This window comes from Osmerus eperlanus, chromosome 14, assembly GCF_963692335.1.
Source record: "Osmerus eperlanus chromosome 14, fOsmEpe2.1, whole genome shotgun sequence".
NCBI lineage: Eukaryota > Metazoa > Chordata > Actinopteri > Osmeriformes > Osmeridae > Osmerus > Osmerus eperlanus.
Window position 1 is genome coordinate 7,757,475 of NC_085031.1, and position 126,217 is coordinate 7,883,691.

General features: G+C 41.3%; 11 protein-coding genes across 17 annotated transcripts; 5 read left to right on the forward strand and 6 right to left on the reverse strand.

The window, feature by feature from the left end:
- Positions 1 to 933: 933 nt before the first annotated feature.
- Positions 934 to 8,756, reverse strand: hmgcs1 (3-hydroxy-3-methylglutaryl-CoA synthase 1 (soluble)). 3 transcript variants are annotated; one of them, XM_062477769.1, is made up of 10 exons: positions 8,629 to 8,756; positions 6,826 to 7,283; positions 6,538 to 6,663; positions 6,088 to 6,252; positions 5,574 to 5,742; positions 4,739 to 4,909; positions 4,443 to 4,549; positions 4,010 to 4,135; positions 3,544 to 3,701; positions 934 to 3,319 (listed from the first exon to the last, which is right to left on the reverse strand). In XM_062477769.1, exons 2-10 carry the CDS (start codon positions 7,271 to 7,273, stop codon positions 3,227 to 3,229), a joined length of 1,563 nt encoding a protein of 520 aa, XP_062333753.1. In that variant the 5' UTR covers positions 7,274 to 7,283; positions 8,629 to 8,756; the 3' UTR covers positions 934 to 3,226. The 3 variants fall into 3 exon arrangements, with proteins under 3 accessions (XP_062333753.1, XP_062333754.1, XP_062333752.1); XM_062477770.1 differs by lacking the exon at positions 8,629 to 8,756 and adding an exon at positions 8,079 to 8,210 and having other exon boundaries at positions 934 to 3,316; XM_062477768.1 differs by lacking the exon at positions 8,629 to 8,756 and adding an exon at positions 8,079 to 8,210.
- Positions 8,757 to 9,755: 999 nt separating this feature from the next.
- On the reverse strand, positions 9,756 to 40,020 carry map3k1 (mitogen-activated protein kinase kinase kinase 1, E3 ubiquitin protein ligase). Its single transcript, XM_062477652.1, has 20 exons — positions 39,516 to 40,020; positions 24,651 to 24,801; positions 24,279 to 24,500; positions 23,361 to 23,561; positions 22,317 to 22,433; positions 21,964 to 22,112; positions 21,513 to 21,634; positions 21,134 to 21,215; positions 19,680 to 19,869; positions 19,256 to 19,525; positions 17,572 to 17,693; positions 17,219 to 17,310; positions 16,746 to 16,947; positions 14,833 to 16,183; positions 14,444 to 14,596; positions 14,117 to 14,279; positions 13,754 to 13,885; positions 13,507 to 13,649; positions 12,089 to 12,220; positions 9,756 to 11,968 (listed from the first exon to the last, which is right to left on the reverse strand). The coding sequence occupies exons 1-20, from the start codon at positions 40,004 to 40,006 to the stop codon at positions 11,819 to 11,821; spliced, it is 4,635 nt and encodes a 1,544-aa protein (XP_062333636.1). The 5' UTR covers positions 40,007 to 40,020; the 3' UTR covers positions 9,756 to 11,818.
- Positions 40,021 to 54,545: 14,525 nt separating this feature from the next.
- ankrd55 (ankyrin repeat domain 55) lies at positions 54,546 to 62,350 on the forward strand. The gene is made up of 11 exons (XM_062478556.1): positions 54,546 to 54,708; positions 55,467 to 55,586; positions 55,858 to 55,988; positions 56,330 to 56,439; positions 57,459 to 57,519; positions 57,797 to 57,925; positions 58,701 to 58,885; positions 59,547 to 59,714; positions 59,964 to 60,643; positions 61,043 to 61,144; positions 61,302 to 62,350. Exons 1-11 carry the CDS (start codon positions 54,669 to 54,671, stop codon positions 61,586 to 61,588), a joined length of 2,013 nt encoding a protein of 670 aa, XP_062334540.1. The 5' UTR covers positions 54,546 to 54,668; the 3' UTR covers positions 61,589 to 62,350.
- A 779-nt stretch (positions 62,351 to 63,129) lies between these two features.
- On the forward strand, positions 63,130 to 75,142 carry il6st (interleukin 6 cytokine family signal transduce). Its single transcript, XM_062478555.1, has 16 exons — positions 63,130 to 63,360; positions 67,500 to 67,550; positions 67,664 to 67,948; positions 68,097 to 68,235; positions 68,361 to 68,521; positions 68,616 to 68,770; positions 68,934 to 69,093; positions 69,250 to 69,332; positions 69,444 to 69,681; positions 69,841 to 70,020; positions 71,815 to 71,916; positions 72,101 to 72,244; positions 72,421 to 72,564; positions 73,067 to 73,163; positions 73,450 to 73,531; positions 73,793 to 75,142. The coding sequence occupies exons 2-16, from the start codon at positions 67,505 to 67,507 to the stop codon at positions 74,456 to 74,458; spliced, it is 2,682 nt and encodes an 893-aa protein (XP_062334539.1). The 5' UTR covers positions 63,130 to 63,360; positions 67,500 to 67,504; the 3' UTR covers positions 74,459 to 75,142.
- Positions 75,143 to 76,598: 1,456 nt separating this feature from the next.
- LOC134034179 (interleukin-31 receptor subunit alpha-like) lies at positions 76,599 to 82,127 on the reverse strand (the record flags this gene model as incomplete). The annotated part of the gene is made up of 14 exons (XM_062478562.1): positions 76,599 to 77,201; positions 77,456 to 77,537; positions 77,681 to 77,765; positions 77,890 to 78,030; positions 78,120 to 78,260; positions 78,353 to 78,451; positions 78,739 to 78,903; positions 79,752 to 79,959; positions 80,061 to 80,143; positions 80,799 to 80,961; positions 81,135 to 81,268; positions 81,377 to 81,531; positions 81,617 to 81,725; positions 81,842 to 82,127. Coding segments are annotated over 14 exons (2,277 nt in total), but the record flags the coding sequence as incomplete, so codon positions are not given.
- Positions 82,128 to 82,174: 47 nt separating this feature from the next.
- On the reverse strand, positions 82,175 to 88,370 carry ddx4 (DEAD (Asp-Glu-Ala-Asp) box polypeptide 4). 5 transcript variants are annotated; one of them, XM_062478561.1, is made up of 21 exons: positions 88,233 to 88,370; positions 87,460 to 87,494; positions 87,327 to 87,367; positions 87,096 to 87,161; positions 86,973 to 87,005; positions 86,865 to 86,888; positions 86,392 to 86,460; positions 86,265 to 86,306; positions 86,062 to 86,103; positions 85,932 to 85,967; positions 85,808 to 85,846; positions 85,570 to 85,715; positions 84,976 to 85,128; positions 84,740 to 84,894; positions 84,396 to 84,525; positions 84,108 to 84,274; positions 83,809 to 83,954; positions 83,636 to 83,735; positions 83,278 to 83,548; positions 83,084 to 83,191; positions 82,175 to 82,999 (listed from the first exon to the last, which is right to left on the reverse strand). In XM_062478561.1, exons 2-21 carry the CDS (start codon positions 87,474 to 87,476, stop codon positions 82,919 to 82,921), a joined length of 1,866 nt encoding a protein of 621 aa, XP_062334545.1. In that variant the 5' UTR covers positions 87,477 to 87,494; positions 88,233 to 88,370; the 3' UTR covers positions 82,175 to 82,918. The 5 variants fall into 5 exon arrangements, with proteins under 5 accessions (XP_062334545.1, XP_062334542.1, XP_062334543.1 ...); XM_062478558.1 differs by having other exon boundaries at positions 86,865 to 86,885; positions 88,233 to 88,360; XM_062478559.1 differs by having other exon boundaries at positions 86,392 to 86,444; positions 86,861 to 86,888; positions 88,233 to 88,360.
- A 657-nt stretch (positions 88,371 to 89,027) lies between these two features.
- On the forward strand, positions 89,028 to 91,022 carry rad1 (RAD1 homolog (S. pombe)). The gene is made up of 6 exons (XM_062477870.1): positions 89,028 to 89,176; positions 89,351 to 89,570; positions 89,656 to 89,764; positions 89,872 to 90,130; positions 90,313 to 90,411; positions 90,516 to 91,022. The coding sequence occupies exons 2-6, from the start codon at positions 89,376 to 89,378 to the stop codon at positions 90,691 to 90,693; spliced, it is 840 nt and encodes a 279-aa protein (XP_062333854.1). The 5' UTR covers positions 89,028 to 89,176; positions 89,351 to 89,375; the 3' UTR covers positions 90,694 to 91,022.
- A 476-nt stretch (positions 91,023 to 91,498) lies between these two features.
- On the forward strand, positions 91,499 to 94,129 carry bxdc2 (brix domain containing 2). Its single transcript, XM_062478598.1, has 9 exons — positions 91,499 to 91,727; positions 91,873 to 91,984; positions 92,111 to 92,225; positions 92,314 to 92,363; positions 92,490 to 92,563; positions 92,655 to 92,705; positions 92,812 to 92,913; positions 93,274 to 93,402; positions 93,571 to 94,129. The coding sequence occupies exons 1-9, from the start codon at positions 91,578 to 91,580 to the stop codon at positions 93,805 to 93,807; spliced, it is 1,020 nt and encodes a 339-aa protein (XP_062334582.1). The 5' UTR covers positions 91,499 to 91,577; the 3' UTR covers positions 93,808 to 94,129.
- A 398-nt stretch (positions 94,130 to 94,527) lies between these two features.
- dnajc21 (DnaJ heat shock protein family (Hsp40) member C21) lies at positions 94,528 to 102,095 on the forward strand. Its single transcript, XM_062477890.1, has 12 exons — positions 94,528 to 94,993; positions 95,596 to 95,689; positions 96,010 to 96,133; positions 98,185 to 98,313; positions 98,702 to 99,006; positions 99,361 to 99,518; positions 99,813 to 99,906; positions 100,173 to 100,337; positions 100,514 to 100,562; positions 100,659 to 100,846; positions 101,277 to 101,364; positions 101,542 to 102,095. Exons 1-12 carry the CDS (start codon positions 94,897 to 94,899, stop codon positions 101,698 to 101,700), a joined length of 1,650 nt encoding a protein of 549 aa, XP_062333874.1. The 5' UTR covers positions 94,528 to 94,896; the 3' UTR covers positions 101,701 to 102,095.
- Positions 102,096 to 102,408: 313 nt separating this feature from the next.
- Positions 102,409 to 111,051, reverse strand: agxt2 (alanine--glyoxylate aminotransferase 2). Its single transcript, XM_062477891.1, has 14 exons — positions 110,815 to 111,051; positions 110,055 to 110,143; positions 109,444 to 109,634; positions 108,752 to 108,875; positions 108,539 to 108,633; positions 107,674 to 107,767; positions 107,485 to 107,578; positions 106,222 to 106,322; positions 105,889 to 105,981; positions 105,568 to 105,700; positions 104,907 to 104,995; positions 104,256 to 104,405; positions 103,637 to 103,735; positions 102,409 to 103,211 (listed from the first exon to the last, which is right to left on the reverse strand). Exons 1-14 carry the CDS (start codon positions 110,912 to 110,914, stop codon positions 103,110 to 103,112), a joined length of 1,554 nt encoding a protein of 517 aa, XP_062333875.1. The 5' UTR covers positions 110,915 to 111,051; the 3' UTR covers positions 102,409 to 103,109.
- A 1,269-nt stretch (positions 111,052 to 112,320) lies between these two features.
- Positions 112,321 to 122,571, reverse strand: prlra (prolactin receptor a). Its single transcript, XM_062477626.1, has 9 exons — positions 122,363 to 122,571; positions 117,453 to 117,552; positions 117,057 to 117,189; positions 116,270 to 116,439; positions 115,416 to 115,582; positions 114,696 to 114,837; positions 114,333 to 114,429; positions 114,157 to 114,226; positions 112,321 to 114,024 (listed from the first exon to the last, which is right to left on the reverse strand). Exons 2-9 carry the CDS (start codon positions 117,517 to 117,519, stop codon positions 112,999 to 113,001), a joined length of 1,872 nt encoding a protein of 623 aa, XP_062333610.1. The 5' UTR covers positions 117,520 to 117,552; positions 122,363 to 122,571; the 3' UTR covers positions 112,321 to 112,998.
- Positions 122,572 to 126,217: the final 3,646 nt, after the last annotated feature.

Below are 126,217 nucleotides of genomic sequence, written 5' to 3' on the forward strand. Positions count from 1 at the left end.
ATAAGAAGACTAACTGCCTTTGACATAGACTCGGAAAAGGGGGATCGGATAAAGATGGATTAGAAACCTAAGATGAACATGCTTGATGAGACAAGAACCATGCTTGCCCTCCAATTCGTAACAATGTTTTGTGCCCTGAAATGTGTTTGATCCTCAATCTGCATACCATTTGACTGGCAAGTTAATGTCACTTCTTAAATGCAGAACCACTGACATCATGTGTCTAGCTGGTGTTACTACAAATCCAGTGGGGGGGGGGGGGGGGGGGGGAGGGATTTTGTGTAGCAGTAGCAGCTGACAGCCGATGTCAACAATTGTCAATTATGACCAGATATCCTACAGCTAAAGTAAGATTTAGGAGCGCAATCTTCTTCACGCGTCACAATTTAAAACAATGATTTGTTCCAATCTACTTTAATTTTGATAAAAACCACCGCATTTTTACTAGCCTAAACCTGATCTCTGCTGTTTCTCCTCATCCCAAATATACCACATCCTCCGGGTAAGCCTCCCCGAAGCAGGGGCGTTGTTTCAGCAAAAGCGAATGACAAATTGGCAATTGAACATGACGTCGGGATATTCCAGAAAGCAGGTTATGCGACATAACCTGCTTTTTTAATTTACCCGGGTATACCCGTGTAAATTAACTCCCCAGCTGACAACCAGCTTTGTAGCAACATTGCCGGTAGGTTGCTGCAACATTGTGGATCAGCTGGTGGGTTAATTTACCCGGTTATGTTGCATAACCTGCTTTCTGGAATACCACCGTCAAGTGTAGCCTAGCCGATGTGAATTGGTTTAACTTAACTGGCTCATGTAGCCTAAAGCGTTTTAAAGACGACATAATTTGCCGTCTTAACACGGCCGTTGAGATGTTGGGTCTACTTTTGTTTTTGTTTGGAAATGTAATACAATAGAGGAATTGAAAGCACATTGAATAAAGAGATATTTATTTATCAGTCAATCTCTAGATGGTTATAACATGTTGTCTATACAGATTGTTTCTATAAAAAAAGACACTTGATCAGACACCAATTTATTTATATCTATAAATATAAACCTTAGTTATTACTGTACATTACTCACCAAAAAATGGTAAAAATTATCAGATCTCAGAGAAACATTATGTAAACATCAGCCATATACAGATATAACCTCAGATGCAACTTATCTTGGCTGTATTAATTAAAAAGAGTAATATCTATACAGTATTATGAGTATAGCTTTGTCATTTAGTACATGCTTACTGTAAGGCTTCTGAAAACTTGAGCAATCTGTCATCTAACAACAAGTTATTTTTTCCTCAGAGCCTTTTGTTCAATACCAGTAGCTTGACAGCTAAAGTCACTGAGGTAATCCACAACAGTCAAAAAAGAATAACATATGTCCCACTCTAGACCCTTAAGGCTGATGTTTGCAGATTTTTCTGGCTGAGCACTTTCTGCCTGTGTCAATAGTTGGTAGCTAGTACAGTCTTTTCCTTACCCGCCAATGTTATAATAAAAACTACGTTTTGAGAGAGACCTTTCTGGGAACACAACCCTTTCAGGACCGCATCTGGTCACTCAAGTCTTTCAGAAAAGACATGTTGGAAGGACACTGAACATTACTTTCTTCTGTATATCGCACAACATGGAACAATTTTTTTTTTTTCAAAGCACACACCCCTTTAGATAAACCAGAACTCACCATAAGCCCTTGAGTTGAGGCCCTTAAAATGACGGCTAAAGTGTGATGCTTGCCCTGTCCTCTCCTCGTCCATCCTTTCAGTCTTCTGTAGAAAGGCAACTCCCCAATGTATATTTGGATTACTGCAGCTCACAGAGGCACAATGGGCATCGGTGTCATCCTGCCCATAATACACCTGCAGGTGAGACCAACCCTAGCAGTGCTTCTCTCTTACCATAGCGATTTGGCACAACTAATGACAAGTGAATCACTAACACAAAACAGACAGGCGTGGAAAGTTCTAAAGCCAGTCTGGCAGAGCAAAGAACCGGATGTAATGCATGAACAAGTTAACAAGATTGCATATGGGTTTTTGCCTACTGACATTTCCTTTTTTTCTACCTTCAAAAGCTTCTCCTAAGTAATTATTCCCCAATACACATTGGAAATGGAATTAGAAACAGGTAATTTAATTACAATGTCTCTAAACTATGTAAAAAAAAAAAGTTTTGTTTATGCCATCTGTATAGTTGTTAAGAGCTTGGCCCAGATTAGTTGTTAAATAATTGAATTTAATCCATTTAATGAGTTTCAATCAATTTCCCGATCAAGTCAGGTGATTGCATTCCTCCTTGTAATGCTGCAGCATCCACTGTCAAAATAAACATTGATTGCATGACTGAAGCTGTGGCAGAAAAAAAACAAATACCTCTGACCTCCCTGTCACTCTGCTTGTTGTCTCTGTGTCACAAGAGGAAGACGTCAGGCCATTTTGTTTTACATTTACTTACACAGTCAACTGAAGTATTCTTCTGTGCAGTTACACATTAACAGGTCAGACACATTGTAGCAGGTTGCATTAGTAGCAGCATTTGATAAATCAACACACAGATAAGGCTAACTTCCCTTTATGCCCACTAGGGCTACATTCCTGTTTATGATCTTTCTTGGCAGAGAGGGAAGATAAGCTAAATAGTTAAATACAACAGAAGCATGGGTCATAGAAGACGTTCACTCCTTTTAGGTTTCCTCTTATCGTTGTGTAATTAGGTCAAATTAATTAACTACTGGTTCCACAGCAGTTTGTGCAACACTACCATTTTAATATATATTAGGGTATATATATATGTTTTCTTTATAAATGACCATAAATGTAAGTACATTACCATACAAAAAAGGAAGATTTGTTAAAGTCCATATAACAGAACTAATTACAATTGTTCTTCCTTTCTCTTTTTAGCTGAACAGAAAGTTGAGGAATAAAATGTGAGGAGTGTCTGCAACCTTGACAAAGCCAATGTCTTTTTCCTGGGCCTCCCATGAAAAAAAAATATAACCTACTTAAGTGTACAATCCCGCAATTAATTTTCTTTTAAATAAACCAAGTTCAGAGAGGGATAGATGATGTGGTGATTCACAGTCAGTGATATATCACTGAAGAGGTGAATGGACATAGCTCTTCATTTACCATTCTTTCAGTTTGTTTGTTTGTTTGTTTTAGTTGATCCGTCTCCACATGTCGGTCAGCCTAAAAATATACCTCACAGAGGATAGGAGCTTAATGGTCCCCGTTGCTGATGGCCACCGCCTCAGGCCCACCTGTGGTGCCAGGGAATCGGGGCATCTTCTTTGCAGGGCTGGGGATGTGCTGCTAAGGGAGGAAAAGAGAAGAACTCTAGGTCAATGCATCCCTCAGTTACACATCTAGAATGTTGGATCAAATAGACTTGTAACTTGTCCAACGTTTCATGGACAAACATTTTTATTTACCCTTGGTTGTCTCATCCATATGATTTATAATGTTGAGACAGATGAATGGTATATCACTATGATGTTCTGCAGTGTGAAATAAAAAGGAAAAATGGCCACCATTACCTCTGTGGTTGTGGTGGAGTTCACCCGGCCAGCCTCCAGGGGTAGGTCGTCGTTGAGGGAGCGTTTGGCATACTCCCTGCGGTGCTTCTCGTCCACACGGCTCAGGTACCATGTCCCCGGGAACAGCTCATCAACAGAACCCTGAGGAATGTAGTTTGCTGAAATTGGCCAGGAAAGAAGGAAGGAGAAATATTTTATTGTGGCCGAATAAGAACAGTATACGTTAGTATTTCATATAATGTGGAGTTATGTTAGACTAGAATAGACTCAATTGTGGTCTAATTCCTTTGAATAAGCACCTGACTGTTTGATCAAATGTAAAAGAAACAGTTCCTGAGAAGATTGAGGTTATACAGTATGTGCATGTGCATGAGAGTGAGTGAGTGAGTGAGTGAGTGAGTGAGTGAGTGAGTGAGTGAGTGAGAGAGAGAGAGAGAGAGAGAGAGAGAGAGAGAGTAAAGCTTACCTAGGTGGTGAGTCTCCTCCCTCAGCTTCATGTTCTCAGCAAACACAGCAGGAGACACCTTTCTCCTGGAGTCAAGTCTGGCCTTCAGGTCACACAGACTGGACAACAGCTTGTCCAATACAGAACCTGGGGAAAACCAATTAAAGGGACAGGAGCTTTCAAGACAAGTCAGAACACATTAAGTAAGAAGACTAAATGATGAGGTGTCTACCCAACTGCTGACTACGTTAATTCTACTGACATATCCATCATGCATCGTGTGAGTGGGATATCGTGTGAGTGGGATATTGTGAGTGGGATATTGTGAGTGGGATATTGTAGGAGAAACTATGTTGGCAGCGTTTCCTGACAAAATACAGGAGCATGGAGGACATTTCTTATTGGACGGGACAGCAGGGAGCAAAGGGATCAGTCCAATTGTGAACAAGCAGACCTGGAGTTGAGTCCTGTGAAACTCTGAGGGAGTAGAGTGTGGCGGCGAAGCCTGAGCCGTAGGAGAACAATCCTATTCTCTGACCCGCCAGCTGTTCAGATGTATATCTGCAGAGGGACAAACATGGTCACACATAGTATAGGGATAGTTGTATGGGTATGTATTTTAATTGAAATACTGGTTTCAATAAATTACTAGAACTACAACATAGCACGAGCACTACCGTTAACTTTGATTAAACGTGACACAAGAAAAATGCAAGTAATCCAGTCCTGATGATTGTAAGGCAGACTTACTGTGCGAGGACTGACGCCAGGCAGCCGTACACTGAGGGCGTGTACATGTTGCCGTTCTGGTTGGAGACCAGGAGGGAAGCCTTGGTCTTATCCTCAAACAGCTGTGTGCTGGCCTTCATGAAGGCCTTCTCCACATCACGGTCAAAGTAGGTTTCTTCTGGCTTTATCTGCCTATGGGTCAGATTTAATTCTTACATCAACTAAGTATGAAACTTTGTATGAAAATTATGTTCTTTAAATATGTATTTAAAATAAAAAAAATAGGCATAAAGTCACGAGGACAGGCAATATAGCTACATCGTAAGATAATCGCTAGCTACACAGCTTAAAAGTAATATACCTAACCTAACTAGAAGCTCAATGTCTGAGGCACTGTCATAAAAGTTGTAAACACTTGTGACAGTGCCTAGCTGAGACTGTCAACAAAAGGGGGAGGGGCATTGATGATCAGCCTGCTCAGGAACACATGGCCACACTACACACATGGATGGGGCGGGTGGGTCTGTGGAGCATGCTGTATGACAGAGGCCACAAGTTCACTCTCAAAGACCGAGGGACAACTACACAAAAAAAAATCTAAGAATCTGTTTTGTCAATTATTTTCTTTCAAGTAGAACTGAATTTAAATTGATTGGTGTAGGTGTTTACCAAATGTATGTCCATACTGCAATGTGTATTTAGAGCATCTAAGCTTGTTTGCAAAGCAAATGTTTTAGAAACAATGGGTTTCCTTGTTATTACCATGAAGTTTCAAGTGTGGGCTTTGAGGTCATTTACACCAACAAATAAAATACAATTCTATGAAATTCCATAAGACATAATGTGTTATTCTAACCTGAAGGCTTCCAGACCGCTGAATAGTCCAGTCTCGGTGTTGGGGTTGGGGTGACTCAGGAAATCGTTGAGCATGAGACGGGCCAGTGACTTCTGCACCAGTTTGCAGTAAGGAGAGTGAAAGACCATATAGCCAAAGTCTTCTAGGCTAAAACGCTTCTCCACACCCTCTGTGAACAAAAGGTGGAATTATTATATTTTGTTTATTATGAGTACATTATGAATACACTTACAGTTAACCCAGAGTTGACCACAAGCCAATCTGATTAAACCAATTTTCTGCAACGCTGCACGTGTGGTGAGGCCAATGTCATGAACTCATATAAACTTCTTAAAACATGCCTAGTTTCCCAGGGTACATTCTAAACCCACTTAACGACTTAAGCATCATCCCTAAGGGATGTGTGTGTGAGAGGGACTCCAAGATATAGGAAGGCACTGAACATTAGTTTCTGTCCACACTGAGCACAAAGATAAACAAAATCCCCCATTAATACTTTGAAACCATTCCTTACCCCTTTGCCACTGTGCATGGATCTTGTTGCGGTACACAGAGTAACAGCGGTCCAACGCACTCAGGTAGCACTCGATAGACAACTTGCCATCCACAACAGGGTACTCTGACACCATATCTGGCTTGTAAAAGTCATAAGCGTGCTGCATGTGTGTTCCCCGAAGACCTATGAGGTCAAACACGCACAATTAGCATCTAACCCACTAAAACATAGAGAAAGAGAAACTTGTTGGCTACATCATGGAAAGTAGGCCTAGGTTCATTGACACACAGCACCTTGTTTACAATTTGACCAGTCAAAGTGCACGTCAAGTCACGTTCTACTGAGCTGACATTGATCTAAAAACAACAAACGAGGCATCTCATCTGTAAGTGTTCATGTCACACAGCAGTGCTTACAGATCAGTGTTAGCATTTCTAACACTGATCACTGAGTGGTGGATTGATTTACCTCTGTCAAAAACCAATGGAGCATTGGGTCCAACCAACATGGCGACTGCACCAGCACCACCCGTTGGCCTGGCACCTCCAGTAGCATAAACAGCAATATCTCCTGCCACCACCACTGCATAGCGACCTGGGTGACAGAGAATTGAGTATGAACACAGATAAACAGAAGACTGAATATTCTGTACGGATATAAAGCATTACATAAGTGTAAAACCTGAGGCTGAAACAATAAAAAGCCATTAAGACAGTTCATTTACATCAGAACATTGTCAAGCACAACGTCTCTTACCGTCCCAGGAACTGGACTCCACCCAGTTGACAGCATTGAAGAGGGCGGCTGTGCCACCATAGCAGGCGTTGGTCGTATCAATTCCCTCTACGTCTGTGTTGCCCGACTCCTCAAACAGCTGCATGATAACCGTCTTGACAGACTTGGACTTGTCAATGATGGTTTCGGTACCAACCTCCAGGCGCCCAACGCTGTCGTAGGACAGGCAGTTCCTCTCCATCAGCCTCTGGACCACAGTCAGGCACAGGGAGTTGATGTCCTCGCGGTCTGAGCAGAAGCCCATACGTGCCTGGCCCAGACCCACCGTGTACTTTCCCGCTGACACACCATCAAACTGTTCCAGCTCTGCTTGATCCACGTACTGGGAGGGGAAGTAGATCTCCATGGCAATGATGCCCACATCTTTGGGCCATGTGGCCTCACCACTGGCTGGGACTGATCCAGGCATTTTGTAAGGGCTGGAAGAATTGTGCAAAAGTATTGCATTATTGTATTGAATGACTGCTTAAACTGGTTTCATACTGTCGTGAGTAAATTCCCCTAACTACAGCTAAAAGTTGACACCCAAACTTTAACTGTTAGGTCAGTTTGCTAGTTCAGCCTCCTTTCAAATGATCCCACTTGCTCAAGCAAACCAACTCACACGGAGCGATCGTCTGTAATCCAATTATGTTAAAGTAGGGTAAAGGGCATTGAGGTTATTAACTGATGACCTTTCACCCAGTTACAAAACGATCAGATCAGAGTCCCCCTTTGTAATCTGGTCAAAAAGTGTGATGTTAATGCAAGATCGTCAAATACAAATGTGTTACAGTTAGCACTGCGTAAATCAGCATGCTGTACATCATAGGACTCGAACATATTATGGGAACTACAGGCTGTAAAAAACCTAGCATGGGTTTGCTGTCTGTCAAACCTCAATGCAAAACAGATGATCGACCAAACTCAAATATCAGTCACTAATGTTGCGCTTGCTTATGTGGCTAAAAGCCAGGAGTAGTATGACCGAAAACGACAGGTTTAGCGGATGACCTAAGATTGTCACAAATGAATTGTACATAACAGTACTTGTCTATCACATACTGAAGAGCTAGCTAGCTAGCAGCCAGACTAGCTTGCGCACTGCTACTGTCCTGTTCTAGTAGCAGGATTTTTAAATTTTAGCTGCCCGTTCGTAGCTAGCTTCTAATTGCATTAGAAGTAACGCCAATAAACAATAGAGAAGTACACATCAATAATAGGTCTCATCTCACCTGAAGTATTTACAGTGTGAATGACAGGATTACTGCCTAACCGTGACTAGATAGATCGTAAGGTCAGAATTCGAGATGCGACCACCCGCAGCCGGACGAAAAAGGCGACGGACCAGCTTCCGCCTAAACTTAAGTTATTAGTCGTGTTAGAACGATGCGCTCAAGTTTCCTGCGCAAAATTACATCGATTTTCGTTGTGGCACACACGATAACAAAAAAGTTTACTAAAACTATCGGTGACACGCCAAATGGTAAACTGCAGATGTAACAGTTCAGGACTAATGTTGATATTTATTTTCTAGATAACTATTATGAGGCACTTAACTTCAAATTATATATTTTAAAGCAATATGCAACTAAAAATGTATTCATTTATAATTAGAACAAAATACACGATGTTATAGCAATATTTTTTTTTCAATTGTTTCCAATGAATACATACATTGATATAGTCCAATAAGCCTCCCAAACTTCCAAAATAGCTTATCACTTCATTCACATTAAGCATTTAGAAAAACAATTATATTTTAATAAAGTAGGCTGTACTCACATTCAAAATAAGAAGTTGACACACAAACCTCAGCACACTAAATGATAGCTTGAGCCTTCCAACTGCACATTTATATAATGATGATAGGAGGACTGTACCTGTCGACTACACCCCGTTTTACAAGTGACGGCTTTATGTCCAATCACAACGGATATCAACATTTCTGAAGTTTCAGCGTTGCCCAGCCCTTTAAGTTTCAAACCAATCAGTGATCATTATAGAGAGACCATGCGTTCCAGGAATCTGAGCCGTTCAATGGTGTGAGAGCGACGGTATGTGGCGAGAGAGAAGAGACCAATCAGGGAGGACTTCTGATTCCTGGCGAGGTAGGAAGGCTCTCGGATGGTGACTAATTCGCGCTCCTGTCTGCGAGGAAGTTGAATGGTGTCGCCTAGACAACGAGCAACCGGGTGTACTTTGTAATGGGTACATAACATTAACATTTCAAATAACTAAACTTGTGCATGTTTGAGGGTGTAACGCACTATTGAATATAACTTGGATGATCAAAACCTTTCTAAGCAGTTGTTTGCTTTTAACTAAACTCGAAAAACATACTGTCCTAACAACCCTCCATGTTCCAAGATGTGTCGAAGATCATGGCCCAGAAAGTTGAAAGCTTTAGGGCACTACACACTGCATATCTGTTAGATATCAGACATGCTGAAAAGAGAACCTTCAGCATGCAATCAACATTAGTACTATCTTAAACACATGCAGCACATATTGTATAGGCCTACACCTTTTTGTGGACCCCTTCCACGTTAAAACCAAACATGGTCATATGGAATAAAGCAATGACCAAGATGTTCTTCTGACAGTTAGAAAAGCTCCTTTGTAGGAGTCTTTTCAGTGTAATAAAATGACAGGAGAAATTGTTTCCCAATTTTCAGTTTATTTACTATAAAGACAAACACCAAAATAAGTCAAGTTTATGCTATAAAATGCTTCAAAGGGGGTAAAAAAATCATAATTAAAATATCTTGATATATTTTAATTTACAGAATATATCTTAAGCCAATTTCAATGGTCTTAACCCAGAGATTTTATGAGTTTATTTGCACGATAAAGGTGCTAATATGTTTGCCCTTAAGCCCTGGAAATCTTTGAAAAATAAACAAATAGTCAAAAAAAGAATATATATTTATATATATTGAGAAAGTGAACTTTGGTAAAAGAGACTATAGGACACCTGAGGTAGTAGAGACTGGAATAAAACAGCAATAGATGTGTTTTACAAAAAAAGTACCACCAAGTGACACATGAAACTGCATACAATTTCATACAACAATTCAGTCCAGCTCAGATCCAAAAAGGACATAAGATCACATCAGCATAAAATAAGAAAATAAAATACATGAAAACCAGCAAGCTGGATGAGACACAGGTGGACAACTGTATGATTCAGAAGGCATTGAGATTGGTAAGAATTTTCAACATGACAAATTGAAGTAATACTGATTTGCATTTATGAATAACAGAATCTGATTTATCTTCCAGTATATAAAAAGACAAGAGTGCATAATCTTAAAGCTTTTAAAAATACATTTAGAAGTAAGATAAGAAAAATAACCCGAAGCAGGAACAAAACAAAATGTATTTTATGGAAAATATTGTAGTATAAAAAGACAGTCAAGTACAATAAATTTAGCTACCAAACTTCACATTTATTTACATTTAACTCTTCAAGCTCAACCAGCTTGTACTCCACATAAAGAAATAGGATTTTAATTAAATAAAGACATTTTCTAAGTAAGTATTTATAAATGGCAAAAACCATTGCATGATTTTTTTCTCAAGAAATTTCAAATAAGTAGCATAAACGCATGTTTCCCATTTTATAAGGTTAAATTTGGATTTGAATCGTAATAATCATCCTTTAACTTTCTTAACTGATTACAATCAGAATGGCAACACTTGAAGAGTTACAGTTTAGACAAGCAAAACGATTTCAGAACATGCTTGTAAATTCTAATGAAAAAAAGAGATGTTTAAAAATTTACAAGCAGAAAGCTATGATTTCAGAATCATCCCTCCACCTGAAACGCTGTACAGTAGTTATCAGTATCATATAGAATATCCATGTTGGAAAATCCATAATAGAAAAGAGTTTTAAAAAACCTCAGATGAACACACATTCTTATAACATACTGTATATGAAAAAAATTATGATCAGATCACAAGTTAAATTGGAGCATAACATTCTACAAGGAACAGCACCAAAACAATGGTAGATCAGTAATGAACTTTGCGTTTTTGAATGAAAGGACACAGCTTAATTTTGAGGGCTCATTGGTGACATGGCTCAACGTAACAGTGAGGGTTATGAGGCCAGGATAACGGCAGGGCATGACATTAACAAAGTTAGGAAACGCTCATACTCAGCAAACATCTTAAACTGGGGATAGCTTTGAAACACAATTACACCCAATAAGATGAGAAACAAACTTTATATAGTCAGAACTTCATAAAGTGGGATTTTTTAGATAAAAAAGGAAAAACAAGAGACAAATACCGCCATCATAAGCATTCACATTCAGCATTATGCTAGCCAAACTAGCAAAGTTTCAATTAGATATATCATCGTTCCCTGATACACTTAATGACAACATCTTAATGATTATTCAAATAAGCTTTATGGCCCAACAGTAAAATGCACATCTTCAAAAGGCATCTGTGTAGAAACGCAGAATGCACCCCCCAAAAATGTAAATGTTACAATTACAAGCACATTTGATTCCACTTTCCTTTTACACATACGTAGGTTAAAAGAAAAAATTCTGAAATTTAGGGCAAGACTTAAAAACATAACAAGGACTAAAAACAAAGATTCTCCTGTTTTAAGGACTTCTATATTTTTTACTTCAAATTAACAGAACTTCTCCAAATCTTTATGACAGTGAAAAAATGGCTGCCTAAGTGCAACAGGAACCATTTTCTAATTGAAACAGAGCTTCAATAAACAAAGCAATAACCAAATAACAGTATCCCAACATGGCACTCCAAAGAAGGCACCGTTTTTGTAGTAGAACTTTTGCAACTTGCTTTTTTTGCATTTTGTGCTAGGGTACAGCAGTTTGACACCATGGGGGGAGGGGTGGTCAGTGAGGGTGACTGGTCGGTAGCAGTAAGGAGGGCAGGCTGGCAGGGTCTTCAGTAGTATTTCCGTGTGGACGTTGTGGGGAGGGGGCTACCAGTTGAGGCGAAACACAGGGTGTTTGAGAAGTTCCCTGGAGGGGGGCCTGTCTGTGGGCTGCAGCTCCAAGCAGCGCAGGGTGACATCCCTCAGGCCCGGGGTCAGCTGAGGGGGGATGGAGGGAGCTGTTGTGGCACTTGCAATCTGGAGGATGGAGAAGTGTGGTCATGTTAAAACAGTGATACTACAGTAAAAACAAAAGCTATTTATATGGCGTATGAATTTGGAAGATGCATACATTTAATGCGTCTAACAGCAACATACCTTGAAGATCAATGCCAGGTGGTTTGAGTGTTTCTCAGCATTCCAGGGGGGCTTTGCGCAGGACATTTCGATGATGGCACATCCCACGCTCCACACGTCACAGCTACGCCCATACTGCTGGCCCCTCAACACCTACGCAATAAATGTGACGCAGTCAACATCATTACAGTCCCCTGACATCAACCGAGATGGTTTTATTTGTGTGCCTCAACTACAGTAAACATAAAAAGTAATGACAAAAACAATACTATTCCAATACTTCATATACTTATAAAGAAGACAAATACTGAAAGAGACGGACAGAGGCGGTGAGTGAAAGAGCTGAAAGATTCCATTATTCATTTTATAGTTTGCCTTGTTGCCCATAACACGTAACTATCAGCTCATTGCTCATATTGTAGTAGTCTCAATAATAGCGCAGAATAGTTAACCCGAACCCTCCACAATCCTTAAATTGAAGCTAGAGAACAAGACTGTGGTATGCTGATTCATCCATTTCCCTTGCTGCAAGTTCAGCAGTGCGACAAATGATGAAAAAACAAAAAGCGGGGTTTCGATCTGAAAGTGGCATGTGAGTGTGAAATTTAAGAAGCATGCATCCAGTGTTTGCTACCAATCAGCTATACACTTTTATACATTATTTATAATCATGTTAATTCATTTCATATAAAGTTGTCTGAAAGAGAGGGGGGTGTTGGAGATGTGTTTAAATATAAATACTATCAAGTAGGCCTCGCCTAGTTCTTAAAACGTATTCTATTGTAATGTAATTGTTTTCACAAACAAAAAAAAGTACTGTAGTTGCACAACAACTAACATCTCTGACTGCTTAGGGAGAGAGAAAGAAACAGCCAGGGAGTGAGCTCTGATAATGAACTGGTCCACTGCTGCTTGAGGCCCCTGGCCAGCTGAACTCCCTCCCAATTAAACAAGGTTGGGCACCACAATGATAACAAGGCATTAAGGGGGCAGCAGCCATTGTGGTGCCTCTCAAAAGGGATTACAATTTTCTTTCATTCTGAGTTACTAAGAAATCCAAATCCACTTTAGCCAGTTACCAAAGCGGCACACGTGACTGAATGGCATCACATAATGGCAACTGGATGTCACTACAAAAAAAGCTTTGTCTGAAGCCATTGACATTTAAATGGACACCCCCAGAGCAAAGAAGGAAGAGCAAGATTTTGGCCTGGGGAAGTGAATTCTGGACTGCCGTCCTGTGATGAGTAGCTCAAATACAAATGCACACTAAGCCTTACAGGAAACAAAGTCTTTTTCTTTCGGAGTGTACCTTTGGATCACCTTTCTATGTTCAATCTCATTGTACATAAGTCCCCCCCACCCCCTTGGTCTTACGTCCACCAAGAGACTGAATGGTACACAGGTATTGGAGGTAATCTCCCCTGTCTCATGCTTACCTCAGGGGCCATGAAGGCAATGGTTCCCAAGAGCTGGCCCTGGAACTCGCCTGCACCCGTGCCCTTGAATGCCAACCTAGCAGCTGCCCCGAAGTCAGCAATGCGCAGCCTGTGCCCTGTGCTGTCAATGAGCAGGTTGGCACCTAGGTGGGTGTGGAAAGAATGAGGGGGGGGGGGGTTGTTTGTTATAGTGTAACACAGCTGTGCTGTGTGTGAACAAGTTGAGCGTGGGCCTCTGAGCACTCACCTTTGATGTCTCTGTGAATGATCTGGTTCTCGTGGAGGTAGGCCAGGCCACGCAGCAGCTGCTCTGTGTAGTTGATGATCACAGCCTCCTTGAAGGCCCCATACTTGTTCAGCAGGTGAGACACACTGCCGCCTGGACAGGGAGAAAGAAACGAGGACAACTTGATGTGACGGTTGCTCACAACCTTCCTGCAGAGAGTGAGAGCGTTGCAACTGAAGTGTCAAAAAGTTCAAGGGTTGCCCTTGTGTGTTGACATCAAAGGGCATCTTTGAACTCCTTTAAGACAGTGCATGTAATCAGGGTTTGAATTAAAAAAAAAAGTGATCTGATGCAATACGCAGGGGAGTGGGCCCAAAGTCTTACCTGCCATCCACTCCACAAAAAGGTTGTAATTGTTCTTCTCGCAGGTGGCCCCTAGCATGCGAATGATGTTGGGGTGGTTAAGGTGGGCCATCATCCGGATCTCCTCTCTCAGGGCCTCTACCACCTCCTCTTGCTCTGAGGAGGTGTTGCGCACATACGTCACCTTCAGGAGAAGGAGGTTACAGTCAGACATGGTGCAAAATGACTGCAGATGGGGACATGGAGGGAGGATCTTTCATCTATTGTATAGTAGGCCATTTTCAATCAGAAGTGCAAAACCATACGATACTTCTAGGACTCCTGAGGGGTAGTCCATGTTCCCCTCACCTGTTTGACCGCCATCAGGGTGCCGGTGCCCACGTCCTGAGCCTGGTAGCAGGAGGAGAAGGCCCCAAGACCGATCTGCTGACCCTTCAGCCACTCTGCCCCCTCCCTGTATGGCTGCTTTGCTTTGGTGTGGCCAGGAAGGGTCTCTGGGGTCTTGGGGCCAAACAATACATCAAATCAGTAACAGGCTGTTCAAATGTGACATTGTTACCAATTGGCAATTGTGTACATTTCAACAGATTTGATCTAAATGTGTTGACATTTGGGGATTTCATTGGTTCTATAGCCACTCTCAGATATCAAGCTATATTGATTTACATTAACAGACACTAGTTGGTGATCCCAGTTTCACACTTGAAAATAGACCTGCAGTTGTGTGTTTTACTCACATCCACCTGGATGATTATGACGTCTTCATTTTTATCCACCTGAAGCTGGGGGACGACGGGCAGCGCATCCTGCGACTCTGACATGGCCATTACCACCGCCAGCGCCTCCTCCTCCTCTGCCTCCATCTTCTCCTTGCACTTCTGGTGCTGCGTCACGTCCTCGCTGTACGTGCCCTCACCTGGCCTGCCGACCCGCTCCGGTGACAAGACAGCCACCTCCGACTGGAAGGTAACTGTAGCGTCGCCAGTGGTGGGCATGGAAGCTTCCAGGAGGTCCTCCATGGAGGAGTTGAGCTCAGCTGAGGCATCCAGGAAGCGGAACTTCTCCTCAACGGGGGTGAAGCAGGTGTCCTCGCTGGGGATGAGGGTGGTGGCAACCCCTATGGTCTCTGCCCCCCCGTGGAGGTCCAGCTTTAAGCTTTGCTTGGAGGCAGTGGGGGTGGGAGGGGCACAGATTCCCGTAGCACACACAGAGGAGGTGCAGGCAGCAGGGTTGGGGGTGGGTCGGGAGGGCTTTGGTCTATGGATCTGGCTGGAGGGGAGAGGCCGTGCCTGGGTGAAGACAGGGGAGGGAAGTTGCTTATCTGGGTCCTTGACTAAGCTCTTCTGTGGGGGAAACCGGCGCTGGGCGCCTGGGGAAGAGGAGCAAGAGGTGCTAGAGGGGGAAGCTAGCTTGCTAGGGATGAAGCTCTGAGGCCGGGCCTTGGGGCTGGAGTCCGGGCCAGGGAAGCTGGTGGGAGGATGGGAGGCTGAAGGCGAAGGGAGGGTGGGTGTCTGATTGCAGGGCGGGGAGGAGGATGAAGGGGAGTGCAGGCACTGGCTGAGAGGCCTGTTGCGGGCCTGAACAGGGGGCTTTGGGTGCTCGGCTGGGACTGCACCCATATTTGGATGCCCCGTCACGGATATTGCTGCCAGCCGCTCGGTTATATCTTCCGGGCTCGCTCCTGCCCTCCCACCATGGGCCTTGACAGACGTTAGCTGGACCGTGTGAGTGGGCGTGTTGCTCTCGGTGGCGCTGGGCGAGTTCTGTGGCACTGTAGGTTCCAAAAAGGCAGCGGAAGGCCGTTCCTGCGCCTCGGCCCCATTAGCCATGCTGCTCTCCAGGCCCAGGTTAATGGCGTCCAGGATGTCCATTTCCTCAGCAATGGCCAGGAGGCGGCGGCGCATGCGGGCATAGTGGGTGGAGCTGGTGACGCTGAGCATGTCCAGGAGCTTGACGAAGATGTGCGGCACGCGGGCCACCATGCGAGCAGCGCTGAGGAAGACACGGCGGGACAGCTTGCCCACCATGGAGTGGGAGTTGTCTATGGACTGGAGGGCAAAGCTAAGCAGAGGCAGAAGCTTCTGGTACCTGGAGGGAGGGAGGGAGGGAGGATGGATAAGATGCCTGCCCAAACATTGTGAATTTCTATCTTTTTCAACAACTAAAATAAATATTCTTCATGTTTTACTCGGTTGATGTTTTTGTTTACACAGAAAACGGTGCCATCTGTTGAGTAACCAGTATGTTAGAGGGAAACCATATCAATACATGTCTATGTTGTGCTTACACAATACGGTACAGGACACTCTGATCTAGTAACATGCTTATCTTTAACACCATTTTACGGTTATGTGGACGGGACATGGCTTTCAGCTCAAAGTAACAGTGTGAACAAACTCACGGACTGTGCCTATGGGCTTGTAGCTCAAGGTCAATGTATCGGGTCAAAGGTACCAAATGCACAATCTATCCCTATGAGCTTAAGACAGTCTACTTCCTACTGCAATGACACAGATAAAACCAAACACTGTCCTTGGTATAAATGACAAGTACATCTTTAGAACATTCCTTTCCAAAAGATACCCGCCACCTCCCAAATATCCGCCAATATAAATCTCCCACCGAAACCCTCCCTTCCCCTGTAGCATACCTCTCCACCAGGGTCTGGGACTGGTGGTAGTCACCTCCGCCTCCAGAAGAGACGATGTGAGGGTAGAAGTCGCCAGGGAACTCTAGCAGGAGCCGGTCGATCAGGCACAGGCGGCCCAGCAAGGCCTGCCAGTTGTTGGCTTCGGTCTGGGGCCCCAGGATGCAGTTGAGGACGTAGTCCACACCTTCAATGCCAATAGACCCTGGAGCAGCGGAGGCGGGCGGAAGGGGAGAACAAAAGGCAGCATGACTTGAAGCGATCATTAATCGTTAACCGCCCAAAATCTTTTAATGGATGAATGTCTGTGACCCATAAATAAATATACCAATGCAACAAATGTTTTTTCCCCCCCCATAAGGGATTGATTTGTAAATCAGCAAAAAAGCAGGTGGAGTGCCATCTTGTTGAGATGTTGGTGCATAGCATGCTGCACCTGCTGTTGTGGTGGTGACCTTTTATGGTCATTTTCTTACCTGCTTTGAGGATCTCTCTTCCTACAGCCAGCTCTCCCACCTGGCCCTTACAAAGCTCCAGCAGGGTGGACACAGACAGCTGGCTGGTACGACTAAGGACACAGACACACATATCAGCCTCCATATAGAAGTGCTTCATTGTAGGTTGCACAGCATTAGACAACATGTTTTGTGTATATTTGAAGGTGCCACACTACAATTTGTGACAGCTATACTTGAACTGACATACTTGACTGCCGCATGCGGTTTTCCGTCTCTACCTCTCCCCACAAGAGGGCAGCAGCTAACAAGCAGAATATTGTCTTCTGTAGAACCGTAAGTGAAGTTTTTCTTCTTTGAGAAGTGTGTCTTACCTGTTGGCATCAGCACACTTGACCAGGATGGTCTCCACTACAGGTCGAAGCAACTGCTGCAGCCGCGAGCGCTCCGACACAGAGTGGCAAGGCGTGTACACCAGCATGGCCCGCAACGTTTTCTATAAACACGAAGGGAAACGGACAGATCGTCACTTTTTGTTGTCCCAACAATCATATTGTTACAACATACAAGGGGGATATTATCCCCATGTGTTTAGAGGACAGTGAAACAACCCTGTTTCAAAGTCAACTCTGGTTTGACACACCCAAAGAAAGCTGTACTTCAACTTAATAAGAGTTCCAACTAAGGAAACTGTGTTGGCACGTTGTGTAAAACCCTGACGGCTCTCGATGACATGACTGGAAAAGTAAAGTCCGACAACAAACCCAGGGGGAGGGGGTGGCATAGCAGGAAGTGCTGTTCCCAGGAGAAGGGTGGAGGTGCTGCTAGCATATTGGTTCAGTCTGACCCCCCCCCCACACACACACACACAGAGAAAGACAGAGGGAGAGAGATGGAAAACAGAGAGGGTGAGAAGAGATAGAGAAAGAAAGAGGGAAGGAAGAGAGGGAGAGAGAGAGAGAAGAGGGGAGTGGTGCATGAGTGTTGCACTGGAATACTGCCCAGACAGCTAGACTTGAGGATCAGTGTTCTCCCTCACACAAACACCCTCTCTCTCTCTCGAACTTTTCAACATCCTATCTTTTTTCTCTCTCATGTAAACCAGTCAGGGATACTCCTTTACTGACTACTCCCTCCCACTTCTCTCTCTCATTATCTATCCCTCCATCTCTTACCGCCTCACTGTTACCCCCAAGTCCCACTCTCTTTGTTTCTTTCTGTCTCACTCCACCCACATAACAGCATGCTCCATAGCCTACACAGTCCCAGCAGAGACAACCCATGAACAAGAACAAACAAACCTTTCTTCGGGACAAACAGAACTTTCAAACAAGTCAAGATGGTCGAGGTGCAAGAATTCAATAACACAAGAACCGCGAGTCCTCACCGACAAAAAGACTGCTTTGGTATGACACCTTCTGAAAAAGTCATCGGTATGGAGTCTTTACGACTTTGATTAAAAAGAAAGTGCTCACTAAGAACCATCGTTCAGTCTTAGAGAAGAATAAATAGGTAAAAAGACCTGGGGTTGTTCCCTGCCGCTTTTCAGACCTTCTGCTCTTCAATGGACTTTAAAACTATAAGCCTATCCCAGCATGTTTATAAAATTGAACTTTAGCCTGCTTTGGAGATAACTTCAACATAGGGGGGAGGGGGGGGGGCAAAGGGTGAAAGCTCGATTCTGGCGAAGCTAACAAATCAATCGCTGGACAGCTTGGTGAATGGTGGCAACCGGTCTCTTTCTGTGGTTGCTGGGTGTAAACCCTGGAAACATCCTTGCATGCGTAGCGTTCAAGATGAAGGGACACTTGGAAAAATAAAAAGGTAAATGTTGTGGAAACTGGGAATGCATGGAATTATGTAAGAACACACAGTTTCTCTTGGGGGTTGTTCAAACATTTTCAAAACAACACCTTTAAATGGTTGCTTTAAAGTGGTAGTGAAACACCGATTGCTGAATGAACCGGCTCCTTATTGACCCCTCTGATTATCAGGCAACAGCGATCAATAACAACCTTCTAATTATAACAGTGGGTGCCAACAGTGAAAGGTTCTCACCAGTGCGGCCACGTAGACTTTGTAGACGGGGTCGGCACACACCATGGAGAGCACGCTGCAGCACGACTCCACCACCACGTCTCCCGACACCTCACCGCAGCTCGCCCCACCTCCAGACGCAGCCATCGCCGCCCCCGCCCCCAGGCAGGAGCGCTCGCCATTGGCTAGGAGGAGGGCGCCGCTGACGTCGTGGGAGAGCCGACGCAGCGCCATCTCCCGGATGTTCCAGTTTCTGGAGAAGAGGCAGCCCACCAGCTCAATGCCAAACACCTTGGCAGGACAGGAGACACACAGGGAGACTACTTGTAAATTAGTCGTATCACAATAGGAACGTTTACAAGGTGAAAAGGGCATACATCTCTAAGACCCAAGGGGACTTTGTGGATATCACCCCCCCCCCCCCCCCCCCCCCACAGACCCACACCTTGATCCAGGGCTCAGCCAGCTCTTTGTAGGTTTGGGGGATCTGCTGGACACCATATTGAGGAAGCGCAAAGTCAGCCTCCTGGGACAACGCTCTGGAGCTCTCGCTGTGAGGCGTTGATGATGACGTGGACGCTGCCGCCTGCGCATGCCCAGATGACGTCTCCATGGAGATGGAGGAAGGGTCGTGGCTGTGGAGATAACCACAGTTAGTTTCGGGCTAGATGTGCTACACCAACATAGCATTGTACAATTAAAATAAAAAATAACCATAAATAACCACAAGAATTAGATTTTCCATCAAATAGGATTTCTAAAACTGCAGATCATGAAAAATGTAATTTTTTAAAAATTGGTCCACTCTGGAGTATGCGCATAAGGGTCATGTGACACCACATGACCCTAAAAACAACTGGGTCCAGTTTCAGAATTGCGTGTTTTATAGTTATGGAGGAGTGTTTGTACAGTATGCCTGAATGTTTTAATGTGTTTATGATGTTGGGGGGGAGGGGGGGGGTGCTCGGTGCACACAAAAAACAAGGCCTGGTGCCTGTCTGTCTAGCTTACCTAACCACCGCATGGAGTGGATCCAGCTAGGGACAAACCTCAGTTCACTCACACCGATATACAATGCTAAGGCAGCAACACAAGCCACTAATTATCTTTAGTGGCGTGTTTCTTCAAGTTCAGAAAGCAAGACAATCAAATTGTGGAGAGGTTTTGTTTTCTTGTCCCTTGATGTCTGACAAACTCAGTGTCTGTCCTCTAACTATTCAATTATTTCTGTCCTCTAACTATTCAATTATTTCTAACAAGATCTGTGTTTCATTTCTGATTTGGATTAATCTGCTCCAATGAGTGTGTACAATCCAGCATGTCTCTCTAAAACCACAAGTGTGTGCTTAATTTTGGAACGCTATGGTGGCTAGCTGCTGGTCGCAGTGCATATGTGTGTATATCTGTAGCTCTATGGGATCCTTGAAAGGCTGGCTTGAATATGTACCCCATGCTTAGCTTTTGCCTATTTTTAAAACCTGATGTTTGACAGGGTGGGAGCTGGTTGTGGCACACTGTGTTAGCTAGCTATCTTTGAAAATCAAAGTTGCATTTGAAACAAAATCCACAGAGCTCCCTTAGCACTTTCTGAGAGGACAAACATGTCTTTCACTTCCAGTTATCTACACTCATCACGGGTCTTTGATGAATACTGATTAATTTGCACAAAAAGTAAATGTACCCTGTTTCCTAAATTGCATATAGTATTGTCTGACTGTTGGTGGCGTTGGTGCATCTGTGTATGGGACCTGTACTGGGGCAGGTGTTTTTTCTCCACCCAACAGAGAAGCTTGTGCCACTTCCCCAGTCTTTTCCACAACAATAACACATAGCTAGTGTAGACAAAATAGTGTTCCCTCCCCCTCACGTAAGCTGTGTTGAGGCATTGTAATGAATCACCTGTAGAAATCATGGGACTTCCACTTGGCTCTGCAGAGTGGGCAGATGAGAGTCTCATGGTTACGCCTGCATTCCTCTGCCCCTGTGGTTTGGACAAGGGAGAGAACTATATGATTCATCGTCGGAACAGGGCGCAGACGTGTGTGCGCTCACGCACCAGCCTGTAGGTTGGAGTTTGTAACACACTTATGTACACGTGCTCACATGTAAATGACACAGTCATGTTTCCCCTCCAACACATACTTGACACATGCACGCAAACTCACAGAAACAGGAGCAATGCCTTCTGACTTTCAGGGATGGTCGAGGCTATGGACCAGATCTGACACTTGTATGTAGTACTTTACTGATTAGTATGATGTACTATTGCAGTACTCACAAATAGACATGCAGTGGTGGTGCAGCTTGTTCCGGCAGCCCTCCTCGCACACGGTCAGACTCTCCTCATCCAGCATGTCAAGCAGACAGATCGGACACATCTGCTCCTCCTCATCCTTCAGACTGATGAGAGACAGAGATGGAGAAAGATGGGGAGGGGGAGAGAGACACGATTGAGTAAAGAAGGGGGCACATTTGGTTGAGGTGTGGCGAGAGGTGAGATGTCACATCAATAGGAACAAAGTGACTTCATTAGTGCCTTTTCGAAACATCTTTCTTACATGTTTCAAAGTAGACTTCTACAAATCTTTATATTTTACAGTTTGCCTTTGGTCTCTAGCAGCAGAGACAATTGGTTGTGTACATCTGTGTGCTACTTTGCAGCATTTAAACAGGGTTCTTGCATATGTTGTACTACTAAGGGTGTACTGTGTGTGTGTGTGTTCATTCACCTGTTCTCGTTGCTAGAGGTGGAGGTGCTGGAAGTGCAGGTGGTGTGGGAGTTGGACATGCGTGACACAAACTTCTGGATGGTGTTGCGGGAGGGAGCCTTGATGCGCGAGCTGCGTCGATTGTGGTATTTTTGGAACAAGCTCTCGACCTGAATGACAAGCCACCAGGTGTTTTAGCCAATAAGAATGATTTGGAATCATGGACAATGATGATTGTCCTCCAAGAAACTACCTGGCAATCACAAATTATTTCTGGTTCCATTGCACTTTTAAAATGTATTTGTTGTCACTTAGCTAGATAAAGCTGTTGGCTTGGTAACAGGATATGTGGGGGGTTGGCTGTTTGAGGTTACCTCAAAGTTTTTCAGAGTTTTCCTCCAGAGCAGTGGGTCTGAGGGCTCCAGTTGAAAGACCCTGAGCATGACAAAGAGGACGTGGATGCAGAAAGCCCCCCGGCCACAGCTGCATGTCTGCAGGGTCAGACAGAAAAAGTTGGAAGACACATTAGACGGGGCAGACAGATTAGATGGACCACACTAAATGCAATCACTCCCACACAACTTCTGACAAACACACACGTGTGGACACACTTTCACACACACAGTTTTACTGACTCACAACAAGATCACATTATAACAAGTCATTAAAAACAAGACTATTCACAATTGTGTTGTAAGATCTAATGAGGCCTATACCATTCCAGCATTGTACTAAATGAGTGTAAAAAAGAAAATAAAAGAGCCATGAAATGCCATATGCAGAATTTCTCTGACACTTCCATTTAAGGTTTATCCAGGACGGTTAAAAAGGTGAGTTACAGGGGCCTGGTGGATGACCTTGTTGGGTGGTGAGACAGGAACTACCTGCAGCTCTATATCCAAGACGAAGGAGATGGTTGTGAACTCCCAGAGGACAATGGAAAATGCCTCTCACCCCCTTCATGACATGGTTGTGTTGAAGCTGAACACTTTTAGCGCAAGACTGATCACACCCCAGTGTCACAAGGAGCATTATAAAAAGTCCTTCTTGCTAGCGGCCATTATGCGTTAAATGCCTCACTGTGAGCCGGAAAAATGGCAGTATGTCTTTGTCCAAGCCTGGATGTATTCAAGGTAGGTATTCAAGTCCCTTAATTTTACGGTACTGCAAAAAGCTAGCTACACAGCCGTTTCATTAAACAGGTATTTTCAATCATGCCGTGCCAGCATAAGAGGGATGTTAATGTCTAGTCTTGATTACAAACCCCTAAAGAAATGGGAGAACTGTTCGAAAAGGACTTTTGGTGCCAACTATATGTCTAAAGCAGACAGTGAAGGTCAAGTTTGACATTATCTTGAAGGCAAGAGTCTGCTGAGTCAGTTTGAAAAGTCTTGATTGCTCATGTGTGCCTTTCCTACCTGTGGCCCAATGAAGACCCGGTATTTGTTGTCAGGGCTGTCTCCTCCTATCAGGAAGGAGTTGGGTCCTATTTGCTGTAGAAGGTAGAGGCGGGCCCTCATGACCTTGTTTACCCGGCGACTGGTCTCCTCTGGGCTGTAGGGGGAGAAGCCATCTGGGGAGGGAGCTCTCCTGGGAGGGGTGACTCTTCCACTCTGAAACTACACAACACAATATTACACCCAAAGCAAGACAAGCCAAATTCATGATACTTGATATCACCACCACTACTACTACTACTACGCCACTACTACTACTACTGTTTATTTGGCTGTAGCTATGTAGATCAATAGCATTGAACTTCCAACCTTCGTGAACACTTTACAAAATGGTTACATTAAGAATCTTTGCATTACCTTTTGTAACAACATTGTAGTTCCATATAAACTGCTGAAGTATGTAGTTGCACTTCATTACTTCAAGTCATTACACAAATGAAAGTTGGTATGGGTGAGGTCGGGTTTTCCAGAGGTAAGGGGATGTCAACCTTGATCTTGTTTTGGTAACAAATTTCAACTGCCCCTTTACAACATCCAGTTACCCATTTAATCCTGCCTTGGTCCTCTGCATACACCCCTTCCCTGCTATGCCTTGTTACACTTTCATAACAACCTATATTGCTAACACATTTTATTACATAAAGTATGTAATAAATTGCAGTATGAATAACAATGTACAAGTGTAAATTACAACCTATTATTACTTTACTATAGGTATTGTCATGGTAGTTAAGGTAACCTTAATGCAAAGTGTTGCCTAACCTAAGTAGACTAAGTTACATTTGAACAGTTAAACAATGGTTAGAGGGGAAAGCAGGTGCGAACTGTGTTCAAACATCAATGGGGTTGGCGGGGGAGGAACAAAGGGCAGCTACTCACTGGCACAGGGGACACTCTCTTCCTGCGCACCCCGGGCGACTCAGGCTTCCCACAGGTCTTGCTGTAGGAAGAGGAAGAGGAGGAGGACAAGGAGGGGCCGGGGGAGGGGCTGCGGCGGCCTCTGCTCTGGGAGGAAGAGCTTGTTTGTGAACTGCTTCCAGCCTCCGCTCCCTGACGGCCAGCCTCACTCCCGTCTGGTCGCAGAGGAATGGGCTTCACCACCTGATTTGGTTTTGTGGGAGGGGGGCATACAGGATGAGGTTAGGGTCAGAGTTGACAGGACAGAACATCCTGTATATTGTGTGTGGTGTGTGTGCGTACATGCATTGTGTGTGTGTGTGTGTGTGTGTGTGTGGATACAGGTCTGCTCACCACTGGGCCCCTCCTACTGCGTCTCTCTAACCACTCGTGCCTCCAGGTGGGCATGCAGGTGGCTTTGAGCTTCTCTCTGATCATGCGTTCCTCCGGCCGGTCCTCCATCTTCTGCAGCCCCCGCAGGGTGTCCTTGCTCTCCATGTCACGACTGCACAAGTACGGTGGAAAAAGACAATTAGACATGAAGCCGTGAACACACTTTCCATAATGGTGGCGGACGTGAGGACAGAGCACTATGGGAGGAAGTTACCCAATACAAATAAAGCTGACGCTGCATCTGACGAGTACTTTTGGCACAAATATGACTTTAAAAGAAAAGTACTGCCTTTTAGTTATGCCTGGTAAAGGTACCCATGCTTCATTAACTGCAAAGATGTGCCCACACATGGGATCTCCGTAAAACTTTTAACCTTTTATCCATTTTTCACAAGCTTTGGAGTTTCACTTTACAGTACAGGCGTCTTACAAGTTTGCCTTTTAGTTTGTCAAAACAGCATAGGACCATTAGAGGCCCTGTATGGCCTGTGGACAGTGGCATTATACAGGGCTATACATAACCCGTCACCCTGCCTAACTGACCCCTCGTCCCCCGACCCTGAAGAAACCAACCCCGTCCTCTTCTGCTGCTGGTCTGTAGAGGAGGGTGTTGGGATGCTTCTGAACAAATATTCCACCTCCCGTGAGAGGATGTTACGATACAGAACAGCAGCGGTCTGAGCCTGAGATTTACAGTGCATCGTACAAATGAGGCCTGTCAGCTTGGTTCACGGTGCTTCCCTCATGACCCATGGTAAATAAGACTCTCTCTCTCCCCCTCTTTAGAAGGTTATAAGAGAGTAGGTACAGAATGCAGGCAAGCCCCCTGGGTTGTGGTCACATTCGTCTCTGGGACTGAAAATAACTCTAGGTCGACTCTGGGGTGAGGGGTGGTCAAAAGTCCATGATGTTAAAGGTCCATAGCCAGTACAAGTCATGGACAACAAAAATGGTATGTCACATGGATCACAGGCTAATTGAGAGAGAACAAGCCTTAAACCACAGAACAACAGTAAAAATTCAACACCTCCTGATCCAAAACTCCAAGATTCCAAGACAAAACCCAATAATCTAGCCTAAATTTCCTAGTTTATCAACAGACCTTGATAACTGCAATTACTCCGTGGAAATAAAATGTAATTCAACTCTCATTAAAGCAAACATATCAGCCTTTACCCCAAGAATCCCTCCACAGGGTATTGTTATGGCAGGCCCATCAACTTAACAATGGGTTGAAAAACTCAGCAAGGTTGATCTCCTCCTGAAAAGAAACGTACCGATAAGGCCTAGCATCTCCACATGGGGAGTCACACGCAGGGAAAGGCCAGCTGCAGCCTCCTTCTATACTCTCCCCTTCAGTCTGTTCCGTTAGTCAACTGAATAGCAAAGGGAAGCTCTCCCACCACGACTAACGAACATCGTTCCGAGAAAAACAAGTAAAGCATAGCTGGTGGAGGGACAGGAAGACAGAGACTTCCTGTTCTGTGCAGACTCGTTTGAACAGATTTAAGATGTACCAACAAGGAAGTGGACTGGCCCTGAGGCAATAGTTGCTGTGAGCTTAATTTTGTAAATGGGAAAATGTTCTAGTGTGCAAGTTTCCTAATGTTAGATGTTTGTTAGATTCAGTATTAAAACTGTTGGTGGGGTTATCCAAGTAGGCCAGAGATATTGGATGGGCCTAAAATGAGCCCTGTAATTCTTACAAACATGGTTCTGAAAACAATGTTTACTGGGTTTGAAGATTTGGGTTACAGTGTTGAGAAAGGAAATGACAAACAGAGCAAAGAAGCCTGAAGAACACCTGTTGCAGTGCGTACACAACATGCTGTAAGGTAGAGCCAAAGCCCAGACAACCAGTATCAAAAGAATCTGTGGAAAGACCTAAAGATTGCATTTCACCAAAGCTTCTAGTGAAATCCAAGTTTGAGAGGATCTGCAGGGAAGAATGGGATAAACTGTCCAAATCCAGGTGTGCAAAGCTGGTGCTGCATACGAGACAGAAGGGTCTGATTACTTGTGTAAATTAGATATTTTGATATGATCAAAATGTAATGTTTTGGAAACAGTGAAAGTTTAATTTGAAATTAGTCATTGTGGGGTATCGTGTCTAGGTAATGGAAAGAGTCATAAAATGAAGTCTGTATAAAAGTGAAGAGGTGTGTGTATTCACCTCGTCATGGAAATATGATCTTAGCTCCCAAAAATGCTCAGAAGAATCACAATAAGGGCCATTAAAGTTGTGTAAGCCATTCTTTGATAGCAGCATGTCAACACATGGAGAGAACTCCAAACCAGAGGCGGCATGTGCATATGGCAGTCACCATACCCTGGCATTCAGTCGCCATTCAGACAGACAACACCGGACACAAACCGCTCACGACGCTGCTTGTTAAAGAAAATCCAAATATAACGAGGTCTCACGATGAGCGCTGCTGTTACGGTCTTAATGACGACTTCTCTGATTGGATCCCCCTTCAGGATTGTTCTTTTTCTTTTGTGCTGATGTTGTCTGTGTATGTCCGTGGATTCTTTCATGGTGGATTTTTGTACATTCTGTTTAGATATAATGTGTTTTTATGGTTCTGTTACTCGGGAATGCCGTTGTTGTATGGCCAGAGCGAATTATGCCATACCCTTAGGTTTTAGTGAAACGCCACCACTGAGCCAAACCCTTTCTCACAGAACAAAACCAAAATGGTAAATAGTGAAAAAAAAACGTCATCTAGGTAATGAAGTGATAAACAGGGCCTTGCAGGCAGGGACTAGGTAGCTCCTCTGAGTGACATAAAGTATGGGGACAGTGCAACCAGATAGTTCCCCATCTTTACTCTGAATAACAACTGGTGGAGAGGCCATCCTCCGCCTCTCAAATAACAGCTATCCCACAGTGGCTGGGAACAATGGGGCATTGTGGGGCCGTGCAGGTGGGACGTGGAAGGGCCAGCAGGCTGGAGGTCCATTTTCAAACATCCACGTAAACTGAGACTGCGTCACACACACACACGCACGGTTTCTGGGCACACACGCTTTCTCATGGGCCATGGTGATTGTAAAACTCAGGTTACAGGTTCTCACAATCCCGGCCTCTGCTGTGGGGGGGGGGGGGGGGGGGGGGGGGCTGTGGAGACAGGGCATACAAAAGATAATGGTCGATTCTGCCTGTTGTGTCTTTTGAAAACAACAAACCCAGCAGACACTGTAAATAGGACTATAAACAGACAGGGAAAGTTGTCATTTTAAATGAGTGAAAAGGCTAATGAATGAAAGGAAAATAATAAATCTGTGGTTTAAAATAATAAGTAAATGAACATGAAACCCAGCAGGATAAAGCTCAAACAGGACATATCAAATAGCCTCAACGTCACATTAAGGGTGCTACTAAATACTGAGTGAACTGGTGCCGACATCACCCAACCACTATTACTTATGCTGTTAGAACAATAGGACTGAGCACTGTGAACAGGGTGCCAAATTCTAAATAGGATCCTTACCTGACACAGGGTTCCACACTCAAAGACAACACACACACACACACACACAATGCAGGATGCAGGTTTGAGGAAATTCTGCAATACTGAGACCAGCACATCTTAAAAGGCTTGATACAGCACAAATTAAATGGACTGAGGTGACAGTCAGCTCTTGCAGCTTTACCCATTAGCCTAATCAGACTGCAATCTTAAGGAGAGATTCTCATTAAAACCCATTTGCAGAGGTTTCTGTTGACTATTGTCCTATAAGTGAATTGTTACATGGTGGAATACCTTTTTCAGAACGTGCTGCAATGTTCCTTAAAAGATTAAGCCATGGGAGTGTATCACCCAAGCAAACACTTTAGAGGAATTCATATGCACTGAATGTTATTTTCAGTAAAGGTAGAGAGCATCTCTGGAGCAGGGGATGGGGGGAGAGAGAAACAGAAAAAGAGAGAGAGAACATGAACTAGTCTTCTGTACTAGGTTTGCAGGAACAGTTCTTACTTTTTTCTAAATAGAGTTTATGAGAGTAGGCAAAAAAAATTGTAGTTTGGGTAGGTTAGGGAAACTGGAATCGGAGCAGATGCCACATAACACATACCTAACATACCAAAGAACAGTTAACCAGTAACAGAGGACCATTTCCCAATTTGTCTCAGATCATGAGGACGACTTAGAAAAACAACTGTGTGACCTGTTAGTTTCACAATATTCAAACAAGGATTTTTTGAAATGTGTTTATTTAAAACACACCACTACCCTGACAGTCTGGTACATGTAACTTTAGTAGGACCAACCTAGTTGAGGTCCTTGCCTACAGTCTCAAGGCAAAGAAGAAAATCAAGTTTCCTTGCCTCTGGGCACTGGGCTCTTTCAGATGATACAGGAAAGGAATAGAGGAAATGGAGTGTTTAATGTAGTGTTAATTTTACAGTGGTGGTGAGGACATAACTGTACTCAGTGGGTAAAAATGTGATAGCCAAAAGCCAAGAAGACAAAATTAGAATATCAACGCTTGTCACAATGGTACGATAGAAGGTTTAAAAGTACAAAAACAAAACACTCGGTGGACCATTTCATATGAAAGAATGTCATTTTTTATGTTGTGCAACACCCGAAACTGAGCAGTGGTATACTTTTCAGGTGCCCCTCTGGCTTTACAGAATGTACACCAGAGACGAACCCAATCACTGTAACAATACTCACATTACTACAAGATTGACATTTTGAGCACAAAGGGTTAGCCTCTAGAACTTTTTCAGTGTGGTGAAATCCTCAGAATAAAAAAAAGATGTAATTTGTCCTTGACTCAAAAACAAATAAACATATGTCATCTTTTATTTTAGCAGCTTTCTTAAACAGACTTCCGATAGAAGCTTGTTTCAAAACATCTCCAACAGCATCCAGGTATCAAATAAAAAAAATATTTGCTGACTGAAGGTGCGCAAGTCAGACATAAATAAGCCTACTTCGTCATTTTGGTCCATCAATGAAAAATAGACGTGACCTCTAAAGGCATGCGACTGGACTCTTCCTGGTATACATCTCACAAAACAGGACAGTCTGAATATAGATTATATTTTGGGAGGTAATCTGAAGCTTTGATTTTAGGAGTTACTAACAGTGTTACGCCGTCTGAACGATATATGGTTGCCAAGCTAGCTTCACAAGTCTGTAAAACACAGGACAAAAACAGGTTGTTTTATACCAGATTCAAGCGGCAAGTGGGAGTTTGTGTGAATGTGTGGCTGTGTGTGTTGAAAGAGCTGTGATGTCTCGCTCAGTTCAGTGCCCACTGCTGGGATCTGGAATGTTGCTGGAATGCAGAGAAGTTCCTCCCACCCGGAGCTGTTCAGTGCGCTTGGCTACCACTGGGGGGGTCACAACCCCAGCATCTTCCCACCTTCCCTCTCACAGCGGGGGAAGCCTACTAACCCCTCCCCCAAACCCTCCACACTTACAAATAAGACCCAACAGGCCCGCTGGCTCACATTCACACGCTTCCTCATAATCCTGACCTTTTTCTGTGCCGAAATCAACATTTAAACTCCCCAAACTTTCAGAATTACGGGAAACTCTTCGGTTTCGCACTGGAGAAGAGTGCATCAGGGGAGAAGTGGAAATTGGTGGGTGTGATGTTCCTGACACACATTAGGCCTATACACAGCCTGAACACACCAACACCCCTCATCCCCGGGGCTCTCATCCCCAAGCGTGTCAAGTGCGATTGTGCGCAGTGCCCTGACAAGCAGAAAGTCCATTAATGGCCCACTGGCCAGTGCTCGGGAAGTGGAGCATTGCCTCAGGGGAGCAGGGAGGGTGGGAGGGAGCTGGGGAACACAGGGTCTCATGAGGTAGGATGAACACTGGTTTTAGGAAGGGAGGGGAAGATTTCTCTTGTTGAGGCTTATACAATTCCCTTCCACGTGTCACCAGCATTTAGAGGACCAACCAATATGGCTTTTGATAATATTGAGAAGCATTTGCTCTGGTTCTTGTAACTCTTGTTCATTCCAAAAATCTGACCATTCTGAACCATGCTCACCTCAGGCACTGACAATGTCAAGGTCCCATTTAAATCTTTCTGGACAGAGATAGACAACTACCAGATGTACTTGAGGGTCGAGTGATCTGCAGTTCAAAAACACCCCAAACTTTCAAAACAGGAGTCAAGTTCTCTTTAGTCAATTCAATACTTTGTTGTCCAGATCTCATTAAAGTGTCTGTTGATGCTAATGCTAATTCTGAAGACAAACCAAGCCATAGGGTTGGACAAAAGATATAACCATCATCAGTGCTTACTCATCATACTAGAGGCAAGGAAGACAGATACTGATATCTTATTTAACCTGCAAACATGGTAGGCGTTAAATACTCACTTTGCAGAAATAAATAATCAGTGGGATACATCAGTAGCCTCGTCCAAATACACCAAACCATGTAGAGGGTTATGTGATTATCAAGTTTGTTTGTATGTTCTGTATTGTTATGGAAGCCTTCATAAACTGGCCCTGACTGTCTCTCACTAGCAGTTGGACAGGCTGGAAATGGTGTTCTTCAATTTTGTGAACCCAGAATATAACTCACAATTAGTTTCTTCATAATAGGCAGCTCAGGCCTTCAACATTCCTCATAAAACATCCCAGCACCACTGGTTTGTGAGAGTGGAGAGCATTCTCACAGTACTGAGCATGTGAAGCTCCACCCATGGAACTCTTCAATAGGATATCGCTACCTCTTACCTCCCTCATGTTCACTTAGATAGGCTCCAGTCTTAGAGATGAGTTACAGTCCTCGTGCACATTAGGATCCTCACTGGTGATGCAGGTTGACGGGGAAAACAAAGAGACGCAAAGGCCCACATGATAAAGCGCAAAGCATCTTTTTCTCCCCCTCTAAAGAAGAAAATGTCAGAAACACAAAAATGGCAGACTCCCAAGTACAGTATACGCAGATGCAACAGCAGCTTCAAAGGGTCACATCTTCTATCCAGTCACATGTAAAAGACACTCAATGCATTGGGAAATCTGGGCCAAATCTGCCCAAAGTCACATGCATGGCCTCTTCCCCTACACTACACAGACAAAGAGACAGAGAGACAGAGAGACAGAGAGACAGAGAGACAGAGAGACAGAGAGACAGAGAGACAGAGAGAGAGGTGAGTGGGAGAGTGATATGAAGAATTGGCACTGAAGGGGAAGTCTTTTCACTATGCCTGAATTAGTTGGCTAAGCTCTGACATTAGAAAGTAGATCTATTTCTTTTCCAGGCATGGATATTTTTATAGGTCAACATTTAGCTCATACTTATGTATAGCTACATGTAGCGAGGCAGTGTCTTTTTTCAGGTGATCAAATCCCCCTTTAGACTTTGAGAGTGCCACGGCAGAATATCAGTTGAACGTCACCCTCCAGCATGAGCATTTCCACAGCTCGTAAACGTTCCATAAAAGGCTGGTTTTGGCACAGCAAGATCCTTCAACTGGGGATCAAACCGGAGCAATTGAGACACTTGTAAACTTAACCAGGCTCCTTTAAAGTGCCCAAAGACGGTTAAAAAGAAGTGTTGCAAAGGCACGACACTCAAGCAGGAGAAACAAAGTGTAGAAAAGGCTGCATTCAGCAGGCACACTCAGTGAGCAGCATGAGGAAGTATGTCTAGAGAAAGAAAAGAAAAAACTTGACCTCAAAAACACAAAGGAAGACAAAGGGAAAACAACAGTGGAACAGTGACCCTGGGGTAATATGCAAGTCCAAGCAGCTGCCCCGGAAGAACGTACTGTGGAAGAAAGGCGTGGCTAAGTAAACATTTCCAAGCCCTTCCAAAAACAGCTTGGCCTGTAGCTATCGGGAGGGCCTGTCTGAGCTGGGAGTGTGTCCGGTTGGGCCATTCAAGCACCGGCTTTCTTTTGAAGACTCTCCAGTATGGGGGTAAAGCAGAGTCAAGAGATCCACCTCATTACAGCATTGGGGGCTTAGAACCAAGCAAGCAAGGGGCTCTGTAGAAAAAGAGAGGCCCCACAATGTATGCCTTTGTCTAGTGTTGATCTGCCTGCGTCCCCATATGAAAATCCATGGAGAACCAGAGAGGACCAATCAATTGGCTCTGACATATTTCCAAGCTTATCACCAAAGGCAAACCCCAGAGGTAGACCAGCGAAATAACCAAATCTGTCTATGACCTATGACTGTCCTGTACTATTACAACTAGAAATGTGTCATTCTAATGTGGTTGTAAGTTATACTTCACAATGTGGGCTACAAGTAGCTCTTCAATGAAACAAAAGACCCATTGATTAATTTGTCCAACATTACAGATTTTTCCTCTGCTGTTACAACAGCTCAAAGTGTTACAGCTTTCCCACGGACATTATGTCACTGTCCATCAACTCAAACATAGATTACTTGACCAGTTTTGTACCCAGTGCTCAGCCAAAACAAAATCCCTGTCACACAACCTTTGGAATCACAACTAATAGTATCTGATTCAACAGTTAGACTTCATGGCACAAATACAGTTAGCACACTTTAAACCTGATTTTTAAAACAGGCTTTTCTCAAGCCGATACAAGTTGTTTACCAACAGACCGTGAGAATGATAGTCAAACAAAATCCTCAATGTAGAGCAATATCTTCAAGCAAATTAAGCATGCCAAAACCTAAATGTTCTACCAAATTGTTATGTCTCTTTAGTTGTGAATACTGTAACTTCAGAGAAGTCAAAGAAAAGTCTAGAGTTGTATGACTTGCTTTCTCTCGTGTCTGCAGATCATGAGCTAGCAAATGTCCCAGAATGGGGGCGGCACAAAATATCAACAGCGACTTACAAAATTAAGTAAGTGGCACGTGTTAAAATGTACTGGATGTGTCCCTGACCACCTAGTTTCAATATTTAACAGTAGAAACTGCACGTTTTTATCCACTGTACATACCGTAATCTGACAGCAGCGGTACGAGAATAGGAATAGGAATATTTAAAAATACACTGACGATTTTGTTGTCGTCAGTCAGCTTCGAAACAGCTTCGAGTCTGCCCATAAGAAGGTCTTGCATGATGTTATTGACTGGTGTAAAGCGTCTTACTTAAATAATTTAAGAATGACAAATGCTGATTGATTTTAGGAAAATACTGCCATCTCAGACTACAAAATTGAAATACCTTGGGTCATCGACTTCAAACTGCAATAGGTGGACAACAAATGCCATTAACTCCATAGGACAACAAAAATTGTTTTACGAAGGAAGCTAAACTCTTTTAATGTTGACAAAAACGGTTATACATTTTAACATTTGTCCTGCTGATTTGGGAATATTAAATTGATGAGCAAGACAAAGCTATAGAGAGTGGCAAACACCTGCTCTAAGATCACAAGGGTGTCCAAACTCCGTCTCTACACTCTGTACAGAACAGACACCTGGTCAGAAAGGTCACCTTCATCATGGCCGGCTCATTTCACCTCTTGCACCATGAGACATGCTCTCTGTCCTCTGGGAGGAGTTACAGGCTCCCTAGGTTCTGGAACTCCGGAGCTCAAGCCTCCTTCATTCCTAAGGAAATAACTGAACAGCCATGACCTAGTCTGCCTCCTATTTTTGCACTTGTATTTGTACTTTTTTATTCACCTACTTAATGTCTGCTACTACTTGTTTATTGTGTTTTTGTAGTTGTGTGTACAGTATATTTTTTATGTTTTTTTCTGCGGAACCAGAATTGCCCTCCATGGACAATAAAGATTTATTGAATTGAATGTGTAGAATGCGTCTGCGGAGGGCCTGCAGGAGACCAGTTGTTTTAACTGGTAATCTAGCCCTGATTAGCCAGGGACCCATGTGTTTACTTTTCACATGTAATCTCCAGCTTGCCTCGTCCTGCTGCTAACTAAACAGAATCTGGGAGGGGGGACCCCTAGGCCTGCCGACACGCCTAACAGGGATGGAAATATCCGGGCCTTTTGTTGCTGGACTCCAACTCTGAGCGTTCAACTAACCCCAGGCTTTAAACAGCCAGTGCTGGTGACCGTGGGGAGGCCCAGGCAGGCTGGTTAGACAAAACAGTCAAACCCCACCTCCAACCCTCAGGAGCTCACTGCTCCCACAGCTCACTGGGGGCTCGGCCCACCACTGCAAACCAGGTCGTTCTACTACAACACTGCCGAACCAGCTAAAAGTCAAAAGCTAAGGGAAATGGTTAGGTAGCAGCTTAGCAAAATCCATGAAGTTAGAAACTATTTTGCATTTGTTGCATAGAGTATAGAATTGTCTTACATTAGCTTAAGGCTACAAGCTGAAATCCAGTGAAGTTCAAGTAAAGTTCATTTGAGATCATTTTGGTTCTCTTTGCTTGTGATTATGAAATGGTTCGAACCACACACAGAGCAAGACATTTACACAAATGTGTTTTCTGGAGACACAATGGTATGAGTGCCACCTCTTAAATCATATACCAATTACTACAAATAGCATTAGGCTTTTTCAGAACCTGGTGGAGAATGTTGAAGGACAAAAGATGGCTTCTGACCCCCATGTGAGAATTCAATTTGAGAGCATTCCAACTGCAGCCTGCCTAGCAACAGTGCATTTCAGAATAATTCAGAGTCTGGCAACCCGGAGCAACTGCTCGTTATAAACATAGCCATGTTATCTTTATAAAAGCTTTACATTTATCCAGGCAAGTCAAAACCTTCCCAATAGTTTTAAAGTATGGGGGGAAAGTACAAATTGTTAAAAAAAATCCCATACTTTAAGTTCTGTTACACTTGACAAAAAAGAACAAAAAAGTGGTTCGAAAAAAGTCCACATCTGCCTTAAAACTTACATTTACACCTCTCGACTGGCAATAAACTGGCATTTTTTCTGACTAGTGTCAAATAATTTCCAGTATTCAGTCCAAAAAAAACTGTTGTTAGTATAAACATTTAAGCAAAAAAGCCTTCAAATAAATAATTGGGGAACTATTCAGCACTCCCCTGGCAAGAATAAAGCCATGCATCAGTAGTGAAATAACATTAAGATCCTTACCTTGACACACCCCAAACCCAAAGAGTCAGTGTTGCATTTCACACTAAAGCGCCACACAAACAACTCATATCCTTCACTGCACACCAACTATTAAGCATGTTTACAATTAACCAACCACCATGAGAAGTTTATCCACTGAGAGCCCAAGGTTTATCTAGTTATCAAATATCATCTAGTTTTCAGTTTATTCAGTACCAACTTTATATACAGATTACTGACCACTATTATATTACACTTGACTGATGCTGAAACGTTCACGCACTCAACTTAATCAAAGGTCGATAGCTGCCCATTTATACATCAATGCTTTATTTGGCTGTAATATCCAGACCTGAACTTTTAGGGAAAATGGGAAATTATTTGAGAGCATACTGTTTAGAGGGTTATGGGGTCATGTTGCTTTCCTTCAACTTCAGACCCAGGGTCATTCGAGATCCAGATGTTCAATAGCCACTAATTGAGAGAAGACTAAAACAGACGGCTCTCCAGATGTCCAGTAACCAATGCCAGTCCTTTAGCCACGATGACTCATTTGGCCAAGATGAGAGGATAACGTAAGATATTCATTAAATCCTCCCACCCTTGCAGCAAACAACCAAAGAAAATAGATGACCTACGTCTTATGTATTGGTTGATGTCCTCCAAGAGGTCAGAATCGTGTTGGAACACAAGACCAGGACAGCATCAGATAAGTCAAATGTGAGATTTGATAACTTCAGAGATATAGAGACTCTCAATTTGGCACCCATAAGCAATGAGGGGATTTTTTTCTAATCTATTTTGAACCAAAATGTCTGACTTTTGATTACTAGGAGGGGTGCAATCCAAAGGAAGTATGCCACACAAATTACTACTGATGTGGTGATCCAGCAGATAAACTTAAAAAATGTTTTCCCTTAGAATGATAAACTCAGGCAACCACCAATTAAGGGTGTTACAGTGAAATCCAAGAGCTCTTATATAAACCTCCCGATCAGACCGAATGTCAGAATTCCTGCTATATCCACTGGACATGCAAACACAAATTAATTGCAAATTTGTGGGTGGGGAACATACATTGGACACAAAACAATTATTTCCAAAGAAAACTTTTGCATTTTAAAATCAAATGCACAATCAGGCTCCACCATTTTTCTGCATGTCCAGTGTCAACAGATGATTGAGTGTGTGCATAGAGCTGGGAAAGCTTCCAAATGAAGGCTCAATAAAAAGGTTAAACTTTCTGATTTGCATGATCTTATGAGGAGGAAATGGTGATGGAGGGGTATTCTGGCCCTAGGCAGTGCAAGTGATACACTTCTCCACTACAACTCAACCACAATGTAGACAGGATGTGAGGAACTAACAGAAAGAATAACAGGATACTCTGGGAAATCAGTATATATATAAATAAATCTTGTTGTATCTACTATTCTAATATAATTACGAGCCAGAGTTAATTGGCAAATTTCATAGAAGCCTTGCTATGAGGGGAATTGAACATGTCTTTCCTTCAGTACGTTTTTTTCCAGCTTGATGCACAAATACAAGCACTGAGTTTAAAGACACTTCTGACTTTCACGTGTAAGCATCACTGTAAATACATCTGACGAAAAGAAGAAAGGTCAAGCCTGTGAATCACGTAACCCCTTCAAACCATGTTCCCCACAAAGAAAGGTTTGACTAAAAAAGGAGACTTTGATCTCTCATCAGGATGACAACTGTTCTAACAGACATGTTTCAACAAGATTAAATAATACAGTAATTCACACCTGTAACCCTTTCCACACCTGTTGGATGGTCTGTGACAGCTTATATCTGCAGGGGGTGTTTAAAAGGGAAAAAACCCCAACAATGAATATCAAAAGACATAAAGAAGTGAAGTAAGTTATTCTGTTTGCTAACGCAAACATCCATTTGCTTTGTCTGACTAAAAGCCTGATGTAGCTTCAGAAAAATGCTAGAGCTGGGGGCCAATACAACAACAGACCTGCCATCATGAAAGCATGCATCGTATACACAGGAAGTACAGGCCTTTAAGACGTTCGTCTGAGGTCAAGAAACATGGAAAATGTTAAGTGCACTCATTTTTGGCACCTGTTTACTGTGTACTTATTTACCCTGAACAAGTATTTCACTTTAATCCATCAGCATTTGTAATCCAAAAATAAAAAGGTGTGCTGCTCTTCAAGTCCAACTCCTACCTGAGATAGACATGACAGTTGGCATTCCTTGTAAGTTAGTAGTAAAAAGGTCTAATGGAAGTATCTTAGACATTACATATTGTTTGTTATGTGATGCTCTTATGATGTTCTGTAAATCGCTTAAACCGGAAAATGTAAAGCATAGTCTTCAGCATGTTCTTGTGTTCTAAGAGAACATTTTGATTTGTGAGCTTCAGGCCAAAAACTATCCTTCAGCTGATAAATCACATGCAAATATAATACAACAAATTCATTCCTATCCTCACTGAAGCCTACAATGGTACATGCCTAAATAGACAAACTGGACAGAGGTAGACTATTGGGGTGTCAGCACATCTGAATGACAAATTCTATATTGCTGTTCAGATCGTCTATAAATAAAACTATGTTGTAATAGTCTTCATATTTCAGTGTGGCACTCCAAAGGATCATCGAAGAGGACTAAAGTTCAAATGGGGAACTATTGTGTATAGAAAAAGGGCTTGGGCCTCTGAGGTCCAATAGTGGGTCTTCAGTGAAAGGATTTCAGTTGTTTGTTGGAATTCTACCTTTGTTGTGAGGGGATCCTGATGGTTTGCCTTAGTCCATTATCCAGGACAAGAAACGCAACAATGGAATCCAGCTCTCTTTCCATCCATTTCTTTAGTTTTCAACATCCTATTCATCTTTCATTATCTGTACAGTTCCAAAAGCCAACGTCTCATGTTGCAACAAATTCTCAGTTCACAATGTTTCTTTTCTAAGAAACTGACATTCATCCCATAAACTCTAGACTTTCTCACATGATTATGTTAACTGATCTTCGCACTGTCACTCATTAACCAAGACTTTTCTTTCAATAAGTAGGTAAGGTAGCCAACATAGAATTTTATTTTTATAAAGATGAGATGAAGCCCCTGTGTACCAAAACAATTTAAACTTAGAATGATTATCGAATTGCATAATACGTTTGACACCATAGAATAGGTGTAAAGCCAGATTACATATAATCATGAAGTATCATCAGTAGCTTGGTATTGTTTCAGTTTAGAGATTGAGGGTCAACAGTAAAGCAAGTAAAGAAATCAGTGCTTAAATCTTTTTACGATCCAGACGCAAACAATTTGTTAATAGTTATGCTAGTGAATGTGTTCTTGCATAGGCTATAAACTTCGCAGTTGGCAATAACTGACATAGGCAAAACAGGTAATGTCGTAGGCAACGATGGGAGGCCATTAGCCTACTACAAATACTTAAATCTAGGATGACATCAATTAAATCCGCACGCATGCCACTTTAAACTGTTATTACCTACTAAAAAAAATGGGTAAATACAATCAAAATAACATAACATACTTTAGCAAATTTGGAACTGTTGGACGATAAGCATTGCAAACAAAACAATGGCAAAATTACAATTTCCACTGACAAATCGTAGCATGTGGCACTTTTAGACAAATACTGTCGGCTATCCATCGGCCATGTAGACTACAATAAAACGTTATGCTAAACATAAAAGGATGCAAACATAAAAACAATGCAAACATAAAAACAAACAGGTTGAAATAAAAGTCAGCCAATAAGAAGTTGTAAAAGTAGTCAGTTAGGACTGCAAATACAACTATAGCATTAAACTAATACTGAACAGTCTTTATGAAATATTCTTACCTATTTTGTGAAGCGCTCACTTCCATTGAAGTTCCGGTAGCACCATTATCAGGACTGAGAGGGTCGCTGTAGTGTTTTAAAGAAGTTTTCAACAATTCCTGAGCAGCTGAAGTAAGAGTATTACTTTTATCTGAAATTGGATGATCGGTAAGTGAATTGCTCTTCTGAATGTGGTGAGCTTGCTGTAATAAAGTAGCCTGAACAGCACCAGGCGAGGAAATAGACAAGAAGTGCAGCTGTGCTGATATCGGAGCCGTCCCAGTCTCGGGAGATAGGAACAGCGACTCAGGTTTATCCAGATCCACACTTCTGACTTTCCGCAGCTCTTTACGTCTCCATTGTGAGTTTTCCCCGGTATTACTCTTCGCCTTACCGGGACTGCTTGGAAGACCAGGGTCACTTGAATTTCCCTGAGGACCGCTTCCAACGTTTGTGCCGTTGTTTGAGTTAGATATTCCCGACGACGAGGTCCGGCTCCCCGCCGTCGCCATTTTCTGTCCCGGAGTTTATCACTTATTAGATTCTATGGAAAAGAGGGAGTGGAGGGAATTGGGGGAGGATCTGGAGGGAGGAGCATGAGAACTGAGTTGTTTTCATGTCACAATAATACAAGTTCGCGAAATATGCACAGTAAACACAAATGCAATTTTGGCGAAGTTGACAAGAAAAAAACAATACCCGTAGTAAGTTGTTATTGCTTCATTAAACACGGTTTATATGTTGCCATCTCTGATTCATTAAGGTGAGCATAGTCACACGGAACTTTCGTGTAGCACATGCAATCATGCATGAGCTGTACACCTGCAGGGTCACCTAATAATGCCAGGAATCTGTGTGTATGTGTGTGTATGTATGTGTGTGTGTGTGTGTGTGTGTGTGTCTGTGTGTGTCTTAGTGTGTCTGTGTGTGTGAAAGATTGCAGAGCCAATACCTCCAGATGAGCAGGGTTTTCTGTTTGGATAAAAAGATTTTTCATAATCCGTTGCGACTGTTGCTTGTCAGACTGCATACTTAATTCCAGTATTCATCAGTGAATTGTGTTACATGTGTCTATTGATACAAAAACTCAGCATGCACATTGCAAATGTTCACAAAGTCCAATTAAACTTACACCAAATCAACTATGTCATTACAATCACCAGCTGCATCACAGGCATGGTCACTGCACTATCTATAATTCCAGGAATGTCTGTGCCACTGAATCAACTAAGCGACAACTTAATCACTGACTGCATCACAGGCACTGCACGGGGTTTGTAACTTGAAGATTCAGGCCTGCTCCTCGGTCGGTTGTCAAACGGGTATAGGACAAGAACACTATTCCTACTACTTACGTGATAATTGTAATATAAGTACGTAATAGCCTACTCTCTAACTTAAAACAAGGGGTGGAAAGGGTTAAGTCACAGCCAATAAGTAATGAGCCTAAACTATACCTAACCAAATTCTGTCAAGATCATTTTTACTTTCATCAGCTTTGGAAAGTCATTGCTATTAATCATGTGTTTTTGTAATTTAAATACAATTCAAACTACATGGACTCAATGTGATATAGATTGACATGAACATTTAAATACCTTGTAATGTTTATTTTAATATTAAATCTGCTATAGGTAATAAATTAAATTCAAATATGAGAAGCGCACCCGCTTCTTCTCTGAACTTGTACTTTCCACCAGCTCGAGTTTGACAGTGGTTTCACAATATAAGCCCAGGATGAATGTCCGCCTCACCAAAGGCGATTGGCTGGTACAGGGTTGCTTGAACCTAATTGGCTTGAAAGTAGCGACCACTCCAAAATTGGGAATTTATATTCCACAGGCACTTGTCTGTGTTGCTAAACAACTCTCAGAAGGCCTTATTAGCTTCCACAACATAGGGGACAAAACAACACAGAGAGATCCTGGAAGTCTTAGCCACCGTTGAGCCCAATTTCCTGTAAGTGTGGATCCAATCCATCACTAAGTGCTATTTTTAGATAACCAGGCTTCCTGTAGTTTACCACTTCCTGTTCACCTGTGCTGAAAACATGACAAACCTATTTTCTTGTCTTTGATTTATTTTTGGGGTGATTTTGTCAAAATGCTTCAATACACCTTGATACTTTATTAAAGTAAAGTTCATTAAAAGTATTTTCTATGCAATAATTAGCCAGTATTTCATATTCTTTACTCACACTAGTAAATAATCGCTCACTAGATATGCTATCTCTACCAATACAATGAACAGTGAGGCCAATACATTTAGATTTTAAAATGTTATACTGTAATTGACTCCATTAAAAGTCACATGTTTACAGGGTGGCCCAGAGCAGCCACAAATCCCTGAAATCTGAGTGGACAACACAGTGAAAAATAAATAAATAAGGCTAATTCATCCCTTGTCTGTATGTTGTACATTAGATCACTGTCTTGCAAGAGACTGCACCCACACAAAAATGTTATGAAGAAAAGAAAATAAGCTTAACAAATACCCAGTATGACAAACAGTTTACATTGAAGATTGCTCCACTATCAGCACGTTTTCCTAATTATGATTCCACAAGACATAGAAAATGATTGGTTAAGATCCTATCGACTGTATCTAATGATCAATCTCAATATAATATCAGTATGGTTCACACTGTAAACTCTCACAAGGAAATCTTCACAACAAATGTTATATCATTTTCCTCACAATGTTTATTTGATAACAAGCCAAATACTACAGTCTGGGCTATGAATATCAGTTCTAGTATGCAATAGAGGACACCCCGTTGCTACAGTTTTCTGAGAATAACGAAACCCATGCCAGTGTCTTTTTTTCTTTCCCTTTTTTTGCCATTTTCATTGTGTTTAGCAACGGTTTTCCCCAAAGAGATGCCACTCATTCCATTTGATTTGCCATTGATTTCACACTCCTGCCCTCTTCTGACAAGCACACAAATGAATTTAACCCCTGGGTGTCAAATGTTCTCAATTTGTGTGATAGCCTCTGGATGATTGCTTTATGGCCGTGTTCAACTATGTGCAATTCCCTATTAAATCCAAATCTCAATTCTTCTGTCCGAGGAACAACCCACGCTGGGGCATATTAATCCTTTGCATGCGGATGCAGGCATGTCGGACCAGCTTGGAACCCTGGCCCAGAATCTGTCAGCTTCAGTTGAGAGGTGGGGGTGGGGATAATTTTTCTTTGTGGGATCACTTTCCCAAGAGGCTGGTAGATGCATACTGTAAGATGCAGCATTCCAAAGTTCAAGGTTTCATGTCCTCAAGAATGTGCCATTTTCACTAACCTGCCGAACAAGGTTAACTGTGGTGGGCCATGAATTTAATCCTTGACTTCTCCCCAGGACGTCTCCAGAATGGCTGTTCAAACACTGCCACCAGTTAGCTGGGTCAGCTCCTCCTTTGAAATCAACACTGTAACAACTTGGGGTTAGACCTAACTGTTATTTTTGGAGGAAATAGGCTGACATGGACATGCATAGCCCCTACATAGCCTTTCATTTTGTTTTCAAATAGGACAAGAACTTTCATCACAAGGCTTAAAGCTAGGATGTGTAATCCAGAGAGGCTAGCAGTTATATTTGACCCTTTGAGTCCCATAGTTGCCTCCAGCGAGAAAAAGCTTTTAATTCTGCTTATATAGCACGCTCTTGATCCAGATGGGGTTTTTTTTTGTAGAAGTTTCTAACACGGTTTGTCTTTTCTTGTTTTCTTTTACTGGAGGTTCAGGAGCAACATAAAGTCCCTGCTGTTCATCTTCCATTCTTGTGCTCGCTCTGCACAGCGACAAGGAACCCGCGCTGATGTGTGATTGTCTGTTCGAACAAGTTGGGCAGCGGAGTGCAAAAATAGATTTACAGACAGGAAGGACATCCTATCATTACATTCAGACCGAATGCAATGATAGGTCGATCAGTTTTTAGTCTTGTTCCTTCCACAGAAGATACTTTTTTTTTTACATTGTAGGAGAGACATTGAGATATTGACTTTTTGTAGTACAGAATTCTACAAATGCAAGTATCCAGTGGTATTTGTTGCACTACCATTTACAACAGGCAAACACATTGTGTCAGACTATATATCCCAACCCCCCAAAAAGCATTATGCCATTGTTGGAGTTGGATAAGATTAACTTGTAAAACTAATTGCTTCAGCCTTGAGCCAGAACAACATGGTGTCTGTCTGAGGATATCAGGGAAGTAGTGCAACCACTGAGTTAAAATCCTTTTAATTGTTCTTCTGAGAATTAAGCATTTACTTTACCCATGACTGAGAACACTCAAACAGTCATGTGGTGCAAAACCAGCTTTTTAAAGAACAAGCAGAAGTTCTTTAAAGTAATTAATCTTTTCCTCTAATCCTATTTTGGTCTGTGGCTGCAGGAGGTTTAGACACCTCCTATCTCCAGCAGAATGTTGGATGTTCAGAGTGAGTTGTGTATCTGGTCTTGTTCATACAAAGCCGTGCAACAACAACACAAAATGATGGAAAGAAGCAAAGGTTTTCATTGCAGTAATGGTGCAGTAATGGTATGGTTCCGTAATAGCATTTGTGACAACATCTGCCTACTTTACCTATGATATAAAATGATAAAAGGAATGTTAGTTTGTATGAACTTTGTATGACTCCTGTAGAAAAACCAGAGTGTGGAAGGTTATGCTAGTCCTCCACAACTCTAAACCTCTGAGCTCTGATCAAAAGTCCTTGAAACCAGATACAAAGACGGGCCAACCCAGTTTGTTTTGGGCTGTGTTCCACACACACACACACACACACACACACACACACACACACACACACACAGTGTGTCGGTCAGAGCGTCCTGGGGGGTTGTAGATTAGTCATTGTTTTGAGGAGTGAAGGGATCATGCAGTACTAGGCACTGAACTCTAACCAGGTGGGAGGACAAAGAGGAGGCTAGCCAGTCTTGACACCACCCTCTTGTCCTCTATTTCCCTTGTCTCTTCTAGAAACTCAGCAGTTTCTTCTTACCTACCTGCATTTCACTTTGAAATATCCCACATTACCCCACCTAAAGCAGAATGCCACATCAATCTTTTGTCATGGCTGAATTAATACAAAATGGAAATTGTACGGCATAGAACATAACCAAAATCTGGGGAAGCAAAAATGACTGCAATTGTTCCACAACAAAGCATTTCCTAATTCAAATACGAGTTACAACTCCATAAACATCACTGTCAAAAGTTAATGTCAGCAAAAACAGACAATAGGATGTCATCACATCTCTCATATCCTCTCTCAAGCATTTGTTTGGCACAAAATCATGGTGTTTGATAATTATCTTTATTTCTCTGTGGTACCCCCACCTTCCACTTAGCTTGATGAAGCACAGCAGCTGCCCCTCCCTTCCCCCTGCCCCTCCTCCACTCCTCCACTCCTCCACTCCTCCACACACACACACACACACACTCCCCTATGGGGGAGTGCAGGGTTCTCTCCTACAAATCCCCTTCCACTTATCTTTCACCATAGCCTTATTTCAAAGGCCCCAAAAGACCCTGATGATATATTCACTAGTCACTGTGAAATTAAAAGCTCTGGAATTTGGCTTTGGTAGGAGTTTGAGTACACAGTCCTGCCTTTAGTGTCTTCTACTGTGATAGTTGAGTTTTCTGCTTGGCTGTCCATGTTTATGCTAAGGGATAAAGTTGAGCTTGTTGGTTTTATTTTTATTTTGAGTAACATAGCACAGGTAAGCAAGTTCTCCAAACTGCACCCTAAATTGATTGTGTTGAAGGACTTTGGTTTTGAGCAGCACTTCTAAAAATTGAAGACAGCTTTTCATCTGTTATGCCACCCTCAACAGACAATACATTTATGACCATTTTTTATGTTTTGGTGTTATGATACATGTCAGCCAAGTCAACTCTTGCGTTCATTAGACATAAAGGACCTTAGCTGCAATGTACATTCAAGAACATTGAGTAGCTTGTGTTGAGGAACAAAATGTATAACTATCCCAATGACTTCATAAGTCTCGTTTTGATGTCCTAAAATCAGAGTTGAGACAAGAACATCATCAGATATTAGTTACGTGTGTCTCCAATGTTTCTATTCTCTTTAGTCTTTTGTCCTCTCATATCTTCATATCACATCTAGCATACACTACCAGAACATGCACTAGTTAGGTGTATTTCTATATTGTTACAAATGTGATGAAGTGTCTTGTTGGTGAAAAGCACTCTGATAGACAAACAAAAACGTCATCAACCTGTAAAAACACAGATTTAAAGTACCAGTGTATTTTTACCTGTTAAAAGCACCCTTGCTAAAAATAAATGTTTACCTCTCACACAATAAAAACATTTTCTTTCAAGTGGACACATCACCCAAACAAACCCCAAATTATTTCACATTTTGGTTTGATGCCAATGTGGCTGTATTTGGGGCAATGCTTTGCGAGTAAAAACACTTTGGACTGGATAAAGAGGATATTGTGCACAGAAAGAAGCTCTGGGCACTCTAGGTCATCAGTCTGACCCTTGACCTCTAGAGAGCTCAAACAGGAAGCAACTGTTCAGGCAGCTCTTCACAGCAACATAATGGAAGCTGGTTTACTCTGGAAGGAATGTGGCCATGCCTCTCTTCATTTTGCAGCCTTTAATAGCTATGAGTGTTTATGAGGTAATTATTTAACTTATAGATTACACTAATTTGCCATTATGTTATTGTGTCTGATATTATGTATACATTGTTTTTGAAATACAGAAAAACTATTTTGGGTTTCCACAGATGCAAAAACTATCTAAAAACAGACACTAAATCATGGCCATCCTCTCAGTCACTACACAACACAAGCATCCACAGTTGTCAGGTTTGTTCTGCGGACAATTGTCTGTGTGTTGTGCTGTCTTTGGCAGATGGTGAAGTGATGAGTGGCTGTGAGTTATGTCTGCCAATCAGTAGAGCGCTCTCACAGTCTGATGATTATGAAGGCCACGGGGAGACAGCAGGTTCCCTCATGCACTCTCCCCCTCTGCCTCTCTTCTTCCCTTCCCCCCTCTCCTTTCTTTCTCCTCTCTACTTCCCCTTGCTTTGACTTAAACCAGCAGGGAAGCACACATCTGAAGCGGATGAGCAGACGGCACCATAACACCATGCAGCATGGCACCATAACACCATGCAGCATGGCACCATAACACCATGCAGCATGGCACCCTTAACACCATGCAGCATTGGCACCATAACACCATGCAGCATGGCACCATAACACCATGCAGCATTGGCACCATAACACCATGCAGCATTGGCACCATAACACCATGCAGCATGGCACCATAACACCATGCAGCATGGCACCATAACACCATGCAGCATGGCAGCATAACACCATGCAGCATGGCACCATAACACCATGCAGCATGGCAGCATAACACCATGCAGCATGGCACCCTTAACACCATGCAGCATTGGCACCATAACACCATGCAGCATGGCACCATAACACCATGCAGCATGGCACCATAACACCATGCAGCATGGCACCCTTAACACCATGCAGCATGGCACCATAACACCATGCAGCATGGCACCATAACACCATGCAGCATTGGCAGCATAACACCATGCAGCATGGCACCCTTAACACCATGCAGCATGGCACCATAACACCATGCAGCATGGCAGCATAACACCATGCAGCATGGCACCATAACACCATGCAGCATGGCACCATAACACCATGCAGCATGGCAGCATAACTCCATGCAGCATGGCACCATAACACCATGCAGCATGGCACCATAACACCATGCAGCATGGCACCATAACACCATGCAGCATGGCAGCATAACACCATGCAGCATGGCACCATAACACCATGCAGCATGGCACCATAACACCATGCAGCATGGCACCATAACACCATGCAGCATGGCAGCATAACATTTACATTACATTACATTTAGTCATTTAGCAGACGCTCTTATCCAGAGCAACTTACAGTAAGTACAGGGACATTCTCCCCGAGGCAAGTAGGGTGAGGTGCCTTGCCCAAGTACACAACGTCATTTTGCATCGAACCAACAATCTGCTGATTAATAGCCCGACTCCCTAACCGCTCAGCCATCTGAGCAGCATGGCAGCATAACACCATGCAGCATGGCACCATAACACCATGCAGCATGGCAGCATAACACCATGCAGCATGGCAGCATAACACCATGCAGCATGGCAGCATAACACCATGCAGCATGGCAGCATAACACCATGCAGCATGGCAGCATAACACCATGCAGCATGGCACCATAACACCATGCAGCATGGCAGCATAACACCATGCAGCATTGGCACCATAACACCATGCAGCATGGCACCATAACACCATGCAGCATGGCAGCATAACACCATGCAGCATGGCACCATAACACCATGCAGCATGGCACCATAACACCATGCAGCATGGCAGCATAACACCATGCAGCATGGCACCATAACACCATGCAGCATGGCACCATAACACCATGCAGCATGGCACCATAACACCATGCAGCATGGCAGCATAACACCATGCAGCATGGCAGCATAACACCATGCAGCATGGCACCATAACACCATGCAGCATGGCAGCATAACACCATGCAGCATGGCACCATAACACCATGCAGCATGGCAGCATAACACCATGCAGCATTGGCACCATAACACCATGCAGCATGGCACCATAACACCATGCAGCATGGCACCATAACACCATGCAGCATGGCAGCATAACACCATGCAGCATTGGCAGCATAACACCATGCAGCATGGCACCATAACACCATGCAGCATGGCAGCATAACACCATGCAGCATGGCACCATAACACCATGCAGCATGGCAGCATAACACCATGCAGCATTGGCACCATAACACCATGCAGCATGGCACCATAACACCATGCAGCATGGCAGCATAACACCATGCAGCATTGGCAGCATAACACCATGCAGCATTGGCAGCATAACACCATGCAGCATGGCACCATAACACCATGCAGCATGGCACCATAACACCATGTAGCATGGCACCATAACACCATGCAGCATGGCACCATAACACCATGCAGCATGGCACCATAACACCATGCAGCATGGCACCATAACACCATGCAGCATGGCAGCATAACACCATGCAGCATGGCACCATAACACCATGCAGCATGGCACCATAACACCATGCAGCATGGCACCATAACACCATGTAGCATGGCACCATAACACCATGCAGCATGGCACCATAACACCATGCAGCATGGCACCATAACACCATGCAGCATGGCACCATAACACCATGCAGCATGGCAGCATGTTAAATATTGTTCCTACCACCACGTCCTTGTCATGATTTTCTCTATACTTTCATCAGCACCCAAAAATCTGATAACAACAACTAACATATCTGTATACCCATGTTGCCAATTCAGCCAGAGAAAAACAAATGTATGCTTGGCCAATCAGAATTACAGGTACGCCACCTATGTAGAGCACAGCCTCTAATTATTCATCAAGATTAGACAAGATTAGATTTTTTTTGTTCATGTTTAAGTAATGGTCATCATCCACCATCAAGTAGTATGCAGTTTCCGCTAGACACCAGGGCTTTGCTGGAACAAACACTGTATGTTCACACGTCTCGCTACGGGTACAATTTATGGTGGGCACCAGATGGCTGTGAGCGCTGGTCCCTCCATGGTTCCACAAAGGCATTTGAATGTGGCGCTTATGGGATAATTTTATCCCTGTTTAACCATTTATGTAAGAATTTAACAAATGTATAACTTTACTTATTTACACTGTTACGCTTTGGGTGCTGGTCAATCCCCTTGGGTTTCGGGTTAATAATAGTCAGAATAGAATACATCATGATTACATCTTGAACATCATCGATTTGGGGGGAAGAAGCCTTAAGATTATGATCATCACACATTACTGATTGACAAGAATGGAAAAAAGTTACAGAAATGCAAAGATTTTTAGCAATGCAAATCAACACAGAATTCGAACAAATTTAAATCAAACACAACATTCAGTCCTTTCGAACAGTCTATGCATGGGTTTCAAAATGTTGAGTTTGGCTTGTGGTGGCAGTTGCAAGAACATTATGTGGTTTAGCATAAATTAGTCCATGTTTTTGTCACCTGATACCCTACAGGAGAATGTAGCAAAAGCCAGTATAATTATGGTAACAGAGAAGATACACCGACAAGGCAGGTAGCCTACCTGTACATTTTTGTGCGCTCGCAAACCCAGTGCTTATTATAATTGTGTGCCAAATCTTGCCGTATCCAAGAGGATTTGCGGCACGAGATAAACAATAGAGCATAAAGTGAAACTATATTCTTTTTTCTATCGTCACACAATATATATCGTCATATCGCCCAGCCATAATCTGGATTACTAAATTAAGTGTTTGGTCAAAATAACGGTGGTGTCACATTTACCTGTTTTGTTTTGTGAAAAGATTTAGGATTAAAAGATTCATAATGAGGTGCTCTGCCAATTCATCTGAGAGCATTACTAATTGCCAATCCTCAAATTGCCATTGAGTGAAAACATTTTGTTACGCACTTTTGTAAAGCAGATTTTTTCACAAACAGGCCTAAATTATTGCCATGTTTTCAGGATGATCAAAGAGGGTAAATCCATTCTTACTTCTCTCTGTTCTGCTTTTACACCCTCCAGTGTTTGACCTGATATCTACCTCTTTTTCTTTTTTTCTCTCTCTCTTTCTCTCTCCCTCACTATGCTTTGTCCACGATTATGCTCTCTCTCTCTCTCTCTCTCTCTCTCTCTCTCTCTCTCTCTCTCTCTCTCTCTCTCTCTCTCTCTCTCTCTGTCTCTCCCTCTCTCTCTCTCTCTCTCTCTCTCTCTCTCTCTCTCTCTCTCTCTCTCACTTTGCTTTGTTCATGGCTGTGCTGCCATTGTCCTACCCTCTGATGACTGCAAATCATCTTGTGGCCAGCAAAGTTTACTGCAGGGGAAAAATAGGGCCCCTTTTCAAAGCCCCCTTTTGTATTTTTCTTTCTCCTCCATGCCCTCTACACTCCCTCCCCTGTTTCTCTTTTTCTATATTTTTTTCTTCTGCCTTCCTTCTCTGGCACAAAAATCACACAAATTTAAAACTCTGGGTCAGGTCATGTAAAACAAGCATACATTGGTTTGCTCTTTGTCTTGGCAGAGTTCGGAAGGGCCAGGGTACAACTGCATTTGTTATTTGATAATTTCCCTTAAAATTGATAGTGACTGTTTTTAGAATTGTGACCATTATTGTTAACTTTGGTATTTTAAGACTTTGAAGCCAATACGAAATATGACTATGTGGTCAACAGGGCACTAAACATGGGATGAGGGCAAGGTGACTAAAAATGTCCCTCAAGCTACAATGAAACCTAGTTCTCCTATATCCTCATGAAATATTAACATTAATAGACTAAATTAATATAACAATAATGCAGCATTTATTATATTGACTTTTTGGAAAGTCAATATAATAAATGGAATTTATTACATTTACACATTACGGAATTTCCGTAATGTGAACAGGTTCAGGCCAGTGCTGAGGCAAGGCAGAAAAGATGAAACAATGGTCCTCATGCTCTTCAAGCTGTGCCAGATTCCATCAGTCAAGCTGTTCACAAGAGAACAGGTGAGCAGGCTGATGAAAGGAGTGAGAGGGAACTCTCCCTTGAATAGTTTGCCCCAAGTGGCACAACTGGCTTAAGCCAAATCTCAGTAAATCCATTAACTTGAACCCCAGCGTATCATAAACTTCACACTTGAGAATGACAATGTGAAGGAGGTGGAGTGCCAACAGCCCCCACAATCAGACATGTGGGATGGAGGAGAGGGGTATGTTTGTGTGTGTGTGTGTGTGTGTGTGTGTGTGGGGGGGGGGGGGGGGGGTCAAGCTGGCAGTGAGAAGGAAGGGAAAGAGTAGGAATTGATGTGGTGGGGTGGGGTTCAAGGAATTATCTTCCTCATTCTCTCTCAAGTCTTTCAATAGCATTTACTGTTACTATATGATCTGCTCCTGTAAATAATTTCCTGGCCATCCGTTGGTAGGTGGTGGTTGCATGGTGCTGGCAATGTACCCTGTTGGCTTCTCTCCATCAAGTCACTCTCTCTCTCTCTCTCTCTCTCTCTCTCTCTCTCTCTCTCTCTCTCTCCTCTAAGTCACAGAGAAAGAAATCTACTGTCATCTATGTGACACAAAACAACCGGAGTTCTACAATATGACAGTACGTACCAGGTTAATCCACTCAACACACACACAGCACACACACACAGCACACACATACACACACACACACACACACACACACGCACACTGCCTGTCAGAGCCTGGTTCAGGTCAGACGTCTCCCACACTCACTAATTTAGAATTCCAAGGAACAAAAGAGGCTGCCCACGGTGAAGCACAGACAAGCAACTGGTCATCAGTGTTTTGATGAGTCCAAGGCCCTTGGCAGAAACCCACTAACTGTAAAAAAGAATAATACATGAATTAATTCAAAGTTTTGCATTAAATAAAACAGTCAATGGAATGTGTTATTAAGTAGAAATGGAGATTATAAAATCTTTGGTAAAAAAATACATACACATTTTTATGTATTGCATTTCAACATCTCAATGGTCTTTCTCTCTCTAAGATCATTAAAAGTCATGGACGCAGACACATGTCAAGAAGGGTATTGTTTCAACAACATTAAACTAGGACAGAAACAGTGAAACTGAAACACACATTCTAGAAACGTACAGAAGAGCCATACAGCAAACACTACTTGAAAAGTGCCAAAAACGCATGCTTTCCTCATGAAACATAAACTGTCAGAACTTAACAAGTCTTGAGAGAGACTAAACAGTGTATGTCTTGACCTTTAATTCTTAATCTTACAAGTGAGTGCTCATTGATATTGGACACATTTGCACCTAGGGTGGATGAAACAAAGTAGTGCGAAGCAGACATTGGCTTCAAATGTCATACTACACACCCAGCGCAATCACTTGCCATTCAGATGACACATTTGAAGACACACAGATCGATGTCAGTAGTCAGTGTGTGCTAACACAAGCATTACTGTGTATCCTGTCCAGTCAGATGTCAGTCCAACTATTCAGTAAACTTCTGTGGTCACCTGAGATGTTCCCACTTAAAATGTATTCGTACTTTTGTTTTACGATAGAGGTAAAGGCAACTCATATGACACATCCCTTGACTTGTTGGTTTGCTATTCTAGCATTCTCTGACCAGCCATACTAAGTTATGCTCACTGTGAGCTCCTCCTTCCAAGAACAACAAATGTTTCCTTACTGAAACAAAAGAAATATTTCTTTTATTACTTGTAATAAAGTGTCAAACTATTCTGCAGTGGAAATAGTGTATTTCATCATCACACTAAGTGCATGGTTCTTGTCTTACCGTCTATTTTATTAAATAGTGACATCTTGTGGATAGAAATCAGTACTACTCTAACATCAACAAACAATCCACATCCTCTACATCAGGTTCTTAAACATTATTAATAATAATAAAGTATTATTCAAAGCGATGTACAGTCCAGGGACAATTATATATTACTATACTATAACAACCCACACACATTTTCTTTATTTATGTTATGTTGCTTGCCATACATACAATGTTTAGTGTGTTGGCCACAGTACTAACAGCAAGATAATTGTTGTATCTCAATTCATTGATGTTTTAAAAAATACAATATTTCGATTGTACAGGGCACTATTTGCTTTATGAAAAAAAGAAAAAAAGAAAAAAAAAAAAACATAATGGCAGCCTTTAACGCTATGATTTAACACAATAATATGAATCAGAAACAACTCTCTTGTTTATAGAATCTAATTGTAAACGTGTCTTGGATGTCACACTTCAGTCTGAAAACAAGCCAGACAGTCTACCCACTTATCAGAGAGAGAGAGGGAGGCGGGACTTATTTTTCCCATAATGGCTGTCATCTCAGGTTCCCATGACAACTGGCAGCAGAATAACTATGAATGGAATGAAAATATTTATTTTCCCTTGAGTAGATTCCTGTCTCGTTTCAGCACACAATCACATGCTCTGTGTTGTTATGGAGATACTTGAAATCAAATCTATAAAAAATGTAATCCTTTTCATGATAGACGTTTGAAGATTGAGCAGGAATATAATGAAAAGGAGAAATTTATTTTCTCTCTCTATCATCCACCCACTCTCATTTTTGCTCAACCGAACTGCTCTTTTGTTGAGTCAAGTGGATGCCCTCCCTACGTTTACACAAAATATCAATGAATAACACATCCTGGTGCCTTAGTATCGATCTAGTAGGCTGGCTGTAACACATGGCAGGGCGAAGACGGCAGGTGAAAAATGGGAACTTAAAATAACCCCTCGAAAGGTTGTTTGTGTGTGTACATGTGTCTGTGTGGGGGGTTGTGGGATGGTTTAGATACATACTAATGCCCTGGCTGTGTGACCAAGTGTGTTACCCAGTCTGAGAGTGATACAGTACAATGAAAACAATACCAGTCACCACCAGCAGGCTGTGTATGTGTTTATGTGTCTCTCTTTCTCTCTCTCTCTCTCTCTCTCTCTCTCTCTCTCTCTCTCTCTCTCTCTCTCTCTCTCTCTCTCTCTCTCTCTCTCTCTCTCTCGCCCCTCTCTCTCTCCCGCCCCTCTCTCTCTCCCGCACATGCTCAGTGGGTTCCCAAGCATCCTCCATTCATTTATCTGCCCCTCATCCATTGTCTGGGTGGGCAGTATGCTGCTGAGGCTGCCTCTCACCATCCATTCAGACTCCTCCTCTCGCTGGATGCCTGATCTCTCCATCCCACCCTCCATTCATTCATCCCTCCTGTCTTCTCTCCTCTGGGGGGAAAAGAAAAGCGAAACAGGTGGATTCTTCATCTGTCCAACAAGAATCTGTGATTTGCAACGCCGACTCCACCATTTTGGGAGACGGGGGATCACTCTCTCCTTTCTTGCCTTTTTCTTATCTTACTGCTGCAATGGATGAATGAAGATTCAAAGAGGAGAAGGGGGGGGGGGGAGGAGTGGAGGGAAGTCTGAATGAGCTAGAGGTGTAAGCGAAACGTGTTTCAACCACTGGCAAATGTGTCTCCTTTTCTCAGGAGTTGATCGTACAACACAATACTCAGCTTGCCATGGAGTTTAGCGCCTCATCCGTGTTCGACCAACAGAAAGGTAAGACGATGGATATTATTACAAAAAAAAGAAGGAGGTACGAGGGTGGAGAGAAGGATAGACAGAAAGGAAGAAAGGAAGGGGGGCGGGGGACAGTTGCTGCCTCTGTTGCCATGGAAATGCAGTGTTCCCTCCACTTGGCTTTGGCTTCATTATAAGTAGAGATGGTTGTTTTAACACAGCATAGTGTGAGTATGGTGTGTATGGGTGTGTATGTTTTTAAAATGACTTATGATCCAGTGTTTAAGACTCAGGCCAAAACCTAAAATGTTGTCTTATATCCAGTCATTAACCCTTGATAGGGGATTCTGTCTGCAAGCAAACCACCAGTAATTCCATGATTTTGAATACATGTCAGAGATGTAGCTTTGATTAAATGAGTACTGTAGGTTTTATAATATTAATTAATTAATGAATCTATTGCTTTTATGGATTATATCATGGATTCCTTATAAAGAATAAATAGTCTCAAACAAACAATTAGGCCTTGAAGAGTTGGGAAGCGCAAAATGTGTCAATACACAAATTCAAAGTGTCTTTCAATTTACACTGAAAAGACATAGCACAATTCACTTACATTTGACAGGTTATCCTCTTTCAGGAAACCCTTCTAAGTTTTTGTATAACATATGAGCCTATAAACCAGCCCCATTTGGTTCTTTCATGTTTTTTTATTTAAACTGTCAGTTCATAATTTTATTTTCAAAATGTTTTACATTGTTAGAAGGTTGTTTTACAAATGTCTTGGCGTGCTCTAGATTCTGCTGAAGAAGTGGACCTGAGTTTAGTTTACCAAGCAGCTGCCAACGGGGATGTCAACACATTAACAGCAACCATACGGGAGGATCCCTCCATCTTGGAGTGCTGTGATGGCGAAGGTATACAGTAAATAGCTGCAGGATCATTAACTTGGTGCGAAGTGCCATGTTAAGCATGGTTGAAAGTGTGATATTGAGTAATTTCTTTTGTGATTCATGAAAATTTAGTTTTGGGTCAACAACCAATGCTTGTATTTTCAATTACCTCTGCTAAATTTAGGCCTACAATCTTCTCTCCATGCAGTAAAAAGCTGCTGTGATTGTATAGGACAGTATTTTTAGGTTATACCTCCATACTTGAAATATAACTTTTCCTGTGTTTTTACTGCAGGTTCCACTCCATTGATGCATGCAGTGTCAGGGAGGCAGGTGGACACAGTGAAGCTGCTTTTAAAGATGGGCGCCTCTATCAACACTCAGGATGCTTGTGGACGGACCTCACTCTCACTGGCTACATACTTGGTACAGTATGAAGTTCCAATACAGCACATTGTAAATCCTTAGATTTTTTTGCTCCATTCCTTTTATTGGCATAAGCCCTGATGTAATATGAATATGTATGTCAGGGATCTTCCAATATGTAAATTCAGTCAATTTTAGGTCAGTGACAAAAGTAAATGAGGACATGTAAATGGACTGCTCAAAATGTACCATTATTTGTTGAGCTGGGGGTTTTTAAAATTATTTTTAGAGACAATTTTCATTTGCAGCTTCTTCTTTTCTTTCTCAAGCCATTTATTTTTAAGTAAAGTGCTGTAATTCAACATCCCTAGTGTAAATGTACTGCTCTCTCTCTCTTGCAGGGCTGGCTTGAAGGCTGTGTGTGCCTATTGCGAAATGGAGCCAAACAAAACATCCCTGATAAGAACGGCCGCCTGCCACTTCATGCGGCAACCGCTGAAACTGACCTTAAGTGAGCACCAGTGTACAGTAAATCACTGCCATCCATATGCCATTATTCATTATTTCGTTAAGTACATCTTTATTTATATAGTGTCACGATTATTATAATATTTTGATCAATGCTCTACTTCAAAACAGTTCCCATCCTAGAAAATTGTAGGCTATGAGAAATTCTAAGATGAAAAAGTTAGCCATTCAGAAACGTCTATACTGTACTTTTACATGTGTCAACATTGAAACATCATGTCACCATTGTTCATAGGCCTGCTGCTTGGTGGGGGTCATTAGCTGGGTGGCTTGTTACATGGACAGAAAAACCTTGTTCACTATGATGTGTGTGTGTTTCTGTGTGGGTGTTTGGATGTGTGCTTACATGCATGTCTGTGCAATTCCCATAGCGACCATAGACCTTTGCTCAATACGCTGAGACAGCAACAGCTGCTGCACTGGGTTTCCTCTTTCACTCTCTATTCTTTTCTCTCTCTTTCCCTAGCACCTACAAAATATATATTTTACTACCCTCGTTCTCTCAATCTTTCTCACAACCTTTATCTATTATTTCTATGTCAGCTGGCTATACAATATAAAATAGCTGGACTATCCAGTCCAGTGCATTGTGCATCTACAAAAACAACAGACGCAAGTTCTTTGACCTCAGCTTCCTATTCCTTCCTGGACATCTGTTCTGCTCTCATATTATTTGTTAAGGAAATGGAAGTAAACGTTCCTGCAATTTCTGAGGTGTACACTTTATCACAATAGTTTTAATGTGTTCTAAGTTTTAAAATGTGAAGACACATGAACAAAATGTGAACTGAAGTAATTTTTTGTAAGAGAAGAAAAGGATCTTTTGGATCACCATACTTTCTCTACAAAAATAGTCCAGTCTCAAACACATCAACAACTTTTTCATTTGCAATGGATATCCGTTTCTAATGTTGTGTGGTCAAATGTTCAGTACTAAATGCTCAAATATTGAGCAATGAGTTTGAATTCATACTATAACTATTTACTGTATTTGATCCACAGACTCATGGGAGTCCTGTTGCAGCAATCCACTGCATGTGAAATAAACCACCAAGACAATGAGGTAGGCATCAACACACCCCACTACAGTAATGCAGGGCTACTCACAGCTACTGGATACACATAACCTGTCTCTCTGTAGTGTGAGTGAGGGGAAGAGAGTGGGGAATGTCCTCAAGTCAATTACAATTCTGAAATAAAAACCTTAACAATAAATTACCTTACAAAATAATAATTAAGAACCAAACCAAGTTAATTGACAGACATTTCACAAAATGTTTTGCTACAACAAATGTGTTATATGTGTTTACAACAAGTCCCAATCTGATTTTGTTTGGTAGGGCATGACTGCTCTTCATTGGGCGTCTTTCCATAACCGTCCTGAGCATGTGCAGGCACTCTTGCAGAAGGGGGCAGATCCCACACTCGTGGACAAGGACTTCAAGACAGCCCTCCACTGGGCAGTGCAGGTTAACTAACCTACCATGCTACAATGCTGATGCATTTTTGTTGTGTTCGATTGTAACTGTTCTCATTCCATGAACATCGTAGTCATGATGACATTTCTGGATAATATTTGACCCAGTAACATGCGCAGTAGGTGTTCACTCATCAAAACTTGCACACATGGAGCAAACTCCAAATAGGCTTGTATAGGCTGGTCCTCCCAGTAGGTTCAATCCCATTGAGACCTGAGGCTGACACCGTGCCTCCTATAAGGACCAGGACTCTACAACCACACTGTGAATCACTAATTAAACGCAATCAGTTACGATAAACCCCATGTAAGCTGAACGTGCACTTTCAGTTTGACATGGTTTTGTGTGGTGGTCATTGAACCACATGGAAATACAGTGCATTACTATCAACTTAACAATCCTAACCTGCCCAGGGTACGGTTAGCTAGTTTCTATAAGGTGATTCTTCACAGTGACACACAGTGACTCATCAATAACTGTGTTTCCTTACCCGTGCTGACTTGAGCATTCTGTGAAAACTATTCTCATTATGAGTCCATGAAAGTTGTTAAACTTGCAATCTCAAACAAACAAATAAACAATAAAAAAATAGATCACAATGTACAATATTAACCGAACAGCTAACAACAACATCTTTAGTAACTATAAAAATTATGTGTCCTAACATGTGTCTCTATAACCGGTGAGAAATAACTGCCTTGGTTAGTGGCCTTTGGCCATTCTTTTCTTTTTACATTGTTTATTGTTCAATCTTTTCCTCCAATAGAGTGGCAGCAGATACATGTGTTCCCTGATCCTGGAGCACCCCCAGGGCTCTTTAGTAATCAACTATGATGATGAGAATGGAAAAACGTGCGTGCACATTGCCGCTGCTGCTGGTTATAGCGACATCTTGTATGAACTAGCACACTTTCCAGAAACCAACCTGCAGGCATTAGATGTGGATGAAAGGTAAATTAAATCTGCAACACATTTCGTTCTGTTCATAATAATTTGTTGTCATTCATTTGACGCTAACATAGGAGGTTGGATGAGGCTCCATACATTTTGACATTCCCATTGAACTAATTTCTTGACCAAAATCATCTACACACTACAATTTGCCTGGCATTGCCATAACCAATTCACAAATGCAAATCTGTTTTGAACTTCTCAGTTCATTTTAGATTTCCAAAGGGTGTTATCAATGGGTGCAGACCAAAATGCCTTTGAATGTAATAGGAAGCAATTAGACACAATTAGACCATTAGCCCAATCAGAGCGGCTAAACTTAATCTTGGCATTTGAGAATGCCTCAACGTCACTTATCTGTAGTCACTGTTTCAAACTTGCCCCATATCAGATTAATGGTTGTAATTGGTTCAGATTTTGGTCGGAGGGAAATGTTTTGAAAGGGAGGGTGGCCAGAATCACCTGCCAGATCAAATAAAATATGAGCTGGCAGATTCATCTTGTACCCAGGCTGGATCAAAACTATCCATCTGTCAGAGCAAATCTCTAAACATGTTTTACAGTCATTTGGGCCTGTTAATTATATACTTTATTTAACTGTACGTAAAAGTTCAAAGTATTTGACACTACGTCTAGGAGAGTGTTTCTCTTCATCCTACAGGACCCCTCTCCATTGGGCAGCAGCAGCAGGGAAGGATGACTGTGTTCGGGCCTTAATACAGCAGGGAGTGGAGCCTGGACCCAGGGATATCAACGAGAATACACCACTCACTTATGCAATGTACTGTGGCCACACTGCCTGCATCAAACTCCTTTCTGTGGAAAACAGGTACAGACTGAAGTCAAACACCTGTTAAGTATTGAACTGATTAGGTCTGGTACTATGCTTTCACTTAGACACTCACAGTGCAACTGAAATGTGCTTCCACTGTATCTAGGGCATATAGTGTGTGGTCCTAGACCAGTTGATGTCCATAAAGATTACATTCATTTTGCAGAGTAGAAAATGTGTCAGTCAATACCACAATTGAGACTAATTCGCGATTAACACACCACGGTCATTGATTGATTCTCCCAGATCGGATTCCGCTAGACCCCTGCCTGCTCAGGGGAGTGACCAGACTCAAAAGAAGGAAGGCAAGTTCCGTATGCTCAACCAAATCTTCTCCTGCAAGAGGAAGAAGGAGCACCACATTGCCCGACAGAGAGAGCTGGGACACGACTTGACCGAGGAGACCTCCGAGGTGGATGACATCATCACAATGTTCGACTGCCTGGTGGACTCCTCCTCCTCTTCCTTGATGACCAAGGAGCTGGGAGATGAAAGCTTCAGAATGAGGAAAAGGCCAACGGACACACAGAAGCTCCATCTTCACGATGACCCAACTGAGAAAGACTACAATGGATTGCCTCCCATACGGACGCTAAGCCTTCCACCGATCACTTTGGGAAACTCTTTGTTACAATGCTCCCAGAATGCTGTGCAGCAGAATCAAGTCAATGGACCACCAGTGAACCACTTTGTTTACCGGTCTCAGAAAAGCAAGAGCGAGCATGACTTGTTTGACGGCAGGCAAAAGGGACATGTTTTTGTCAACCATACCTGGAAGACAAAGTCTAATCAGTCTGTTTTGGCCCAGAAGTGCTGGATACCACCCCCTACAGAGAGACTGTTGAATAAACTGTTACACGAGAAATCCGGTCCTTTGGATATTGTTTGTCCCAACCAAGCCCCATACACCCTGAAGAATGAACAAGGTACCGTACAACGGTTAAGTGACAAAATTGTGGCTTAAACATTTGAGGTTTTAATTAGACAAAGTTGTGTACCTCAAAAGGGGAACTTTGACACCTGACCAAAGTACCCGTTAAACCAGAGTAATGACACTTTGCAGAAAAAAGGCCACGTTCTTTTTCAGATCTAAAAGATTCACTAAAAGATGCACTTCACTCAGCCAATGGGTCGTACTATGATGTTCTTGTGTTTGGAATGAAGTTTTTTTAACTAGATTGCTAGTTATTTATTATAATACTTATTAGAGTATTTGAGTCTCTTAATTATTCTCAAACAATGACTTAACATTGAGAGTTGATTTAGTTGCTCGTTGAGAGGAAAGGCATCCATCCACCATTTCTAAATTACATATTTTTTCACAGCTCCAAAGACACACCTGCTACCACTGGACAGGTTGAAGATGAGGGATACTGCTCTTACACGCAACAGTTTAGCTCCCATTCGTGATCACTGTACCCACCGGTGTAAGTACCTTTTTCTCAACACTAATGGCATTTTTCCTGTCCACTGGGTGATGCCAGGCTTTTGTACTGAAAGAAAAGTATTGTTGTGTGGCTACTTGCTTTTTGATACCTTCATCAGCACATTACCCAAATGTACTATTTGAATTTCCCATTGCAGTTTCTTTACCACCTGACCAAGTCTCCAAAGGAGTGAAGAAGTCCAAGTCCTTGCCCCTCAACACCCTGGGTCGGGGTTCAGGGGGACTCCCCCCACCTGTCACCTCCAAGTCACAAAGGTCTGGGATACCCCAAAGCCAGTCCCTCTGCTCTTTCTTGCCCATGTTGAATGGAGACCCTCTGAGGACTGTCCAGGTCCTTCCAGCCATTCCCTCTCAAAGGAGACACAGCCCCACTGTCACTGAAACTAAAACGGATGGCATTGACAACTTGGAGAACAGAACCTGATTCAACCATAAGGCTCATACTGTTTGTGGAATGAGTAATGGTGTTTACCTGATGCACTGTAAAAGGGATTCATCAGCCTCCCATTACTGACTCAAAGAATCTGTATTACGAGCATGACATTGCTCTTGTAGATTCTGGGGGTTTCCTTAAACCTTTTATAAAATGTTACAGTTATTACAAAACTGAACACTTGGGTTTATAACAACCTCAAATCTCTAAAACATGGATCATCCCCTGCACACATTTTTGTAATTTGCATGGCTTTGATCTATTTACAACACATACTAGACACACAGACAATAGAACCAGAAATGAATGCCTAACAAGGCCAATGTTGAGCTTCTGACTGATTACTGACCCAAGATATCGTGACTGTTATTTGACTGGGTCAATTTACAGCATGTGATGCACAGTTGATTCTTCTCAGGTGTGAAGTGATGGAACACTGGCGTAAAGAGAAATGTATGCTTACAGCATACACATGTATATTAGTCAAGCCAGACTATAACTCAAAACTCATCAAGAGAAATGATCGGTAAGTATCAGACAAAATAGCTAGCGATTTTCATTTATTGTTTAAAAAACAGGACTCTATTTTTACAAATTTACACTTAGTAACACCAGAACGAAGGGCATGCACTATGTACTGTTGGATCTTCTTGCACTTTTCAATGAAGACATACTGTATGTTTAGGTTGTTATGTGACATCCTTATGTGTTATGTTTAGTAAAATGAATAAAATATGATGTTTTTATCACTTAGTGAGTGTTTGTGTGACTAGTGTAAAACATATCACAGTTTTAGTCATGACTATCTAATGTTCTGAATGAATATTGCCATGCCTGCCAAGACTATAGAGTGGACTCTATTTGACTCTGGATTTGCTTAACATTAGTATTACATGCATAACTGTGTCTTTTTTGTTGTCTGTTGCTCTTTATAATTTTGATATCACATGGACTCCATTACTTTGATACCCCCCCCCCCGCCCCGCCCAGGCGAGTTTACGTGTCTCTTTGCGCGTCAATGCTGCTTCACTCCGACAACCTGCGCCTCGTCCGTTACTGTTTAACAACGTTAACTTGGCTACTTGTTTGGCGTTGCCTTTTCAGCGTGAGATATACAAGGTGTGGCGTGAGAGCGTGAGAAATTGTTAAAATGCGTGTGTCAAACGGCGAAACCGTGAGAGTTGGCAGTTATGACAATGTGACTCATTCTGAATTATGATGCCTGCCTGTCTGTACCAATGACTGTAAAAAGAAGGTGTGTACCCGTAAGTATACTGAGAAGTATAAGTCTACATGTGGGAAGTCAGGTAAATGGGACAGGAAGTGGGTGGGGACTGACTGGAAACCAGCAGTGTTTGGCTTGGAGCAAGAACTATGATTCGCCAGTAATACTTTCACCGACAATTCTATTGGCAAATCATCGAATAAGGATTCCAGGAAGTATTTCGTAAGCAAACTTGTAAACGAATTGTTGAGAGACGTTCATTCTCGATCTATTGCTTAGTTTAGCTTAGCGATTGTAATTCTGTTATTCATCCGCCGCAATGCCAAGTATCAACACTCAATACAGAACAAACTGCAAGTATCAGAGAGAGGTGGGACATCGGTATTGAAGACGGACAGCAACTAGCTAGTTCTCGACCAAATATGTCTAATAGCTACATCCACACATTTATTGCTAATTAGGTTGATTCAAACATGTTATTTTCGTATGTGTTTCCAACAACGCCCTAACTGGCCAAGACCAACCGTGCAGGCTTGATGTGAGTGTTTCTTATTGCACCTGACCGAGCTATTGGCTAACGGTTAGGTTAGCTTTGGCACTATAAGTAAGCTAGCCTGCATCTGAGCTAACCTAGCCATGCTGCATGCTGTGCGATTCTAGCTAACTAAATCAATTCTTGTCTCTGTCTTTCTGTTTTTCTGTAATGTAAGTGGTGGTAGCAATAAAGTGTAGCTGTTAAATTACGTTTTGTGGTCAGAACACACATCCTATGCCGCTATTGGAGAACACACAGAAAAGCACGTAGCACAGAATGCTATGTAAAACTTAGGCCTACCACACGCACTCAATCTTGATAGTTTATTAGCTATTAAGTAACATTGATGTATAGCCTAACTTGTAATTTCCCGTGGCCGTGGCACATTTCACCTTGCATTTTAATTAAATTTAACTTGTATTTCCACAGATATTGGACACATTTGTGTCCATTTGCTTTGAATACATATTCTGTGGTTACATTACATTGTCAACAATGTTTTACTAATAGGTTTCATGTTATTGTAGCCTATGTACGCCTCGATTAACAGTATCGGGGTCGTTAATGATGCCTGATGCCTCGTCATTTGTTGGCCTTTAGTGAAATCTACGTCAATTATAGGGAGGCTTTTGAAACACAGTATGCTTTGTTAATTAAGCATATATCTGTACATTTAATACGACACTAATAAAAGCAAAACTTATTGTTTTAGTTTCATAATACTGGCAGCATAAACTCAGAATTTGTAGCCTAAGCATTCCAAAATGTGGTTAAGCAAAGCCATACAGTGTTAATTTAAGTACGTCTGATTGTACCGAGGTGAAATCAGTTTCATATTCGAGATTCAACAGACATTCATATTCGTACCTCCGTTCAGGCTCCGCGTCATATTTAGGGACCGGGGTAAAAGAGTAGACAGTCAGAATGTTTCTTCAATATCTTTGTCAAAATCGACCATACAAACTTCAAACTTGTTGCACATTCTTCTACTACTGACTGACCAATTTGTCCAACCTTTGGTTTGGTGATAAAGTTGATTATTGAATAACCCATAGCCAATAAATCAATAAAACACTAATATTTCAGTATTTCCTCAATATCGTTGTCAAAAATGAACATAGAAACTTCAAACTTGTTGCACATTCTTCTAATACTAGTAGACCAAGTTGTCCAAGCTTTGGTTTGGTGACCAAGTTGATTATTGATTAATCCATAGCCAATAAGTCAATAAAAACACCAATATTTCTGTATTTCCTCAATATCTTTGTCAAAAATGAACATAGAAACTTCAAACTTGTTGCACATTCTTCTACTCCTAGCTGACCAAGTTGTCCAAGCTTTGGTTTGGTGATAAAGTTGATTATTGATTAATCTATATTGCCAATAAATCAAGAAAAACACCAATATTTCAGTATTTCCTCAATATCTTTGTCATAAATGACCACAGAAACGTCAGACATGTTTCACATTATTTTACTCCTAGCTGACCAAGTTGTCCAAGCTTTGGTTTGGTGATAAAGTTGATTATTGATTAACCTATATTGCCAATAAAACAAGGAAAACACAGTTTCCAATATTTCATCAATATCTTTGTCAACAATGACCACAGAAACTTCAAACTTGTTTCAGATTCTTCTACTACTATCTGACCAAGTTGTCCAAGCTTTGGTTTGGTGATAAAGTTGATTATTGATTAACCCATAGCCAATAAAAACACCAATATTTCTGTGTTTCCTCAATATCTTTGTCATAAATGACCACAGAAACGTCAGACCTGTTTCACATTCTTCTACTCCTAGCTGACCAAGTTGTCCAAGCTTTGGTTTGGTGATAAAGTTGATTATTGATTAACCCATAGCCAATCAATCAATAAAAACACCAATATTTCAGTATTTCCTCAATATCTTTGTCAAAAATGAACATAGAAACTTCAAACTTGTTGCACATTCTTCTACTCCTAGCTGACCAAGTTTTCCAAGCTTTGGTTTGGTGATAAAGTTGATTACTGATGAACCCATAGCCAATAAATCAATAAAAACACCAATATTTCAGTGTTTCCTCAATATCTTTGTCAAAAATGAACATAGAAACTTCAAACTTGTTGCACATTCTTCTACTACTAGCTGACCAAGTTGTCCAAGCTTTGGTTTGGTGATAAAGTTAATTATTGATTAACCCATAGCCAATAAATCAATAAAAACACCAATATTTCTGTTTCCTCAATATCTTTGTCATAAATGACCACAGAAACGTCAGACCTGTTTCACATTCTTTTACTCCTAGCTGACCAAGTTGTCCAAGCTTTGGTTTGGTGATAAAGTTGATTATTGATTAACCCATAGCCAACTTTATCAACTTTATCACCAAACCAAAGCTTGGACAACTTGGTCATCTAGTAGTAGAAGAATGTGCAACAAGTTTGAAGTTTCTATGTTCATTTTTGACAAAGATATTGAGGAAACACTGAAATATTGGTGTTTTTATTGATTTATTGGCTATGGGTTAAACAATAATCAACTTTATCACCAAACCAAAGCTTGGACAACTTGGTCAGCTAGGAGTAGAAGAATGTGAAACAGGTCTGAAGTTTCTATGGTCATTTATGACAAAGATATTGAGGAAACACAGAAATATTGGTGTTTTTATTGATTTATTGGCTATGGGTTAATCAATAATCAACTTTATCACCAAACCAAAGCTTGGACAACTTGGTCAGCTAGGAGTAGAAGAATGTGCAACAAGTTTGAAGTTTCTATGTTCATTTTTGACAAAGATATTGAGGAAATACTGAAATATTGGTGTTTTTATTGATTGATTGGCTATGGGTTAATCAATAATCAACTTTATCACCAAACCAAAGCTTGGACAACTTGGTCAGCTAGGAGTAGAAGAATGTGAAACAGGTCTGACGTTTCTGTGGTCATTTATGACAAAGATATTGAGGAAACACAGAAATATTGGTGTTTTTATTGGCTATGGGTTAATCAATAATCAACTTTATCACCAAACCAAAGCTTTGACAAGTTGGTCTGATATTAGTAGAAGAATGTGAAACAGGTCTGAAGTTTCTATGGTCATTTTTGACAAAGATATTGAGGAAATACTGAAATATTGGTGTTTTTCTTGATTTATTGGCAATATAGGTTAATCAATAATCAACTTTATCACCAAACCAAAGCTTGGACAACTTGGTCAGCTAGTAGTAGAAGAATGTGCAACAAGTTTGAAGTTTCTATGTTAATTTTTGACAAAGATATTGAGAAAATACTGAAATATTGGTGTTTTTATTGATTTATTGGCTATGGGTTAATCAATAATAGTCTTTATCACCAAACCGACGCTTGGACAACTTGTTCAGATAGTAGTAGAAGAATCTGAAACAAGTTTGAAGTTTCTGTGGTCATTGTTGACAAAGATATTGATGAAATATTGGAAACTGTGTTTTCCTTGATTTATGGGATATAGGTTAACCAAAGCTTGGACAACTTGGTCCAACAATCAACTTTATCACCAAACCAAAGCTTGGACAACTTGGTCTACTAGTATTAGAAGAATGTGCAACAAGTTTGAAGTTTCTATGTTCATTTTTTACAAAGATATTGAGGAAACAGAAATATTTTTATTTTTATTGATTTATTGGCTATGGGTTAATCAGTAATCAACTTTATCACCAAATCAAAGCTTGGACAACTTGGTCAGCTAGGAGTAGAAGAATGTGCAACAAGTTTGAAGTTTATATGTTCATTTTTGACAAAGATATTGAGGAAATACTGGTATTTTTATTGATTTATTGGCTATGGGTTAATCAATAATCAACATTATCACCAAACCAAAGGTTGGACAAATTGGTCAGTCAGTAGTAGAAGAATGTGCAACAAGTTTGAAGTTTGTATGGTCGATTTTGACAAAGATATTGAAGAAACATTCTGACTGTCTACTCTTTTACCCCGGTCCCTAAATATGACGCGGAGCCTGAACGGAGGTACGAATATGAATGTCTGTTGAATCTCGAATATGAAACTGATTTCACCTCTACTCTGATTGTATGTGTGTGTAATTCCAAATCTGTGCTCATACTCTTTTATATTGTGTTTTGCTAAGCATTTTCAGCATGTGTATAATTACCTGTATTTGAATCCTAGACATTATGGACACATTTCTATCTTTGGTTTTCCTGGCCAGTACTGCTTCTGGTAAGACAAAGAGCCTACTTAAACTGGAAGTACAGAGTATACTAACCAAAACGAATATAAGCTTTAAAAATGTGTTTTGTATTGATGTCTTGTATCAATTTGATTTTTTTCAGGTACTATCGCTAACTATGGAATGATACAGCCACAATCTCCAACAGTGGAGATTGGTAAAAACTTCACTGCTACATGTGTATTGTACAAAGACGCGTTATCCACAGCAGAGGACATATATTGGACTAACAGAAATACTATCGAAATACCGAAAGGACAATACACCAAAATAAATGATTCTGCTGTGAACGTCACTATAACCATCACCAGTAACACAGGGGAATGGTTGTATTGTAAAAGTCGACGGCTACTTTCTCCTGTACATGGGATTTTACTGACAAAAGAATGTTAGTATTTCCATTGAATATTCATGTCTTTATTTTTGAAAGTTCCATTTTGCTTAATGCTCTTCAAATCAATTTCTCTCCACAGTGGTGACTTAATGTAATGTAAAATGTTCTACCTCCCGGTTTTCACACTTTGTCATTTTGTTAGATCCACCAGGGAAGCCGACAAATCTTTCTTGCGAAGCGTTACAGTCTGGCGACCGAATCTCCTCTTACATATCATGTACATGGGTATCTGGACTGAAGCAGCCTGTGACACAGGACGCAAAGTACACCCTGTTTGTCTTGTGAGCGTCCCCTTGAATATGCATTTGATCATCAATAATCCTTGCATTTTGTGGATCCCTCCTCATTTGACAACATATGTACTGTAAAGGAGTGTCAGAATGTGTTTTTGTTTTTTGCCCCTCAGGTATTCTAATACACTATACAAAAACCATACACAGAGAGGCACGGGGATGGTAGACTTGTCCACATTTCCAAACTTCATGCAGCTGGAAATATGGGTGGAAGAGGAGAACAAACTAGGGAAGGTCCAGTCAGATCGCCTAGATATTGATGCCAATGAATTGGGTACGTATACTAGTGGAATGTCCCCTTGACTTTACTTTCTCATTAGACATTCTAATTCCTCTCATACTGAATGTAATTAAATTCTGTATTGCAGTGAAAACAAACCCCCCCTCTGAAGTCAAGCTAATCCCAGAGACGGAATTTCCCAGGTCCCTCCGTGTGGAATGGAAACATCCTATACATCCTACTTATTTAAATTTGAGATACCACATAAGGTTTTGCACAGCCAGCTCCAAAGAGTGGTTTGAGGTAAATCTGATTGTTTCATGTTTCAATCAATATTGCATAATTTCTCATTAGTACAAGTTTCTTAAGTAAAACAAATGTTACTCTGACCTATATTTAAGCATTCAGCAAATGATATGAAGAAGTTTTGTACCCATTTTGTCATTGGTTTTTAATGTGTTTACAGGTGCCTCAAAGTGACACAGAGAATTACACTGGATCTTTTCGGCTTCAGGATCTTAAGCCAGACACTCTCTACTTGGTTGAAGTGCGTTGCATACACAGTAGTAAGGGGGGCCACTGGAGCGATTGGAGTAGAAGTGTTGAAGCCAGGACCCCTGAAGCCAGTAAGTACTGTAGGCGTAACTATCGGCTTAGAATGATTTGATAAGTCTATGTATTACTGAATTGTGGCCATCTGATCCAAGTGGGCTATACCCCTGTGAATCAGGACTATGTTTTTCAATCTTGAAAATCTTTTGTCTTCCCATTTCTCCCCCCAGAACCTGCAAGTAAGCCAGATGTGTGGCGAGTTATTGTCCCTATGGAAGGAAGAAGCGAGCGAGGAGTGCAAGTCTATAGTAAGGTAAGGTCTGGGTATAATGGTGGTCAATGCTTTGGATGTGCCCTCTGAACCACATTGGAACAAGATCTATGGAAATTATTTTATGGTTTTTGCCACTTGTTGTTTTGGCAGGCTCCTGTAGAGTCCAATGGAAAGATCCGAAAATATGACATCAGGTTTCCAAATAAAAATTGGGAGACTGTGACAGTCAACAATACAGATCTGGATTCAAGCTTCCAAAAGAGGAAAATTACTGTATTTCGCAAGATTGACATATCTGACAGTGTAACAGCCCACTTTTATGTGATTGCTCACAATGCTGTGGGCACGTCTCCTGAAGCATCCTTAGTCATCCCGAAAATAAGTCAAGGTACGTGACCATGCCAGATTGTGTATGCATTCATGTTTATTTCTCTTGTCTCTTTACAGAGTATTTTGATTGTAATAAACATGTAATTGTGTGGTAAAATGTGTGTGTGTGATACAACTTTCATGGTATATGAAGATACTTGTGTGCTATGTGTTTCAGATCTTCCTCATGTGGAGGCATTACGTTGGTACAACCACGAAGGCAAGCTGTGGGTAAAGTGGAAACACCCCATAAACAGGGTCAACCTGACCGAGTACGTGGTGGAGTGGGTGTCGGTGAGCGACGGGAAGATGGACTGGCAGAGAGAACACAGACACACAAGTCAGGCAGCCATTTTGGGTAAGGATTAGTCAGTCGTCTTTTGTTTGTTATTAACTGAAAATTAAAACTATAAGTGAATGTAAATAGAAAATTGATTGGATGATGAAAATGATGCATCAAACTTGTTGAGTGTAGAATGACTGTCTAGAATAATGATGCAATGGCTGGTAATATTAGGAAATAACCTATTTGGACAGAAGGGGGCACACCTCAACATATTCTATTGAGTCAAGTTGTGACTTGTTTCTCATCCATATTATTATCTCAGTGGTTCTTAACCCCTGGGCCCCGTTCGTCGTAAGGGTTGAAGCTAAGTTAATCAAATGTCCCTTTAGCCCGTTAACATTAGCGAGATGAGTGAGAACAGCAAATATCGGTTCGTCAACGGCTGATCCGCATCCAAATCATGTGGTTAATTTCAATCAGGCTAAACTTATCAGGGAAATTGCACGTGCACGTCCTACTTCAAAAGGCAGGAAAGGTCGATCACCAAAACCGTGATTTTCTAACGGTATGATGGCGGAAAAGACGAAAGAGAGAGCGGTGATAGGCTATTCTCGCCATCCGAGCAAACTATTATAATGAGTCTCTAGACAATAAGCATATTATCATGGCTAAGTCAAACACCGCCACCGATGCCAGAGCAAGACAATTAAGCAGCTTGGGAAAAAATTGCCGATAAGCCAAATGCGAAAGTTTTGGGGAAATGTATAGGCTCATCTTAAGTGCATCATTGCCCCAATCAATCAGATCACATTTCTTTAATTGTGCCTGCTGGTATAGGCTTAATGGAAATTAATAATCGAATGAGATCTTGCTAGCGAAAATAATGATCTCAGCAACGCATGCTGCGGCTTTGCCAATGTTTTCTGCATCGCCTATACTGTATAAAAATGTAGCCTATAGCCTACCTGACGCAAAAAACCTCAAGGCTATGCAGTCTGAAGCACAGTTAAAGTTTCAAGTAGCTTTATTGTCAATTTCTTCACATGTCAAGACATAAAAAGGAATCGATATGACGTTTCCCACTCTCCCACAGTGAAACATATAAAAAGCACAGGCACAACAGATAAGACAAGACATTTCGTAAAACATAGCGTTACATATTCACATACAGCAGCATAAGCTCATAATAAAGCATAAATCTTGCTGCGGCGTGTGATATTTGCAATGTACGGCCCGAGAAGGTCTTTCAAATAAATGAGTCCATGTCGGCTGAATCGATATCGCTCAAACAAGAAATAAAGGATCCGTGTGAAATAAAGGATCTTGGCAATCGCGAAGAACTCTATTGGTATGGAAAGCTAATCGAACTAAAATATAGCTCCTTGGTCAACTGGGTCTCTCAAAAAGGGAGCTGCCATGTTATTTTCTGGGGGTGTGGCAAGCTTATCCAGCTACACCTACGTTAGCCTGCTCTGGAGCAGGTTAGTGCTAATTGATATGTTACTATGGTGATTTATCGAAAGTTGCTTCCACGAACCAAAAAGAGGGGCGTTTTTTTTTATCTTAGCCTGAAAATTAGCTCGCTAAACCGCTTAGCGAGCTACGACGAATACCCCCCTGGTCCTCAAGTACCCCCTGTCTTGCATGTTTTAGATATTTCCCTGTTCCAACACACCTGATTCAAATGAATGGTCGTTCGCAGGCTTCTGCTGAGCTAGATAACGACCCACTCATTTGAATCAGGTGTGTTGGAGCAGGAAAACACCTAAACATGCATGGCAGTGTGTCCCTGAGAACCAGGGTTGAAGACAACTGATCTAGATTTTCCAGTTTAAATTTCTACTTAAAATGCATTTTCTAATCAAGGTTATCTTCAGAAGTTTAAACACTACAACGTGTCAGTGTATCCAGTGTATTCTGGAATGGCTGGGAAACCAACGACTAAAGTGGCTTTTCTGGAACAAGGGGGTAAAGCACTTATGTATTTTATTTATCCACTTTCCTTTAATGTCTCACTTTATCATTGCTAATACAGTATGCACAGTACAGATCTCGAGTAAAAAAAATCATCTAGCTATGTTATGATACTGTAAATGTACTTATTTGGTAATATTTTATCATTTATAATTATATTTATTCATATTATATTTAGCTCCAGAGGAGGCTCCCACTTTGCGACTGAAAAGAATTGGGAAGTATGACGTTGAGCTGCAATGGTTTGAAATTCCACTAGACAAACAACATGGAATCATTGTCAACTATACCATATTCTGCCTGTTAAATGGCAAGGAATACTGTAAGTAAATCATCCAGTGCTGGATTTATTGAATCTTGTTCAGCCTCTTCATCTTAGTATTTCTTCTTGTAGAACTACGCTCACGTTAATAGGCATACTTACATTCATTTACATCACAGTCACATGGTAATTATATCCCCCCCAAAATTATGTATTATATTTGTTTTTATTTTCAGTAACAGAAACAATCCCTCCTACCACCTTCTCCTACACTCTGAAGTCCTTGTCCAGTCACACCAGTTATGAGGTCTCGATAAGAGCATCTACAATCAATGGGTCAGTCGACGGTCCCGGAACGACTTTCAGCACTCTGAATTATGGTGAGTTAGGCTTTTCTATGACCTCTTACTGTACCAATGCTGTGGATATGAACATCTACAGCTCTGGAAACGCATAAGAAGCCAATGCTCCTTCTTTCCTCTCCAAATAATTAAATAAGGAATGTTTTGAGTGAGGAATGAAAGGGTTAAACTTGCAGTGGCCTCTTAAATTGAACCCTTCTGTTCCTCACTCAAATTTTCCTTCTCAATGTTTTTGGAAAGGAAAGAAAAAAGCAGTGGTCTCAATTTTTTCCAGAGCTGTATGTATAACTTAATACAGTGTTTTGTTACTCAAATACTTGACCAGGTTACCTTCTAGTCCAAATGTTTATGCTGCACTCATGCTTGATGTTCCTCCACTTCACCCTCATTGCTAAATCTTCAATATGGTATAAGATGTACTGTAATGCTCCAATGAGAAAATTGCACTGTTCCTGATTATCTCCCACTCTCAGTCTCTCCAGTATTGCCATTAATGACCTCCTGTCTGTGTTTCTCTTAGCTAAAGGGGAGATAGAAGGCATCGTGGTGGGAGTGTGCTTCGCCTTCCTGCTGTGTGTATTAGTGGTCTTAATACTGTGGTTTAAGTTTAAGAGCTGGTGAGTCCAAATTCCATCTAATCCTTTGACCTAGTAGTGTAGGACTTAATGTAGTGTAAAAGTGTAAATACATTTTGATATTGCCTGATATGTTGCATAATTAAGACTGGGGGGGACTGATTTAGGACTCATCCCATCATAGACGAGAGGTGTCTGCTAAATAGGTGTTTAAACCACAAACTTGCATGAAAAATGGATGTGTGTGTGAATTTCCAACACTGGTGCCATTGACTTCTGAAATATCAGTTTTCCAAATGATGAAAGTTGTTTTCTCTTACATCTATAGGATAAAAAAGATATTTTGGCCAGATGTCCCAAACCCTTCGAACAGCACCATTGCTACTTGGTCTCCTGACTTCCCCTCTAAAGTAAGCTGCTACCTACAACAAAAGTGGAGTTAATCGTATCATCCTCAAACATTCTGTATTACACTGTCTCAAATCAAAGCAACGTCAAACTCTGCACCGCACATCCTTGGGTGCTGAGATGGCCACTTGCAAAATTACAACCTTGTCTGGTGCCCTGTCCTTGAGCAAATCATTCCACTAAAGTCAACCTAAAATCCCACTATAAAACTTGCACACAGATTTCTGGAATTCTAGTACAGATGTATCTCTTCTCCTTCACAGCCTGACACTCCGAAAGAGGGTGCCCTGGCTGACGTGAGCGTGATGGAGGTGGAGGCAGACATGTTGGACAGCAAGTCCCTCTTCGAGGAGGAGAAGACTTGCCTGCCCCTGAAGAAGGACAAGTACCTGTCAGAGGAGCACAGCAGTGGCATCGGAGGCTCCTCCTGCATGTCCTCGCCCCGTCAGAGCGTGTCGGATAGCGATGAGGGCAGTGACTCTGGTCAGACCACAGCCAGCACTGTTCAGTACTCCTCAGTGGGGGCGACCAACGGCTACAAGGGTCAAACACCCAGCTTGCTACGTCCGAGCCAAGGCCCGACGCAGCAGCCCACTTTTGCCCGTTCAGAATCCACTCAGCCTCTGCTGGACTCTGAGGAGCACCCTGACCTGCTGGGGCAGGAGGGCAGTGGACAGACCCAGCGCTACCCCTGCAACCCCTACTTCAGACGCTGGCCTGGGGCCAGCGAGGATGGTGGTCAACCTGCGGCTGAATTTAGCCATCTGGAGATGGAGGGGCAGGGGTGTGTGGCCATGCTCAGGTTCAGCCCCCTGGATGAGGCCTCTCAGCAGACCACGCCCACAGAGGAAGGGCAGTCTTCTGATGGACAGCCTGCTGATCCCGCCTCTAGCTACATACCCCAGCTGAATGGCTACAGGCCACAGTGAATGAGGCTACAATGTTGACATTTTCTGGATGGTGCAATTTATTTGCCACAACTTTCTCTGTGCCTCTTTCGGAGATGAATCTCAAACCTTTTTAAAGGCGTTGTCTTTGTATAATAATAGCAGTATTGATTAAGCAACAAATGGTATTCATGACTTCATGGAGAGGTTACATCTGTGGGATTTTTTTTTTACTCAACATAGTATTGTGCATAGATAAAACATTTCATGGCCAAGGCTCATCAACTGTGCCACTCTATGAATTAACATGTTACTGCTGCTACTCTTCACTTATCAAGCTTTGGTTTTTGTCTTCTTGGGAAAAAGAGGATTAAGGACTAACTGTACAGTACCACACCCCCAACTATGCTATACTTTTCAGCATGTAGTTCAAACACCAAAATAATAGAACAGTTAGAAGAAATGATTCAGCATTGAATATTGCCTTATTAACTTCAAATGTTCTGAACTTTCCTTAATGTAGGTCTTTGCCTTACTTTTCACAGCCTTTTTGTTTTGTATAGAATTCAAAGTTGCATGTTTTTATTTTTTGAATAAGTCGTAAGTTGTCATTTTGTCTTGAATTGGTAAATGACTCTAAATTATACCTTGAGCATTTACAAAATGCATCTGTGCTTGGTATAAAAATATACCCAATAGTATTTTGAGAGCTATCAATATTTACATTACACTACATTTAATATGAAGCAAAATAGTTCACTGCATGCCACCCATGCAAATGTGCCATTTTTGGTGCATGGTTTGTGAATTTGTAACAGTTATAAAATAAACTACCAGATATGGTTGACTATTTGAGAATGTTACCTGTGCAAATCACTCAATTTGGTGACCTTTTATTGACTCATCACAAACAATATATTGTTGACCCCAAGTTCTTGCGACTAATTTACTATTTGTAAAGAAACCACTATTATAGCTAAGCTAAAAAGTGTATAGTAGTAGCGAAACACTCATTCCTATGTGGTAACTGATTAGAATAATATTCTCTACAAATCATGTGAAGCAGCTCTGGTGTCTAGAGGGGCTTGGTATGTCTCAGTTAGGGATGGAACCTCCAGTTTCAAGGACACTTCATGAGGCCACTGTGTTGTGCAGTTTCATCCCTTGCCCAAATCACAAACCTCATTAGGCAACTAGCTGCATTTTCCTATGTCCCAGTGTTTCACAATTAATTTTAAAAATTTGGCTTAAATCTATAGGACGGTTTGTCATATTTTGACACTATCACCAAGACTGACAGTTACCTACAACTCAATACTTCAAATCTTTTTCTTTTCTTTTTTTATGGCTTCACTAAGAATGACTTGCAAGGAGGGATCTCTTCCCAAGAATCTAAGATTATTCTAGATTTATATAACTCAGAAAACAACTTTATAAACTTCCTGATGAATAAATGCTACGTCAAGTCCATAGACAGCATGCAACTTGAATATCCTAACATACTGGATGTTTTCTGCTTTAAATCTTGGCAGTCACTCTCTGTACTCAGGAAGCTGGGGTGTTGTAACACCCCTTCCCCTTCATGCCAAGTTTCCTGCTGCAAACAGTTAAAAGAGGAATTGCTGTGTGTGTTGCTGTATCTATAGTTAATGACTAATGCTCAATGTGGAGAAATATAATACGAGCAAAGCCTAGTTCAGGTATGGCACTCTGGCAGCGCACCTCTTTACACATCAACTACACTTGTGTTAGCCTGCTTCAAGCCCATTGGCCCATGTCCAATAGGGCTGCATGGTTTCTCCTAAACTCACTCCCAGTTGTATTATTGTGCTGCTGCCACCCTTCAACTGCCCCATCTCCCCAGGCTTGTCTGTGTGTTCCTGGCCATCAGGGGAATGTTTTCTCTATTTGCTCCCTGCCTCATGTTCTATTTATGTTGCTCGCTAATGCTAGAGGCAGAACCTATTTCCATGTCTATGGTTATCAATAAATGCTCAAATCACATGTGTCTTGACTGAACAAATTGTATCTATAATCTATACAAGCCATATATATTTGTACCAATGTATCCTATATTACATGTTCAATATATTTCAGTTTCAATCTATGCTTTACATAAAATTATTTGTATGCAGATATAACTGAATACTAGAAACAAAGAACTAATTTTGCTGCATTAAGAATTGATCAGTTTCTTTTTTTATTTTAAAATATACCATGTTTGTACCTGTGTTACAAAGCTTCCCAGGCCCCAAAATTGCATCCGTCCAAATAAATTACAGAAGGAGTGTGGTTAAACGTTGGTTTCTCTTCTCTTTTACCCTTTGCTCTGTTGTAACGTATCCAAAGTCATATATGCTTACTCTTTGTTGGAAAGCAACCTCGTCTCTCCTGTCCATGCACCTAATCTCTCCACGGGATCTTGGTTCCAATAAGGGCTGTGGACACAAGTATTCAAGGCTTGTGGTTTAAAAGAGTCCTCAAAAGTCATTGTCTTCATTTTGTCCTCCCCACATGGTGTCTGGAGGCTAGGAGGGTTCGGGTCAGCGTCAAATCTCTCCTCTCTGGGTTCCCACTCACAAAAGGTCCTGCTACCACAACCAGAGCTCAGCTCTTCCTCAGGTTGGGCACCGATGAACTTCATGGCTCCAGCCGGTTGTTCCTTATCTCCACCAGACTCAAAGCTACTGTCACTTGCCATTGTGTCCACCTTGCAGTGGTAGATCTTCTCATGTTCATGAGGTTTGTTGGAGGGACACATTTGTTGAGTCATAAGGAAATGTTTCTGAAAAGAAAGCACAGAAAATTGGAGGTGAATGGAACTTCAACCTGGAATGATGAGACTGGTCACGCAACTGAAACAACTTGATGATGATAATTCAAAAGAATAGACTAAATTGACAGTGATGACTGCATAATACCCCATTTAAATGTTCCGTTAGAGATAATATTAAAAGAATATGATAATTTATGCATTTACGACAACAAAATGGAAGTTTGATTTAGAGCATTTCTGAACGCCTTTAGGATTCCGTTTACCTGCTGGGAGTTCTGAGAGAGCCACTGAGCCAAGGAACTGTGACCAGGGTCAGGCACCATCTTTCCCAGGATACTCTTCCACCTGGAACATCAAATGACTTATATCAGCAAACACAGTGAAACAAAGATTAAATATGTGAAATAAAGGAAAGGGTAACCTACAAATGGATTGCTTAAATCCAACAAATGTTGTGATTAAATGGAATCAAGACGTCAGTGGCTTACTGGATGACGCAGCAGAGTCCAGTAAAGAGGACACAGATTATGAAAAGGCCTCCGCAGACACTAAGTGTTTTAATAAAGAAAAGATCTACAGGAAAGGAGAAGGATAATGTATTGAATGAGCTACAACATTGAATTAAATCCAGCACAACTATGGACCATACTAATTCAATAGGTGTCTCTAAGGTTGGTTGTAGGAAATTGTAACCTACCATATTTGTTGGTGAAAAAGGAAGTCACACTGCTGTTGGTTGCCCGGGTGACAGTGTTGGCTGTGACGTAGAAGCTGTAATGCATGCCTGGCTGGAGGCCCTCCAAAAGGACTTCCTGCTTATGTCTTTCTACAGTTATATCTGGGAAGGAGAGAAGACAGTCATCAACACCCAAACCACATTTGCCATGTTGTAATGTAAACATATGACTAAAGTTCCAGGGAACTTACTGAGTTTAGGGCCAATGTTGTTCCAGTAGAACACAGTATAGTTGACGACTGCCCCGCGACATTCGGTCTTTGGCAACACAGTCCAGTTTACCCGAGCACTTATATCTTGGGGGATGACATCAGTAGAGACAATTCCTGGAACTAGGTTTGAAAACAGGAATAGGATTATCATCCTTTTTAAACAGTAGTGTCTTTGAGTGCACAAAAGGAAATTATTTAAATACCATACGTACCTCCTTCGCTAGAGCATATCTGAACTCTGTTTTCCTGTCCAGATCTGTCATGGAAGAGTGGGGTGACTGACACATTGTATAGTTGACATGATAGCAGCCCTGTGTGTCAGAGAGATTTGATTGTGAAAAGGAGTAGATGAGTCGATGATGTGGTGTGAACAACAATAACCAACTCATAAAGCTTTTTGATATGAGTCAGAAAAGAGACGTGCCTAACTGATTTAGCCTGAATGATTTAGCCTGAATGAAAAAGGTATACGTATGATGAGGTCTGCATAATGCACTAAATAAACCACATGCAATATATTTAGAAGGATATGAACTATTCAAGTACTATTCATTTATACATCAGCCCTCCCAACTAGCCAACACATAACCTACAGTACCAGTTAGTAAGATGTTTGTGTTCCTGGTGTCTATCCAGTTGTGTGGGCCCACTTCCGTGTTCCAGTCCACAACATAGGTACTGACAGGCTGGTCAGGAGGAGCCCAGGTGACCACAAAATCACCACGGAGGACCAAGGCATGGAGTTCCTTAACTTGGGGGAGACCTGACACACACACAAATAAACATGACACACAAGGCTAAAGCATAGAGAGGCCTTAAATCATTCAATAGAAAACCTTTTTTAAATATAGACTATATATCCATCACTGTATTAAGGCGTGATTTAGAGAGGCAGTGTTTCCCCTATCATTACATTATATATTTTTTTAAATATTTTTTTTTATAGATTAATAAAAATAAATGCCTGATCACAAAATAAGGCATTTAAGGTTACCTTCCCTATAAAACAGGTCTATAGCTTGCTCTTTTATTAAACAAACTAAATGGCCTTGTTATTTATATTATTTACACGACGGCATGTCATTTACATTTAGTCATTTAGCCGCTCTTATCCAGAGCAACTTACAGTAAGTACAGGGACATTCCCCCTGAGGCAAGTAGGGTGAAGTGCCTTGCCCAAGGACACAACGTCATTTTGCACGGCCAGGAATCGAACTGGCAACCTTCAGATTACTAGCCCGATTCCCTAACCACTCAGCCACCTGACTCCCATTTCTGTCTCTACATGGTCGGGCGACCATGTCTCTACATCAGTGGTTCTCAAGTACCCCCTGTCCTGCATGTTTTAAATGTTTCCCTGTTCCAACACACCTGATTCAAATGAATGGTCGTTAGCAGGCTTCTGTATAACTAGATAACGACCCATTAATTTGAATCAGGTGTGTCGGAGCAGGGAAACATCTAAAACATGCAGGACAGGGGGTACTTGAGGACCAGGGTTGAGAACCACTGCTCTACATGGTCGCGCCCCCCCCCCCCCCCCCCACCCCAAAGCTGTAAACCTAGGGGAAACACAGAGGTATTGCTACATCACAACATTAAATATCTTACTCTCTCCGGTGGCAGGCACATATGTTGACTGTTCTTGAAATAGGATGTCACCATGAAAGGCAGTGAGGGTGACTATGTGTGCTGCCTTGCCCAGGAGAACAGAAAGTGTATCCTGAGTTGTGTTAAAAAGGCTACTGGGTTTTAGACTGCCACCAGAAAAAACTTCTAGGCTGTACCCATCTATAGCCTTGCACAAAGCTGAAATCCCCTATGGGGTGAAAGACAGAATACTTAGTTAATCCCAATTATACATACATGACTACATAAATTGTGACCCAAGACATTGTAAATATTGTCTTGACATCTTACCTTCCACATAAACAACACTCTTCTTGTCCCAGAATCATCTGGTGCCTCTATCTTTCTCCATAGATGGAGCTGAACAGCATTCACTGTTAACAATAGAGCAGGGGTAGAGTTCATTTGCTAATGTATTTAAATTGTAAAATAATTCTGGTCCCCCCTTTTAATCTAGGGGCTCTGTAATAACAAGAAATCTTGTGACCTACAGTATAAATAAATGGAAAACGTAAAGGACTAATAACAGTGAGACGATAATTGTCATATCCTTCTAGAGAAGGTTGGGTTACAATAAATGTCACAACCCCTGCATTTCCAACTACACACCTGCAAATAAACAACGTTGCAGTGCCTGGTTCTCGAGCTAATGAGTTCGACTAAAGCCAATTTAAAATACCACTATAAGATTTGCAGATACAAATTCGTTAAGACACACACACAGATTCCATGAATTACAATATAGATTTTCTTGAGGAATCTGTCAAGGTTATCATACGATCAGATGAATGCGCAAATGTATCATACCCCAAGTGGCTGTAATCAGAGCGCAACATGGAACAAGTTAAACAAGCTCTTATAATCTTCTCTCCACAATGTTCCTCCCCTTTATGGATCTAAATTCACTTGATTAGAAGCACACTACTTATATTTACCAAATCAAATTTGTCTTCCTTTCAAAGTGTATGGATTTGTTAAATATAAGTAGTGTGCTTCTAATCAAGTGTATTTAGATAGAACATTCCTTACCTTTCAGATGAGATAGGACCGTTGCCTCCCGGCTCCATTCACTCCAGTGACCTTTGCCCAAATTACATCGAACAGAGATGGTGTGGTTGGTGCATGGCTCCATTACCTCAATGGTCAGATTGCCACTGAGAGCCTGTTTATCTATTGTTGTATTTACCATATACTAGACAAAAAACATAAAACCCAAATTTCAGTAGTCAGCTAAGGATTGAAACAGGATGAGAAAACTAGAAACTAAAACCTAAATGGTAGTTGAAATGTCCACCAATGAATATGTTCTTGAGCACCAGATACTGGAAATATAGATGTAACAATATAATACATATCTTTGCATACCTGAGCATACTTAACTTGACAGTTTATAATGGAGAAGTAAAAAGATTTTCCCTCTGGTCTGTCCCATTTAACTTTCAAATGGTTAGAGAAAGGAATCATATCTGCTTTGACATTCTCTGGAGGTTCAGGCTTAACTGGAAACAAATCAGAGTATTTTATACAAATATTGCAAATTCTTCAAATTACAGGATGTTGTATTGGTTGTATTTTGTCCTGTGCATTTACAATACTTTTATACATACCTGTATTCCATAAGTCTAATTGATACGAGTTTGAATCAACTTCCCAGGCTATGGTTTTGGCTCTCACAGTGACAGTACAGGGATTAGATGATGTTCTGTCAAAGGTGCAAGACAGTTTGTCTGTGCTGCAGCTGACATTGTACAACTCCCCAATGCTGAAGAAAACATTCAATAGAAGACATTGTAGCAAAATACATAAATGTAATGAGGAAATACAAAACAAAGGCCAAAAGGTATTACCATTTCCTATACACAATGTAGTTCACGTTCATTGAAGAGTACAACACCCAATTACACATAACCTTCTTTTTTGAAATGTATGTGATACATGATATGTTGGTGGGCTTCTCTGTTGATAAATAAAAACACAATGTAACCATGGATCAGTGAGACCAAGACATGAAATACTTTTTCTACAAACTTTTTTTTACAAATTTTCAAATGTATGCATTAGAATTTACTAACGGTATGTTCTGATAATGGTTCCACCCAAGACTTGTCCAGTCATGCTGTGACATTGCACAACTGCTTTCTGAAGAGTAAAATTATGAAGGTATACAGCAGAAGAGGTGGAGTTGATGGTTTCATAGAAGCCTTCATTTATCCGTTTGTTATTTAAAGTCCAGTAGATTTGCCCATGGCTGTTCGATAATGCTTTACTCTTGAACAAGATCTTGATATCAGAACCCAGTTCAATGTATGGGTCTTGTGGGATAACTTCAAGCAACAAACAATTGAATGTTATTTTCAAACCAAGTTAATAAAAATTAAGATCTTATACATAGTGGAGGTCTCAAGCATAATCATTATTTCTTTACTTAAAATGATCACTTAGAAACCATACAAATTCTTTACATTTGTAAAAGCAAGGCTTATTCAAATGCTAAAACTGTCTTAAATACATTCAAGTTTGTTAAGGTTTAGGTACCTGTTGCAAGAGCTGGCGTCAGGAGAATGTACAATAACGAAAAGTACATCTTTAAACTTTAGCAAGAATAACTTTAAAATTAAGTGACATCCAATGAATTTGATAGGAACTTATTTCCCTCTTTCTTAACTTGAAACTGAATAAGAAAAAAACCTAGTACGACTTCAGTCTACATTGCTCACAACAGCGATAAAGAGGAAGTGCCAACGGTAACTAATTATCAGTTGTCTCCATGTAGAAAGAAAAACACTGACAGAGATCGTATCAAATCAGTGAACAGAACCACAATATCCTTTACTGGAGTAAGTTATGATTGCTTACATAAATTACAGTCAACACCAGGAAACACATGCTTTTCCAACACCATATGTCTACAATGAAAACACACACTGCTAGATCTACACAGAATTTGTGAGGTAAAATTATAGAAGAAAGCTTAAATCACAATTCAAATGCCCATCACATTAACCAATAAGATTCATCTCAGACCAGGTTCAAGCAATTAACAGTTTCTGATTAAGACGAAATTATGTTCAAACAATATAAAAAAGGTAAAAGTAACACTGAACGAAAGCTGTCTTGAAAACCAAAACTGAAAGAACACAGCTTGAGCTTCACTCCCAGTCATCATCATCACCACCACCTGTGGTTTGGGCTGCAGGCTGGCTTGAGGCCTCACTCGGGAAAGAACCCCCCTGGTGCAACAGACATCCAATTAAAGCATGTACAACACCCTACATGTTTTAGAAGTTTTAAAATGAATCACTTAAAATACATACCTTCCTACTATCAGTAGAGGCAAAGGTGCTTCCTCTGGGATTGAAACCTGAGGTTCCATGGGCACTAAAGGCCAGTTCTTCAAGCCACGAGGGCACCTCCTGCTGGGCCTGTCAAAGTTCACAGGCATTAAAAAGTGTTGCTTGGATCAAGATGCCGTTTCAGACACTACGGTCGGCAAAGACAAGAGACCTACCCCAGAGAGTACTTTGACCATAGAGCGGGCCAGCTGGATGTCGTTTTGCGGGTCGAAAAACGACACTGCTCGTCCGGTATTCCCACAACGGCCCGTTCTACCAATGCGGTGGACGTACTCATCTATATTGTTGGGGAGGTCAAAGTTCACAACATGCTGGACGTGATCGATGTCCAGGCCGCGGGCAGCCACGGAAGTGGCCACCAGTACAGGACATTTGGCTGTGCGGAAGTCATTGAGTGCCTGCTCTCGCTCCCTCTGCTCACGATCACTGTTACAAGACAACAGTATAAAACATACACCATCGTCTCAGTTGCACTAGATCATTTGAGGGGACATGATGCATGATAAACTGTACCCATGAATGCTTGTAGTAGAAACTTTCTCCTGACAGAGGAAGGTTGCAATGAAGTCAGCCTGTCTCTTGGTTTCCACGAACACCATTGTGCGATCAGTACCTGCAGTTAAACATACCAATGAATCTGTATTCGTTTAGGAACTTAAGTCATGGCTGAAGTTGATGTTGAGTACCTGTAGTCTTGAGGACATCCAACAGTTGCTGTCTCTTGGAGAACTTGTCCACCTGGAGAACCACCTGCTCCACGTCACTACATGCTCCACCCACCACGCCCACCGCCAGAAACAGGTAATCAGTCTTCAGGAAGTCAGCAGCCAACCTGCAGTGACAAAACATTTTAATAAAGTATTATACAACATATATTTTAGGTCAGATACAGGCTTGTAGTCATAATTTATTAATAATATGTTGTTTCAATGTCAACTATCAAATGAAACCATATATGGCTGTATGTTGTCCAAAACAAGCAGACCTCTGGATGTCCTCAGGATAGGTGGCGCTGAACAGAAGGGTCTGCCGCTGCTCTTTGGAGGGCATGCCAGGGGAGCCCACCAGCTTCCTCATGTCTGGCTCAAACCCCATGTCCAACATTCTGTCTGCCTCATCCAGCACCAGGTATTTCAGCTTGCTGAGGCCAACCTTGAGAGATGGGATAGTTATGCTCATCTTCTCCACAGTACAATTTTGGCAGAGTTTTTAGCCCACAGAATTAAGGCAAGGGCTGTACTGTTCAAATTGAAGTGTCAATGTGCGTCTATACCTTTCCTCTACCAATAATGTCCAGCAGTCTTCCTGGAGTCCCACATAACACGTTGCAGCCCTTTAACACCTCTCTGATCGTGTAACCGGTGCTTATGCCACCGTAAACTACCACTGGACGCACACAAGTCCTATGCATCACATAAAGAAAGACACGGTCAGGGAAGCCTCCTGCTGTGTAGCTTTGAAGAGAAGTTTGGAAAGACGGAAAGCTGTTTTGGTTGATGCCACACCCACTTCTGGTTTTAAATGTTTTAGCTGTACAGATGATGTCTGGTATTGTACACATGCAGGCAGTGGCATCTCTGCACAGACCTAATAAACACCGTGATGAAGACTACATACCCGTGGGCAAACTTCCTGGCCTCCATATAGATCTGATTGATCAGCTCCCGGGTAGGGGCTACTATGATGGCCTCAGGCTCCTGTAACTCACTGAACTGACTGGCGGCGACACCATCCGCCATCAGCTTCTGCAGGATTGGCAGCAAGAAAGCAGCCTAAAAGACATCGTCAGAGGGTTAGGGGACTGGGACCGTGTCACCCTCAACCATGGTCTTATATGTATATACAAAACACACCGTTTTTCCTGAACCTGTCTGGGCACAAGCCATCAGGTCTCTCCCTACAGCAATAATAGGGATACCATGCTTTTGTACCGGAGTGGGCTTCACATAGCCAGACTTGCTGACATTTCTGTTCAAGGTGTCGCACAAGGCTGCCTCTTGAAATGTCTGAGGAAATAAACCGAGGGTCAATGAATAACTTCATAACATATTGAGAACAATGCACACCCCCAGTGGTGTAATATCAGAATGATGTTCTATTCAAATGACAGTCAATACTCTAGTACAGTGGTTCTCAATCCTGGTCCTTATGCCCCCCCTAGCCTGCATGTTTTAGATATTTCCCTGCTCCAAAACACCTGATTAAAAGAATGGGTCATTATAAGGCTTCTGTTGAGATTGATAATGACCCATTTATTTGAATCAGGTGTTTTGGAGCAGGGAAACATCTAAAACATGCAGGGCAGGAGGGCCCGAGGACCAGGATTGAGAACCACTGCTCTAGAAGAATCAGGTTTATTTGCTGAGGAATTTGCTTTAGTGGGCAGGTGCATACAATAAACATAAAGAGTATTAAAAGTGGCATACACACAGTGTTGTCCTGCTTACCATGATGGCCTTTGGGGGATTGCTGCCACTAACATCCACTAGGATGTTGTCGTACTTGTCAAAGTTGATTCCCGACTCGTAATGGGCAAAAATTGAGTCCTCCTCTTCAGAGAGGGCTGGAGGTACGTAGGTCACCTTTGGTGGACCTGGGGACATTCAAAATTAGATTTGTCCTTCAGGCCATTCAAGTACTTCACAAACATTTAGAATTTGAAGACACATAAGACCAGAGACTAACCTGCATTTTCCATATCTCCTCCCCCTTCCCCATCCCTGGCTAAACAGATAATAGTATATCAAAATGGGTCTTTTCTATCAATTTATTATTATTAAAATTGAAAATTAATTATAATACTTGGAACCTTTAGAAAATACTTCTTCATCTCTTCCACGGTAACCTAGTGTAACAAAGAAATTTCATAAAGGAGTCACCATTTCATATCATGGTGTCATAATACTGCATATAATTGTTCCATTTGCATAATCAACTACCTCCTCCACTGCCAAAGTCGCCTCTTCCACCATCTTCACTACCTAAAACAAAAACGCTTATAAATAACACCAGCCAAGGTGACATCCATACACAAGATACTATTAGCAAAACTAATGAATGGAATGAAAGGACACATGCCAGACAATGAATGAGCCAAATCACAGCCATGATATAGGATAGTATAGAACAAGACTAATCTTACCGTTACTGAATCCACCACCTCCCCTTGACCCTCTGCCACCTCCTGGTGAGAAAGCAGTGTTGCAGGTTAATTTTACATTTCAGTATACTCCATGTTCAAATAGCTTTGGATCCAATTAAACACTTACCCCTGCCTCCTCTTCCACCAAAGACTCCCCTCCCACCTCCTCTGTTCCCAAAGCTGCCCCCATCAACATCTAAGGTGAACACAGTAAACTCCAGTCAATCAAGTTTAAAATGCCCAGAAAGATTAATCAGGTCAATTTTGGGATAGTATCAAAAGACAAATGGCATGGTACAAAACACTGAAGCCAGGCAATTAATGTATAAATATGTTGGGACCCTAACAGTAAACTTCTGTTCTGTACAGTTGAATATGACCCTTGACGTAAATACACATACATAATGTTGTACAGACATCTCCAAAACGCTGTGAAAAGGTATCCCATTTAGTGAGGTACACCAGGAGAAACCACTACACAGCTGCTTGAATTAAAGAGTAGGGGGTAATCAGGACAGCATCAAGGCCAATGGCAACTGCAGGAGATGCTAGAGTTAAAGGATGATCCAGAATAACTAATGAAAGATTTTCAGTACTTACTATTCTCATTTTCATCAGTCCCTGCTCAAAAGAAGAAAAAAGGCTTTTAGTATGTAAAGGAGTACATGAGTAGATTTTTTTGACATTCATTAAGTTAATGAAACATACCAAAAGAGAATAAACTCTTGGACCCTCCCCTGCCTGATGAGGACAAAATATTTAAAAATGAATTAAATGATGAAAACTTATCAAGAAAATGTGCCATTTGCTTTTAATTGACAGGAGATTCACCTCTGCTACCACCTCTTCCAAAGTCTCCACCTCCATTGTTCCAAGAGCTGCCTCGATTATCTACAGCTACATAAGATCAAATACAAATAAAATCTATAAAAACGTACCATTTTACAAAACAGAATTTGAGTGCAATCAATCTCACATTTATTATCTGCTGGTCTCTTTTCAGAAACACCAATAAACTGTTGAAATGAGTAATCCGTATTCAAAACATCAGACTTTACCGACCAATATTTGATTTATTGCTGGCAAAAGTGGTACTGGCATCCTGAAAAAAAACAAAAAAGCAATTGGAAAACAGTCGTTTGAATCAAACTAGCATCACGTGTCAATGCTGTTCTACTTATAATAGCTTACCTCTTCTACCCAGTCGTCCATTTTCACTGGAGTGGCTGCCTGCAATTAAGATGAACGTGATAGCTAGTTAGGTGTGAAATATTCTCTTTTAACATACATCATTGTAATTATTAAATGCTTACGGCAAGCATCAAGTTATCATAGAAATGCTTGTCGGTTAAAAGAGTATTAAACATGTTTGCCAGTAAACCTATGCACCTTTCCCAAATTAGGTCAAATCAGTCAGAGGCCACGTGCTGCTGAACGCATGATTCATGGCCAACATGTTCCAAGAACTAGCCATAACCTACTTACCTTGCCAAATTAGCCCAATAAATTGCTTACGTACTTTAAATACTAGCTAACTGACTGGTTACATCCAAATCACCCTAGTTCTATATTTTACAGACCACTCGGAACTAATGCCAGATTGCAATTAATAGTTTCCTCCTTGTTGCACACCATTTCAATGTAGCTACAGCAGCTACCACACGATTCAAGTTAGCTAGCTAGCTATTACCGCCAGTAAACTAGATTATAGTTAGCAACGTTCTCCATTATATATTTCCGTATGTGGTTTAAAAACATGAACAAGGATAGAAGGTAAAAAGTTAATTGTTAATTTAACAACTGTTTAGATGAAATGTGCACGCGCATAATTGCTAGCTAATCAAGTCTCGACTGTGGAATAAAGTGTTGATTTCGAGTGTATTTCTTAAAAATAACGTAATTGGTTTGACCGTCAGACAACATCTTACATAGATTTTTAAAAATCTAAAAATCATTGAAGATACCTACTGTATAAGGTAGCCTTGAATAACTCTTGGTGGCGTTCCACGTGGCGTCAGGTGTGCTTCTGATCGTTGAATGGACCGAATTAATTCTGACGACTGAAGAAAAACCTGCTGCTGAGGCGGGAATAGTGACAAATAGGCATCAAAGAAGGGGTGTTAACATTTCTTCCATAAAATATTACCACTATATTTGTAACATCAGATGTATTCAATTTGCATTAGAAATATTATATTTTTCTCCATTCTGTAAATGTATTAAATTAAAAGAAACTATTAAACAAAAAGTAATATTAGTAGTTCATCTGAAGTAGGCTCAACTAGCCTACTCGGAAGACACATGCGACAGCCTGTTAATATTGAGTTCTTTGCTATATATATTTATTTATTTATTTTGTAAGTAGGGCCTATGTAGAGATCTATAGGCTACATCGGAAAAATCTTTGGAGGCGATGATGACATTTCACAATATACATTTTACAGCATTGTACAGTTTACAATAGGCTTTACAATTTATGATTTGAGTTCAGTTTATAAAACATATGCAATCAATTAATTTGATATTTCTCCTGGAAGTTTAAGTGTAAGCTATGAATCTATGGGGGGGGGGGGGGGGGTAACAACTGACTAACAACTCGGCAGAAATCTGCGCTTCGTCCATTAATTGATTAATTGTATGTAGCGTGAGAAATTTTTGAAATGCGTTTGAAACGCGTTGAGTGAGAGCGTGAGAAATAACTGAAATCTTGTTTTTACAGTCAATGGTTTAAATGCGTGAGAGCCCTGGATGGGTGTAAGCCGCCGGCCAGACACTCCCAAACTGTAGGTGGCGATGATGCACCTCTTAAATGTTGGTTGTATTGCAATCTGCCATAATATCAAAAGAAGAAGTTCTTTTTAAACTCAGCATCCTCCAATATTGAGACGTAACTAAACTGCAGGGGTTTTATGGTAAGGATACAGATGTGTACTGTTGGTAAGCTATTTAAAACAAAACAGTTTCTGGCTGTGATAGCCTACGGTGGATATCATTATCAGTGTCAATACTAGAGATGTTTATATTGAAATAGCAACAGAAATAACAAGCTAGCTAGCTAACGAACTTTTTGCACTTTACTCTTTCAGGTGTGTCCGTCATTTCAGTAATAAAATGCCCCTGTCTACTCAATCTCAAACTGGAGATGACCAAGATATCCTGGTAGCCAGTTTGGATAATGCAAGGAATCTATCCAATATCTTGAAAGCCATCGCCTTCAAAGACTATGCTATCTTCAGTGCCACACCAAATGGACTCAAAGTAACTGTGGAGGACTCCAAATGTCTTCAAGCCAATGCCTTCATTCAGGTTGTGGTGGACTTGTAAAACAAACATGTGAACACTCAACTCGTATGTAGTTGAGAATCTTTAATTTGCATGGTTTTCTTGCTAGGCTGAAATATTCCAGGAATTCACTATAAAAGAAGATGCAGTGGGCTTTCAGGTGAATCTGACTGTACTTATGGAATGCCTTACTATCTTTGGAGGAAGCATGGTTCCAGGTGACAACAACCATGAATGTTCTCTGACACTTTTGACTAGAATTCGATACTGTGCATTCCACTTCTAATGATTCTATTAACAGATCTTTTTTGTTTCTCTATGACAGGAGTAACTACTGCTTTGCGGATGTGCTACAAGGGTTATGGCTTTCCTCTGACCCTGTTTCTTGAAGAGGCAGGTGTGGTCACAGTGTGTAAAATCAACACCCAGGAACAAGAGGATCCCATAGACTTTGAGTTCAGCAGCACCAATGTGACCAACAAAGTGATTCTGCAGTCTGACAGCTTGAAGGAGGCTTTTTCTGAACTGGACATGAGCAGTGAGGTCCTGCAGATCACCATGTCCCCCATTCAACCATACTTCAGGTTAGATTTTAATTGGGGTGTTTTTGTTTTTTAATCAGTGTGTGTTTGAAGAAAGCCTCTGTGATGAAGCCAAGCATGCATTTGGACCTTGAGGATAATGTCAATTTTCCCCCCCATTTGTGTTCTGTTGTATGCTACGAGTATAGACTAGCTTTTCATCTGACTTCTTCCTTCATGCATAGGTTGTCTACATTTGGAAATTCTGGGAATGCCCACTATGATTACCCTAAAGACTCTGACATGATGGAGCTATTCCAGTGCACAAAGACTCAAACTAACAGGTCTCTCATGCCTTGTGTTTTAGACTTTTATTCTGGATCTTTTAATGCGGCTGTAACGGTGCAATTCTGCCCCAGGGATAATACAATTCTACTCTACTTGTCAGGTACAAGATGTCTCTGCTAAAGCCTTCCACCAAAGCATTGGCTCTGTCCTGTAAGGTGTCTGTGAGGACTGACAGCCGAGGTTTCCTGTCTCTACAGTACCTCATCAGGAACGATGATGGACAGATCTGCTTTGTGGAATACTACTGTTGTCCAGATGAAGAGTTGGAGGAGGAGTAGATCTATATAAACACATATGAATAGACCAGAGAGACACACTTGCTGTGTCTTAAAAATATATTTTTTTATATCAATGTTATTTTAAAGTATTTGTGGTGTCGCTTTTATTTAAAGCATAAAATGCTTTGTTTTTGCTGACCTTTCTCAAATCTATAGCTGGTGTCTGGATACTGTATGGTGTTGATGCAGAACGTTGTTCAAGGCGATCAAACATTTGATTAAATATGTTAGTCTAACTGAATACATGAGGCGTAATGTTCGTAGATCAACGATGGCATAAGTACTATATACTCAAAGGCATAGTGGGTTCGATCTCTAAAGAGATCTCTCTTTATTTTCATAAACTATGATAACGACATAAATGTGGGTCCACACAGATATTTTAATAATTTAAAAACAATATTTTTTTATGTTGGCCAAACGTAACGCTTGCCGCTATGCAAGTTTTCGCTTAACACTTCATTTATGCTAAAACCGAAGTTCAACGTTAATTATTAATATAAATACAATACATCCTCCGACCAGCGGGGGCGGTAACACCTGGATGAGACGGGCCTGAGGAAAGAAGTGTGCAGTTGGACCCCAGGCTAAAAAGGTCTATGAAAGATTTTTAATCATTATAGTTGAATCATTATAGACTTCATATTTGCTACGTTGAGTCATTATCGTCATTAATGTTAAGCTATTTTATTATCTTGATAATATGTATCTAACTGTTCCCTTGATGTTTTCCTCGCAATTTGGGAAAGCAAGTTTACTTTTGAATGGGGATAAAAGTACAGTTTGTCTTATGACTTTTATTCTGAAAAAGGTTTAAGGAAACAAACCGGACATTAGATTGCTTACGACGCTCGCACCACGCTGCTTATTTTACTGAAAGCAAGATGTCGCCGCTCAAGAGAAAACGTGGAAGAGCAAGTCCAGGTGGAGAAAAGGGGAAAAAAGTTAAATTCGCCGAAAATGGAGACCAGCCACCAAGTACCACTGTGCAAGAGCGGAGTAATGAAATAATCGTCCCTGCACCTGTTTCTATGGTAAGGTCCTACAATAACTACTTACTGTAGTTAGCACTAGCACTAGCAAGTAAAGCTAGCAAACAAACAGGTTAGCCAATACAATAAACTCGTTAGCACCAGTGTTGCATTTACCTAACTTATGACACTTTTTTTCACCTACCAGGGCAAATGGACAAACAAAGAAAGAGTTCTGGTGTTTTCTTCCAGAGGCATAAATTTCAGAACCCGACATTTGATGCAGGACTTGAGGACTATCATGCCGCACACTAAAGCAGGTCTGAGTCTCCTATTCTCTAGTACTGTAGTCTCACTCCACTTTAATTCAGAGTCTCTGACGTTGTTGAGGAAAGGTGTAGGGCAGGCCTACTGTATGTTAAAGTGTATGTGCTTCATTTTCACAGATACTAAAATGGACAGAAAAGATAAACTTTTCGTCATAAATGAAGTATGTGAAATCAAGAACTGCAACAAATGTCTGTTCTTTGAAGCAAAGAAAAAGCAGGATCTTTACATGTGGTGCGTATTGTGGTTTGGTTGAACCATGTTTAGCTTTTTTACTCATTGACCATTTCGGAATTATGCAACAATAACTTGTTTTTTACAGGATTGCTAATGTTCCCCATGGACCTTCTGCAAAGTTCTTAGTTCAGAATAGTAAGTAACCATAAGTGTTTTGTAATGTTGCAGCACTTCATAAATATCCTGTGTTGGCCCAATCCATAACTGATTAGGACATGTCAAAATGCTTTTCTGACTTGTAGTGTTTTTCCTCTACTTTAGTTCACACACTCGCTGAACTCAAAATGACAGGAAACTGCCTCAAAGGATCCAGACCCCTCCTTTCATTTGATCCTGTGAGTGTTTAAGATTTCTCTTATCTTGCAGTTCTTGGTGTGGGTCTTGACAATGTCAATAATAACAATAATTGTGTTCCCTGTCTATTAGCAATTTGACAAGGAGCCACATTATGCACTGCTGAAGGAATTATTCATCCAGGTTAGTTGATGTACATCAATATTTAAAGTTATGCTAAAATGGATACATCAAGATTTAAAGTTATGCTGAAATGGATACACAGCGACACATTATCTTGTTTTTCTAGACATTTTCAACTCCTCAGTATCACCCAAAAAGCCAGCCGTTTGTGGACCACGTATTCACGTTTACCATAGCAGACAACAGGATATGGTTCAGAAACTATCAGGTTGGCAAAAGGAATTTAAGTGTTCATCCATATTTTGTTTAACCCTCGTGCTGCCTTCGGGTCACATGACCCAAAGGTTCATAACGAACCATCGTTGTGTTTACCCAATTTTACCCAATACAAAAACAAATTAAAATAATTTTCTTTTAACCTTTGCAATGTGGGGGGTCTGAGACAGCCCAACGGTTAAAATAAAATGCTTCACTTTGTCTTTGTATGCGGTAAATCTGTCGCAATACGACGGTGGGTCACAATGACTGATGGGTCAGAATGACCCGAAGATAACACAAGGGTTAATCCTCTGAAAAAGAAATGGAACATCTGAGGTTTTGTTTAAAATGAGTTTGTTGTCTCCTACAGATCATTGAGGAGGATGCGGCACTGGTTGAAATTGGCCCTCGTTTTGTCCTCAACCTTATTAAGATATTCCAGGGTAGTTTTGGTGGCCCCACCCTCTTTGAAAATCCACACTTTCAGTCCCCCAATACGGTAATATATTCTCTAAGGCCACATGACTTCATCCAAGAACACAAATGATCAGTGACAGGGAACCTACTGAGTCTGTTAACGTCTATAAACATGATCTCAATTGAACTTTTCTGATGCTTGCATGGATCTTTCATGATTGATTTATGGTCGCCTCCTTCATATCCTTAGCATCGACGGTTGATCCGGATGGCTACAGCATCCAGGCTGAGGGAGAAGCAGATGGTAAAAGAGCTGCAGAAGCTGAAGAGAACAGAGGCAAAGGAAGACGTGAGCAAGGATGTCACCGCCGATGTGTTCCTGACACCTGCAGAGGAGAAGCCAGTCCAGATACAGCTGGAGGCTCCTACTGTCAAAGTTGTTAAAAAGAACAAGCACAAGAAATTTCAACGACAGAGGATGCGCTAGTGAATAATCCACAAGAACATTGAGCAAATTACTTGTGTTCTAATGGCGCTCTGCAAGATGGCATATTGGAAATGTTTACATACCAGTATTACCATTTGGAAAGAACATTGACAACATACCCTGCCTTTGCTATTGTCTGTTTTCGAAAACTATCTAGAAGTTGAAAATTATAACTGCAGCCCAAGAGTCTACACATGTTCAGTGCTCCAGTTTTGATTGTCCAGCAGTTTACTGAGACGCTCTAAACAACTTCTGAAAAGTTGCTATTTTTCTTTTTTCTCTATGTAAAATAAACCTGAATTCCATCGGTGTTAACAATTTACCAACACTTGTCTTTTCCTGGGTCTAACAATGAACATGGTAAACACCAGTATGATACATACATACTATTGAATTAAATAGTTATTGCGTATGGATGTGTGGATTTGAACTAGCAAGGAGACAAGACAAATACGTAATGGAGTAAAACGTATCTCCCACTTATGAACATCTAACAGCACGTTATTCTTCATTGAACTAAAACTGAAATGGCCAGGGGTTACGGAGCTATTCGTAATATCCTTACTAACTATATAAATAACATTCAGCTCCACCAAGCAACAAGAGCAAACGTCATAATTTTGCGCACTTGCTAGGAATGGGTAACGGGAACCGAGTTCTCCGGATCATCGGCCAAACCGGTGGAAGTGCGACCAAATAATATATCTATGCGACCAAACGTCGATGTTGAATGACGTCAAATGGATTGCGACTCAGCCAGTCAGTGTAGTGTAGTGTGGTGTGTTTACGTAAGATTGAGCTGAGAGTATGCATGGGGGAGATAGTAAAGTCACAATGATGCTAGAAATGTGTATAATGGGATATTTAATGTACTTTTTAAACATGTCTTAAAAATCTGCTATCTGTTTTATTTCTTCTCACTAATCAGAAAGTAGCCTACTCTTACGGTAGCAGGTGTTCTAGTTGTAGCTAGCCTACCACGCCAGACAGAACAAGTCCAGAGCCACGTTAGCAAGCCAAGAAGAGAACAGTGATAAAGTATAGTCAGTTACCAACCTTAGTTTCTGCTGGGAAACAGATTAATTCAAAATGAAGTGTCATTACGAGGTGTTGGGAGTCAAGAGAGACGCCAGTGATGATGACCTGAAGAAGGCCTATCGCAAATTGGCTTTGAAGTGGCATCCAGGTATGATTTAGCTAGTTAACGCTAGCTAGTTCCCAACCGGTTTGTTTGTTCAGATCAGTATTGTAAATTGACAGTAATGTTATGTATTTAAAATTACAGGACTGTTCTATTTCACTATTTGAAAACTTGAAGGTTTCTTTTCTAAATGATCATATACACAGTTAACTGTTACTAAAGAGTTCATAATGAGATTACCTCCGCGTCTTATTCAAATTCCCCATAATGATTGCTAATAATCCGCCTTATCAATACCATAGGTTCACACCTGAATATTTTTGCAGACTTGTCTGCTGATGGTAGAATAGCAAGATATGCTCTCGTAATGTATCCATAGAGCCCGGAGATGGCTGCGGCTGTGTTCCACATTCAATTGCCAATTCCCGGAATATGTCCTTTATCACAAACATGTATCATATTCCCAAGGCAGAAATCATAAAAATACATAGTAACCAGCCATGATAAATTATAGTATCTATCATTAGCCTAAAGGAAAAATAAATGACTAGTTAAGCAATCGACTGGTTCTTCGGGTATACAATACGTCTTTCGTTCAACTGTCACTAGTTTTGTGTCAGTGTGTGACAGTATTGTGTTATTGTCAGACAAAAACTTGGACAATCCCGAAGAGGCAGCAGAGCACTTCAAGCTTCTTCAGGCTGCTTATGATGTCCTGAGTGACCCACAGGAAAGGGCTTGGTGAGTCCACTTCTCATCATTACAGACTGACGTAGACATATAGGCCCAGTTTCCCAGACATGGATTTAGCCTAGTCCTAGACTAAAAACGTTTTTAATGGAGATCTTCATTGAAATGTTCTCTTACTGTAGGACTAGGCTTAATCCATTTCTGGGGAACTGGGCCATAGAGTCCAAATGCCTTTCCCCATGCTGTTGTTAAGTGTGGAAAAATATAATAGTTTTCCACATAAGACTTCACCTCAGCACAAAGACCTCTAGATACTATCTATAGAACAATCCTGTTCTCAGACAGTCCATTTAGACTCTGGTCCTTTTCAGGTATGATAACCACAGAGAAGCCCTCCTGAAGGGAGGCGTGAGTGGAGACTATGAGGACAACAGCATCGATCTGCTCCAGTACTTCACCGTGTCTTGCTACTCTGGTTATGGAGATGATGAGAAGGTGAGTGTATTTGTAATATCAAATAGGCCTCATTGTGTCTCCCCCTAGGTTTTTGTTCTAGATGGTCAGTTGCATTCTAAATATGTAGTGCTATTTATACAATACATTATATATATACAGTACCAGTCAAAAGTTTGGACACATTTTCCCATGGGAAAATACTGTATATGTTCTTACTAAAGCCGTTGTCATATTCTAATTATGTATTAATATTGTGGTGGGCATACAAACATGCAGTGACAATTTACTACCAGGAGTTGGCAGCAAAATCTAAATCAACTGTAACTGTAGTCACTGGGGAGTCGTTACAGGTGAAGCTATAGCTCTATGTTAAATGTAGGTCCTACTGTTCCAAAAAGCTGAACAGTTTTTGGCAGTTTAGTTCTTATCCCTTTTGGCACACAACTTTGTGCGTTGTTTATTCATGTAGGCCTACAAAGACAATACTTTTTGAACCAAAAACATAGCTGGCTACCCACAATGTAGCCCAGAACTCACTGCGCTATTCAAGGTACAGTGTCCACTTGAACCTGTTCAGTTAATAATGTACAAGTAGTCCACTACACTCCCAAATATTTTTTGAGGTCGCACAGATTCAATTTTGGGAGCATATGCGACCAAAATGTTCACAGTTTCGGTTGAAAAGAAGAACTCAAATATGATTGATGTTCTTTTTATTTGTCGAGTGTGTGTGTGTGTGGGTATATATATAATTTAATAATAGATTGGCCCCTCCATGTGGTCATTTTATTAAAACAATTTATTAATTTAATTTACAAAAATGTGCCATATCGTGTGTAGCCTATCGTTATCGGGATATGAAAGGATCTATATCAGGATATGAGATTTTGGTCATATCGCACAGCCCTAGTGTGTTTCCTTCCTCAATCCTCTCACTGTTTAGCTGAATATTATTGACTGAATGAATTTAATGTGCACAATGCATTGCAGAGCATGTACAGCTCTTTTTATTATTGAAAGGAGCTAGGGGCAAATTTGAGAGGAAATTAATAACTATATAGTCGAATGTCTTATGTGGATAGAGAGCCTATAATGGACTATGGAAATTGTATTTATTTATTTAACCAAATAAATGTCAGCTCAGTTTATGCACAGGTAATTAGAATGTTATAAGATTTCTTTTATGGAACATATTGTTCCTGGTGTTTCTTAGCAACCTTCATAGAAACAGCAGAATAACAACACACACAGCCAAAGACCTGCACAAATTCTGCTGCCACAAATGAGCGAAGCTAGTTCAGGCATGGCACTCGGGCAGTGGGTGTCATCCGCTCATTACCACACCAAGCCAGCACATTAGCCAGCACAAGCCCATACGTACACACTCACCCCGGTTGTTGTATGATCAGTGCTGCTGCCGCCATCCACCATCCCCTTCTCCCCCGTGCTGTCTGTATGTTATGTTCATCAGGGGGATTATATTTCTATTGCTCCCTGCCTCATATGTCATGTATGCATGTATCGCATCCACTCTGCCAAAGTCAAACTTATTTCCATATCATGGTTATCAATAAATGCTCAAGTCTAATATGTGAGTGTCTTGACTGAACTCAAAATGTGAATTATTTCACATCTGATTATTTCACAATGCTCATCACCTCAACCTATGGATTTGGACATCAACTTCTCATTTCAGAACCCCCTCTGGTCATGTATAAGCCGGTGTAATAGCAATAGCACATTATGGATGGAACTGTCTATTTTCAATTTACTCTCTTATTCCATTCATTTATTTATAAATTCTTCCTTTTCTCCTCTGATGCTTAGTCACATTATAGTATGCTGTAAATGAAGAGCAGGTGGTGCTTAACATGAAACTGGGACCAAACAGAGCACATGCAGCTAGAACCTCCTGACATGCATGACTCAGTGAGGGGTGTGATATTACCTTGCAGTATTACCACAGTGTTTGTGTTGCAGTCTATTGTTTGTCAAATGCTGCAATGTCAGGATGTTTGATATGGAGAGCTGGGTTTGTCAGATTAACTGTATCTGTCTGTCTGTCTGCCTCACTCCCTCCTTTCTCACAGGGTTTCTACACTGTGTACAGAAACCTGTATGAGTCCATTGTGAAAGAGGAGATGGAGCACAGCAAAGAAGAGGACGAGGAGGATGATGAGTTTCCTACGTTTGGTGATTCTCAGAGCGATTATGACACGGTAATAACTGCTCACACTGATAGTGAAACACGTTCATGGCCTTCCTGGTACAAATGACGTAGTTGTGCTGAGAAAAGACAAAACATTTATATCAGCTTTGTGTGCCTCCTTCCAGTAGTGTAGAATCAATATACAGACGTGCTCAAATTTGTTGGTACCCTTCCACAGTAAACGAAGAATGCACAATTTCCTGATAACTTGAAACTGACTAAAGTAATTGCCATTCACCATTGTATATTCCATATTTAATAGAAATCAGACTTGACTTTTGATTTTGTTTTTCCTGCATAATATTTGGAATAAAACTGGAGAACAAAATGGAGAATTAACATATATTTGTGCTTTTGGTCCAGATACTGAATTTTGGCTTATTGCCCCCTCCCCTTAGGTAGTGCACCTGTTCTATGGCTACTGGCAGAGTTTCTCCACCAGGAAGAACTTTGCCTGGAAGGAGGAGTACGACACACGGCAGGCATCCAACCGCTGGGAGAAAAGAGCCATGGAGAAGGAGAACAAGAAGGTCCGTGACAAGGCCAGGAAGGAGCGCAGTGAGCTGTTGCGCCAACTAGTGGCCTATGTGCGCAAGCGTGACCGCAGGGTACAGGCCCACAAGAAGCTTGTGGAGGAACAGAACACGGAAAAGGCCAAGAAGGTGGAGGAGCTGAGACGCAAGCAGAAACTCAACCAGGCCAAGTGAGTGACAGGGCTCCCAACCAATTGTGGAATCTGACAGAAAGTGGAAGAGTAATGCTGCAATTGAAATACACCCTCTGTAGAATGTGTGTCCTTAAGAAAACAAATGGTAGCTTTGTCAAGTACCATTTTGTTCACAGTGGGGATTAAGCTACAGCCATTTAGTATGCTTAATCCCGTACTAAAGGACTGTTTGCACATTCTGTAGTAGCCCCGCATTGACCTTAAGCCCAGAGCAGGTTGACCAACCCCAAACATTCTCTGTAAGGGGAAAGTACAGTACAGAATGTTTTTGAACACACACCAATACACAACACAAATACACACACCTAATTGTGTACTCACAACATCCAGGTTGGCAGAGGAGTATAAAGAGCAGAGTTGGGCGGCCATGTCTGAGTTGGAGAAGGAGCTGCAGCAGATAGAGGCCCAGTACGAGGAGGAGTTTGGCGACGCTTCTGAGAGTGAAGAGGAAGCAGACGCTCAAGACAAGCCGGACCAGAGCATGGGAGGTCAGAAGTTCAGCAATGTTCATCTGGATTTTTCTATTATCTACTTTTATCTGTTGCAATCTGTGTGTATAGCATAGTAAGCCCAAACCAGTTGAGAACTAGGCCCACCTACAGTATTCATCAGTTGTTAGATTTTTGTTGTAGTTATCCATTAAGAGATTTGTACTTTGTAAAATACTGTGCATACAGTACGCCAGCCATGTAGGATTGTACGTATGAGCGTTTTATTTGCACAGCACTTAAGAGATTTGTGGGGGCCAATCCAGTGTGACACACCTGGTCTCTCTTCCACAGACAATGAGCTACCAGATGGAGAGGATGAGGTCATGGACTACTATAATGACCTCTACTGCCCTGCATGTGACAAGTTCTTCAAATCGGATAAAGCGTGAGTGAGCAGGGCCCCTTCAGGACCTGTAGGTGCTCCTGGAAACATGAAGCCACACATTTAGGATTAGATCAGTGAAAGATTTGGTCACCACCAGGCTTTCTGTTATCCCCAAAACCCTTTTACACTTCTGCTTGTTGGTTCTGCCCAATAGTCGTCTATTTCCCTTTGATCACAGTCAAGTACATTTTCCTGTGTGATTCTGTGAAGCAACTGAGTTCATACAAAGCGTTGCATTCTGTTCTGGTATTTTTCTTCTTCTGCAGCATGAAGAATCATGAAAAGTCCAAAAAGCACAGAGAGCTGGTGGCATTGCTACGGCAACAGCTGGAGGACGAGGAGGAGTCACTGAGTCTAAACTCTGACGACAAGAATGAGGCTGGAAGGATGAAGGACGACGAGGGGGTCGATGAGGACGTACTGAGACCAAAGTGTGTAATTACCTTAACAAGAGAAACCATGTCAGAGTACATACACATAAAAAAGTTTGAATGATGAAACTAACTTAAGGAAAGTTTTTATTCCTATTATTTTGATGTGGTTTATGAAAGTAACTTAACAAGGAGAACGTCCTCAGAAATGGTCATGAATTATGTCACGTTCTCAGGTTGTCCAAAAAGCAGAAGAAGAAAAAGAGACAACAGAAAGTTGTGCAAGTGAGTCATTTTATGTCCTGCCCTTGTAATTCAATCTTGATTGCAATTGTTATTTATGGCTGTATCTTATCTCACCAATATATCTTGTTCTCCCAGTGTGTCACAGAGGAGGAGCAGGGGGACCCTGTGTCAGAGTCCACCCCTCCTGAGACAGAGTCCACCCCTCCTGAGACTCAGAAAGCCCCGGAAACCCCCCCACCTATTGATATGGGCCATGTGGAGGAAGCCCAGACGCCGGCAGAGCCAGTGGAACAAGAGGATGTCCACTCTTCAGAGACAAAGAGGTGACCTTTACCTGTGATTATACAGAATTTTAAATTTCACAATTCCAGCCTTCTCAACTTAAATATAATACCAATTACATTTACATTCAGTCATTTAGCAGACGCTCTTATCCAGAGCTAAATTAAATTTATATATTTCAATACTATGGCAAAAAAAAAGAGCCATGAGATTTCGAAATGTCAACAAGTTACAGAGCTCAGGAAATATGTGGTCAATGAGTTGCAATTGATGTAGTTTACAATAACTAACACTGGCATGAGTGATAAACACACTAGATTTAAGAGTACAAATAAAGTGGGACCTGTTTTTCTTTCCATAAACCTTACTTGAACCTGGTCATGTATAATCATATTCTAGTTCTATCTCTACACTTCTGGTATCAGGACTGAGTGAATTTATCAGTTTATATGGTTTGTTTGTTCCTACCAGTTCTGTAAAGGCGAAGGGAAAGAAGAGCAAAGAGAAAGATTTAAAAAAGAATGTGAAACCCCAGGCAGGAGGAGAGCAAGCACCTGAGGTATGTATCACCTGCCTCAGGCTTCTAAAGTTAGCTCCCTCTCTCGCGTCACCACCTCACGCATTAGTCCTGCCATTGCTGTCAATTATCTGTGCTTGACTCTCAGGTAGTCTCAGTAATAGTAGGCCTATACCATAACAAATTCCTGACCCCCCCCCCCCCCGAACCCTCTTCCAGAGAGAGGGAAACCTGCACTGTGTGACCTGCCACTACGAGTTTTCTACCAGGAACAAGCTGTTTGACCACTTGAAGTCCACGGGTCATGCCACCGCCCTCTCTTCTGGCCCTCCACGCAGCACTGCAAGGAGCAAGAAAGACACGAAGAAGTCCAGATAGCGACACTTACGGTCCAGGTGATCTAATTAAAATGACAGGTGTGACATCCATGGTGGTGAGATGGCATTCGTCAGCGGAGCTTTACAAGCAGAGCCTTCTGAAATTTTAATGCTCAGACTGTCTAAAACGGACAGCGTCACACAATAGCTGTTTGTAGTTTTTCTATATTATAAAAATGGCTACAATGTTTTTGTGAAAAGCATTTTGATGAGAAGATGACCTGCTTGTCTCCAACCACTGCGTCTTTATTTTTATTTAACACTTATTTATACATGTAAATTGGGGCTGCATTTCCCACCCAGGGATTCATAGGCATACAAGAAAGAAAAACCATAGCACTGGTGGAAATACAGCAGGCCTATAAGACAATAGAACAGAGGACAGAGAACTGAACATATGGGCACCAAAAAGTTAAATGTAGTTACATTCATCAGGAAATGAACGTCCCATCTTTTGTTCACCATAAATATTAAACATTTGGATGGTTCCTGAACATTCTGAACAACAATCAGCAAAGCAGTGGCTTTCCAACACAAGTTTTCCCGATTCAAGCACTTCCATGACCTGGCTGAAGAAAACTTTCACACCATAAAAATGTCTTCATCCTGTATAGTTCGGGCTAGACTTTTCAACTGTGTGCCAGGAGTTTCAACTGTGCCCAAAGAAATGACAACAGCCCCATTCACCTCGAACAAAACACTGAAAGTGATACTGCTTGTTTGCATTTATGCCAATAAACAACCAATAAACATGCTTCTGCCTTTTTCGGGCAGGAATCATTTTAAGCGTTGGATCAAAGTATGTACAAATGTGTCCAAACTTTTGACTGGTACTGTATGCAAAAGATAGACAAGTGAGGAGGCTGGTTTGAATAGCTCACCATGAAGCATGTTTAAACACGTTAATCAGTCTCCCACGCACTTTACAGGTATGAGCCACTGCGCCTTCCAAGAAATGTTAAAGAATGGAAAGGCCCTCTGCAAGTTACCCTGGGGTAAAGGGTTTACTACACAACTTAGTTGCAAGGTATTTCTTTTACTGAGGGTAGTGGGTTAGAAGTAATACATTTACATTACAACTTTTAAAAGGTGTATGTACACATTCAAATCCAGCTAGTTCCAGACAATTTAATTATAGCCAAGTAAAAAATTCACTAATATGTAATCTGGTTCTCTCTTTTCAATACTCCTACGCGGAAAATACCAAGAGAGCTCAGTGTGCACACCAGTCAGGCATCAACAGATACAGTAAGTAGGAGGACCCTGTAGGGCCTTAGTGATGTATGTGGACATTCAAATAACTCTTGCTTAGATATTGGGTGAGAGGGATGTGGAACATTGAAGAGAACAATCAAAGGGAACCAACTTGGTTCCCTTTCTTGGCTCTTGCTGACAGCAAAACATTTAGGATCATTTCCTGGCCAGGTAGTTCTGAATGGCCTGGTTGAACACAGCCAGGAAGAAATTAGCATCATCCATGGTGATGCACATTGGAGGCTTAATCCGGAATGTCTGGAGACGGGATGAATAACACAAAGAAATACTGAGAGAATAATAATAACATGCCTCTGGCAGGTGACTCATTCCAAAAGAATTCCAGTTATTTTTCAGACAAGACACTTCTATCAATATTATACCCCTCTACTCTATGCAGAGTGCCATGTCCTGTGAAATAAAAAATATATGTATTTATATTCCTATGAACTCAATGGTTACGTTCGCAGACATTTGGATTGAGATATACTGTGAATTATGACCGTTAATAGGATTTAGAAAAGGTTATTGTTAGGGCATCAGCAGATGATTACCTGGTCAGGATACACTATTGTGCAATTTGTTATAAAAAGGGGAATGTGATCCTTTTAAACATCTCCACCCATCAATATGAAAACATGTATTATTGTCACTCAAACAGTGTGGAAGGAATGTGATCCTACCTGTCCATACAGGCCACCCTTCCCTATGAGAACACCCATGTCTTTGGTGTCCTCAAAGATCTCATTCATGGCCTCTGCAGGCAGGGGGGCCCTGCTAGCCTGGAGAGGGAAAACAACAAGCCGGGTAGTTGATGTCTTTCACTTGTAATATTTTGTCCAAGTAATCCATTTAGACCTACCATCTGCCAAAATGTCCTGGGATACATAAATAATTAAAAACAGAGTGGGAACAAAACATGACATAACGTAGCACAGTGTTATGCATTTTGCACAGTTGCCTCCAGTGTAATGTTTAACTAGTACTGGTCTGAACCAAGCCCAGCACATGAGGTAGAGTCACGTAAGAGTTATTTATGGGATCAACAAGAAATTGCGCACTCCCTTATGTTCAACCCTTCTCACATGGACCATCTACATTTTTCTCCACATTAACTTTTTCAGTCTTCACAATGTTTTTCCTCCCCCCTAGACAAGTTGTTAGCTTTAGGCCAACACATTGTGTGTATTGTACACACTCCCCCTGTATGGTATGAACATTCATGCTATCGGATTAGAAAAGGATTCACAATTAAGACAAAATTGAGCTAAAAAAAACAACAACTGTAACCTCATGACCTACCTTGTCTTTCACCATCTCTACGCCAATCTGTAGGCCCTTTCCACGAACATCACCAATGATCTCATAATTGTCCCTGAGCTTGGCCAGCTCTGTCAATAGATAAGTCCCCACCTCATCACTGGTCTTCTGGGTGCCGTCCTCCTTGATTGTCTGAAAGTGAACATACAAATAACGGCCATCTTGACAATTGAACATAAACTGTTATATTGAAAATGACTGCAGTTAAAATCCGCTTTCTGCTCTAGGTAAATACATCACACACACAAAAAGTCAGTAGGTGACAAATTTGTATGAGTGTACATACGGTTTCAAATGCCGAGCAACTGAAGTCCTTAGTGGTTGACGGAAGCAATATTATTTGCCAGCTATCTATATTTGCTAGGAGTCAATGTGTGTCCACATTGTAATTCAGTACACCAGAGATGGGGGTGGTCAAGTCAATATAAATTACACTTAATCTAGCATCTTAATACATCAGCAAGTAAAAATGTATATGGCTCAAGCATGAGTAGTACATAGTTTTCTATGGGAAAGAAGTTTAAGTTGTTCATATTTCCAATGTACCGTGGCAAAATTTTCCCAATTAGATCTGACCACACACATTACCTTTTTTACAATCATGGAGCTAGAAAATGTTAGTGTTGTTCTTACATCCAGTACTGCAGAGCCAATGGCACAAGCCACGGGGTTTCCTCCAAAGGTGTTGAAGTGAACTCCCTTGGCAAAGGAAGCGGCAATCTCTGGAAAATAATCAAATGTATAAAACATAACTCAAATGGAAATATTTAAACCTGGAATCATTGTTTGAAAGCAATAGATGAATCATGTTCTTATTATCAATTTGAAAGTCACTATGATCTAGGATGTTGGAGATGAAAGATTGTACAAAGAAAAGACAGCAAAGAGGCTGTAACACGCCTCCAGGAGGTCAATGTTGGAGGCAGTGCCAAGACAGGACATAATGATAAAGAAAATTGTTAATATAGCCTAACTAGGAGGTGAGGCTGAACCAAGCTTCTCACCAATTGCAAACATGATTTCAGCTATTTGCTAAACAAATCAATAACCAATCACAAGGCTTAGCATTCTTCACATCTCACACTTAGCATGTCCAACCAAGCAGTGTGGAAGTGATGACTTCAGTGTTACTTGGTAACCAGGTTACTATGGCTCAGTAATAGACAAATAGCTAGGGAGCTAGGCAGTTAGACAGATGCATAGAGATACATCTAAAAATACATGAAGGGGACGTAACAACAGGGGACGTAACTGGTATTATTACATAAATACAAAAATAAATTGCTGGTCTAACCTGGTGTTGTGACAACAGCTCCCATTGGGAATCCATTAGCAATCCCCTTTGCCATGGTCACCATGTCTGGCATCACATCGTGACCTTCGAATCCCCAAAAGTGACTTCCTGTACGGCCAAATCCTGTCTGAACCTGAGATCCAGACAGAAATCACACACACAGTATGACTGTGAATGTTCAGAGAGTTTCTGATAGTTTCATTAATATATGAAACAACTACAAAATATAGAGTATTGTAAGTATAGGAAGTATTTTTTATGTAGTATGTTTGTGAAACATGTAAAGCACTGTGAGTATACAAGGAATGACACGTATGTAACCTCATCAGCTATGCAGATGCCGCCACGCTCCCTCACAAGCTGGTAGGTGTCCTTTAAGTAATCTTTAGGGTACTGAACAGCTCCTCCAACACCCTGTAAATACATTTCCCATTCACTCAAATACAAACAATTGTGACACTTAAACAGTATTAGCAAAACTCAAACACAATAAATATGTCTATAGTGAGCCACAACCAGCAGATGAATCACAATGATTTATTATAGTTTGCAGACAGCCAAGAATCACCCAGGCTGATTTATCAAACTCACTCAGAAAATACTTCCTTGAAACATTTAGCATGTTAAAAGCCTTTATCCCCTTAAAAGCCATACCTGAATGGGTTCTCCAAAGAAAGCCGCAATTCGACTTGGAACACTTGTAGCAAACACTTCTTTGAGTTGACCAATGTATTTGTCATTTGCCTGACAATGACCTGCAGTCAACAAAGGCGTAAAGAACACATTTTATTTGGTTATGGATTATAGCTTTGTTATAGTTTCGGGTGATCATGAGTATGTCTTTCATAGAATATGAGGTTATGAAAATGGTCTAAGTTAGTTCAGGTGGTGGACTCCAAACTGCGTCAGTCAGAAATATTACTGTCATATTATGCACATACAATCATCCTCATCAAAGTTCCCAGGGAAATCTATCTATGCTCTTCTGACATTGCTGCTAAGTACGTTACAAATGTTCATATCTTGTTCTCTCGACCACCCAAGCCTTCCACCCTTAGTTGTGTCTTTGCTAATTATTCAGGGGAATGATGGATAGCAAAACCTTCTGCCGCTGATATCTAATCTCAAACTGGGTTTCTTGGTCAGAGAGCTGTCGCAAAACAGAAGCTTCCTGCCAAGATGATACGTCTGTACCAATGGTCTGTACACTCAATACAATTATGACAACTGTCTGAACCTCATGCTTCCAAAATTCTGCAAACATGGAAAAGATTCCACGGACCCAAGTCTGTTTCCTTGTAGTCCACAGTTACTAGTTGATACATGAAAGTCATAAAGTAAATGGTTTGAGGTATTTTCTTAGAATTGGTAAATGTTTAATTAAAGTGAATGACTTTGAACTTTAGACTGTATTTTAAGTGCCATTCTTGGCATTGATGTTTTAAGGCCTGAGCACAACTGTCAGCTGTACTTCTTTTGTTACCTATCGACTCAAAGGTCACATTTACTGTAGACTTTAACAGATGGATTGGTTAAGTTATTTTTATTCAGCACACGCTGAGAATAGAAAACCATACTCCATACATGGGCTCCTATGAACAAAATACCACAAACACAGTCTGTCTTCCTTCCCTGTTTGCTACTTAGTGACAGCCCCCTGTGAGTAAACACATCAGCAAACCAGGCACAGCCAGGAGTGTTCAAGCATTCTCCTTATTATGTTATGGTGCATTTACTCAAGTTTAATGTGGTATACGAATTTCACAACTTGATCAGAAATATGATGTGGAAGCCCCTAAGGGAGGTCGAGTGTTGGCCTGTTTCCATAGGAGTGTATGTTTTTGAGCCTGTTGGTGTCAATACATACAGTACTGGTGTGCATGTGTCATTAAGTGTAACATCATAAAGTGTGTGTACCTGTGGAGCAGTCACATTCTCTGCTAGTCTGTATTGGGGAATCTCTGCAGTGACTTCCTCCCCACGGCCCTCTAAACACATCAGGACACATGGTCTGTCAGGAGAAGAGAGCACCATAAACTTAAGGGAACTCACAGGCAGTGCTAAAAAGAGAAAACGGTATGCCAAGGTGACCCAACATAGACTTGCATTGTGGCAGCCTATTCCAGAGGCAATGGGGTACTTGTATGCTGAGTTGGAGGTCAGACCCATTGTCTGAGGACTTCCGCCATGGTAGGAACCCCTTAGAGAGACACACACAGGTTAATCAACTAATCCCGGACTGTGAAGAGAAGGTCACATAGGCCCACTTTCCCCAACATGGATTAAGTCTAGTCCTGAAATAAGAAAAACATTAAATTAAGATCTCCATTGAAAACGTTTTTAGTCTACAGTATAGTAGCTTTAATATTAGCAGTACCTTAGCTAAGATCTAAAGCCATCCAACATAAAAGAGGATGCGTCATACTATCCTAGTATCCTCCTATATTTCATTTTATCGCTGAGTACGTTTAAATGCACACAAATATTCCACTTTGTCCGACTATGACAATACAACGGGTCATGTAAACACAATTCTGTTTGGATATTCTGAATTAGGCCATATTGCAAATGTAGTATTTTCTGATTAAGATGTGGGATATGCCGATATAGGCTGTTTGGGTTTTAGGAGCGTTCTGTGCACTGTATAGTACTGCACATTTGGATATGTGTCTTAATTTAGGTTTTTACAGCAGTTTGCAACACACACTCTGCGTGTTTACTGTCAGCTCTGTGCATTGTACACAAACCAGTTAATCGTTGTATGCACAGCATGTAAACGGGAATATTTGTATAATATTCATTTTCATTTGCCAAACAAAAATATTAGTAGTTATATAGTCTTTTTCGGACTAGGGCAAACAAATATGATATTTTGTGCACTTCAACTTAGTCACTGTTTACATATATTCCCTCGGAAGCGCGCAGTGTTAAGGGCTAGATCTTATTCCTGGACAATGATCAGTGACCTCACCTTAGGGTTATAATGTCAAAGTTGCCAGTGTGGAGTCTAGCCATGAGCATAGCCAGGTCATTGGCCTCGGAGCCACTGTTTGTCAGGTAGACAACCTGAGTAATTCAGAAAATACTTTTAAGGCAACTAATATTTATTCAGGTCCTGTTAAAGAAAGTTAAAATTGGGTTTACACATAATACATACAGGGATGGACTACTGTTGTACTCCTACCTTTAGTGGCTCTGGAAAATGGGCTGCTAGCTTCTCACAGTACTCATGGAGAGGAGAGTACACATAGATGTTGGTGGTGTGCCATAGTTTCCTGAGCTGCTGTTCTGCAGCCTCCCTCACTTTTCTGCACAGACACAATACTAGGAATTAAAACCTACCAACAATCTGGTAGACTGTAACCACTCATATCAGTGTCACAATGTGTCTTTTTCAAGGGAGAGTTGTTGTACAGGCACTACAAGTCATTAACCCTTGTGTTATCTTCGGGTCATTCTGACCCATCAGTCATTGTGACCCACCGTCGTATTGCGACGAATTTACTGCATACAAAAACAAAGTGAAGCATTTTCTTTTAACCGTTGGGCTGTCTCAGACCCCCCACATTGCAAAGGTTAAAAGAAAATTATTTTTATTTGTTTTTGTATTGGGTAAAATTGGGTAAACACAACGATGGTTCGTTATGAACCTTTGGGTCATGTGAACCGAAGGCAGCACAAGGGTTAAGCACAATGCTTAATGACTAAACACAGTTTTCTCTAACTTCTGAGATTTTAAAAGTGAGCCAGCCAGACTGCCCTCTCCAATGAATGATGAAAGGAGCTTCGGGAAAATGTATTTGTAAATAAATATAAACCAATGCTGAAGTGCACTCAACATTCTGCTATAAAATAGAACAATGTAAGGGACCTTACGGATGGCAATGCCCCACGCTCACGGTAGCAACCCCTGCAAACAGATCCAGGTAGCGTCTGCCGTCAACATCCCATAGCCACTGCATGTGTCCTTGGTGGATGAACACAGGTTTTTTGTAGTACGTCACCTTCATTATCATTGGGTGGCAGTTGAGCTTGCGGATCTCCATCATACGCTCTTTTGACAGGTCCTACAGGGTGGCAGTCACACATGTTTTCATTCTATCCGAATACATTTGTTTGCTTAACCCTTGTGTTATCTTCGGGTCATTCTGACCCATCAGTCATTGTGACCCACCGTCGTATTGTGACAAATTTACCTCATACAAAAACAAAGTGAAGCATTTTCTTTTAACTGTCGGGCTGTCTCAGACCCCCCACATTGGAATGGTTAAAAGAAAATTATTTGTATTTGTTTTTGTATTGGGTAAAATTGGGTAAACACAACGATGGTTCGTTATGAACCTTTGGGTCATGTGACCCGAAGGCAGCACGAGGGTTAATATCATGCATTGGTATATTACTGGTTGGGCTTATTAATCAGTTTCCCTGTCTAATTTTTTTTTTACCCTCACCAAAAACTCTGTACGGACCTACGGTTGTCATTTTACCTTATATTCATCTGGTTTGAAATTACAAGGAGGCATCGGGGAAAGGTCTGGGGGCGGGTACTTAAGGGCTGACTTCTGACCCAACACACCTGAAAGAGTTAAAGGAAGGGTTTTTATTGTGGATGGAAACAGATGCATGTTTTTCACTTTTGTGGTACTATAAGTTTTAACAGAAATACATTTCCCTGCCAAGACAATATAGAACACAAGTATGCTTATGACATTGGTTTCACAAAATAAACCAAGGACGAAAGAACTTCATTGGAAGTTCCTTTAAGCTCATATCAAACCTTGACTAAGTCCTATAGGTTGGGGCTGACCCCCGAATGTTTGGCTCCGCCCCTGGTCCAGCATTATAATATTAGATAGCTTAGCCTACCTCAGCTTATTACTTTTATATTGAAAAAAATATATAGATTGAATTGTTGAAGACGATGTCAATATGAACTAATATAAATCAATAAATGACTTAAATCTAATATACACTGGATAGGGTGGATCTATAGGGTGAAATAGAAATCCTATAATTAGTCTACACAAAACCAGCTGATGAAAATACTGCGTGCGCAGTGTGTGTGTGGCACTTTAAATTTTGAAAGGGTCCGCTTCAGATTAATGTGGAAAAAGTTCCTAGCTATGGAACATAAATTAGATATGTTCGACAAGACACATATAGACATAGAAATTACATTTTTCCAGCAAAATCTGGTCATTTTAACTTTACCAGAAGTAAACGGAGGAAATCACCGAGGAAACTTACCACTAGGCCGATGGAATTTGGCCCTGCCAACGAAAGCATTACAGGGGTATCCTATTAGACCCGAATTCTTTCCATTTAATCGAGAATAAAACTTGTACATGCTGGAAGTTTCGGAACTTAGAATGTTTTGTCACCTGGTTGCTGTGATTGTTTCCGACTGAGATTTTTCAGTTATTCACGCATTTAAACTGAAGGGAGGAGAGCAAATCCGACCAATGGGGGTCTTGGATAGGCTAGTCCAACCATTCCACGGTGAAATCGTTCTTTATCTGTTGTTACCATCTCACACTTCCTCCAAGCAAAGCAAATGGTCTTCTTTCCACCTTTAATTACATTACATTTATGCATTTAGTAGACGCTTTTATCCAAAGCGACTTCCAAGAGAGCTTTACAAAAGGGTTAGGCATAGGTCACTGATCATAACAACGAAATAGCCCCAAACATTGTGAGCAGCCAAAACATGAAACATACATGGTGGAAAACCAAATAAGTGCCAAAGGGAAGAACCATAAGAGCATGCAGTTAAACAAGTTACAATTAATTAATTATTAATTAACCAGTAGGTGAGTAAAAGTTAAGCTCTTTGAAGGCTTGTTTACAGGAAAGGTATCTTGATGGCCGGAGGAGACAGGTGGGAGATAAAGTGCAATACAAGTTAGCCTACAAGTACAAAGCAAAAAAACAGGTCTGGTAAATCCATTGCAAAATGTGACACTGACAGTGCATATAAGTGAGAAAGAACACCGTTCTTTCATACCGTTGCATACCGTTAAACCGTATGCAAAGTAGGCCATTGAATGCAACTGCTGTCAGAGAAACGTCCTGACAAAACGAAAATTATATGGTGGCAGGGTAATGCCAAGGCACTAACACTCCCCATCCCCACTTTAATAAAATGTACAATAATAGCAATACATAATCCCCATTACCTTTGCTGACACGAACACACCAATGACAACACATTTCCTGGTTTGAAATCCATACACTCAGAGCGCCAACATTCTAAAGTAATTCAGGGATTCAGAAGCTCCCAAGTAACCTTTCTCCTTTCTTTCTTCCAGCGAATTCGAGGAAGTAAACAAGCGTTACATAGCCTACCATGTACATTTAAATCATTGCATGCATTTATTAACTAGTTGTGAAATAGTCTACTGCTGTTTGAATATGGGAGATTTCAGTTTTGACAAAATGACAGCAGATACTGACTAATATCTGAACATTCACAGTTCACACATTCATTACATGTATTATTCATTCTATTACCATCTGCCATTTGCCACTATCATGCTTTCTGGAATAGACTGTAACGAAGAGTTAAATGATTAACAAATGAGGGCCCTTTTCAACATTTGACAGTTCCACATGACCTAATTTTGCCCCTAGGGACACTACCCAATACTGGTTTATGCAGTTGTTTGGAATGCATGCTTTATGTTTGCAGTATCTCAAGGAGGGGGACTTAACTTGCTGGTCTGTAAACAAGATAAACAATAAACTAGATTGAAGTGCTTTGTTTGATAACATATTTAATAAGCAACAGTCATCCATGGGACAAATCAATAGAATAACATATGTATCCACATAAACAATAAAATCCTCACTGTATGAAAAATATCCCACTCTCTAAAGAATTTTCTTCTCTATTCTTAAAAAAAATATTTTTGTCTCATATACAAAACACCCAAAACAGATTTATCTGATAGAAACTGAAATCAGCAGCTCTATAATAAAAATGAAACATCTACTATATAGAAAAGTCTACATAAAATATATTTCATTAGTGGTGTCCTCGTTTGGTTGTATACACATCACTTTACACACCCGTATATTGCCTATGCAGAGAAAATATACATACATACACTGCAGGTTAGTTAGGGAAACAACCTGTCTGGCTTCAAGAAACAAAGTTGCACAGCATAGGAAGCACAATAAGGTAGCACTCACTCAGTCATGATCAGATATCAATTACAACTCATAATCCTGTACATATACACTAAGATTCCAAACTCATACACATAGTTATTTAAGATAATGTACAAGTAGCATGATGTTAAATTAAATCAGTGTCTCTAGTCTCTTGAAAGAAAGCAAATATACCAAATTGCCTCTCTGACAAAATAATGTCTTTGTTTGGTTTCCTTGCCATCCCTATCTAGGTCTTGTTTCCATTGGTGAATAAGTTGGTTATAAGGTGGGCAGCATAGTAGCAGTGTCAACATAACCACTGGGTGCCAGGAAAATTCCCAACTCCTGGGCTGGAGTGACAGTTGTGTGAATTTCCATTTTCCCTTCTGGCTGGTTGGTGGAATCAGCATGCCATCCCTCTTCTGGCCATTCCCTTTCCTGGTCATCACAAGTACACTGATCATCCACCATCTCCCTCTGGAGCAACAGTACACTGTCACTGACAACACCCTTCACCTTGCTGTAGTCTTCCCTTGTGGTGGCAAACTGTACCTGGAAGGGCTCCTGGCTGTGCCTGGAGAGGGGCTGGAGAACCAGCATGTTTTCCCGATTGACCCTCTGGACTTCCACATACTCCAGAGACTTGGAGGGGGGCAGCTGCTGCCCCGTGGCAGGCCTCTTGCTCTCCATGCTGGAGATTTTGAACTCGCTGTGGGCCTCCAGGCGCCAGGGCGGTAAGGATGGAGGAGGGTTTTTGCCTAGAAGGATTCCTCCAAGCTCCGAATGCAGGGGATTGGCTGAGGTGGAGAAGAGGCTGTCTGAGAGGTAGAGCTGCCTGGTGGTCTCTGTTAAGCCGTGTTCTGAGGGCCCCGGGCTGCATTGGAGATTGGGGGAGAAAACGGAGGGCCAGGTATTCACTCTTCCATCAGAGGAGTCTGGGCTATGGATCTCCATAGCCTGGCTGTCCGCTTCCTCCATATTCTCCCAAACCGGCTGGCGCTGTGTCTGGCTGCTCCCCTCTTTTCTGCCTGAGTCCTCCTCTTCCTCCCTGGCCGTGCCTTCACCACACTTCTCCATCAGCAGAGTGTGGCTGTCGCAGCTGCCTCTCCCTGAGTCACTGTCAGATGAGGAGATCTTGGACTTGAGGCAGCTGTCCTGGAGGGCCTTCCCTTCCTGCATAATTAGTTCCTGCTCCTCGCTGACATACACCTCCAGGTACTCCACTAGCAGGTCCTCGTAGTCTGATGAAGTCGGGGGAAAGCCCTGAATGACTAGAGCGTTGAACACCTCCTCTGACTTCCCATTCTGCCAAGCAAAAAGGATGAGTGGATAAAGATCAGGTGGAAAATAAATACTATATGCCTACTGTATTTATGGTTTATAATTCTGATGCAACCAATTACAAATATTAGATTTAAGACTCAGTCATCCTTTTACCTTCAGAAGCTGGTTGTCAAATCCTTTAATTTTAGGTCCTGGGACAGGTGGTAGAAAACAATGCTTCACACTGAAGAGAAGTGAAAGGTGGTCTTAGTGAAAACAGTAATTTGGTATTTTGTAAAAATGTACATTTATTAAACTTGGAGAACAAATATCCAATCCCCCCTTCCTACCTCTGTCTCTTCAGACTCAGTATGCATGCGAGGATGATGAAGAGGAAGGCTGAAAACGTGCCAGTCAGGATCCACATGGAATGTTCCCGAGGGATATCTGAGCGACACAAGCCAATTGCACAAGCGTTTATTCACAGAATCCATATGTGCTCACAGGTTCAAATAGTTAATCTACTGTCAAGTAATATTCATAACCGTAATTTTTTATTGAATTTAATTGATTGTGGAAAGGCAAACATTTGTAGCATTAGTTTTAATAAATTAGGCAAGATATTGTTACACATTATTTCCCATATACATGTAGCTTGTCTGCATGCACCCTACATACTGTGATCATTATTCTGCAAGTGTTGATTGACTTACAGTTAGGGATTCTGACGTAGGTAGCAGTGCTCCATTCACTCCAGAAGCCATGGTCAGGCTTACAGCGCACCTCGATCATATATACTCCTCCTGACCGCAGGCTGAAGATGTTAAAAATCTTCTGCTGACCTGCATAGTGCTCCTAGAGGAATAAGAATATCCACAAACATTAACATTGCGTTCCAAACACAATCACATTTACAATGGTACATGGGTCATTTGGCAATTGTTGCAGCAGGCAAAACGTGCTGTTTAATGTGACCGGTACTTAAGCCTGCATTTAAGCCCAAATAAATGGATTGGAGGTTAAATAGACTAACATGCGAACGTTGCCACGTCACCTAATGCACCATTACACCTCTGAGCCACTGTTGAGGTGATGAACTATCAAGAATATCTTTCTAATCACTTCTCCTTGGCAGGGTTGATGTAACCACATCTGAATCCTGCACCTATTGCGTAAAACCATTGTTCGAATTGTGTCAGAGGTCTTGAGTAGTCCCCAAGGTGGATGGCAGGTGGGAAGGTGGGTAGGTGGAAAATGTCTCATATGGAGGATGTGGAACCACGAGCCCCCCTCAATATGATAACTGCATACAATTTCCAAACTAGTGTAGTATTTAGGTTAGGTTGAGTAGTATGTGGTCTTTTAAAGTAGATTATTCTAGTGAACAACAACTAAAAGATAGACAGTAAAGCTAGATTTGTTACGCCACGTACCTCCCACTCCTCCTCGCCCTTCAGTTTGACTCTGAGCTCATAGATGAGGGTGATCCAGCCTGAGCGTGTGTCGGCCTTGTGGGGGGGGTTCCAAGACACCCTGAGGAAGGGCACCTCTGTGTCCTCCAGCACCGCAACGCTCACATTCTCTGGTGTGTGTGGCTGGACTGAAGACAGAAATAAGGATCATGTCATGGACTTTCACTCGTGGACTTTCACACATATTTTACACCTCCAAAACGTGGAGGTTCATGACAGTGAAGTTGAGTTAAAAAGTTAAAGTGAGTAAGTAACTGACGCCCAAAAGAAAGGGCCTGTTAAAGGCAGGGTAGGCAGTATAGTTGAGAATCACATTTGTCATATTTGCTGAAATAAACTTTACGTCCTGATAGCAACCAATAAATCTAAAGGTTTGACAGTGAAATTAAATCAATCCGATATCTGTGGGCGTCACAGAACTGTAATAAACACAACCAATCATTAAGGTCGGACCATTAACTAATTATTGACGGCGCACAGGGCGTTGAAAGGAGGGTTGAATCCTTTCAAACTCAAGCAAAAATTGCTAGGTTCGCAAAACTTGCCTATCTTGTTGTTAATGTCAAAGTTTTGAAGGAGAAAGATTAGTACAGAAGGAGTTTTGAAACTGCTGGCACTGCTAGGATAGTCAGACAGGTGGTAAATGAGTCAAAGTTCTTTAGTCTGTGGAATGTTTCACCATTCACACAAATCTGACCTATTATAATCGATTTGTTCCACGCTAGGCTTACGAATGTCCCCCAGTACCAGAACATATCTCCTGCATTGGTGAGATTATTTATTGTGAAGTAGGAGAATATGGAAGACGTTCTCACCGATGTAAATCACGTCCACATCAACAGGGTCAGAAAAGGTTCTACCCAGCGCGTTGGTCGCAACCACAGTGATGTTGTAGTTAACCCAAATGGACGTGTCGTTCTTGTTGAAGAAGCAGGAGTTCTGTCCGGCTGTCCGGTAGTCTGGACACTCATACACTGTGTCAGAACTAAGGGTGCGGGGGGGGGGGGGGGGGGGTGCACACATGAGCGAATTGTTATGTTAGAGATCCTTTAACCTTGTGTTCAGTGAAGTTCCTTGTAATACCACAACCCTTGGTCTCTCAAATCAATGACATAGACACTCTGTTATTTGCAGTGTTATGCTAGTGTTTCTATTTCCAAAACAACAGGGAACTGTTGTCATGACCTGTGTCTACATAAACAATTCCAGCAATTCTCCTGTGTGTGTGCATATGTGGGTGATCATTTCTATAACAGTGTTGCGCATCTTCACAGGTGCACAGCCCTGCGAGTGCTCACTCGGTTCAAAGCAAAGTGTGACCAAAACACTGCATGAATAATAATGGTCACATAATAATATTTTAATCTGTATGTCTTTGTTTGGCATGTTTGTGGTGGCACATTTGCACAATGATTTGTTCATGTGAAAACAATAAGTGTAGGGACGGTGATCATAAAGGGGCGATGAGGGCAATTTTTTAAAATGTATTTACAAATTCAATGAATGACAGACAGACAACTAATGACTGACAGAAAGAGAGAAGGAATGAGCAAATGATCAAACACACAAACAAATCAATAAATGAAAGAATTAAGGACATACTTTTCCTTGCTGTAGGAGAGGCCATAGGTTGTAGGCAGTCCCCCGTCTGAGCCTGGCTCCCACCAACAGGTGAAGGTTTCTTTATCCGGAGACCTGCAGCTCGTCAGTTTGGGCTTCCCTGGTAAAGTGTGGCCTGATAGGACAGAGATACCATCTTCAATATCTACGGTGGCCTGTCAGCGTGAAGGGTCAGACTGTGTTGGTCAGGATGTGCTGTAGGTACTGGCTGTGTGATCACACTCAAGAACCATTATCACAGTAGCAGAGTTAAAGGATGAGATACATAAACACGTTTTGACAGATTTAGTAGGGCGTGTAGCTACAGTGCAGCCAACACTATGACATTTAGGCCACCCCAAACTAATCTTGTCAGAACCTGCTAGGTCAGGGACTTACATGCTCCTTGTTTGAATAATGCCAGAAGTGACAGAATCGCCACAACTCCATTGTCCCTCCTCATCATGCAGCAACACAGGATCCGGTGTCAGGTGCGTTTCTGGGAAGAAAAACAAAACACAAGTGAACCATTAACCAATGCGGTGCCTCAGATCATCAGACACCACCATCACGTCCAATGCGGGCTTGTGTCCGCTGAAAATTGGGCTGCTAAGATAAAAAAGTAAAGTTTGGGTTTTACCCTTTGTTACTTGACTGGACTCATGGACTGTGCTGTGCTTCCAATTTATAGATTTAAGAATGTTTTTACTTACTTAATGCATGGTCAGCCACAGAGAAGTGACAAAGGTCATAAACATACCTATAGTCACAAAGGATAAATAAAAAATAGTTTGCCACCATTATTTCAGGCCAATCCAGAATAATTAATCCATGTATCTCCATGCTGCCTGCCAACTAGCACCCAACTTATCTACCAGAAACACAACTAAAGTACAAAAAGTGATTCAGGCCTCAGCTCTCTATGCTACTCTCAATGAGCCTTATCTTATTGCATAAGTACTTCAATAATACATAAATACAGCATAAAGAAAGACCTTAAAGTCTTAAAAACTGATCTAAAATCATCATCATTGTTTTCCTGTGTGTGCTATAACGCCTTTGGATTTACACAAAATGCTTTCCTGCCAGATGGTTCAAATAAGAATATCCGATTGCATAAGGGCTTATGTCACCAAAACGAATGCCAAAACACAGGGATAGTGCTGCTGCAGCGGTTGCATGCTGGTAGAGAAGCAGCAAAGCCCAGTGCTCCTATTCACATGGATGGCAGTCTTCTTTTTTCCCTGTACAGATGTCAGGGTTATTACACTCCACAACCTGTGACCCTGATGGGGAAGGGCTGGGAGATATATAGACTGTGGAAGTCAACAAGGAAATGAACAGGGAGTATCAGTGGCAACTGAGCCTAAACATTCTATAGTTTTCACTCATCCCAGTTTACAAAAGGTCAGCTAGCTTGGCAAACTGGGTGATTGGGTAAGGCATGTCTGACTGGCCAGGACAGGGCTGCAACATCATTCCCCTCAACCCTCCTCTCAAAGTCCATCAGTATCCAGAAACAGCTGTTTCAGACCTGATGACAGAGAACCCAGACACATTTTCAGCTTTTCCATTATGAAATTCATTATCACCTGGCAATCTTGGTTAAATGAAAGGTTAGATGTTACTAATTCCAGTTGAGGATACTGTGTTGACTTAATGAACTTATTGGCCCAGCAGTAGAACAGCTTGCCTCTGCCGTAAGAACTTGGTCCGTAAATAGAGTGATTAGCTACAATGCAGTTAGCTGTGTACACAAGGAAATCAGATAAAGATCAAAGAAATTACTCTAGGTTGGGCCACAGGAAAGGGAAAACAGTCACTGTAGACTATAGTTGACAATAAGCATTGGACCCTTCTACCATGGTTAACTACACTAATTATTTAGCCCATGGGCTTCAGGCACTAGTAGGGCCTCCCCTACTTTTTCAATAGTTAATTCTGTGTTGATACAGGTATTATCTACTTTACTCCACGGGGGCTTGATTTCAAGAACGTCACCATGATCTGATAATTGGCATTATAGCTGAGGCAACGGTTGGCCTTCGGCTGCTTTTAGCCCTCTTATATAACCCAGAGGCAGTAAGCTGCTCAAAAGAGAAAGTGTGGAATACACTGTGGAGGCAGTCAATGTGAACTGATATGGTCTTGTCCTGATCCAGGCCTAGCTACAGGCTACACACGTCCTCCTCTGTCATTCTGTCATCCCACAGCTATACAAATCATGCCAGAAACCATAACACAGAAAGTGGACGGTAAAAAAACGATAGAGTTGAGATAGGGGTGAATATGTATTTCCTGCCTATAATGTGAGTCACCGTAGGACAACTACAGGGGTCAACTGACACATAACCCTTAGACCTACTGAAATCGAACACAGGGGCTGCTGTGAGGAATAATCAATAATTTATCCTCTTACAACCACATAAACCACAGTTTGTCACCCATAGGTGCTATCTGATACTCAACATTCACACCTCCTGAAATTGAACACAGGAACCCACGTAAGACAATCTTTTCCAGGACTGCCTGTTCTATGCTCACATCTCGCTCATGGTGAATAATCAGGGCCCTCTCGGGAAAAAAGTGGCTCAGGTGGGTTCTGGTAGCAACATCACCACTGTTAATAATCTTCCGGAGCCTTTGTTGACGCAATATATGGTGTCTGCCATTTGTAAAACACTACCAAAAAACACTTAACTTTGAACCGCTAATTAGAACACATTATAAAATAGCTACAAATAAGATGTGTATGATGTATGGTGAAGGAAAAGGGGAGGGGAGTAACTCACACATGAACAGACATAAGGCTCGGTCCTACTTAATAGGGAGAAAGTGTGGAATACACTGTGGAGGCAGTCAATGTGAACTGATATGGTCTTGTCCTGATCCAGGCCTAGCTACAGGCTACACACGTCCTGCTCTGTCATTCTGTCATCCCACAGCTATACAAATCATGCCAGAAACCATAACACAGAAAGTGGACGGTAAAAAAACGATAGAGTTGAGATAGGGGTGAATATGTATTTAATGCCTATAATGTGAGTCACCGTAGGACAACTACAGGGGTCAACTGACACATAACCCTTAGACCTACTGAAATCGAACACAGGGGCTGCTGTGAGGAATAATCAATAATTTATCCTCTTACAACCACATAAACCACAGTTTGTCACCCATAGGTGCTATCTGATACTCAACATTCACACCTCCTGAAATTGAACACAGGAACCCACGTAAGACAATCTTTTCCAGGACTGCCTGTTCTATGCTCACATCTCGCTCATGGTGAATAATCAGGGCCCTCTCGGGAAAAAAGTGGCTCAGGTGGGTTCTGGTAGCAACATCACCACTGTTAATAATCTTCCGGAGCCTTTGTTGACGCAATATATGGTGTCTGCCATTTGTAAAACACTACCAAAAAACACTTAACTTTGAACCGCTAATTAGAACACATTATAAAATAGCTACAAATAAGATGTGTATGATGTATGGTGAAGGAAAAGGGGAGGGGAGTAACTCACACATGAACAGACATAAGGCTCGGTCCTACTTAATAGGGAAAAGGTGAGTTAATAATTATTGTTCAACCTCTGAACGAAGGTAAACAGGCCTTCTGCTGTTCTCTCCCAAGGTTAAGATACAAACCACACGGTTTGTCAAACCATACACATCAAATCTGTTCAGCAGACTTTAGATCACATCAAATCTGAAGACTATACAACTGGAAAAGCATGTTAGAATGGGAGACAGGTCACTGTAGAAATTCATCATTTCATTTCCAGGCAGTTACAAAATTCCATCTATACTGTGACTTCCCTTTTCCCTATATTCAGTAGTCACTTATGGCTAAACAATCTAACATTTACTGTGATAAAAGATGCAATAAATTCTTGCTCTGCATTTGTAATTCTAACCTTGAAAACAGAAACAACAATGATTAGTTATCTCCCCTTTCAAGCATGATGTCATATCAGCCTACTTCCAAGTAAAACACAAACTGGTTGGACCATCATGCTTAACTCTTGAGCAGAATTGTGTTGTGAGCTCACTATACACTTATCAGTTGAGTAATGCCTTGGGCTGTGTGAGAAGGTGGAGAATGCATATGGGCGTAATTCCAAGAACCATAACACTTCCAAGAAGCACCTTCCACGCACAACCTGTCCTAACTTCATTGTAGAATTACAGAGTCCAGGAGTGTCTAAATGAAGTCAAACATATTGTCTTGAGTGAGTAGATTAAATCTCCTGTGACCATGTCAAAATGAACTAATAGTCAGTAGTTCAGTGCTGTAGGGTGTATTTGTTACATTTATTGTAACGTCGAGCTTTCTAGCAGACGTACATTATGAGTCTTCAGTGGCACTGTGTTCTTACAATCAGTGCTACAACTGTTTCAAAAAGTAAGAAAGCGCGACCAGGAAAACATTCCCACACAATATACATCTTGAGTAAGTACATCATTTTTTTATGCAAGAACATTGTTTCTTGAACTGTAGGTCAGTGGTTTTTAGTTCTTATCTGAGGCTGTATAGACAAAACATCTGATTGCCTGTGTGCTCCCTGTCTAAAGGCTGTACTTGTGATATAAATGGAAAGGCCTAAATACTACATTTTGCAACTAAAGACACTTATCTACCCTACCACCACACTTAATCACAGAGACACCCCCACCAAATCACTAAGAAATGCATTAAAATAAATTACATTTAGATTAAGAGGTGGTTGCTCCGCAATGATTCAATGAAAGTTGAACAAACAGTGTAACATAACTTATTTGCGCTGTAAAACAGCAGGCCTGTTTACTTTGGAACAGCAGTGCAAGTTAACATGGTAATCCTGTGAGAGTTTTAGACTGTTAGGTGCTATAACTGACAGGTGTCACCTTCTCACCCCACACCACTGAAAAGGATTACCCAAATACAAGGTCTTATCAATGGATACGTCTCATACGACTAATAGCCATTTTTCTTTAGTATACCCAGTGTACTTTGTCCAGTAAAGGGGATTTATCAAGGGAAAATGAATGGTATGATAATCTATAATGACCCTATAACGTCACCTGTGTGGGAAACGTATCGTGCTGTTTGCTTGTGGTGGATTAACAAACAACAACAAAGGCCCTAAGTAGGCAACAATAAGTGGCATAGGCTACACATATGACATCAACATATAAAGTGTAGTCTAAAACATTGCAACAAACATAGTCAGAAACAACAACTAACAAGCTCAAAAAAGAACAAATTCTCTTCAGACACCTGGACACACAAATACAGTCGAGTGATGAGCGGCACGCACGTAACCTACCTCAATTGCATTCGACGAAGTCACGCTAATTCCTTAAACGACAAAGTATAAAGGAATATAAAAATGTTGCAACGGTAGATCTGTAGTGTAACAAGATCATTTGCTAAAAGCGAAGAAAGGACCGGCAGAGTTGTCAATCTTAGGAATGACTGATGAGTACAGACTTTCTGCTAAACCGGTCCTGAGGACGAGGGCGTGTTTAGTTAGTACTGTCAGAGCCTTCCTTTTAAAACTCCGCCCAGCAGAACACATGAAATGTATTCTGTGGTTGCAATACTGACAATTACAAAAGATAAAATGCAAACTCTATAAACAAAAGAAAAAAATCATAATAGCCATGATGATACATGTGCGCATGTTTGTAAGAGAGAGAGAGAGGTAGAAAGAGAGAGAGGTAGAGGTAGAGAGAGGGAGGGAGAGCGAGAGAGACAGAGAGAGAGAGACAGAGATAGAGAGAGGGGAAGAGAGCAAATTGTTTTTGAAGATGGTTTCTGTTTGTTTTGCTATATGATACCGTTCCCACGAGTGAACGATACACAACCCAAGAAACAGGTATGCCAGAGACATTTACAAATTCTTAGAAAGTCAACTGGTCAGCCCTATTTTTTTTTTATTATTACTGGAAGTGCAAATGAATAAACTTAGGGGAAAACTTGAGATGATTATTTACTCTTCCAAAACATTACAATCCTCCATGGCACTGCAATGTTTTGTGCTTGTTACTCAGGTGCTCTGTCCCAGGACTCAAATCAAACATTGTAAAACACAGAATGACGATCACAGCTGTAAAGCTGCTCCATGTTTTTGAACATGATGTTTACTCATGCTTCATTCTCTTTTTGGTTCCTGTCATAGAACCATAAACATAGCCAAATCTCTGAGAGACGGAGTGACTCTTCACAAACAGGCCTGCCACGTCAATATAGACTAAAACTGGAAAGGGTTTTACCAAATCTAATAGTACTCACTCTCTCAACCCAGCAACAGCAATGTGAATCCATAACACCAAGTTAATTATATTACCTCTCTATTCTGTTATAATACAATGCTATTACTGTTAATACTTGAAAGCTATAAACTAATAATTTCTAGAGATCACTGTAGATTTCTGTTTTTATATGAATCTAGCTCAAGACATAAAGACATAAAAATGCGCTAAAATCATACATAATTTTGTGGGTTTTGTCATTTGTTGTACATCACTTCATGAATCATAAAGTCCTCTCATTTTCAAAAAGGTGTTTGTGTTTCCAAGGTTCTTAAAGTGTTTTGCACAAGAAACAGAAAATGTCCTGAGCCCTTTGATCATCAAGTAAAAGGCTTCATAGCAACACAGACAGTTAGTAAGAGCGCTACTGTATCAACCATGTACTCTCCACGTAATGGATCATCCTGATACAATGTCTGGTGTGCCATCTGCCTATATCCTTCCTCACTGACATGAAAGCAGAGCAGATAATTAGTGTCATTGGATCATTTGAGAAAAGTCATTTTAACAACACACTAAAGATTTGAATGGAATCACAAGCAATTTCAAAAAGCTAAGACAGGGCAGTTCGAGAGAGTCTAGAGACATTCAATCTCAATAAATGCCATGAGACATGTAGGGAAACTCCTATATATCTGTCAAGATTCTGCATCTGTTATTGCATCTATTCCATAATGCTGGTAAGAGTGTTGTTATGATTTGCAGAACTTACGAGGATACATGTCTAAACTTTTCTGTTATTAAATGGTATGAAAATTCTCTTAATGTTTGTGTGAAGGTCAAATATCTTAACTTTTTCATTTATTACTGAGCAGATGACAGATGATGAGAACATTGAAAGGCAACGCTGCATGTATTTACAAGCTAACATACTTTTATGCAAGTTTAGGGCATGTACAGATAGAGTGAAGCATACCACTCTGCACTGCACATTTTTGGTCAAAGTGTAGGATAGCAAGTTTACAGAGACTTCAAGTAGCTCATAATGATGCAATGAGAATGTTATTAAAGAAACCCAGATGGCATAGTGCGTAGTCTTTTTATGTATTGTCTTGTATCTTAACTGGACCCTGAGTCTGATATTAAAGTAATAAGGGAAATGTATTTGATCATAGTTAACAGTACTCAGAGCCATATAGATCATTTCTCTATATGGCTCTGGCAGTACTAAAAACAAACACCTTTGAATTCCTATGGGCTCAGAAATTCCTACTAGTGGGACAGGCAGCTAAGCCCTGACAATGACACATACAAATCCTATAGGAATATCACAGACACCCAAGCACATACAATGTGAATAGACCTAAAACTGAAAGTCATGATAATTCATAGTAAACTACATTCATAGATCCATGTCATTATAAGACTTTTAATTCATCTAACATTCTTGTAAACCCCATCATGGTCAAATACCTAGTGTTTACTATACCATTTATTTTGGGAATGATTGTTACATGCAGAATGATGTCTTGAATTTACAGTCTACTTGGCTTAACAGCTGTTGTGTTTTAACTAGCTTAGTAGTAGGCTTATTCTATTTGCGTGACTGTGGATGTTTGTAAGGCATGTGTAGAGCCAACATAACAAAAAAGCTAAGAGAAAATTGTGAAAATGATAAAAATGCGTACTAGAATTCTTATCATTCTTTTTTTTTTACAAACAACTCTCAAGATAATAAGGACTGTGGTCCCGAGGTGAGTCCACCTTTAATACAACGGTTTGGGTGCATGCAGTTGTAACAAGATTCACAAGATACACGATTCTTGAAAGCATTATATTGGAGGTCTGGATGTTAAGGTTACTGTGTCAACTACAAGAGAGATATACTGAAAGTGTAGAGGTGTAAGATTAACACGTGAGTGTGTAGTCTATGAGAAGGCCAGTTCCAGAATGGGAAGATTTATATTTCAATTTATTTTTCAAAAAAATAATAATTACATGTTGTATTTCATGATATATCTTAAAGATTTTAAAGTATCAATTTAGCTTACACATTATAGCTTACTGTTAGTCATTGCAGATAGGTGTGAGTGAGAGCAACACAAGTCCTGTAAATGATTTAGCTTCAATAAGAGACCCCTCTGAATTCATTGAGCTTGGGTCTATTAGTTCATACTTTGTGTCTCCAGAAATGGTTCTGTTAAGTTGGTTTGTACCAGCTTAGAAAGGTAGGCATATATTGTCTATCTGAGGTCAGAAAACCCACTACACTTAACCAGGTCATGAAATCCTACTGTAAAATTACAGTCAGATGGCTTGTATCTAGGGAGGGTGCATGGTAAATCTCTATCTAATCGCTATTCAGATGCAACAGCATTATATAATACGACCCATCTGGTAGCCTACCCTGATTTATTTAAATCATTTATTTAGAGTTTTACATGCCATTGGCAATTTTTTTAAAGTAAATATTCTGTAATATTTAGTAATTCAGATTCAAATGAAATGAAATTATAAAGAAATGCATTCTTGTCTTTCCAGTATTTATTTAGCAAATGGCAGTACTTAGGCGTATTTGGTTTAGGATTTTTTTCCTGTCAGCTTGATTTATCACCAAACCAATTTTATTTTCCAAATATAACATATAGGCGTATACCTTACGTTTTTTTTTTTTTTTTTTTTTACCGATTAATGTCTGTGGATAGTGTAAGCGGGTTGGTAATAACACTTTAACACTGTAGATGTAGCCTAATCTTTGAACATGTTGTGATTTATGGACATCTAGTGTTCATCTTGGTAAGTTTTATGGTTTATGTAAGGTATAATGCCCGACGAGGTGTCCAATATCACCTGATAATGTCACTGTCCCAAAATCAATATCAAGACTTTCACGAACAAAGTGGCCATATAGTTAGCTAGGCTATGAA

Excerpts from the sequence above, each read along its gene's own strand:
- bxdc2 (XM_062478598.1), top strand. The coding sequence starts at position 91,578 with ATGTCGCCGCTCAAGAGAAAACGTGGAAGAGCAAGTCCAGGTGGAGAA. Across the intron at positions 92,226-92,313 it reads AAGCAGGATCTTTACATGTG|GATTGCTAATGTTCCCCATG; the intron begins GTGCGTATTGTG and ends TGTTTTTTACAG. Across the intron at positions 93,403-93,570 it reads ACTTTCAGTCCCCCAATACG|CATCGACGGTTGATCCGGAT; the intron begins GTAATATATTCT and ends TCATATCCTTAG.
- map3k1 (XM_062477652.1), bottom strand. The coding sequence starts at position 40,006 with ATGGCGACGGCGGGGAGCCGGACCTCGTCGTCGGGAATATCTAACTCA. Across the intron at positions 24,501-24,650 it reads GCAGTAGGAGGGGCCCAGTG|GTGGTGAAGCCCATTCCTCT; the intron begins GTGAGCAGACCT and ends AAACCAAATCAG. Across the intron at positions 22,113-22,316 it reads AAACTCTGAAAAACTTTGAG|GTCGAGAGCTTGTTCCAAAA; the intron begins GTAACCTCAAAC and ends CTTGTCATTCAG.
- ddx4 (XM_062478561.1), bottom strand. Across the intron at positions 84,895-84,975 it reads AGACAGGTTCAGGAAAAACG|GCTGCTTTCTTGCTGCCAAT; the intron begins GTGTGTTTTGTA and ends GATGTCTTTTAG. Across the intron at positions 83,192-83,277 it reads TGGTCAAAGTACTCTCTGGG|GCCCAGCAGGAGGTGCCCTC; the intron begins GTAGGTCTCTTG and ends GAACTTTGACAG.
- rad1 (XM_062477870.1), top strand. The coding sequence starts at position 89,376 with ATGCCCCTGTCTACTCAATCTCAAACTGGAGATGACCAAGATATCCTG. Across the intron at positions 89,571-89,655 it reads AAGCCAATGCCTTCATTCAG|GCTGAAATATTCCAGGAATT; the intron begins GTTGTGGTGGAC and ends TTTTCTTGCTAG. Across the intron at positions 90,131-90,312 it reads CCCATTCAACCATACTTCAG|GTTGTCTACATTTGGAAATT; the intron begins GTTAGATTTTAA and ends CTTCATGCATAG.
- prlra (XM_062477626.1), bottom strand. The coding sequence starts at position 117,519 with ATGATGAGGAGGGACAATGGAGTTGTGGCGATTCTGTCACTTCTGGCA. Across the intron at positions 115,583-116,269 it reads TGTGGACGTGATTTACATCG|TCCAGCCACACACACCAGAG; the intron begins GTGAGAACGTCT and ends TTCTGTCTTCAG. Across the intron at positions 114,838-115,415 it reads AGGGCGAGGAGGAGTGGGAG|GAGCACTATGCAGGTCAGCA; the intron begins GTACGTGGCGTA and ends TTATTCCTCTAG.
- agxt2 (XM_062477891.1), bottom strand. The coding sequence starts at position 110,914 with ATGTACAAGTTTTATTCTCGATTAAATGGAAAGAATTCGGGTCTAATA. Across the intron at positions 107,579-107,673 it reads CTGGAATAGGCTGCCACAAT|ACCATGTGTCCTGATGTGTT; the intron begins GCAAGTCTATGT and ends TTCTCCTGACAG. Across the intron at positions 105,982-106,221 it reads TCTTTGGAGAACCCATTCAG|GGTGTTGGAGGAGCTGTTCA; the intron begins GTATGGCTTTTA and ends ATGTATTTACAG.
- ankrd55 (XM_062478556.1), top strand. The coding sequence starts at position 54,669 with ATGGAGTTTAGCGCCTCATCCGTGTTCGACCAACAGAAAG. Across the intron at positions 55,989-56,329 it reads TCTCACTGGCTACATACTTG|GGCTGGCTTGAAGGCTGTGT; the intron begins GTACAGTATGAA and ends TCTCTCTTGCAG. Across the intron at positions 57,926-58,700 it reads CCCTCCACTGGGCAGTGCAG|AGTGGCAGCAGATACATGTG; the intron begins GTTAACTAACCT and ends TTCCTCCAATAG.
- il6st (XM_062478555.1), top strand. The coding sequence starts at position 67,505 with ATGGACACATTTCTATCTTTGGTTTTCCTGGCCAGTACTGCTTCTG. Across the intron at positions 68,771-68,933 it reads GCTCCAAAGAGTGGTTTGAG|GTGCCTCAAAGTGACACAGA; the intron begins GTAAATCTGATT and ends ATGTGTTTACAG. Across the intron at positions 70,021-71,814 it reads AAGTCAGGCAGCCATTTTGG|GTTATCTTCAGAAGTTTAAA; the intron begins GTAAGGATTAGT and ends TTTCTAATCAAG.
- dnajc21 (XM_062477890.1), top strand. The coding sequence starts at position 94,897 with ATGAAGTGTCATTACGAGGTGTTGGGAGTCAAGAGAGACGCCAGTGAT. Across the intron at positions 96,134-98,184 it reads GTTATGGAGATGATGAGAAG|GGTTTCTACACTGTGTACAG; the intron begins GTGAGTGTATTT and ends CCTTTCTCACAG. Across the intron at positions 99,007-99,360 it reads CAGAAACTCAACCAGGCCAA|GTTGGCAGAGGAGTATAAAG; the intron begins GTGAGTGACAGG and ends CACAACATCCAG.
- hmgcs1 (XM_062477769.1), bottom strand. The coding sequence starts at position 7,273 with ATGCCTGGATCAGTCCCAGCCAGTGGTGAGGCCACATGGCCCAAAGAT. Across the intron at positions 6,253-6,537 it reads TCCATTGGTTTTTGACAGAG|GTCTTCGGGGAACACACATG; the intron begins GTAAATCAATCC and ends TTGACCTCATAG. Across the intron at positions 5,743-6,087 it reads CCATGCACAGTGGCAAAGGG|AGGGTGTGGAGAAGCGTTTT; the intron begins GTAAGGAATGGT and ends TTTTGTTCACAG.